Below are 144,179 nucleotides of genomic sequence, written 5' to 3'. Positions count from 1 at the left end.
TCCAAACTTAAGCCGTCTTCAGGAGGTGAAAACTGCACACTTTACACACATATTTAAAAGCTAAAATGGCGCCAACATTCAAGTGATGACGTCATCACACCTCTGTGTTATCATTGGTGATTGTGAATACAACGTGTGTGATCCCTGGCGTCAATCAGGTATACTCATGTACTTCATCTTTACCAAGCGCCCTCTCAATACATCCGTGGCGATCCTCTTTGGTAGTATAGGACGCCGGTTTCTGACAGTTGCGCCGATCAGCGTGTAACCGGGCTGCCAATAGGCTCCCGTGTTCACGCCAACCTGGCATCCGACGGGTATATCCATGTACTTCAAGTTTATCAAGCGCCCTCTCGAAACATCCTTGGTGATCCGCGTGTAGCACAGGTATTCAAACGGACGCCAGTGTTCACGCCGATCGCTTAGTCGGAGGGGAGCTTCATCCAGTAAACCAATCTCTATGAGACGTCCAACTTACGAGTAGGATTTGGAACCGTAGCCTAGCTTGGATTGTTCCCTCATATCACTTCATCCTAGCAAATCATGCTATCTATATTCGCTTACTCATGCACGGAGACATGTGTTACTATTTACGGCCGACCGTCAATCGCAACCCTTCATATTCCCTCAGGGGTGTAGGGAGAAAAAACCTGAAAAACAGTAAATGCATTATTCAATCACCAAAAGCAATCCGCAACTTAACTTTAAACATAGTTATTGATGCGCTCATGAACTGCATCCCCACAGACAATGTTTCAAATAGTCATTGATGGGGGAAGGGGATAGGTGTTAAACTCGTAGAGTTGGCTGCAAAGTGTCCACGTCCTGCTGAAAGAAAATATTGTAACCAGTATGGAGATACATAATAATCCTGCCCCCTGAATCGTCATCATCCATACATAAGTGAGGAGGAGCTCCTAGTAGAAAGGAGACATAGGCAATGTTTCATTGAGGCCATGAGGTACAAGGGTATCCAATTTATAAATCCACATAGATTCTCTTTGGACTAATAATAAGTCCCTGTTTCCTCCTCTTTTAGGGACTGGTATATGGTCTATGATCATATGCCTGAATTGTGGTAGTGTATGCTTATGAGACAGCCAATGTTTCGATATCGGTTGGTCCACTTTCCCCGAATTAAGGGCCAACCTGATTGCACTCCTATGATTGTTCATTCTCTCACGATAGGTGGTGGAAGCTTTACCTATATAATGTAGTCCACACGGACACCACGCCATATAGACCACATGATCAGTGGTGCAAGTCACCCTGTGTGATATGTTGAATTTATGTCCAGTCCTGGGATGTGTAAATTGGGAGCCCTGCAGCATTCCATTACATGTCAAACAACTGGCACACCTGAAACACCCTTTCCTTAGTGGTTTGTCTAACCATGTACTCCCTTTCTTTGGGGTGTCCGTTAGATCTTTTTTGACAAGCATATCATTCAAATTGGGACCCCTCCTGTATGCAACAAGAGGGGCTTTTGTTTCAGAAAAAGGCAAACTTCCATCGGATTTCAGGATTTCCCATCTGTTCTTTATGGATTTCTTAATCTGTGAACTCCTATCCGTCCAATCAGTCACAAAAATTATATTAGGGTTTCTCTGGGGTGCTGGTCACCTTTAGACAATAACTCATCTTGTGTATACACTTTGGCCCGTTCCAACTGTTCATCAATCAGCCTCCTTGAGTAACCCCTTGAGGCAAACTCAGATCCTAGTGCAGTGAGTTGTAGTTCAGCGGTCTCTCTGTCCGAGTTGTTTCGAATAATTCGCAAAAATTGGGAAAATAGGACCCCTCGGGACATGTGTGGTGGATGGTGTGAATGTGCATGTACTAAGCTATTTCGATCAGTCGGTTTTTTATACATAGACGTCCCTAGTTGCACCCCTTGTTTGAAAATAGTGATGTCCAGAAAATGGATTTGTTGTCTATCATATTCCAAGCTGAGCTTGATGGGTGAATCCAAACTATTTAACGAGGAATGAAAGCTCTGGAGTTCATCCTCTGACCCCTGCCAGATCAACAACAAGTCATCTATGTAGCGTTTGTAAAAATAAATATTCTTTCCACCCATGGGTAGCAAATATTGGGTCTCATATTGTTCCATATAAAGATTTGCAAATGAAGGGGCGACATTGGAGCCCATCGCAGTCCCCGAGATTTGTAAGTAGAAGACCTCTTTGAACGTGAAGTAGTTGTGGGACAATATGAGATCCAATAGTGACATTAGAAATTCGGTGGGAGGTACCCCCATATGTCTTTTGGTTAATGCTTCTCTGCAAGCCCCAATGCCACCCACATGTGGGATTACTGTGTACAGCCTAGACACATCCATTGTGACCAATAGACTGTCTTCTAATACATTCAAATCCTTCAAGAGTGTTAAAAGATGTGAGGTATCCCTGATGTGGGACTTCATTGCCTGGACAGAAGGCTGTAAAAATTGATCTAGATACTTGGCCACTGGTTGAAAAAGGGAGTCTATAGCAGAAATAATAGGCCGCCCCGGGGGTTCAGTCATAGATTTGTGAATCTTTGGTAAAGTATATATAAAAGGAATCTTGGGAAAGTCTGTCACCAGAAATCTGTGCATACTGTCATTTATCCATCCTGAGTCTACAGCTAATTTGATGAGAGAGTCCAATGAACATTTGTATGTACTTGTGGGGTCCCCTGTCAGTTTAGAGTATGTCTTGGTGTCAGCTAGTTGTTGGAGAATCTCCCTTTCATAATAAGTTTTGTCCAATAGTACTATCGCCCCTCCTTTGTCCGCCTGTCTAACAATAAGGTTGTTGTCATCCTTTAACGATTTAATGGCATCTCTCTCACAGGTGAGTAAATTAGAATACATGTGGCCCTTCCTTTCGTGTATAGTACACGAGTCCTTAACCAGTAAGTGAGTGAAAGTGGCGATAGACGGAGAAGTATTAGGAGGTTCGAATCTACTTTTAGGTTTAAGTCCTATGGCAGATGTCTCGCCCCTTTCCTTATCCTTGTAATAGTCCCTTAGTTTGAGATTCCTCTTAAATCTGTTTATATCTTTATATACACCAAATGCATCAGAGTGATGAGTGGGAATAAATTTCAAGCCCCTGTTTAAAAGTCTGCTTTCTCCCATGGTTAAAGGATGTTGTGAGAGGTTAACCACTATATTCTCCTCGTACCCCTCCGTGGTGGTTTTTTTGTGACAATTAACTCCTCCCCTTCTCGTTGTCCTTCTCTGCCTCTGTCTGGGTGAGTGGGGGGGGAAGGGTGGTTTCCTAAAAAAGGCTGGGCAGTATGTGTGGAGGTACTGGGATCTGAGTCCGTGGAATCCCCTGAACTATCTACCGTGTTAAATGACCTTGGTTTGAATCTTCGATTAGATCTCCTCGTGGTTTGTTCCGATATTCCTAGTAGCCATCTATATACTTTTCTCTGCTTATAATCCTCCTTAACAGTTGACAGTTTCCTTTCTTTGAATGACACTAACTCCTGTCTATACTTCTGTAGGTTAGAATCAATATTTTTCAGCCAGTCTACAGACTTATCCTGAGATAACTGTAGCAAGTGGTCAGTTTCAAATTTAGAAATATCCAATTGTGTCTGTTTTAATTCAATTCCAACAAATTCGATCACCAATAAAAGTAAATCGGATGAACATTTATTCAAAATTTTACACCACTTGCTACAGAAATCTGCATTCGAACGACCCAAAGTGGGAATGTTTCTAATACGAAAACCCCTGGGGATAAGCTTTTGTCTATGGTAGCTGGATAGATATGAACCATGTAAATGTAAATCGACTTCACGTTTTTTTAGACTTAATACATGATGGTATAAATCCCGAGGGGACCTACCAGTGTCAGAAGAAGCAGGTAAATCAGCGAACAAGATTCTTTCGGCGTCCTCTGTAGAGAAAGTATATTCCCCTGCAGTATCAACTTCAGTCTGTGTCAGAGCTGCATCCATTTCAAGTCAACAGTTAGCTCAAAAAATTATGGCGTATTGTTGTGGAGTAATCCTCATACTTCAATCAATCCAATGGTCTATAAAGATTGCAAAATGAAAAAAAGGGTGCCGGGTGCTGCCAGTAAAAGCAACCCCTTGCTAGGGGGCTCTCATATCCAAACACACGATCTGGAGCACTCCCAAGTGTTGGTCAATGCCTAGGTGCTGGTTAAATAATCAATATTAAATTAGCAAACAAACCGCACAACCAGGTCTTGCATAAAGTGTAAAAATCAAAAACTTATTTTATTATCGACGTTTCGGCTCCAAACTTAAACTGCACTAGGATCTGAGTTTGCCTCAAGGGGTTACTCAAGGAGGCTGATTGATGAACAGTTGGAACGGGCCAAAGTGTATACACAAGATGAGTTATTGTCTAAAGATGACCAGCACCCCAGAGAAAACCCTAATATAATTTTTGTGACTGATTGGATGGATAGGAGTTCACGGATTAAGAAATCCATAAAGAACAGATGGGAAATCCTGAAATCCGATGGAAGTTTGCCTTTTTCTGAAACAAAAGCCCCTCTTGTTGCATACAGGAGGGGTCCCAATTTGAATGATATGCTTGTCAAAAAAGATCTAACGGACACCCCAAAGAAAGGGAGTACATGGTTAGACAAACCACTAAGGAAAGGGTGTTTCAGGTGTGCCAGTTGTTTGACATGTAATGGAATGCTGCAGGGCTCCCAATTTACACATCCCAGGACTGGACATAAATTCAACATATCACACAGGGTGACTTGCACCACTGATCATGTGGTCTATATGGCGTGGTGTCCGTGTGGACTACATTATATAGGTAAAGCTTCCACCACCTATCGTGAGAGAATGAACAATCATAGGAGTGCAATCAGGTTGGCCCTTAATTCGGGGAAAGTGGACCAACCGATATCGAAACATTGGCTGTCTCATAAGCATACACTACCACAATTCAGGCATATGATCATAGACCATATACCAGTCCCTAAAAGAGGAGGAAACAGGGACTTATTATTAGTCCAAAGAGAATCTATGTTAATTTATAAATTGGATACCCTTGTACCTCATGGCCTCAATGAAACATTGCCTATGTCTCCTTTCTACTAGGAGCTCCTCCTCACTTATGTATGGATGATGACGATTCAGGGGGCAGGATTATTATGTATCTCCATACTGGTTACAATATTTTCTTTCAGCAGGACGTGGACACTTTGCAGCCAACTCTACGAGTTTAACACCTATCCCCTTCCCCCATCAATGACTATTTGAAACATTGTCTGTGGGGATGCAGTTCATGAGCGCATCAATAACTATGTTTAAAGTTAAGTTGCGGATTGCTTTTGGTGATTGAATAATGCATTTACTGTTTTTCAGGTTTTTTCTCCCTACACCCCTGAGGGAATATGAAGGGTTGCGATTGACGGTCGGCCGTAAATAGTAACACATGTCTCCGTGCATGAGTAAGCGAATATAGATAGCATGATTTGCTAGGATGAAGTGATATGAGGGAACAATCCAAGCTAGGCTACGGTTCCAAATCCTACTCGTAAATTGGATGTCTCATAGAGATTGGTTTACTGGATGAAGCTCCCCTCCGACTAAGCGATCGGCGTGAACACTGGTGTCCGTTTGAATACCTGTGCTACACGCGGATCACCAAGGATGTTTCGAGAGGGCGCTTGATAAACTTGAAGTACATGGATATACCCGACGGATGCCAGGTTGGCGTGAACACGGGAGCCTATTGGCAGCCCGGTTACACGCTGATCGGCGCAACTGTCAGAAACCGGCATCCTATACTACCAAAGAGGATCGCCACGGATGTATTGAGAGGGCGCTTGGTAAAGATGAAGTACATGAGTATACCTGATTGACGCCAGGTTGGCGTGAACACGGGCGCCTATTGGCAACCCATGTCACACGCTGATCGGCGCAACTGTCAAAAGCCGGCGTCTTTTACTACTAAAGAGAAACAAATACCGAACGAGTGATGAGGTTGATTGATGGGCGCACGTACTCCAATCACAGGCTAGAATTCTCGAGGAGCCACTAACGACTTGCTCGGATACTGACTCACGGTGGATAGACTCCTCCCGGATGAAGCTTTAAACTAAGGACTTACTTGTGCAAACGATCGGTGACATGTGTTCTATAAGCACGGCGATAAGGTAGATACGAGCTTTGTTGATATTTCCCCTGGGGGCATGAGCAGTAGGGATGTAGCGAACTGCCGATTTGGTGTTCGCGAACGCCGTTCGCGAACACCGGCAAAAAATGCGAACGTTCGCGAACAGTTCGCGAACTTCGAACACCCGCTAAAATCGTTCGATTCGAACGATCGAAGGATTTTAATCGTTCGATCGAAGGATTTTCATTCGAATCGAACGATCGAAGTCATTCGATCGAATGCTTTTCATTCGATCGAATGCTTACAATCGTTCGAACGAATGGAAATCGTTCGATTTTTAGCGGTCGAAGGAATTCGAATGGTCGAACGCGAACTCAAAATGCGAACGTTCCCAAACGTTCGCGAACATTCGGCGGACGCGAACGGTCGAAGTTCGCGGGCGAACAGTTCGCTACATCCCTAATGGGCAGCATAGCACACTAGATGTGCGATATGTTATGTTTTATATTGGGTATGGTAACACTGGATCACAGCACTATAATACACAAGTGTCACGGTTGTGCATAGTTGCAGCACAAGGGTATATGAAGTCTCTGGGTATACTTAACTATGTATTTTATTAATATTATTTTATAAACCTAACCAATATGGGATCACACACGTTGTATTCACAATCACCAATGATAACACAGAGATGTGATGACGTCATCACTTGAATGTTGGCGCCATTTTAGCTTTTAAATATGTGTGTAAAGTGTGCAGTTTTCACCTCCTGAAGACGGCTTAAGTTTGGAGCCGAAACGTCGATAATAAAATAAGTTTTTGATTTTTACACTTTATGCAAGACCTGGTTGTGCGGTTTGTTTGCTAATTTTATATATATATATATATATATATATATATATATATATATATATATATATATATATATATATATATATATATATATATATATATATATATATATATGGTCTTGAAAATGGTCTTAGATACAGACCGAAACGTCGACCTGCTTTTTTAAATGTACTGAATAAAATGTAAGTTTTTTTAACTATTTTGGAAATACCTGTGTGCATCCGTATTTTTGGATTTTCTATATATATATATATATATATATATATATATATATATATATAAAATATTAAATGTTAAATATGTACTTAACAATAATAAGTGAATCACTATTGTTGAGAGAGGAAAGAAACTAGAGGGTCGGAAAGAGTAAAAAAAAAAAGAGCATCATGTACAGTATATGTCATTTTTATTTCTTAATATCACACTTAGACAGAAGAACACTTTCAATTGAGCTTTAAAGCTGTTGCTGAATTGCAGATCTCATTTAGATGTGCTTACTTTCTTTAGTACAAACTGTATTATAAATGCTCAAAATGATATGTACAAAGTCCCCTACTGAGTAGCCGCTTTTTTACAACCAGGTAAAATAGCCATCCATTCAATAATTCTCCAAAAAGTTAACATTGTGCTTGGATCATTGTTTGAACTACAAAACACTGAAAAAAAGTCTTACCAAAAAAACCCTTAACTTTCCCAAACGGTTCTACTATATTAATAGTGACAGTTATTTTAAGACATTAAGCTATTTCTGAATAGCATAGTTCTGTCCAATTACATGTCCTTGATAGGGTATTTATAAGCAACTACCAGTTAACCTAGTCCAATCATAGTCATTAGGAGCTTAAAGTATATAAAACATATCTTACTGCAAAAGAAATCAGCAAGTATTGAGGTTATATAGTTGGTTCTCTTAACATAGGTGGGCGTGTAAAGCTTGCTTAAGGAGTTTGTGCTCTGCAAGCACTCTATATAATACCATAAAGTATATGAATTTATTTTTACTCTACCATTACATTCAGTTTAACATTAAAAGTTGTTTAAAGCCTCCAATATTACTTGCCCATTTATACCTATGCATTGGAGAGTTAAGAAAATACACAGATGATTTTTGCTTAGGTTGGTAAATGAAGGTCGATAGTTTGATCTTTTTTCCCCACTCTTGTGACATAAAATATGAAGGTAAAATCCCATCCCATCACTCAATAGATCCAAATCCAGCTTATAAGTGCAAGGGGCATATCCAAGTCAATCACTGGGTCAAATGTTACCACACCAATTTGTTAACATGTCTCTTGAATAGAATTAATGAAAGCCTTCATGACAGATCAATATTCTTTCTAGCTACATTGCTTATACTAATATTACTCTGGGTGGATGTGGAATTCCATTAAGGCCAACACAGTATTTTAGTTCTGTTTGAAAGAAATGTGTTCATGTTGTTGCGTTTGCTCCTTTTTTGTGGAATAGAAACAAGCAGCCTTATATATCTGTAATACATATGTATTTTTTTGGTTATATTTAAAACAGTAATTTACAATATCCTTGAAACTACCGTACAACTGCAATATACATATATGCTATATATATATATATATATTTGCATACAAACACAAACAAAATAGAATACTGAAAAGACTGATATTTTCCCATAACACATCAAAGGTTTGAAATTACATCTCAAGGTTATTTTGTCATAGGGGGATAATTGCATTTTGAAGCTAGAGCAATAATAGCAATAAAAGATGCATCTGTAAAACATGGTTGTTTTCTATTGACACAGCAGGTAGGTGTGTAATAGGGGGTTCATTAAGTGGATCTATACTATATTCCAAGGCTAGAAGGTAATTTATGTGTGCCAGTAGCATTTACCAAACCCTAAGCAGCAGTACTAACTAATGTGATTAATGAGCTAGTTACAAAACCATTGCATGTGTCAGCTGCACACCTGGAATCTATCTCAGAGGAGTCAAAGATGCAGCCACTGTGCCTCCGTTTGCTAATACATGTCCCAATGTGCAGTTTGCAAGATATATTGGAAAAATATATTGGAAAAATATTTACAGCCTTGTGTTAGGGCCTACGTCTCCCCCCCCCCCACACACACACATTCTAAGAGTCAATAGATTACTTGATTATTAAAACCTGCATAGCCATATTAATAAAACATATGCATTAGCTAGTAGATTATACTGGGGTTTGCTACATGACTAGATAATAATAAAAAGCAAAACTTGATAATCATCAGCACAAAGAAAGGACATTGGGACACAGCAGATATTTAAAGGTACTAAAGTTACTAAGAACAAGTTTCCCTAGGAACAATTTTGCTTATGCATACTAACTAAGTGAATAGTAACCAATGAAATTTTGTTTTGACGCGGATGATTTTTCGTAGGAGAAACTCGGAAATTCGCAGCAAATTAGTGTCTGGCGAATTTATTCGCCCAATGCTAGTTTTGGGCCCTGGTCCTTAAGAAAATAATTGGGGTTATAATTTCATCCTGCAGTTTAGGGGGTTATTAAATTTTATCACTATCACTACCACTCCGACCAAATCTGCACAGACTCCCCCACCCCCTTTATCAATTCTTTTTTTCACAAAAGGAAATGTATTGTGTGGGAAAAGACTCAATACGTAAAATGTAATATTGTCGCAGAATATTGCATCTTTTTCAGATTTGATGTCCGAAACCACACATGTTCTCAAATAATTCACCTTTTTCTTTCCTTCATTCAAGTTCTGCAAGTGCATATTTTTACAGTGGTGTTCCTTTATGTGTGTATACAGGTATAGAATCAGTTATCCAGAAAGCTCTGAATTACTTAAAGGCTATCTCCCATAGATTCCATACAGTACCTAAGACATAATTAATCCATACGGGAGGCAAAACAATCCTATGGGGTGGTTTATTTAATTATGTAATGAATCCCCTTATCCAGAAAACCCCAGGTCCTGATGGGTTTAACTTGATGAATAATTGAAAAAATAACTATATAACCATGTAATGAACATCATTTTCAAATATATTTTGAAAGAAACTTTCTTCAATTAAACTGTTTTGAATCCAGAATACAAAAAGTCTAACCAAAGTAAACTATTTAATATGCATAGGTAAACTAATCACAATGTGTTGACAAATGGAATATTTCTGACGCCTATTTATAAGACAAAATCAAGCAAACCCCAGGATGTAGGGAATTAGCAAATGCTTACAATTCCATGATTGTTGATAGGAAACAAAATAACAGAAAAGAAAGTGAGTGCAATGCAAATAAACTGGTACAGCTTATTCAATTAGAAACATTCTGTTTATTCACAACTTTTTCTTTTGTTTCCTTTTGCCCATCTAGTGTATATCATTTTACTTCTGAATCAAAACATTAATTAAATCAATTTCATAATGAATAATTTTTTCATAAAGAAATTTTTCAAAGAGTTTCTTCGCAAAAATAACGGTGATAGACTTCGATGGGTGAAAAAAATTGTTGCATGAGAAAAAAAAAATTGTTGCATGAGAAAATAAAATTTGATGTGCTTCATCGCGCAATGAAAAGATTTTTATGCCCATACAGCTCAATGCATTTTGGCGACTTTTTCGCAGTTTCACTAATTTTTGGCAAATCGAAACAGGTCAGATTCGCCCCTCACTATTTAAGACTTCACTAATCAGTGGCCCTACTCTATAGCTGATGATTTTTCAAATCCCAAGGTAGATAACATATGGTGATCCCATTCCTGCATTATTATTAGAAGGGAATACTAACATGACCCATCATACCTTTGTGCCCTCTCCAGTCACTTACTACTATGAAGAAGGCACTGTTCATTTTGTCTGTTATTAGGCTTTATTATAATGACTTCATTTTGTAGACTTTAGAAACCCCTAAACATTCTCTATGGGGGGGGCACAAAATAAGTTATCATTTTGTCACTGATCGAAACTGACTGTAATGAAGTCACTGACCAGCCAAGATTTGTGAAACTTCTAAATCTTTGGTTGATTCTACACAAGCTAACACACAATAACTTAAATCAAGTACAAGTATAGGATTTATTATCCAGAATTCGTAGGAGCTGGGATTTTTCTGTAGTTTGGATCTCCATACCTTAAGTCATTTCAGCAACAAATAAACCCAACAGGATTGTTTTGACATCAATATGAATGTATTGCGATCAATGTGGATTCATAGAATCATGTACTGTCTTATTTTTACACAGAAAAAAATACATTATTTTAAGAAATTAGAGTTATTTGCTTAATATGGCACCCATGGGAGATGGTTTTCCTACAATTTTGAGTTTTATGGATAACAAACATATTGTAGGAGTATGAACAAAAAAAAAAATTCCGTAATTCTTGTTTTACTATTTGGTTCTATGTTTTTTTTAATGTTTTGGAAAGTTTTCAGCCACAAAAGGTTAAAAGCACAAATATATTTGTACCTTTAAATTACTTGATAGAAAAATTATGAAATACATTTATCAAAACAAATTAAAATTGTCTCTAAGTCATTGTCCATTAAAACTGCATAGTTTTTAGCAGCAAAGCAGTGACATTACACTACTCAACCCCCTAGACTTCCACCACCCTCCCTGCACACTCCCCAGTCTCTTCTGTGCTCCTTCTCCCCCATGACTGATGAGGAAGTATCAAAACTTTTGGCTTCTTCTCACCTTCCTACCTGCCCACTCGATCCCATTCCTTCCAAACTTGATCCAAAAACCCTCTCTTGATCCCTCCAATCTTGATAACCTCTAACCTATCTCTCTGCTAACTTTCATCTCTAAACAACTTAAGCACTTAGTCCACAAGCGACTAACATCATCCTCTCTGACAATAACTTGCTGGACTCCCTACAATCTGGTTTTAAGCAACAGCACTCCACTGAAACTGCCCTAACATGACTAACAACCTTTAAACAGCTAAAATCCCTCCATTCGCTTGGCCTTCATGACAAGGCCCTGTCCTGGTTCTCTTCTTACCTTTCTAATTGTTCCTTCGGTGTCTCTTACAATGGAGTATTATCTTCTCCACTACTTCTTTCTGTTGGGGTTCCTCAAGGCTCTGTCCTGGGCCCCTTATTATTTTCTCCCTATACTTCTTCACTCTGCAAAGTAATCAACTCGTATGGTTCCCAATACCACCTCTACGCTGACAATACTCAGATCTATCTCTTCTCTCCTGAGCTCAACCCAGAACTCTTAACTTGGGTCTCCTCCTGCCTGTCTGCTATCTCTATTTGGATGTTGCAACGCTAACTCTCTAAAATGGAAATGGTTCTCTTTCCTCCAGCTAACACCCTTAACATCCCTGAAATTTCTATCTTAGTTAACAATTCCGCTATCATCCTGTCTCTCCAGGCCCAGTGCCTTGGAGTTATCCTAGATTCTGATAGGTCCTTCACTCCTCATATCCAGTCACTTATTAGATCATGTCACTTTCACCTAAGGAACATACCCAAAATGCGATAATTTATGAGCCAAGATACTGACCAACATTCTTATTCACTCTCTCATCATATCACATCTAAACTACTGTAACTCTATATTAATTAGCTTTCGCTTCCAGAGACTGTCACCTCTCCAGTCCACAATGAACAGTGCCGCCAGGCTTATACACCTCAACAACCACTCCTCCTCTGCCATGCCACTCTGCCAATCTTCTACCTTTCAGAATAAAATTCAAATTGATGACCTAGTCAATCAAAGCACTTCATAACTCTGCCCCACCCTACATATCTGAACTCATCTCTAGATACTCACCAGCCATTCACTATGCTCCTGTATTGACTGTTCCTCAACTGTTCTCTCATTACCTCCTCACATGCTCGCATTCAAGACTTTGCAAGGGCTGACCCTTCCTCTGGAATTCTTTCCCACAGTCTGTCTGACTTTCTCCCAAACATTCTGCTTTCAAAAGATTTTTAAAGGAAACAGATTTAGAGAATACTTCCATCATTCTGTTTAGCTACCAAATGCAATACAATATGCTACACCTCTCACCTTGATTATTTCTGATCTTGCCCACTCCCACATCTTGTGTCTCATTACCTTCCCTTTTAGATTGTAAGCTCTTTTTGGCTCTTTCCTCTGCTTTTGTACTGATACTGGTCATGATGTATGTAAAGTAGGTAATTCATGTGATTTCTTTGTATAAATCCATTTATCTTACAGCGCTGCACAATATGTTGGCGCTCTAAAAATACATAATAATAATAATGATACTATTTAAGATTAAGAGGAAAAAAATACCTCATATTTCCCAATTGTTAACAAATTAAGCAATCTATTTGTATAAAGAATATTCTCTATGGAAAAAAATTGTCAATCAATTATTAGATCAATTAACCTCCAAATCAATTACTCCTCATTAGACCATTAAATTCCCATCCAATCATTCCTAATCAATTCAAAAAGTATCAACTCATATAATTCTTAACCATAAATTAAATTAAAAATGAATTGTTTCTTAATAATGACTCTCCTATATTGACACAAAGTGCTATTATAAATTCATTATTGTATATAAATGTGAATTATGGATAACTTCAATAAATTAATATACTAATCAATTGTTGTGTTGCTTGTGTTACTTAAAGTGCTTAGTGCTGGTCCCTCAAGAAACCTTTCAATTAGATTTCTACCCACCACAATAAATTGGCCAGTATACTTAATTAGAAATAATTAAAAATGAATTCATCCCAATAAAGTGGCTAGTGCTATAAGGGTAATTGATTAAATAGAATTACTAAAATTGCATGCTCAAATTCCTTGAAGTTAAAAATTAATAAAGGAAATTCATAGAAAGTTGAGTTGTCCCATAAGATCTATCTCAGTTTTGCTAACTTTGGGACACACTGCATAATAATGCAGTAAAGGATGTGACCACAAAACTCATACAGACAAATACAAGAGGTCCTCTGTACTCAACCCATTATCAATATATTTTAAGGAGAAGGAAAGTCTGTTTGCACTTGGGGGTGCCAAATGTTAGTGATTGTATTGACTTACCTGAAACCCTGGGCTGGTGCTCCTATCAGCAGAAAACTGCACTGGCCTGGGGTTATACCAGTGAGCACCAAGTAGAGATCTTCTTCTTGCTTCCTCTTTCTTTGCACGGTTGTTCATGCGCAGTAGAACAATAGCTTAAGGCACAAACGGGTGAATGTAATAAAAGTCACTAATGGAAAAACTATTCATATGTGCGGTACATTGCAAGAGATTTTTATTCTTATTGGTGCAAATGGTTTTGCTCTTTGCAACTTGTAAAACATTCCCCCGAAAATGTCTCAATGCCTTAAATATATTGATAATGGGTTGAGTGCAGAGGACCTTTTGAATTTGTCTGTAGAAATTGGAGTAAAGTTTGGTTTGGGGAAACCTACAGTGTATAAATGTTCTCCAAAAACAAAACATCAGTCAGACCACATATTGCAGTTTATTAAAAGCATTATATTTCATGCAAATCATTATCACACTTTAGTAAATGAATAAGTTTAACATCTAAGTCAACTTTATAGTAAATTGTATCTTTGTATATAAATCTTCAGTACTGCTCTACAGCAGAGTAGACATTTCTAACAGGCTCAATTAGGCTCAATTAGTTTAGAATTGATACTGAAGATAAGGGATTATAAGGTGTGGGGAAAATGTAAGCTTCTAAGTACAGTCACCTTATTGCTCATGATGGCAGCAGTTGTGTTTCTGTAAAGATCCCATCGCTGAACTGTGGTTATAATATCTGCCTGGCAGTGTGGGGTCTGGGATATGATTCTAACCTATTACTTGTAATAATATTCTTTCCTTGCATTTGCATAGGTCCAAAAGTACAAAGCATTGCGGATAAATGTAGGCCAAGATTCACCTCCTACGCTCTGCCTACCCCTGTTTCTGCACCCATAGTCACTGTGTTGGCCCAGATGTAAGCACACTGAGTGGATCCAAAATAAATACACCCATGGTTTAACCACAACATCTGAGCTGTGTTTATCCCCAGGCCGAGATTCAACCTGGTGTGGCCGCAGACTTACAGAACGCCATTGGCCCATGCAATCTCCTTTACAACACCAACACTTGTGAGGCCTCTTGCTTTGTGCCCAAGCTTTTTCCCATCCTTTTGTAACATTACATGTGACACTGATGTCCCAATGATTTAGGCATTAAATTGCATACCTGATTATCTCACATGAGCTACAGTAACATATCACATAGAAGCTTGCTAATTAATGTATTCATTGCATTTGGGAAAGCATCTGAGAAAATTTGCATTGTAAATTGCTTCAGCACATAGTACTAATTTAGTAATGGTGAGTGATATTTTTACAAACTTTACTGCAGTGTGAAGATTAGTGCATACTAGAAACACTTTTATTTGGAAAACACAAGGACACATTTTTATTTTTTAAATATCGGCAACTATTGTATGTAAGTGTATTGTATATGTAACTATGTGTGCCGTATGGGGATTTGTAAAACCATTCCTGTAGGTTTCTAATATAAACATTCTCTTTGTGTCCCTCTTTGTTTCTGTTGTGGCCATTAACAGAAACAAAAGTGTGTATGCAACATCACAAAAGAATTTTGAGTACTTAATTGGAGTGGAGGGGCAGAAGTTCAATTTTCTATAGTCTACAGTGGCCATTTGTAACACAAGGGTGTTATAAAGAGTTTATATTTTTTCAGGTGCAATGAGAGTTCATAAAGAGAAAAAAAATGAAAACTGCAACAAATGCTGAGAATGTGTTATTGCCAGGCACAATGGATAAACTGTGACTTTGGTGCAATAATTTAAATGGAAACGGATGCTCTTGCAAGCAATTAAATGGCTCAAATTAATGGTTCATCTAAAGGTAAAAATATTTTCAGCATTATTAATGTGCTTTAATTTCTTATCTGGAATTTGCAGTAAAGAAATGATTGAGTGATACATGCAGGTTGCAGAGTAAACTGCAAATGAGAAAATGTGCATGCCAAATGGAATAGTTTGGCATACTGGCCAAGATTTATTTTAAGAAACAATCCCTGAAACATTTAATTCTGTACCTAAGATTTCTATAAAGTCTTCTTGTGTGTATTCGGTGAATATATATTAAAACACCAAGGGGCACATTTACTAAGCTCGAGTGAAGGATTAGAATAAAAAATACATCGAATTTTGACGTTTTTTTTGGCTACTTCGACCATCGAATTGGCTACTTCGAACTTTGACTACGACTTCGAATCGAACGATTCGAACTACAAATCGTTCGACTATTTGATAGTATAAGTACTGTCTCTTAAAAAAAAACTTTGACCACCTTCTTCGCCACCAAAAACCTACCGAGCACCAATGTTAGCCTATGGGGAAGGTCCCCATAGGCTTTCTTAGCTTTTTCTGATCGAAGAAAAATCGTTCGATCGATGGATTAAAATCCTTCGAATCGTTCGATTCGAAGGATTTAATCGTTCGATCGAACAATTTTTCCTTTGATCGTTCGATCAAACGAATTGCGGTAAATCCTTTGACTTCGATATTCGAAGTCGAAGGATTTAACTTAAATAGTCTAATATAGAGGGTTAATTAACCCTCGATATTCGACCAATAGTAAATGTGCCCCCAAATGTCATGTGTACAGAAAAAGGTCACAAAAAATATTGTTATGAACTACAGATGCAGCCACTTTGGTTTGTCTGTTTGACACAGAATAACTAAACACAGATATCCCATTTATCTCATTTAACACAGAAAACTGCGTCACAACATCCCATCTAATTAAGGCATTCACCATTGTTCACAATGGTGCTTTGGTATGCTAATGGGAAGGTTAAATGCATTAAATGAGTTAAGATGACTTTAGATAACGCAGTTTCTTCAATTAACCATGAGTCATGACGCATTTATCTCACAAATCCAAGTGGCTTCATCTGTATAGTGATTAGTATAAATCTTCAGTGATAAATGGAAGCCCTCTAATAACTGGACCACTAGCAATATAGGAAAAGCATAGCAAAGAGGATGAATTACATAAATCATAAATGTCCAAACTTTGATAACACATCCACTTCCCCTTAAACTTACATAAACGCCATATATTTTTTTAATATTTAAAGTTTGTATTTGTTCATCCAGTACCTACATAGTGTAAGTGTGCCTCGGTCTGAGACTTATATGCAGGGCCGCCATCAGAAATCACTGGGCCCCATACAACAAAATGTTCTGGGTCCCCGCCCAACCCAGCCCAGCCCCCAAACCCCACCCTAGATCCTGTCCACCCCACCCCACAGTAAAAAGGCCACAAAGACAGCGCTAAAAACAGTAAACCCCCCCACACACTAGTTATAAAAAGCCATTGGTGTTCAGGACCCCATTACAAGTAAAAAAAAAATCCATTGGCGACCAGGGTCCAAATAAAAGTATTTAAAAAAATAATGATGGCCAGGGTCCCACATAAAATTTTTTTTTAAACAAACATTGGTGGTCAGGGCCCCCATACAAGTAAAAAATAAATCATTGTTAATCAGGTCCCCCCTATTAGTTAAAAAAAAGTTGGCACTAGGCCCCCCATAAAAGTTTTCAAAAAACATTGGTTGACAGGGCCCCCCATAAATGAGAAAAAAGCATTGATGCCAGGGGCCCCACAAAATTAAAAAACACATTGGTGTTCATTGGTCCTTACCTTAGGCTTATTTTGTGGAGTCTGGTCTTTTTGCGGCTTCAGCTTCGGCTCCTTCATGGTCTTTTAGTGGTTTCAGGACTTCAAACTAGGGTCTTTTCGCACCTTCGGGTCTTTGGGACTTTAGTATCGGACTTCTCTGCAATAATGCTTATTTAAAGCAGAAGTCCTGCCTCTGTCTCAGCTCTGCTTCTCTCTTGGTCCATATTAAATTGTCCTTAGAACTGGCTTCCTGACAAAAATAAACACTTTCTTAGCAACAATTTGTTCTGATTTATGAGAGCAATTGTCCTTCTAGAATTCTGCAGTGATCCTTTAATACTGTTTTATACATTTAGACCTCATGGACTTACAGCTTCCTTAGAAATTTTTGCATGTTTCTAATTAAACTGTTGATTATAGCTATAGGATCTCGGTGTATAATGGAATGGTTTAAGCAGTGTATTCTACATGTATATTTTCTGCATTGTGCTGAGAACATCCCTGTTAAGAAGAAGAAAGAATATAAAGCTGTAAACTGGGTTGTTATAAAAAGCTGTTTTGATGCTAGTTATATTCTTAAGTGCTTCCTATATCAGTCAGTCCTCTAGGAAATGATGTATATATAAATGTTTTTTATTTTTTTGAATCATGAGGCATTGGTTTGCTGGGATTTTTTCTGTGAAATGATAATGATTGATGGATACATCTGCATATTCAACAAGAGAAAGTATGAATATTGCCCTGTCACACCGATCGGTAATAGGCAGTATTTTGCTTAAGTGGGCATACAAGACCTATCAACAACGGAAAACATATTTAAATTTATTGAGTTGTAGCCTGGAAAAATTTAATTTTTTGGATCCACATTTTTTTTTTTACAGTTTTTCTCTAAAAATTCAAGTTTTTTTTCCATTTAAAATCAACTAGAAACATATTACTTTTGGTATTGTGTAAAATAATAGAAACAGAGATCTCATCTGGTTTCTTGTTTGCTGTAGATATTATGCTTCCCCATAATATAACAGTTCAACAGAGATACTGTAATTCATTGCATTTTTTTGCAATACTACTTTTTTACTATAATAAAATGATTTTGTCATAATAGTTGACATGACATTTAAATAATGGTATTTCAATAATATTTTACTTATATCACTTTGCCACAAACATTTTAAAAATGTATAAATAACCTATAGACAGAAATAGTGACTGATGTCAAAGTGATAAACATAATGGAGTCTATTTATTAAAGATCAGGTTTTGTTTTCTCTAAAAAAATTCACAAATTTTATAAAAAAAAAAATCAAATTTTTCGAGATTTATTATGCCCCCAAAGCAGCAAAAAATCCAAATGCGAAAATATTCCAGCTAAAACCTGTCGAAGTCATGTAAAAGTCAATGGCAGTGGTCCATTTAACCATTTGAAGATGTTTTTTTCCTTCCCAATTTTCAGGTGTTTGGGGTGTTTGACGCTGGTTTTCACTCAAAAACTCAATGAATTTAAAGTATTCCAGGAGTTTAAGGCTATAAACTCGAAAAATTCAAGCCATTCTTAAAAACTCAATTGTGTCGAATTGCCCAAAATTCGTTCGAATTTGAAAATTTGACTATTTGAATATCGAAATTTATCATGTATTAACTCTTTAAAACTTCGACCATTCGCCATCTAAAACCTGCCGAATTGCTGTTTTAGCCTATGGGAGACCTCCTAGAACCTTTTTGGAGTCATTTGATGGACTTTGAAAAATCAAAGTTTTTGGGGGCAAATACTTAGTTCAGGTAAATCTTTGTTTCGAACTATTCAAATACAGCCTATTCACTGAAAGTTAAAAATTTTTATTTTTATTTTTTTTTACATAAATTTCAATTGGTCTTTTTTATTTGAATTTCAAATTGATGGGAGTTCAAAAAAACTCCTATCACCTCGAAATTCGACCCTTGGTAAATCTGCCCCTAATTGTACAAATACTTATTAAACTTTCTTTTTGAGAAGAAAAAACAGCAAACCGTTATTTTAGTCAATTAATCAATTGTGTAAACAGATTAAAGACAAATGGGTAAAATAAACAAGGCTCCCTAGATCCCCATGACCATGATCTTCTATTCCTCTATGATTTTTTTTTTTGTCGTTGCTTTGTTTGTCATGATTTTAATGCAGGTTTTACACTCTCGACTAGTTTTAGGCAAGTGGCAGATTAGAGGGCAGATTTTAAGAGCAAGCAAGGTGCAGGCAAGGAAGAAGGCTGATACGAGCTGATTCTCGGCCGGCGTTGTCCATAGGCCAAGCCTCATGTGGCATGAGCCTAACTTTCACTCATTGCTATATCCCACTCTAATAATCATGAGGAATGAATGTGGTGGAATTTAACTGTGGTGAGCTCTTTTTAAATCTTTTCCTTAGTGTTTTGGTCACCATTGCAGTATAGTGGATAAAAATTTGCCATAAAAACTGCTAACCAGTTACTACGTCTGTTGCTATGAAATAGAAAGTGCCATCACTGAACCACATAGAAATCAGCTTTCGGATTTCCAATTTTAGCGTCAGAGAGGGACCAGGGGGGCTCATCACTAGTGAATTGCTATTGCGCTGGCTGCACTAGACGAGACAAATTTCCACGTTAAGCGGAAATTCATCTCTTGAAGTTACCAGAGACGGCTTTTGCCACCCCTGGTAATTGGCCACACCATGCCATCGGAGGCAAGGATTCTCACCTGCACATAGGATATTGAAATCTGTGTAGAGTATTGCCCCATGTGCCACAACAGTAAAATTCCACATTCCTTATTTATTCGTTTGGGATTTTTAGAGGTATCAATGGGTGAATGTTTGATAAATCCCCAGAAAATTCTGGGGTAAAAAAGGCAAGCTTTATTTTACAAATTTGAAAAATAATACTTGGTTGCAGTTTTTTCCACCAAACCAGGTCCTATTGACTTCACAGGGCAATGCTACATCTGAGGTGGTGCAAAATAATCTATTTAATAAAAGCTTTATAAAAATGGCACATACTGTATACAGCACACATACTGTAAATAAATATGTTAATTCAAAAAACTATTTTAAAATACATTTTTAAAATTACTTTCTCTGAATGTGCAAGATAGGTTAAAATCTTACTCTGTTCTTCAATTGCTTATTTATCATTGATTAGTCCTAGATATTGCTTCCCTGAACTCAATTTGAGTTAATCATTTCCACTTTCAGTTTAATACATGCATTAACATGTAACACCAAAAAAATTAAAGGAATGACAATATAATGTACTGTTGCCCTGCACTGGCATAATTGATGTGTTTGCTTGAGAAACACAACAATAGTTTATATAACCTAGTTGCTGTGTAGCTATGGAGGCAAACTTTCAAGCACAGGATACACAGTAGATAACAGATAAGTACTGATGGATCACATTGTGCACTACAGATCGTATCAGTTGTGTATCCTGTGCCTTTTCTTCTTTTTCAGGTTTGAATGGCTGCCCCCATGGCTACACAGTGGCATGTTTATATAAACGATGATTGTGTTTCTCAAGCAAACACACCAATTTTACCATCGCAGGGCAACAGTACATTATATTGTGCATAGGAAATCTTCAGTGTATTACCCACAAGCAAAAAATCGAGCGATTCAACAGAAGTCTGAAAGAAACGCTACAGACAGCAAATCTCACTGGGAAATCTTGGAAAGTATTTACAACAGAGTTCCTACATAACTACAGAGCAACGCACCATGCAGCAACCCAATCATCTCCAGCTGAATTATTACATGGCAGACAGATGCGCACTAAGTTACATGTTGCAGACATCAAACTTCCACAAAGTACTGTGCTTACAAAATCATCTACTGCTGACATTGTGAAACGTCAGTTCAGGGTTTGGTGCGCTAAGTTGATATTCGGTCCCCAATATCTAAGTAAGGATTAGTAATGGGCGAATTCGCAGCGAATTTGCGCAATTCGCCTCTAGCGAATAAATTCGCGAAACGCCCGCGAAAATTCACCGGCGTCAAAAAAAAAAAATTCGATTTTTTTTTTTTCACCGTTTCGCGAATTTCGCGCAAAATTCACTAATTTTTCGGCCAAGCGAAACTACGCAAATTCGCCCATCACTAGTAAAGATGGAAAGATATATGGTGTAATACAGTCGATTGGTTTTAATAAAGTTTGCTGCTCAGAACTACTCACAGATTATTATTTCTCGACAGATGTTTAAGTGGCTGTTCCAAAGAAGAGTTGGTCGGTAGAGCACACCTATAACAAACAGCTGCAATAGTGCGATACTGCCGGATATATTTAACGGGTAATTGTACTCACCGAGTGTTAGTTAATAGTAAGCGTCTTTGGGGGAGATCTCCGTCTCCTACACAGAGTGTCCACCTCACCTCCACCGGCTGTTTGTTATATCTGTGCTCTACAGACGGACTACACTTTGGAACAGCCACTTAAACATCTGTCGAGAAATAATAATCTGTGAGTAGTTCTGAGCAGCAACCTTTATTAAAACCAATCGACTGTATTACACCATGTATCTTTCCATCCTTACTTAGATATTGGGGACCGAATATCAAATATTCCATATAATCTTGCGGACCCTGTGTGGACTCGCATAAAACCTTGGTGCAGCTAGCAAGATTTTTTGCGGCTTGGACTGAGCGCAGCACTCACACTTACCAGATAAACCGAATTGTGAAACGTCAACAAGCCAAATGCAAGGTTTATACTGACAGAAAACGTGGTGCCAGAGAAGTACACTTTCAGCCTGGATCTTTAGTCAGAATTAAGAAACCAGGAATACTGAAACAAGGACAATCTAAATTTACTACACCTCTTGAAGTGAGAGACGCCTGCGAGGACCATACACATATGAACTGTCTGATGGACGCATATGGAATGCAAGTCGTCTTGCTCCTGTGAGAAGCTCCGTTTGATGAAGGATATTTTCCTACTCCTGATGTCAACTGCAATAGGCTGGAAGAAAGTGAACCTATAAGGTGTACTGAAAGAATCAGAAAACTACCTGCATGGACTATTACAGTACATGGATGTGAAGAATGTATAATATTGTTTTAAAATGCATACTGTTTAATTGCTGCTGTTTATTATAGTTGTCCAAATGCTTTCCTACTATAGGGGGGGGTATGTGGTGTTCATACAAATGGCCTGTAGATGTCACTGAGCTCAGACTTATACTGTGCAAAATTTCAAGCTATTTTTCTGTACTTCGGCTATGGAATAGGCCAAAATTCTCTTTAAAACGTAAACTTCGACCATTCGCCAGGAAAAGAATTACTGTTTTAGCCTATGGGGGACATAGTAGAACCTTTTTGGAGTCATTTGGTGGACTTTGAAAAATCAAAGTTTTTTGGGCAAATACTTTGATTCAAATTCAATCAAATGCACTAATACTGCGAATAGAACTATTCGAATACAGCCTATTCACCCAAAGTTAAACAATTCGATTTTTTTTAATAAATTTCAATTGGTCTTTTTTTTATTCGAAGTTGTGGGAGTTCAAAAAAAACTACCATTACTTCGGCATTCGACCCTTGATAAATTTGCCCCTTAAGGACAGGTGCACATGGGCAGATTCGGGGAGATTTAGTCTCCTGGCAACTAATCGCCTCTTCTTCAGGACGACAATCTCCCTGAACTGCCTTCAGCCTGCTAAAATGAAAAATCGTCTGCGTCAATGCACTTGTGGCGCTTCGATTTCCAAAGCCATCTGAAGTTTCCTCGTGAGGCAACTTCGGAAATCGAAGTGCCACGAGTGCCATGGCACTGGCATTTTCTCGTTATAGCAGGGGGAAGGCAGTTCAGGGATTGCCGTACCGCAGAAGAGGCGATTAGTCGCCAGGCAACAAAATCTCCCTGAATTTGCCCGTGTGCCCCTGCCCTTATGTGTCTACAAAGTGCCAGTCTGAAAAGCTCCATCTGTGCTAGCCTGAATATGGGAGGTGTAGGTGGAAGATGAGCTTCTTGCTGGCTTAAATATACTAAAGGAGAATGCCATCAGCATTCAGGTTGTTTAAAAAGAAAACAGAAGTTGTGTTCCTTGTTTATGCAGAACACAGAGCACCCAGATTATTTATAGAATGTAAATAAAGAGGCAAAGCTGTTGAGCACAAGCCTTTGATCAGAGTGACACAGATCCTTATCATATCTACAAGGAGAAAGCTAAAGTCAATTAGACCGGACAGCAGTCCTCAAGTGTCTGGGGGAAGATATGTGAAAATTAGATAAATGCCCCCAGTATTCCTTCATTATCACCAGTTGAAAAGTTCAGGAATAACAGTGGACCATTAACCCTAGAGGGTCTGGCCACACGGGGAGATTAGTCGTCAGACGACAAATCTCCTCTTCTTAGCGGTGATTAATCTCTCCAATCTGCCTTCCCGCCGGCTGAAATGTAAATCGCCTGAGGGCAGGCACACGGAACGCTTTGTTTTCCGAAGTCGCCCGTAATTGCTTCACAAGGAAACTTCGGGTGACTTTGGAATTCGAAGCATTTCTCCCCAGCCGATTTACATTTTAGCTGGCGGAAGGCAGGGGAAGGCAGATTGGGGATATTATTCGCCGCGAAGAATAGGAGATTTGTCGTCTGGCGACTAATGTCCCCGAAGCTGCCCGTGTGGCCAGACCCTCACAAACACTGTTATTTATGTTGCAGGCTTTTTGCATTTTTGGATGTGACTTCAGTGCAACTCTTTGGCACACAATTCAGTTAAAGCCCACGGACACCAATGCTCATTGCCAGTTTGATGTCACTATCCTGCTGTGGGCTAATGAGGGAAATGTTCTCCTTCCAGGAAAGGGGCACCTTGTGTTTGGTGTATGATTTTTTGGTTCGACATACTTTTCATTTGTGAGTCAGATGGTACAACATTAAGCAGCAAGCAAACTAAATCATGTATTTAATGCCTACCAAAAAGACACGCAATCAGCAAATTGTTTATGTGCAAATTGTAAATAAACTGCATGCAGTGTTAATCTAGGAGAATAACAGGTAACATATGAGTTGTTCCATAAGCCTGGGTACATTCTTATTCTTCACAGCAACTTTAATGAGTAGAAATTGTGGCAACATAATAACACAATAACACAATAGCCAAGGGTGTCTCCTCATTCCAATTACAGGAGTCAGGATGCTCATATGGTCTGAATATGTTGTAAAACTTGATTAAAGGTGAAAACAGATCCGATAAGCTATCCATGTGGTTATCATCATCATGACTGACTACATGCCTTAGTGCTCTGGAAATGTGCAACCAGTTAGCCATTACATCTGTAACTTAAAATCCAATCCCCAATTTCCTTTAAAAAGACCACTTATCCTAAAATTAACTTTAAGTATGATTTAGATGTGGAATTTGAATTTTTTTTTTAACTTTTAGTCTATGTTTTTCCTGTCAAATCTGCCTTGTTTTTGCTTCAATTTACTGCCTCCCACATTAACAATTTTATCTGAAACATCATTTGCATTTATTATATTTGTTGACAGCAAGTACATTCATAGTAACATGATCAATTGCTGACTCAAAGGTTTTCCTCGAACTTGAGGCTGAATTAGCATTTAAATTCCCCACAGACTGATTAAAATTCTGTTACCACCATAGGGAAGTGCTACAAGTTGCCAGTACAGGCAGCAGGTAGTGGCTCTACAGGGAAACTAATAGCTAGACTTGTGGTGACTGCCACTGTAAGCAGCTGCAACTAGGGTTGCCACCTTTTCTGGAAAATAATACAAGCCTTCCAATATATGTAACTTTTTTCCCTATTAAAAACATTGGGATCAATCGTAATTTTTTTTTTCCGGCCAGGCCGGTAAAATACCAGCCAGGTGGCAACCCTAGGTGCAACCCAAGAGACACGTGTGCCATGTAAAGGCAGAGTTTGGCTGCAGACGGCAGCTCAATCGCAAGTTCGATGCAATGACCTTTTAGTTTCAGATATCAGGATGCCACAGTGGTCTTCATTTTTGCCATGAAGTACTGAGACCTCAGTTTAAATCTTGCATTATGGAGCCTATTTATTAAACCTCCAATTTTTCAGGAAGAGTTTTTTAAGGGGGAAAAACAAATTTTTAGAGGGAAAAAAAACTACATTTTTTTCAAGATTTATTATGCTCCAAAGATGCTAAAAATCCGCATCTGAAAATACTCCAGCTAAAACCTGTTGAAGTCATGTAAAAGTCAATGACAGTTGGTGGTCCCATTCTAGGCTCCTAGTAGCCCCTCCATTACATTTTTGTTCCTTTTTCATCTTTTCCTCCCATATCAAAACATATCGGTAGGTTGACTACAGGAACAAATATTTCTATTTGAACATTAAAATGGCATGTTTACTGCAAGAACAGTCAGGATATATAATTCATTACCCAGTTAGTCATGATTGATCTTTTGGTGAGATTAAAGGTGGTTTAAAACAAATTTCCATTTGCCTTTGTAGTGTGTTCTGGAAAGGTTGAACTCGGTAGACTCATACCTTTTTTTTTGTAATCAAACTAACTACTATGCAGTGTAATTGATGATACATACTCTTCTATATCAGAAGGTAGGAATTTTAGTAGCCAGAAGAGTAAAATAGCATTCTGTACATCCACTGGGCTGTCTAACCTTTTTATGACTGGCGTCATCTTATCTGCAAGGCAGTAAAGGCAAAGACTTGTTCAAGGAGAACTAAAGAGAGTCCTCTGCACTCAACCCATTATCAATACATTTAAGACAGAGACATTTTGTGCATACTGCTACTGAAAAAATGCCTTACCCTTTCAACAAAACAGGGATTGTTTGTCCATATATTGCAATATATTTAAGATGGCCAACTACGTCAAAGTCATCCCATATCTGGCCAGTCCTATGCTCAATTTCCATCTGATTCATTAAGAATTATATTGCTTCATTATACATTTTACAAAGGGACTAAGTTTTACCTGCAACTTACTAGCTGCTTTCAAAATTAATCTCCCAAACTTGGCTGCCCTTTTATTAGACACCAGTGGGATCACCTGACTATAGTTGGGACGGGTGGGAGCTACAACATGGAGCTGGTCACTGCTCCTGTATAAACTAAAACAAAGGAAAGTTGTGCTCACCACTAATTTTTAAAACCATTAGGCGGGGGTGCAATGAGGCTGTGACCACAAAATACATACAGACAAATACAAGGATTAACTAAACCCTAAAAATGAATAGGGCCTTAATGTTCAGCTTCTCAATAGCTGCAATAATCCAGGACCTTAAACTGGTCACAGGGGGTCACCATCTTGGAAAATGTCTACGACACTCACATGCTCAGTAGGCTCTGAGCAGCTGTTGAGAAGCTAAGCTAAGGGGTTGTTGCAAATTATCAAGCAACAAATGAGGTATGTCTATAATATAAGCTGATGCTACAAAGGCTGATTATTAAATGCTGATGCAAAGTCGTGTAATAGCCTTGAATAAATATAATCACAGCATAATTTGCTACTTTTGAGTGCTCTCCTCATTCTTGGAAATTGCTAAACTGATTATTAAATGCTGATGCTAATTGCACTGGTTATGTGCTGCCATATAATAATTATCCATATTAATTACTAATCAGCCTCATACTGCGACATTTATATTCTATGTGTACTGTATATTTTGAGTTGGTCCCTAAACTCAGTAACTGACAACAACACAGAGCATGTGCAGTGAATCAGCAGAAAAGAAGATGGGGAGATACTGGGGCATCTTTGGAGACATAGATCTTTACTGCTAAAGGGTTGCGGTTGCCTTCTTTAGTTTAACTTTCCTGGATATTCAGTGATTGGTACAATGTTGATTCACTTGGTTGGACATGGAGTTACATAGTCAAATACCTAAACAGTGCACAATTAAATCTGCCCTTCATGTTCAGCATAACTGAGATCAATTGAAGCACATGGTAATTTGTTCAGATGCTGTCAATCAATAATTTTTCAAAGGCCAGTGTTGAGAGGTAACGTGATGGTAAAAGTTGGTCCGAAGTCCAAAATCGTGTTAACAAGTTGAGTGTGCTAATGACATTTTTAATGAAGGAAAATCTAATTCTTAGCAATGTCCCGAAATGTAAAAATAAAGAAATTAATTTAATATTGCCAATGGTTTAAAGTGATTTGTTAATGTAATTGCTATTGAAAGCAGCATTTGTCTTCCCTCCACTATTCTCTGTAATACTGGTTCTGAGTCTTAAAAAAATTTAAGAAAAGCCAACTGACAGATCTGTGAAGAATGCAATGCATTGAGGGAATTATGGGAGGGTCGGCTGCAAGAAACCAAGGAAAACGAGTAATAAATAAATGTATATTAGAAAGTTGCTTAGAATAGGACGGAGCTCACATTTAACCAATGTACTGGGCAGTGATTAAACATCAATGTATATTAAGAGTACATGGCTCAACAAAGAAGGACCGCTAAAAGTTCACCTTTTTGCTGCTCCAGTCGGGTGCTCTGTCCGCAGCGTCCCCACTGCTGAAATCCAATTAAACACCAAGAATGATGCCTATGATTAAGGGAGTGATTCCCGAAACGCGTAGGGCGTTGGATCCTTAAAGGAGTATGGAATAAAACTATATTCCTTCGTACTGGAGTGCCGTCCTTTTCTTGGTGTTTAATTATATTAAGAGTACAGTTCGCTAGATCTGTACCAAAATGAGGATTTTCTCCCTCAAGACAGGTTTGGTTCAAAGGACTAAATACAATAGCCTGAACTTTCCCTACAGAAGGCGTGCTTTCATCTGTTATTCATTTTTTCCTGCCGCAGTTGTTAACACACAAGCTTTTGTCTTCAGTGGACAAACATCATTTAAATAAATGCAAATGCTCTAAACATGTTGAAACCACGTTGAAAAAGAGGATATTTTCTGCACTGTGACTTTTAAATAGATTGTGGTTTCATTATGTTGTGAGAGCTGGAGGGGCCAACAGCCAGGCCTAGAAACATCACACAGACTCAGTCATAAGCAAAGCATCATGGGATATTTTAAATGCAGTGATGAATATGTTCCATATTTTAGTAAATTGAAAGTGAAACTGTTACAGGGAAACTTTTCAGGAGGACCGGAAATGGCTTTATTCATAAGTGCCTTACCTTGCAAATTTCCTCACTCACCAATATACAAGCAATTTTTAAGAGTAAGATGCAAACACTTTTAAGTGAATTATGGGCCTGATGCTACCCATGGTGCTTTCTATTGATGCCAACAAGAAGCAATCTACATTGTGCTTCATGTATACCATTGTCTTTACTGCTGAGATTGTAATTTTTATATTCTATTACAGTCACAGATCCTATTCCTATTGATTGATATTATTAAAAATGTCCAAGGAAGCAAAATAAAAACTAAAGAGATCCTCTAATGCCCTAGACATGAGCCCACCCTAAAACAAATGTGGCATGCCCCTCATATGGCTGGGGAAGAAATGTTTACTCAAAAATCTTTAATAGTTAGGATTTTTGAACTCAATCCCACTTTGAAAAAATTAAAAAAAGTCCAGCATTTTTATAAAACTGTTAAGACTTTTCAGCCTACAGGATATGATGTCACTGACATAGGATTGAGGAGGATGTAGCTTCATCTTATCCGTTCACCTGGTCTAAGGTGGCGCAGGAAACTCTGGAGAAAGAGGTAATGTTCTGTAAAATTCCCACTTTAGTGAATTTGCAGAGTAATGATCGTTTGCCTGAGTGAAAATTCGCCTGGCGATAGGACGCAAATGCGCTAGTGACCATCTCTTTCGCTAGTGCATTGTCATCTATGCATGTTAGTATATTAGCGATGTCCCTGTGGATGAGATTTCTGGCGAATTTTTACTAGCGACGGCCACTTCACCCTTTAGTAAATCTGCCCCATAGTCCACTGTTGGCATGCCATGGTAGTTATGGGTAAAGTAAGTGCCAAAGGAGGAGTGGAATAAAACTTTGAATCCTCATGTTTGAATTAGGCCCCAAACTTTGTTGAAGCAGCCCTAGTGTGCCATTAGCTTTAACAATATCCTCTGAGTGAAGGGCCTCCGATTTATAATCCCCTAGAAAAGGCAGTGCCATTAGGTGATTATGGGCCCATATAGAGTATTTAATGATATATTAAAATTGACAAATAATCAAAAAGGTAAAAAAAAACACACTGACTAAAATGCCTGCAAAAATAAAGTCGAGTGTAGTATACAAAAAAAAAAAAAAAACACCCATTCTTTTCAAGCAGTGCTGGGCCAGGTGCCCTAGGCAACTTGGGCGGTTAAAGCATCTAATAGGTGCGCTTGTGTGTGTCAAAAATGATGCGCTTGTGCACGGCAGAAAGGACGCGTGTGCATGCACATAAAAAGGGCACGCACATGTGTCAGAAAGAAAGCACGAGCGCATGTACATCAAAAAGGTCATGTGCGCATGAACATCAAAAAGGACTCACTCGCTGCCCAGAGTGGCAAGAAGGGACTGGACTAGGGGTATGAGGCAGAGAAGGTATGTGCCTTGCACCCCCAGCTTTACACCCTATGGACGTGCGTACTAGTTCCTGCCCTGATTTCAAGGCACTTTGTGCCATTTCAGGAATTTTTCTGTGAAGTGACACTGGGCAGATTTGCTCTGGAGCCTACATCTGCAAGTCATTTTTTTTTTTAAACTAGCAGAAAAGTTTATGGTTTTTTCCTATTCAGTCATCAGCAGATCCAATCTAACACCCAGCATTACATATTAATGCTGCATATAAGCTTATGACAAATGGATGCCCTCACCTTGTTCCATTGTGAAGTGATGGATTCAGAGAAATACCACTGTTTTACAGAGAATCTGTACACACCCACTTTGGAAAGCAGACTGCCAGAATTCATCATTGGAACTGGATGAGGGAGGGCCTGAATGACACTGTGAGCCTAAAGGTAGCTATACACATAGATATCCGCTCGTTTGACGATTTCACCATATGAGCGGATTTCTCCCGATATGCCCACCTTCATGGGCCCAATGATCAGATCATAATGAAATCAATAAGGGCGGTCGGACCGTATAAACTAAAATTTTCGATCCGACGGGATTTTTACCCCTGCTCAATCTAAATTTGAAAAATCTAAAATCTAAAAGCAGAACAATCAGCAAAAAACGTGCTATAGGTAACTTTTTATGTAGAGTGATATTTTGAAAAGAAAATTTTTAGTGTTTCAGCATCACTTTAAGGGATGTTGGAAATGGCTCTGAGTTCCATGGTTTCCTTTTAATCTGTGGAATTAAGCATGCCTGTGTAAAAAAAAAAGGAATATGGTAATTTTGCATAACTGGATCTATGCACAAGTTTGTAGGCCAATTAATAGAAATTCAGAATGCTAATACTTAGAGATGCTGTCTAAATGAATTAGCTATTGAATACAGTTGCTGCTCATCTTCAATGGAGAAGCAGCTCTATTCAACCTAACAGGATTTTAGTTACCCTTTAAAAAAAGAATTGCTAGCCACTACTATAGCTTTAGCCTTAATCCGAGGGAAAGGTATATTCTTGATACCTAACTCTCTAATTTGTTTATCATATCTGATTATGATAAACTATTTGTAGGAAATAGAGGGGGGAAATCCCCTTATTTCCTGAGCACAGATAATGTACAATTTTCTGCTTAATATGCATAGTCTGTGTCTTCATCTGTTCTGCATTTTACTGCACTGCAATAAAGAAGCTTTCTTTTTTCATTTAGTAAGAGAAAGCACTGTATATCATTCAGTAAATATACACCCCAGTGAAATGTAATTTACTAGAGAATGTAGCCTTTGCTATAAACACACCACTACATGTTTACCCAAAGGGGTTTTTGTCTGTGCTGGGCTATTTAGACAATGTTGCAGTCTCCATGCTGTTCTTGTAGATTACACCGTGACCTATCTGCCATTGAGCTCAAAACTCTTGCTGTGAGTGCCAGTGTGTGTAAATCCTTACATGTATGTTCTATTCACCAATATCTTCATATTGCTCAATCCAAACATCTTAACTAACCCTGTAACTGCCCCCAGAAATGAGTGACTCTGTACTCACAAAATATGCCAATTTGCGTTCCATACTTCTCTTAAAAGAATAAAAAAAAAACAAATTTCCCTCCCTAATAATATGTAGGGAATTAGGGTTTATCTAAGCTAGGTAATGCTAAATTGTAGCCTGAAAAAAAATGCAGAGGCTTGGGGCACTTTTGGGTAGAACATGATGGACCCATCTTGTTCCCCCAATAATCCTCTGCACTGTTCTGGGCAGGTATTTGCGAAGCGCCTAACATGAGTGGGCACAGGGAATACATTTGGAAAAGGCTAACTGTACATAAAAGTATCCTCTCTGTTGCATCGTTTAAAGAAGAAGAGCTCCAACACGGGCGTTTTTATGCTCCTTGATGATCTGAGGTGGCCATTCTGATGCGCAATTGCGATCTCCACATTAGCATAGACCACACTCCTATTAAAAAATCGGGATTTTGGCTCCTAAAGTTACCAGGAGCTGCTTTTTTTTGCCGACCTTGCTAACTTGTGGGCTGCTGCCACCTGAGGCAAGTTTCTCATTATATATGTATAGTAAGGTGAGCTGGTACCTATAGTAGCAGAGAGGATAATAACAATTCAAAGTTACTCTGGCAGTGAGGTAGCAAGTATAGCAGGGTGAGATGTTGCCTGTAGTAGCACTGAAAAGAAAAATAGCAACTGGATAGAACTGCCTGTAGGATAGCAAGTATAGTAGGATAAGATAGTAGCTACAGTAACAGTGAGGATAGTAGCAATTGGAAGATGCTCTGGTTATGGGTTAGCAGATATACAGTAATAGAGTGAGATGCTATTGCTGACGATTTTAGCCCTGGGGATAATAGCAATTGAATGGCATTCTGGCTGTGGGGTAGCAGGTTTAGAAGAACTATAATGCAACAGAAAAGCTTTACAAAGAACCAATGCTTCTCAGTGCAGTTTAATCTCTTCACTGAATTTATCTGAAGTGCAGCTCCCACAGTTGGGGCCCTGCAAATTCTGTTGAATTTTTCCTACCAAACTTCAAGCAACTTTTGGCTCTGCTGACTCTTTACAGTCTTGAATGACTTGAGTCTTGAAAATTCTATATATCATTTTTACATAAAAACCAAAAATAAGAGAGACATTTTTACTTAAAGCGTTATGCAAATGAAATCCATCCTATGCAGCAGCATACACGCAGCACAAACACAATGACAATGATTATCCATTTATCAGATGAATGTGCCCAATCTTATGTAGCGTGCATCCACCAAAGAAACTTGGCCTTCAATCTGCTACAGGTTTGTAAACAAAAGTGCTAAATATTTCAAGGAATAACAGCGTGTTGCTGTGCATTGCATCCCCCGTGCAGCTGGGACACTTTGGTAAATATCCCCATTCATAGCTGATCTTGCACCCAAGATTAATTGTGGGATGATTATTCTGCATCAGGAAAGCCAAGCCAGAAGGAACCGTTGCCAGCACACAACAGTGTCCATGTGTCAGCCCTGGTGACAAATTCATCCCCAGACTTATAGAATTACAGTACGTTCATTGGTGACAAAAGGGAGTAAACAAGTTGCTTGAAAATATAAATAAAAAATTGGGAATCGGAATATCTTGACCTATATAATTAGAGCCTATTAACACCTTCTCAACTCTTGATTAGCAGCACATTAGATTGCTAGAGAGAACCTTTTATTTGTGCAACAAATCATATTTACACTGAGAAACATACATAGAAGGTCACAGTGCCATTCATACAGGTGCTAACAAACTGTATTTCTATAAGCACTGCATAGCATTAAATCTTTCCTGGTTATCTGGGTTATTTACAGAACCAATTCATCATTGCATTTGGCCGTATTTTTTTTTCATTGGATTGGAATGATTTTATTAGTAAACACTCAGCAGCCCCAACATACAGGGTGTCTATTGATTATAGTAAGTGGTCCCCTAGCAGGGTCTCCTCTTCCCAGCAGTGCTTAGGACACTGTGTGATACTGACCTGCCTTAGACTCAGCCTCCCACAGCTCTTGAACTCAACACTTGCAGTTTATTTGGCAGCCCCCTAGCATTCTCACTACATCAAACCCTCCAAATGAATGCATAATTTATGCAAATCGAAATCCCCCTTGGATGGTATGAAAGCAAACACACATCCCACACATACACACATCTTATCCTTGGGAGAACACTGGCTCCCCAAGATGCTCTAACCTCCCCCAGCTCCCAGTGCTCCTGATTGGGGTTCTCTGACTCCCCCCACACACACACTCCTTCCTTCCCTCCATATGCTTCCATTGCTGCACAATCTGCTTTGCATCAATCCAGTCTCTGCATCACTTTATCAAAGATTGTATCTCTCGAGTCTGTCATCAGCAGCCCAGGCACAGAGGGACTGGAGGTCTGGGGGTCACCTGTGAGGGACAAGCACTCCTCTTCTTCACAAATCAGGAAAGAGAGACTGAGAGACCCCTGCCTCTTGCAATTATTCATGTGATTCTGTCCTCACTGCCCCCCTCTCCTTTCCTCCGTCAGCAGCTTGCTCTCAGCCCTTGCCTGCCCCCCTCCCTCTCTCCTCTCTCCCTCTGTCTCTCTCTCTCTGTTGCATTCCTTGCCACAAGCTCCCGGCTTCACTTGGATCTCCTCTCTGGGCTGGAGTGTACAGGACTTTTAAGATGCTGCTGGGTGTCTGCACTGTGTCCATGTGAATGTGGCATTTTTATTTTGAATTCCCTCCGGAGACAAGATTTCATCAAGGTAAGGATCCAAGCCCACCCCTTGCCATTCTAAAGGGGAATTTGTGTCTGTCTCCCTGTCTATTTGCATCTCTGTCCTCTCCTAGCGAGTTGAGGGTGTCTTCTGGATGCCACCAGGCAGAGGGGAGCTTGGGAAGCTGGCAGCCCCTTGGAGAGATGAGAGCACCCTTGGAGGAACTTCTCTGCCTCCTGCCTACCCATCTAGCTTTTGTGGAGCGCACAGGAGCGCATTGGAGCTATGGCACCTACCCAGGATTTCATGGCTGCTTCTGGCTGCAGTTTGGCTTTATGGTTAATTGGCAGGAGGAGGAAGAAGATTGATGGCTTTGTGTTCATTAAAGTGGTTCGCATGACACTTTTTTTCTTTTAAATTCCCTTTTGGCCACCTCTGGTTGGCACAGAGTGAGTTGCTATTTTGGAAATGTCCGTGGAGGTAACTGCACAGAAAAATGTAACTGTTTGGAGGCTATTCTGGAGTATGAAAAGCCCCGTTTTGTGTCGACTGGCTCTGGATTAACCCCTTTTGTGCCTGGATTAGTTTTTGCAGAGCATTGTTGGCATGGTTGGTACCCAGCTGCGTTCTTTCTTTCCCTGCTATTCGGGGCAGCAGCAATGCACAGATTGTTGGCCCCTCTGGCAGTGAAAGGGTAGATCATCCTCAGGGCAAAGGAGAAGGAACCCACTGACTGGTTGGTTTGTAGCAAAGGATGCTGCTACGCTCGGTGCAAAGGGGTTAATCAGAGACCACTGTGGATGTAAGTTGCAATGCCATCCAGGCCCTTTAGGCAGTGAAGAGGTTAACTCTGAGTTCACAGTCTGATGTAGTGATTTGAGGGGGTCTGTAGTATAGGTTAGGGAAAGGTAGTCCCCAATGCCCTTGTCAACCCTTTCATTTCCTGCTAATGCCTGGCAACAAAGGGGTTACACCTAAGGAGGGAAATCAGTGTGAAAGAGGCTTCAGTGGGGATATATCAGCTATATCTTCCAAGATCCCCGTGTATGAATGCTAAATATTTTATGAGCGGTGCACATCCTATAGCACAGCAGAGAGGGATCCTAAGGGTATCTTTATTTAAATTAAAAAAAAGAATATCCCATTAAATGGTTTGATAAGAAAGTGAGTAATGTGCTGCACCCACTTTAGCAAGGTGGGCTAAGAAATCATGGCAAACACAGCAAGCTATTCTGTGATGGCTTTTCATGGAGCTTTGGAAGTGTTTGGGTCACCAACTGTATATGTCTGGCATCCTGTGTTTATATGATATGCAGTCTAGCAGAATACAGAACTATACAGACAGAACTCAGTCCTTTAGCTGCCCAAAACCAGATAGATATTCAGCTCATATCAAAGGCATTGCTGTAGAGAAGTTACACTGACCAGAGAACCCAAGTGAAGAATAGATTTACTTTTAAATGATTTAATCATGGAACAGTTCAGTGACAAAGAACAACTCACTGATGACAGAAGTCATTTCTCTCCCCTCATCCTTTTCAGTGCAGAAATCTCTCTCTTATTATGTACATATGAGGCTAGAGTTGGTTAAAAAACACCCTAGCCATTCTCTATCAATAAGAATGTCTAAACATTTGTATTTAATTAAGGGTGGAAAATCCTGATCTATTATTATGGAGTGCATCTAAATCAATTCTTTTTCCCCCACTGTGCAGAACAAACACAAGTGGATGATTGTGAAGTGTTCTCTGATTTTTAGTAGAAAGAAATTGTGAATCTTTCAGTGTCCAGAGTTTTAAAGAAAGACCTCAGCAGCATAGCAAGTGATCTCTAAATACATCCTCTATACTTTTCCAACCAGGTGTAGTTTTTAACAGTAAAATTGATCCAATTGTGACCAAAAAGTATGGAAAGTAGTATTTGAAAGTATGTCTTTGTTCTGCAACACAGTGTAACACACGAGTAGGACTAAAAACTATCATTAGCAAATAGGGGGATTTTCAAAGATTCTTTTGTATAGAGGATAACACATGCACTATATAAAATGTTAGATGCAGTTCAAAGATGGTTGTGATAGCTGTAAAAGGATGCAGCAGTCCTTGCAAATTACAGCCATATACATTGCAAATATATTACCTTGTATAAGAAAAAGATCATATTTATATACACCATGTTTATTTACTATGGAGACTATAAGAAGGCTGTATACTGTAGCATCTGTAAAATCTGCAAAATAGTTATTTCCTATACATGATGAACAGGGCCTTGTAAAGACATCAATTTATACCCAATCACACATCTTCTGGGCATCCAAATTTACAAACATGCAAGTCTGTAGTTAAGATGTGATGCAAGCTATCAATAAACAAAGGGAAAGGTATCAGCTTAACTGACTGTACCGACTCAACTGTCATTAAGGATCCTAGTTTAGGGCCCTTAATATAGAGGTGGTGCTGTTAAGGGGAGTAACTACAGAGGAAGCAGACCCTTTGGCTGGAGGGGGGACCAGGAGGCAGAGCCGGGCCAGACTGGCCAGGTGCCCTAGGACACCTGGCCAATCACAGCACAGACTGGAAGCACGCATGCGTGAATTGACACTAGCACGTATAGGCGAATTGACACTTGCGTGGGTCAACGCATGTGCGAATTGACACTTGCACGCATCACCACATACAGAGGCATCAATCGCCTATGAGAGAGGGGACAGAAGGCAGGCGCCCCCCCCCCCAGCTTTGCACCCTAGGCACGTGCCTACTCTGTCTACCCCTAGTTTCCGGGCCCTGCCAGGAGGTAAAGGGGCCTCATAAGGCCCTAATTCATATACAATTTTATACATATTTAAAACAGGTTAACCTCTAGACATTTTGGGGGCATGAAAAATAATTTGCTGTGGGGCCCAATAATATCTAATTACACCACTGGTGCTGTTCTCTGCATTGACAAATCCCAAAATTACTGGAGGAATATACAGAGCAGTAATCAGAGTGTCTGTAGTGGTAGACAGTGGATTCGATAAACGTTCACTTGACTATCAATGTTGGTTGCCAATAGAAGATTAACTTTTCATTCGGGTGCCAGCTGCTGAATGATGGGCCACTCTTCACTGCTTTCACTCCATAAAATCCATACTGACTTTTATTATAGGTCTGAGGCCTAACCAACCACAGGCACTGTAGAAATGTACCAGCAGCTCCAGCAATGCTTCTTGTTTGTGTGTATATATTTGCAGGGCATGATAAGCACTCTAACAATATTTCTGTTGGAATAAACCCTTTCTTTAATACCTCCATCTACATTTTCATTAATAAAGATTTAAGTAGTGAGTGAGCACAGGAGTTCTTTCTTTATGATTAAATGGAGTAAAACTAATGTGAAGGAAGAATAGAAAATAATCAATATTTGTTAACGGTACATGCAAAGAGATATTCATGTCTGCAAAAAGATGTGAAAAATACACAGTTTAATTTAATACTATTTATTACTATAATTATTAAAGCCAGGGGCATAACTACAGAGGAAGCAGACCCTGAGGCTGCAGGGTATAGGGGGCCCCATGAAGCCCAAATAATGAGCAATTTCAACATATATTGGTAAAACAGCACAATCTCTGGATATATTGTGGGCTCTAAAATTAATTTGCTGTGGGGCCCAGTAATATCTAGTCACTCCACTGATTAAAGCAACACATTTAGTACAACAGAATGTTCTACATATTTAACATACAAGTCAAATAAAACAACTGATACGAGACGGATACAAGAAGTAAAGAGGGCCCTGCTCCATAGAGATTAAAAGGATATGGGGGTACAGCGGTTTGCTGTACAAAACCATAGGCCCAGCTCATGGCTGAACACCATAGGTGGATAGGATGTTGTGCCTGTGTTTATGCAACATCAGAGACCAGATTGTTCATGTTACAGAATAACACAGTGCAGGAAATGCTTTGAGTCATTTGCAATAGTTTACAACATTAGAACATCTGTCGTAAATGCTATTTACACAAAGTGAAGTTAAATAAACACTCCATTGCAGAAAGACACCAGGTTTGTATGGGATACATTATCTGAGACACCGACCGTGTTGGCATTTCTTTATTGTGATCTAAATATACAGAAATATACCCATGTAAGATATTTCATTGTTTGCTACATTTCTCACACAGTAAATTGCTTGCAGCAAAGGTGAGGGTTAATGGGGAGCAGACCAGCTCCATCATTAGACTCACTCCGCCCACTGTTGAGGTAATAGACATCATATACACTCAGTGAAGTAAAGTTGCCGGCTTTTAAACTCAGACGTCCTACCCCCTTGGGCAGCAATGTTTTATGCTGAATATAAAAATGCCTTGAGCTTTTTCCACAGAACTTTTTTTCTCCACTAGGCAAACAGTTGCCCAGATGTCAATGGAAAACTAGGGCTATTTTTTTTAATGTTCAATTTGGCACCTCATGACACAGCTCTCCTGACTGGGGGCATTTGTGTTCATTTCCTGACCAGTTTTCCCACTGATACCTTTGCTGTGCCAGATACAATGGCTCTTTTTCATCTGGAACTGCTTGAGCCGGAGCAACAAGGCAAATTCCTGCAAGGCGTATTGTTTTCATGGCTGTCAGGGATCCTGAAAAATGCACCGCTGGCTTAGGCCTTTTAAGGGGGAGTTGAGAAGTATTTGCACATCTGGTAATGATTCCCCCACTGGTTTTCTCGTGTTTTCATTCCCTGTACATATGAACATCATTTTAGAGAGACTGCAGGCATTTTGCGCATGATCCTATCATTCCAATGACTAATTAAGGCCTCATGCGGGCCCAAAAAAATGATGGAAAGTACAGATTTTGCATCTTTAGTATAGCACACCAAAATGTCTCCAGCAGTCTTTCAGGTTTGAGTTTAAATGCAAACTTGTAACAAATACATTTGCTATATGTGTGTATGTATTTGTATGTAATTTGAATATACTTAATGGCTCACTGATTTATGTATATACAGATATAGGATCCCTTATCTGGAAACCCAATATCCAGAAAGCTCCGAATTATGAAATGGCTGTCCCCCATAGACTCCATTTTATCCAAATAATCCACATTTTTTAAAATGATTTCCTTTTTCTCTGGAATAATAGAGTAACAGTAGCTTGTACTTGATCCCAACTAAGATATAATTAATCCTTATTGGAATTAAAACCAGCCGACTGAGGTTATTTAATGTTTAAATTAATTTCTAGTAGACTCAAGGCATGAAGACCCAAATTATGGAAAGATCCGTTATCCAGAAAACCCCAGGTCCCAAGCATTCTGGATAACAGGTCCCATACCTGTATATATATATATAAATATATATATGCATAAATCAGTGAGCCAATAAGTATATTCAAATTACATACAAATGCCACAGAACCCTGCGTACCAAACAAACTGTGAATCTCTCTCTGCATCCTATTCACGCATCTCTAGCTGATAGCATTGGGTAGATAAAACAAGCTTTTTTTTGTATTTTAATTGTTTCTGAAGTCAGAATTAAAGCAGATTTTTTTTTTTCATACAATGTGGTCGGTCCAAACTGCTTTAAAATCGGTGTAGGTCTGTGTATCCCCTTTTGCCCCCATCCCAAATGATAATTTAGGTCAGGTCATCAATCATTCATGCCACATTTGATTGCCCAAAGCAGAAAACTAGAGGTACTGGTGACCGGGCCAGGGATTGGTTTTGATAGGCACAGACCTTTGCTGAATAATCTGGATATTCTGGCACACTTCTGTAAACTGCCATAGACCTGGGCTTTACTTTGGGCCTGGACCTCAGTGTACTTGAAACACCAGCGACTATTTTCCATTTTAGTTCATGCGCTGATTGCAATTTAGCCATCCTTATGAGGTTGTGGTTAGCTAGGCCTGTGTGTGTCTACCTGTATTCTCTAACTTTATAAAAGGTCCGTATTCTGTAGAGCAAAAACCTGTATTCTGTAACTTTATAGAAGGGAAGAATTCTGCATAGAAATACATTTGGCAAAGGGGACCTAGTGATTTGATTTATTTTTCAAATGAAAAAAATAAGCTACCCCCTTAAATACCTTATGGTCAATTTGATGACAAAGTGCAACTCTGTGTCCGGGATTGCCTTAAGCATAAGAAATACACAGGCCATCATGTTCAGAGCTTGCAGTCTAAAGAGACCAGGCGATGCAGGGTGAAAGGGTTAGCTGCACAGATGGTCTCCATAAGGTAGAGTTTCTTTCTTCAGGTTTTGTACGTGTAAGAGGCTTTTTTTTCCCTTCTTCCCTCCTCCAACACTGTGAGACTAAATAAGAGCATAAATAATAAGTCTTTTCAATCACAGGTCTTCAGTAAAACCCACATGATGTACACACAGACATAGCAGGCAATTGAAAACATCTGGAGCAGTATAATCTTACCATAAAAGGGCAAGTTATTTTGAGGAGGTTCAAAATAAAACCTTATTTATTTATTTTTTCTTTCTTTTCCCTATTTTACAGAAAACGATCTCACAAATTCCAGAATATATCCAAACTAGTGGACTGTGTTTATAATATAGAAAAACACTGTACTTTTTGGAAACCTATTGGTGACCTTTTCTTTTGCTGCCAGACTGGCCTTTTGTTGGCTGTGAGCAGCAGAGATGCAAAATGGTTAAACGGATGGAGCCTGTCTCGGCACTTCAGATTGAAGCAGTTTTAATGGCTGCCAATTATTCTTTTTGAACATAACAGTAATCGCTAGAGGGCAGTAACGCTCTTTCATAATTCCCAGCTAGTGGCCCGTGTGCTTCTTAGGGCCTTCAGAAAAAAGATGGTTTGTTACCACCAGCATTGCTGAATGTCTCAGGGGAGACAGAATTCAATCTAGCTGTGGTTCAGCCTAATGCTCAGGCAGTTTGTCAGGATTAACATATTTCTAGTCAGTGGTTCGTGTTACCTTCAGCATTATATTACCACCTTGTAGTTCACTACAAAGTTTGGGAAGATCATGTAACTTTAGATAGTCTGAGGAGTTCCTCGGCTGGAGGCTGGGCGAAAAATAAGCACCATCAACTCATCCTGCCGGAGGGATTTGCAGACTATATTCTTGTCTCTGAGAGAACATCACTTCACTAACTGGCAGATTTATCAAGGGTCGAATTTTGAAGTGTAAAAAAGGTCGAAATTCGACCATCAAATTGCATTACTTCGATATTTGAAGGTTTTTTTGATCGAATTTGGCCATATTCGGTCGAAGAAAAATCGATCGATTTAATCGATCGAACGATTTTACTTCGATTTCTAAAAAAAATGTTGGCTATAGGTTCCAGGATTTCCCCATAGGCTAACATAGCAATTCGGCAGGTTTAAGGTGGCGAAGTGTCAAACTCGAACTTTTTAAAGAGACAGTACTTCGATTTTCAAAGTCAAACTTTTTCACTTTGAATCAAAGTCGAATTTAGGCCTATTCGATGGTCGAAGTACCCAAAAATTAGTTCGAAATTCAAAGTTTTTAAATTCGAAAATTCACTTCGACCCCTAGTAAATGTGCCCCTAAATGAAAAGGGGAGAAGCTGAAATGAGAAAGGTGAAAACAAAGCAAATCTCTATATTGGAGAGTGGGTGATGAGCTGGTACTGAACATTTAGAGAACTCTGCAGCGTGCATTAACTCTGTACTGGCAAGGTCGTTTGCATGAGGCTACTCTCTAGCTCTGTTCCCTAATCTGCTTCAACAACTAACTAACTGAGTTAGTGCCAGGCATAGTGCTGCTTATTGGGTTAACTAACCTGATAACTCCTAAAGGCAGCCTGATGCAGAGCTCAAGGCCACAATTATGATGTCACTTAGGCCTGCAGGGGCCTATGTGGGCATGTGGGACTGTTTATATGACTAACTGATTACATTTTCCATAAATGTGTTCAGTAGAAGAGATTTTGTACTAGTCTGTGCATCTAAAGGTGATAAACTACAACTCCCAGCATCCTCTGTCAACTGCCACAAGCTAGTTATAGCTGTGGCTCAGAGACTCTGTAGGGCTACAGATTTAGGATCCCAATCTTAAACATATCCAGGCTAAGTATACCATAACAAAGAAATATATCTTACTGATACATGCCATGCTTAGCAAATCAGGAGAAAGTATCACTTTCAATTAGTGATTATAATACATTTGAATTCTCAAATGCCAGTTTTTCATCGCCATCACAAGGATTTAAACAATAAAACTTGACCCAGTCACAAATGTGAGATTACAATGTAGGCCTATAGATGTGAAGGCTTTGTGCTCCAGTGAGCACTTAGATCTAAATTGTCATGTATAATTTGGAAATCACATGTACATTCAAAAATATGCAGGGGGGGGGGAGTTATACATGAATGTGTACCTATAAATACCTCCCAACATTTTGGAAATAGAAGGAGGGACAAAAAAGATTTGCTATGCCCATTTTTGTGGCCACACCCCCTAATTACCCTGCTCATTTTACAAAATTTGCCAGGTTATGAAAGTATGAACACATTTCCGGGGGTTTTAGGATCAGGTTTTATGTATTTCAGTTTTGATACTGAAGGTGATTTGCCCTTTAAGTTGCAAGTCACAGTTTCCCCAAGAGACCTGCTTATCTTAAATTGTTACAATTGTTTCTTTGCTTATCTTAAATTGTAACAAATGTATCTAAGTGCACCTGCTACATATTCTTGGCTCTCTGCAAATAGCCAAATATGTTTTAAAAACATTGTATCTTTTCTGGCTGTTCAGTGCAGGAGATCAAAGAGAAAGTTGGAAGGTATGCCTATGTATTCATTCATATACATGAAACTCCATTTGTGCTTATCAAACCTTGAAGGTATGTTCCTTTTTTGGATTAATATCTATCTATCTATCTATCCATCTATCTATCTATATAGTAAACTTGTGGCAGCCGCACTCCAATCCGGAATCTTTCAATCAAATCTGGGTGCAGGGTCCATATAATCTTATTGAAAAGGCAAACACTCCATTATGTGCAAAAGTTCAGTGAAGGAAAAAGGCCCTGATTATGTACACAATAAAAGAACTTAGAATTTTGCACATAATGGAGTGCGGGTCTTTTCAATAAGAATATATATATATATATATATATATATATATATATATATATATATATATATATATATATATATATATATATATATATATATATATATATATATATATATATATATATATATAGACAAGTATTTAGCAGCACTCACTGTATCTTCAGCTTAACAAGTGTGGTTGGTGCAGCGCCTTTAGGGAGACTTCCATAGGCTTCCCATACAAATATAGAGTAGACAAGAAAAAAGGCAGCACTCGTATCTTTTCACCCGGAGTGATGCCTTCCTAGGAAGGAGAAAAGTAGGGATGTATCCCTGTTTGGGATGTGTACAATGTTCACATGTTATTAAAGGAGAAACTTTTATACACCCCAGTTCGGGTGAAAAGATATCATTGAGAGGACATTTTACTTGTGTGTCCAAATATGTGATATATGCATTGACCTGCCCATGTGGTTTCATATACATTGGGGAAACCACACAGATGGTCAAGTCACGCATATCTCAACACAAATCCTCCATCAATTTGGGAAACATGAGACTACCTGTCTCCAAACATTTCCTAGAAGCTGGCCATTTAGCAGACCAATTAAAATACATGGAGGGAATTCCACCCCTCAAATTTGGAGGCAATAGGGAATTAAAATTAAAGCAAAGGGAGGTGTGGTGGATTCACAGGTTGAAGACACTGGCACCATCCGGGTTAAATAGGGACTATGATCTGTATTTATTTCTGTGATACAATGTAGCAGCATAACATGAAGTAGGTGTGGTAGATTTTATTTTGGAATTCCCAGAGGTGAATTGCTTATGACTCTATGTAACAACAGGGATGGCAGAGAATGGGTTAAAAATGCTGATAGCTAATGAGCCTGATGTCATTTCCTGTTGAGATGTTTAAATGTTTGGCATGTGTTACTGACATTATCCTGTTATGCTTGAGAAAGGGCACGCTGCAGGCCCGAAACGTCGCAGGCAGAGAGATGTGCTGCCACTAACAGGTCTTGTAATGAACTTTTAACTCAAATACACTTTTTTCACTTTTTGATACGAGTGCTGCCTTTTTTCTTGTCTAATATATATATATATATATATATATATATATATATATATATATATATATATATATATATATATATATATATATATATATATATATATATATATATATATATATATATATATATATATACACACACACACACACACATAAATGCTTCCCCACCCTCCCAGAGTGTTTTGGCTTGTGACCTAAACCTAAAGTCTTGCATGCCCTCTAGTGGCAGACTGAGCAATGGCAAAAGGCACCGACATCTACAGCGTAAACCAGTAAAATTCATTGAACAACACTATAATGCTGATCAATGGTTATTCTCAAACAAAGCAGATATTTGCAGGTACATAGTAGACTGATGATTTTACAGTACAAGTTATACACATTAGTTGGGGACATAGATAGGGTTATCAGCCATATAAATAAATGATGATGATGATCAGACAAGACATATATTACTTTATGTTCAATAGATAGTTCTATGTAATTGACGTGTTTAGTGAATCCGTGAAATGGTCTGTCTTTCCTTAGAATGATTAAACTGCATTTCCACAGGCCAGTGCATATGAGCAATGTCAGGGCAGAGTGCAGCCCATCACAGTGGGAGAGGCCACCAAGCCTAAAGCTATGCCTGACATCACACCGTTAATGATTATAAAACCAGCAAGCAAATCAGCAATATTTCTGTGAGCAAATTTCTACTTAATTCATGAACAAGATTAAGGGTCAGATTTATCAAAGGTCGAGGTGAATTTTCGAATGAAAAAAAATTCGAATTTCGAGCTTTTTATTTGTCGACTAGGGTATAGTCCAAATTCACACCTTATAAACAGGCCTAACCTTGTTGGGGATCTCAGCAGGGGTAACTGTCCCACACAGCAACAATTATTGTATTCAACCAAAAAGTATTAGGATGCTTAGTAACATAATATAATGCTACATGCCTCCACCATACAGTAAATAAACAACCAGTATATTGATTTATAAGTTCTCAGTAATATGTCACAAATTCTTCTTTTGGAGACAGCACAAGCAGTGCTTATAATGGCAGTGGGGTTTACAGTGTAGGAGACGGGATTTGGCTATGGGATAAAAGGTAAGGCAGTGAATACGGTACTGGCAGCTCTTTATAGCATTTGCCCACCTCAGCAACACACGCACCCATTCATTAGGTTAGACAATCAACCCAATTAATGGTAGAAAGTTTATCAGGAATGTGACAACACAATGGTCATCCAATAAAAATATTATACTGCAGAAACTCCTTTCAGCAACTGTCACATATCTTGCTTGGTCCCAAACATAGAGAATTTACACAAAAGATAACAATTACTGGATGTATGTGGTTTTGAGTATTATCTGCCAGATCCTAATTGAGTACTAGCGTCAACTAGCCTAATTTGTTGTTGACCAGATTTGGTTGAGACAAACTATCCCACAAGCATTGTTTGCCTATAAGCATTAGTTCTTATAGTTTGAAACCTTTGGGGTCTTTTAGTGTGTTTTCAGGGATGTTTATAGCTAGAGGTTTAGCATAGGGCATCATGGCTTTTTTTGTACATTGGTTCATATTGCCAGTTGGATGCTGTATAAATAAACATAGTAACATAGTAAGTTAGGTTGAAAAAACCTGTCTATCTGCCAGTTGATCCAGAGGATTTTTTTTTTGCCTCAGATGGAAAAAAAAGTCCTTCCTGACTCCAAAATGGCAATTGGACTAATCCCTGGATCAACTTGTACTATGAGCTATCTTCCATAACCTTGTATTCCTTCACTTGCTAAAAAGCCATCCAACCCCTTCTTAAATCTATCTACAGTTCTTTAATGTTGAGGTTTTAAAAGATGGCTTAGCTATCATTTGTTTTATGTCTCTAGTTATTAAATAGTACATACTAGAGTCCTGTATAGGTCTGGTTGAGCAGACCCATGGCCAACCCAGACCTGCTGATCTGCAACCCAGGCCCCCACCGCGCTATACCCCCTAACCAGACATGCTCCCGACTAGCACCCACAAGGGTTTACTCACCACCCGACCCGGGGCCTTCACAACCATAAGTTATGTCACCATGAACCAGAGGTGACATCAGAGTACTCTCAGGCCATCTGCCTGGTTTGTGAATTGGGAACTTTCACTCCAAAACCCGACACAACGCGCATTCCATAGAATCCAAGCAGTCCAAGTCATGCCAAGTGCAGTGAGTGTTTAGTATTTAAAGGGGACCTTTAACCCAGACATAAAAATATGTATAATTAAAGTCCTTTTCAAATTAAACATGAAATCCAAATGATTTTTTACTAAAGAATTCATAGCTGTTGTAAACTCATTTAAAAATCTCAGCTGTCAATCAAATATTGTCTGCTCCTCCTTAGGCATAGAGGCGGGGCAGGCAGTTATTTTTCACTTACCATTCAGCACTTACTAGATGTCACTGCACTCCCAACATTCCTCCTCCCTCCTATTTAATTGTGTAACCAATGCATGGGGATGTGCATCAGGTCCCCCATTCTGGTACACAAGTTTTTGAGATGATGCAAGGCTTGTCTTAATAACAGTGTCCACAAAATGGCACCTGCCTGCTTGCTACAGTTATGAATTCCCAGACCAAAGGAAACAAGATTCAAATAATAATGAATTATATAGTGAAATTAAAGTTTATTTTGCTTGACTAACATCATAAAATAGGATTTGGAGTAATTTTTTGGGGTGACAGGTCCCCTTTAAGATATATATGGGGCCACAATTTAAAATCTGTTATGGCTGGGGGAGATGGAGTTTTAGGACTGATCAATATTCATGTTTCATGTACATTATACTCATCATCATTTTAGTTTTGATGTGTCCATTTTCCAAATAAATGATGTGCCCTTAGGGCTATAATATCTGGAAGCAACATTCATTGCTTATTTGTCTAGTTTTGTGTGTTTGAAGTATGTTTCCATAATGAAACCTGTAGAGCTTGCAGAAAACATGCCATTTGCAGTAGGCTGTCGCTGTCAGAAGCATCTCGTCCCACTTGAGTTCCTGTGTTCTGCTCAGTTGGATAAGATGTAATATATTACAGACAGGATTAATGGAATTATAAAAAAAAAAAAACCTGACAGCGTGCCACACTGAGACAGGAATACCAACCTGTGGTTCTTTCACTGTTGCAGAATTATAGCTCCCAGGCTCGCAAAAGAAAAAAGGATTATCTGCTAAAGCGCCTAGGTTTGGCTATTCTCTCTTTAGTAAATGTAAATGATGTTACTAGATTCAGATCAGTGAATTCACTGATCATGAAGAGCGTAAGATTAAATTGAGACGTAATGGGCCGTGAATGCACCACAGAAATTCTACATTGTAAATTAACCTGATCTGGTGCGTGTTATGTGGACAGGCAGCAAATTATTATCTATTGCAGAATTGTGTTTCTCTGAATGTAGCTATATATGTCATTCTACAGTGGCTACTTACATATCTATATTATGTTTCTGCATTTGATGATGGAAGACATGTTCATACCTCCGAACTGTCCCGTTTTGAGCGGGACAGTCCCTCTTTTGACAGCTCAACCCGCGGTCCTGTATTTGTACTGGAAAGTCCAGATTTCTCTGCACTGCACAGCCATAAAAGTTACAATGTTTCTAACTTAATTGGCTCTTGGCCATTTAAGATACATTTGTAACAGTTTTGTCCCTCGAGAGAAGTTAGGCTCACAGCTTAAAGGGCAATCCACCTTCATTAGTAAAACTGTAACAAAACATAAAAACTACAGAAATGTGTTCAAACTTTTATAACCAGGCACATTATGTAAAATGGGCATGGTAATTAGGGGGTGTGTCCTCAAAAGGGGCATGGTCTAAATAGTCTCTGCGGCAACATTTTTTGTCCCTCTTTGCGTTTCCAGAATGTTGGGAGGTATGTTTTATTGTTGTGGATCCTGAGAGTTGCAGCTCAGAAACAAATCTTAAAGCAATAGGACATTTTTCTTGAAAATTTCACTCCTTTACTACTACTATATGTATATGGCTCTGCCGTTTTGTCCAGTTTGCTTGCAATATAAAAATGATAATCGTTACAGGGACTAGGCATAACTGACATTATCCCAAATACATGGGTCCCCAGGATCATTTTTTAAATAGTGATTTAATGCAGTTTCTACGACTTGCACTGTGCAGATTGTCCTGCAGACGGGTACACACAGGAATTTGTGTCTCTCTCTTTACTGGATAACACCTAGAGGATTGCCCTAGCTGCGAAGTGTGGGACTATTGGTATTTTCCCATTTGCCTGCTGATATCAGGCTAAGACACTGGACTGCTAGGCCAGCTGGCCAGGCGATCTAATTAATTATATAATTGGATGCTTAAGGGAATGTTTATCTAAGCGGACTGTCAGCCTCCCAGAGATACTATAGCTGCCTAGTCAATACTGCAAGCTCTTTTAACATGTAACATTTTATAAAAGCCTGGGGAAAATAAACATACTTTTTCTTTTTAGCCACATCCAGGTTAAAAAAAAAAAACAATGGTCCTTTACATTTGGTCTTTCCTTTTGTCTATCATGGATGACTGCACGAAGCAATCTATCCATAAGAGCTCCGCTGCTCCTTATTCTCATAAAGGAGTCGATCAACTGAATCAGCAGAAGATTTTATCAAAGCTGTTAATAGTATTGTAATGAATTTGGAGTTGAAGCAGAAGAAATCAATGCAGGGTAAGTGCATGCAAGGGAGTTTAAATGGCAGTTATTGAAGTATGTCGGTGAATATGCGTTCCTGTAACACACACGATCAGGGCAAGCACAGCATACATCTATCAAATGATTGGTGGATGGGACCTCAGGTAATTATTAAAGCACAAATAATGTTAATTGTACTGCAATGTCTCTGAAAGCTAAACAGTCATTATTTTTCCAGGCCACTTCACTGCTCTTTCAAATTTTTGTATCTTTATGAACATAAAAAGCAAGATTGTTAATTTTGCCATCAAACAGTATTTTTTTTGGTTACTAGAGAAATGGCTATTCATTTTACAGTAATCTATTAACTGTAACTATAAAAAAACTAGACTGGAAATAGTTAAGACACCAATATGGAGATTTAAACAGTTCATAATATAAAGTAATTGCAATCTTAACCTTTTTGCCATAAATAAATCATATTTTATTACTGAATGATCCATAAAAAGATTATTCAATTCCATCTAAATCTGTCTCTAATCTGCCCCAGAAGCAAATAGTTCTGGCACTTGAACCAGCCTCTAGATAAACATTATACAGGTATTGGACCTGTTATCCAGAATGCTCGGGACCTGGGATATTTCAGATAACAGATTTTTCCGCTATTTGGATCTTCATGCCTTAATTCTACTAGAAAATCATGTAAACATTAAATAGACCCAACAGGCTGGTTTTGCTTCCAGTAAGGAATAATTATATCTTAGTTTGGATCAAGTACAAGCTACTGTTTTATTATTACAGAGAAAAAGGAAAATTTTTTAAAATCTGGATTATTTGGATAATATGGCGTCTATGGAACACTGCCTTTCCGTAATTTAGAGCTTTCTGGATAATGGGTTTCCAGATAACGGATCCCATACCTGTTCAAAAATCATTAATATGAGTAGCTTTCTGTTTTCTTATTTACCGAACAGGCATCCAACCCTTTATTGCAACCATCTAGTGCATCTACCAATACAACGGTTACTGAGAACAACTTTGTTGCTTTTACTGTATAGAACTCCTGCATCTTTGAAACCTCCTTTTGTCTAGTCTGAATGGGTGCCTTCATGTCACCTGGAATGATGTGGAGCATTAGTTTAGTGTATGGCCCCCTTGTATATTTATATATAGTGATCATACCTTCCCATAATCACCTCTCCTCCAGGGCATGTCCAACAGAAAACTTTTTCTTCAAAATGAAAGAAAATGTAATTTTGAATGGTTTACCAATAAATATTAGACTATACTGTATTCCAAGGAGTAGCTTTTTTTTGTTTGTTTTGGTTTTTAACTTTTTCCACCAGGAAATTTGGGCAACTCGGAAACTTGCCCTTGAGTGCTTAAAAATTCCAGTGGGCCGAAAGCAATTGTTTGAATTTGCTCCTAACCTGGATGCAATACAAACCACTCTAGAAAATATCAAATTCATGATTGTTATAGTTGTTAGATGAAATAGTGCTCTTAGTCTCTTAGACCAACTTTTTTGGCAAATTTCATGTATGCGCTATTCCCCCCATGTGTAGTAAAACCTATAGCAACCAAAATGTTTGCTTTTAAACATGTGACCAATACATTCTACCTGTTGGTTGGTTGGCGGCAAATCTGGCGTTTAAAATGACATAAAATAAAACACCTTGATAGATTGCGCAATTATTTTACACAGCTTGTTATACTTTTTTTTCCGGCAAATTTAGTTTCAGACAGCATAATAAATAGGCCCCCTTGTGTCTGTTTCCCCTTTTCTCCTTTTATATTGTAGGTTCGGTTTTGCTCTTGTATTGGTTATCAAAGGTTCTTTTAGGTATATACTCATATTTATGTGTTAATAATAATAATCATAACAAACAAATGACTCATTGATTGCAACTTTTTAACTGTTCTGTCTTTTTCATTTACTGCCTTTTGCTGAAGTCATTGGGGTTTTACTGTATTTCCCATTGATTTTCATAGGAAGCAGGTTATGTCATTTTGTTGTTTGTGTTGTGTTTTGATTTTTCAGTAGTCAAAATAGCACAACCCACCACATCTTGCATAGCCCTTAGAAACCATACACAGCTGGGGCTTTTTGTTGATTCTGAATGTCTCAGTTGAAACTTCTACTCATGTGTATTAAATATATATTTCATAAAGCACGCTGTACCCTTATGTGTAAATGTATTTCCAGAAGAGGCATTAACCTTTCCCATGAATACAGACATTTTATTTATTTAAAGCTAGCATATTCAATATTGTTTTATTTAAGGGTAAGGAAAAATAAGGGCTATAGAGACATACTGAAATAAGACATAGTGAAGGCTAGTCCCACAAGCTCTCTCAGTGCAAAAAGAACAAGAGAAAATGAAGCAATAGAATGGGCAGAGGGTGTATTATAATACAGGTATGGGACCTGTTGTCCAGTATGTCTGGGACCTGGGGCTTTCCGGAGAATAGATTCTTCCATAATTTGGATCTTCATACCTGATGTCTACTAGGAAAGCATGTAAACATAGGCATAAATAATAGGCTGGTTCTGCTTCCAATAAGGATTAATTATACCTTAGTTTGGATCACGTACAATGTACTATTTATTTATTAATGAGAAAAAGGAAATTATTTTTAAAAAAATCGGATTATTTGGATAAAATTAAGTCTATGGGAGATAGCATTTTCATAATTTGAAGCTTTCTGGATAATGGGTTTCCGGATAACGGATACCATACTTGTCTTTAATCTTTTGGAGTCAGCTACTCACATATGGGCTAATTCCCTTGTGATGAAAAATCCAGATAATAGGCACTTAGGAAAGGCTCAGTCTCTACCATTTTCCTCACCTCCCAACACATCATTGTGTGTGTGTGTATGTGTGTATATGTGTGTGTGTGGGGGGGGTGGGTGTTCCTCTGCCAACAAGGTATTCAGATGTCAATTTGTTAAATGGTTAGCTCAGGTTCACTAGCTGCACATTTGTTACCATTTTAAGAATGCATTACATGCATGTGTTCGATATAAGTTACTCATTACTTGTTACTAAAATCCGTAAAAAAGGAATACCTGTATAGAAAGAAAGGATAATACCAATAATAATGTAGTGAAGGTAAGGATTTTCAGAGTGTACTGGCAGTTAAGTATATGCTATCCAAAAACATGATGTGCATCTACAAGCGAGAATCACACTTCCAATGCTAATTACCACCATTTCTTTCTTGTGCCACCTTTGTAAGAAACAATTGTAAAATTGCACTGTTTAGCAAGTACAAGTTATACTTTAACACCAATCTGCTTAGGGAGACAAAGAGGCATCAGGTTTGGGAAATCTTAACTCTAGAGTATCTGGTGGAGCTTGTGTCAGAAGACATCCTGTTAGCTTTAAATGAGTCGAGGTCATCCATAACTCCTAAGCCACACTGACAGTTCTTACATTTGAAAGGAAGTGGGTCTGGGGAATCTCTGCATTTAACATTTCAGGCAATAAATTCTTAGCATGCTGTACTGAATTCTGTATGCACTGAATACACAAATCTGTCAAGGGGTTGTCGTCTTCATTCTTAGAGACATGTCCTCTAGTGGAGGCCACACCAAAGTAAGAGTTCTGACCAGGGATAGAATTCTCTATTGGATTTAACAGTCATATTACCGCTCTGACAAGGAACTATCTTTGAAGTCTTTAAGGGACACAAAATACTTATTGTTGTTAAAATTCATAACTAGAACATACAGTAGAACTAAAATTCTAAAATAAAACAATTAAATTGGAAAATTGTCTGAGCTTGTGGCCATGTTTAAGTTCTCTTAATTCATATCACAGTCGAGATACATGTATGATGCAGTACAGCTAGAGCACCTCTTTAAAAAAAAACACTACCCAGCAATCTAAAAAACAGTTCTATTTAGATTTTTCTCTATAACAATACTGTACCTAATCAGAACGATTCATGATGTTTGCAAAATATATATATTTTTAACTTTAAAATATTAGTAAATTTTAGGTACAGCATTCCCATATTTAAGCAGAACTGAAAGCTCTACATATTTGAACAATAACAAAAATAATGGCTTGCATCAAAGATGTGTATTCTCTTGTCGATTGGCTATGTGGCAATGCAACTCTAATTGGTAAACATCTAGAGATCTGAACTACTAACCTAAATAAAGTCTGAAAGGGGGACAAGGCTGCTTTTATAGTTACAACAATTTATCTTTCTCTCAGGATTAAAAAATCTGTGGGATTGGTGACAGAAATATTTGTGTTCTATGTCACCCATCATGTTACTTGTCACCTGATAGTGCCAAAATAACACCCAGTATCCTATATGTAAGAATAGTTCAGTCTGTTAACCCAAAGCATGCTAGGTTGTATTGATTATGGGGGATAAAACTACTGGATTTCTATGTATTAAGTTTCCCATAAAATCCACATAAAAAACAGCACATTGATTTAGCCATGTCAAGTTCACATAAAATACAGGTATGTGTATGTCAAGAACAGGTAGATAACACATATCTGATCATCGAGTGTTTGGGGTGGGTAGATTGCAGTTTGTATGTGCTGGGTGGGGGAATATCTGATTAAAATCAAATAATAGATGTTCTTTCAGTAATTTTACCAGGATGCATCAGATAATATGAATAATAAGATTTCCACCAGTTACCACAAAAGGTCAGAAAATTGACTGAAGCAGCGTAGTGTTGCTTTAATATGGGACACAGTAAACTCAGACAATTATTCATTGCAAGTGAAATAAGAAGGAGAAGTGGGAGGGGTTATTCCTCCTGATATTTTCATGAATTTTAATTTTCTCTTATAATGTAGTGCAAACACAGTGGCCTTGAATGTCAACTAACCGCTAATATCATATATGTACTTATAGGGGCAGATTTATCAAGGGTCAAATTTCGAAGTGTAAAATACTTTGAAATTCGACCATCGAATTAAAATACTTCAAATTCAAATATCTAAGTCAAAGTATTTTTCACAGAAATTGGCCATCGAGCGATCAAAGTAAAATCGATTAATTTTGATTAATTTGTTCGAATAGAACGATTCGAACGATTTTAGCTTACGATCGAATAATTTTGCTTCGATGTGTAAAAGACTTAGAAAATGGTTGTAGAAGGTCCCCATAGGCTAACATAGCACTTTGGCAGGTTTAATTTGGCGAAGTATTGAAGTCAAAGTTTTTTTTAAAGAGACGGTACTTCGATTATCGAATGGTCGAATATTAGAACTATTTTTACTTCGAATCGAAGTCGAAGTAAATTCGAAGTCATAGTATCCTATTCGATGGTCGAAGTATCCAAAAAATTACTTTTTTTTACTTCGAAAATTCCCTCGAATTTACTTCGACCCTTGCTAAATCTGCCCCATAGTATATGAGGATGTTAGGTCTAGAACTTTCATGAATATTGAGGATATAAAAATATTGACAACCATTTTCATGAACATAACAATATTACTGAAACCATCTTTTAACACAAAATTGGGTTGACCCTTCCTCATCAGGTGACACAAATGTCCATTCCGGCACCATTGCATATCAATTGGAGGAGGAGGAGGGGTTGATTATTATTTGGTGCATGTGGGTACCATTTTAAACCAGACAATGCTGGTAGGCATGAAAATATTCCTTTTTACTGACCTTGCCCTTTCTGTTTTCAGGCTGCATTGTGCTATATGTTCCAAAAGACAAATATAGATAGTTCCTTTAAAAGCCCTGCTATATGTCATCCTGGCATGTCCTTCCCTGGAGGATAAATGGTAGATAGTGTTAAAGCAATCTTTGATGATTGCTTTAACCTTTTTGTGTATGTCAAATATTTGAATAGTAATTGCAGAATTTAATTGATAGCCTTATAGTATTTATCATTAGCAAAGCAATTAAATAGGTATTCTGCTGACTTCCAAATTATTGTGATCTACACATCAAAATCTCCGTAGAATGCTGCGAATTGGCCAATACAGGGAGAATGTGGAAACGTTTTTCCAGCTCTACTCTTTTCAGCAGCAATTAAGAACATGTCTCTGTATACGGACATCCCTCTGTTATGGCAAAAGCAATTACTCAAGGTTCAGGCACAGAGTGTCAAGAAACTTCAGATTAAATACACACAAACGATGTGAAGATATTCAGATATTCAATCAACTAAATCAGTTTACTGGTCAAGCTTCTTGTCACTCCAAACACAGAACTACGTATTTGTTCCTATTAGGCATCATACTTTAGTAGTAAGCTCTGTAAGCCAAGCAACTGATGTCATTTCCAATACAACTTGATGGCAAGATTGACTAAATCAAATGGTATATGGAATTGTATTAGAAACCAATATGACTCTACATGTAATTAATAAAGATCCTTTTAGCTGGCTAAAACAGACTTTAGGTTATTTGTTTTCCCTTATTGGTATTACCAGGTAACTATTAGGACACCACTTCTTTTTTTAATCTTTCCACTTATTTTTTCATATGTCTGCAGGAAAACATTACAAGGCAGATGAGGTGCAGGATTTATTATATGGAATGCTGGTGACATGAGGTTTTCTGTAATTTAGAGCAACATGCTTCAAGGCTACAAATAAAAAAAAATGCAACATTTTTGAAAGGATTGTTTTTCCATCAAAATGGTTTTTTGCTAGTTTAATTAACATCAAGTACAAGGTGGTGTTTCATTTATTCAGAGAAAAAGCAAATCGTTCATGGAAATACTGTTTCCAATTTTGGAGCTTTCTGGATAAGACGTTTACAGGTTACATATGTCATATCTGAAACTTAGGGGCACATTTACTAATGGTTAAATATAGAGGGTTAATTAACCCTCGATATTCGACCCTCGAAGTTAAATCCTTCGACCTCGTATATCGAAGTCGAAGGATTTAGCGCTATTCGTTCGATGGAACGATCAAAGGAATAATTATTCGATCAAAGGATTTTAATCCATCGATCGAGCGATTTTCCTTCAATCAAAAAAAGTTAGGAAAGCCTATGGGTACCTTCCCCATAGGCTAACATTGATGCTCGGTAGGTTTTAGGTGGCGAAGTAGGTGGTCAAAGTTTTTTTTAAAGAGTACTTTTTGAATATAGACTATTGAATGGTCGAATAGTCAAGCGATTTTTAGTTCGAATCGTTCGATTCAAAGTCATAGTCGAAGGTCGAAGTAGCCAAAAAAAAAATTAGAAATTCAAAGTTTTTTTTTATTCAAATCCTTCAAATCGAGCTTAGTAAATGTGCCCCTTAGTATTTGTTCAAGAAGGCTATTGAGTGAATGACTATTACCAGCACTAATCCCACTTTTGACATCTATATATATGCCTATACCTGTATTTGAACACAATAAAACTGCATAAACATAAATGTGCGTTTCTTCGTGGGTGTTCTGGTTTCTAATACTGCAGTACAGTCCTGAAATGGTTAATGTATTGTATTTCACTCCTGGCAAGATACTGTATACAGCTGGAGGATATTGTAAGTTGTCAGCATCCGCTAAACAGGCATATTTATAAGGTGTGTAAAATAAACTGCATTGAATTGAAATTCACTAATCAGTGCCACAGTTCACTGTGAAACGTCACAAGTACTGTAGCTCTTAATCTGTGCAATACATTGAAGCATTCATGAGGTGTATAAAATTTAAGCCTAGACTGGAGCTGAAGTGTTCCACTGCCAGAAATTCTTTGCTGCTTGATTTTGCCCCATTGACTTGCATGGGTTAGTCTGGCAAATATAGATTATACTCGTATTTGAATATCATTTCGCTCTAATGGATGATTTCTACAGATGTTTATAAAAACAATTGATTTTACTTTTTTTCGACAGAAATGTTTTTACACACATTTATGCCCTGTAACCTTTTATAGTTAGCGTCCTCTTATATTGGTTATTGATGGTTTTCGTGTGTTTTCCTGTATGTTTATGTATACACCCATTTGTTGTACAGGTATGGGATTTATTATCCGGAAACCGGTTATCCCGAAAGCTCAGAATTACAGAAAGACCATCTCCTGTAGACTCCATTATAATAAAATATAGAGATCCTGAGGTTTAGCTATTTTACTCAGGTAGTTACCCTGTATTTGGACCTAAGTGGTCCTTTGATTTACTAAGGCAGCTATGTCCCTTTTCCTGAGTCCATTGCAGTTCAAGGCTTGCCCAGTAGGTGGTAGGATAAAAGGAGAGCACACATTCTCAAGGCTTTCCTAGATTCCACCTTGAAGGGATGTGGGTACAGGATTGGGTCTGGATAATATCAGATAGGGACAGTTTATTTAGTGGTAGTTGCTCTAGGAGTGCTGGATATTTAGTGAGCAGATTTCTGGCTCCAACAATGAGTAGTTTGGGTTAGCACTCTTGTGGTTATCAAGCTGCCAGACAGGGATATGAGTGGGTGAGCTCAGGAGCAGGGAGCGTGGCAAGGAGCAAGATACCCCGTGGGATCCCTAGTCCTAATACTGGGAAAAAATCACCAAGACTACCCCCTTAGAGGGATTTAACTGAAAGTGTGAAGGTTTTCCACTGATTGCTGTGATGGTACTGGAACAATTAATCTGCCTGACTGCTGTGTGACATATTTTCTGCCATTGTTCAATAAAGAAGATATTTGTTTGAAGCAACTCTCTGGACAGCTGGTTTCTTTCATCCTGTTTCAGCTGTACTCCAGGAGACTCATTGGAGGAGTTAGGAGTAGCAGGAGTTGGCTAAAGCATCAGGGTATTCTGGAGACACTGGTAGCAAGTTACACTACAACCTCACACTTCTCAGGCCCACCCAAGCATGTGCTACACAAAATAATCCAACATTTTTAAAATGTTTTCCTTTTTCTCTGCAATAATAAATCAGTACCTTGTACTTGATCCAAACTATGATAGAATTAATAGAGATGGGAGAATTTTTTCGCCTTGTTTCGCTGCGGAAATGATGCCACGTGTCAACACATTTTTGATGCCCATAGACTTTGATGGGCGTCTGCGACATTTCGCCAGTGGCGAATTTTTGGTGAAACAAAACGGGTCAAATTCGCCCATGCCTAATAATTAATCCTTATTGGAAGCAAAACCAGGTTATTGGTTTATTTCTTGTTTACACAATTTTTTAATAGACAAGGTATGAAGATCCATATCATGGATAGATCCATTATCCAGAAAAGCCCAGGTCCCCAGCATTCCGCATAACAGGTCCCATACCTGTACAATGTTGCAGAATATGTTGGTGCTTTATAAATTGTAGCACAATTCAAGCTTTGTTTCTCTAAGAAAATTTGAACATGATCAACTTTTATGTCAAAGAATCTATGCATGTTGTAATTTCCTGATAAAATATCCAGAACGTTTAAATATCTAAAGTGGTCTTGGTTTCTAGCTAGTCAGATGTTCTAGAGGTTTCTCTATTACAAAGAGAGGTTACAAACTAGATTTTCTAAATAAAATTACTTGGTCTGTGTTTATGAAATATGCCCAATTAGTGCCAGTAGTTAAAAGGACTCCTCCATAATATGATTTCCTAGTATTTATAACACAAGGTAGTTACATAAATCTGTGGCTTTGCACAAGATTAAATTTTTTCGCATTGTGGTCTTCTTTGCTTTGCAGTAACTAATTGTATTATATTTCTTACAGAGTTAATTGACTTTCTTTTAATAAACAGCAAACAGAGAAGGACTGGACTGTATATTATCTATTAATATATTTTATTTTTCAAAAATAACAGCAGGAACTCATGGGTGAAGGCTTATACATGGTTCTGCTTTGGAGATGTGTCCCATTGTATTACGAAACTATTCTTACTATAATTTATTATTGAATAGGGTATTGCTATAGCTATAAACATGCCGCTAAACTATAATGTATGCTTAATAATCAATTTGCAGAAATAATCGTTGTTTTTTCATCCTTTTTGTTATAAGGTGTATTAAGAGTTTTCCTAGTGAAAACCACTTAAACAAGGAAACTGTGGGAAAGCAGTCTGTTTTGCTAGCCTTCTACTTGTTAATACTTTTGATTACATCATTACACCAGATGATGGCATATTTATGACATCTTATTTCAACTTACTTTGAGACTGAACATACTGAAGCTCGCTTAACTTTCTGGCATTAAGGTTGATAAAATAAAAAGCTGACAGACACATGGACTTAACTCATTCCATCACATCCGCCTGTTTATTATGCAAAGCCCTTCAATGGCTTCTCATTTTCTTCTGCAGTGAAATGCAAATATTTAGTGCAAAAATATTTAACACACCTCCTGTTTAACCTGAATCCCATCTATTCTCATATGACTGATTGCTCTGCATTTTATGCAATCATAAATAGCCTGTGCAATGTTCATGTTTTATAAGAAGCCAATCTAATTCCCCCTATACTTTGTTAGCCTTGAAAGTACACAAATACCATTAATTTTGTTTCGGCTAAAGAATATACTTCTGGATTAAAACCTTTGACAGGCAGGCTTGCAATATCTTACCGGTCAGTGGAGTGATTTATTCTTGTTCATATGTTACTTTGTCATGCCATTATTATAGGTTGTTAAATGTGTTGGAATTTCACAAATTGTGGTAAAAGAGATGAAATGTGTGATCGCATTAGTGGAAGGCTGGTCTTGCCAGGCTATATATTCTTCATATTCATCAGGCAAAGCTGCGGGATGAAGCCTGTTGCAGCTGCAGGTCATGCCAAAGACCTTATTATTGTTTGTCATAATGTTCTTCAGACATTCCATCAGTTTCCACAACCTATTTCCAATGCCACTTTTCCATATAATTTCAGCATGAGGTGATTATGGTAGAGGCTAAAGCAGGATGGGTTCCGACATTCCCACTACAAACTATGTTAAAACAAAAACTGGAACAGAATCTCAATAGCTAGGGTTCAGGCAGCAAACAGCAAATGCCACACTATCACTAGACCCCAAACAACCACGTCCACCTTGACTCATGCTGTGATATAATGGGTTCTGTGGCACAATATTCAAGCATTTTGAACTGAAGGATGTGTGCATGCCGGTTATTTAGGACCCACCACTGCTGCTATTGAACTCCAGATGGTTTCAAGACTAAACACAGTCATACAAGGTTCAAAGGCAAAATAAATATAAAACCTAGTCTTGGTGGTCTGTGTTAGACATGGCAGAGAAACACTTTTCCTTTGTATATATGGGAAAAATCTATTTGGTATGGCGGGATTTAAAAATACATTTTCTTATAGTGAAGCTGTCATCTGGGATCTCATGTATAGCATGACTATTTTTATCTGTTTGAGGTGTAAATATTAGCATCTGTTGTACCCAATTTGTTTCTTGACATATATATATATATTCAAAAAACACACAAATGCAGTGCAAACTTATACCACTTTTATTTGCTTGAGTAATAGCTGACAGTCAAAGGCAGAGGACTCCAGTAAGGTTTCACTACTCCTCTCCCATAATACAGAGACAGGGCTTTATATGACCGATGGAAGTGTTGCCCCTGAGAGCACACATTCATATGCCCCATGGCAGTTACATTTTACATACTTTCATCAATTCATGCTGGATGAGTTTTTTTTTGAAGATACATATTGTTTCTGAAAGTATACAGTAGCTCACTGTGTGAATTCTAAGGACAATGGTGCATTTGGCAGACTGAATCTGACCTTTTGAGCTGAATAGTTGGATCATGTGTGATTTGGCCCCTAATGTAGTTGTGTCACAGGTAAGGATTAGGATCATATAAGGATGAAATGGTAGTGAATATTCATTCTGGGATAGTGAGCTGTGATAAAATGGAACTGCACGTCTGACCATTGGAAGCAATAGAAAGCATGACTTGTTGAACCTTTAAGCAGTGATTGAACACTCAGGGCAGATTTATCAAAGTTAAAAAAAAAATGTAAGTAATTTTTGGGTACTTCGACCATCGAATAGTCCAACTTCGATACGAATTTGTAGATCGAATTTTTTTTAAGTACTGTCTCTTTAAAACTTTGAGTTTGGCCATTCGCCACCTAAAAGCTGCCGAAGTGCTGTTTTAGCTAATGGGTGACCTCCTAGAGCCTGTATGGAGGCAATTGGGGGCATTTGGGAGATCGAAGGTCGAAGTTAAAAAAACTTTGATCGAAGTACGATCGTACGATTCGAAGTAGGCCGAATTCGACATCCATTCGATTGGTCTTTTTGAATTCGAAGTTTTTTTAACTTCAAACTTCGACCTTTGATGAATCTGCCCCTCAGCGTATAATCAGTATAATCATTGTTTTTTCCAGGCAAGTTTAAACTTGGGCTATGACTTTGCTTTGGTTCCCTTTCTTTATTATTAAAGGAGAACCAAACCCTAAAAATGTATATGGCTAAAAAGGCCATATTTTATATAATGAACTTATTGCACCAGCTTTCAGCTTCTCAATAGCAGCAATGATCCAGGATTTCAAACTTGTCACTGGGGTTATCACCATCTTGGAAAGTGTCTGCGACATTCACATGCTCAGTGGGCTCTGAGCAGGAAGCTAAGCTTAGGGGTTGTCGCAAATTATCAAACGGAAAATGGGAGGTTAGCCTGTAATATAAGCTGATGCTACAGGGCAGAATTATTACATTCTGGTGCTAATTGCACTGGGTTCTTAGCTGCCATGTAGTAATTATCTGTATTAATTACTAAATCAGCCTTATATTGTGACAATTATATTATATATATTCAGTATATTGTCAGTCCCTAAGCTCAGTAAGTGACAGCAGCACAGGGCAAGTGCAGTGAATCAGCAGAAAAGAAGATAGAGGGCTACTTGGACATCTTTGGAGACACAGATCTTTTCTGCTAAAGGCCTGTGATTGCCTTTGGATGGTACACAAGCAAAAAACAATGTACAACATTTCTAGTCTACTTCTTTTTAGATAAGCTTTAGTTCTCCTTTAAGAGTGCAAAAAGAGAGGCCAGTTTACCCATTGTTTTGGACGTGTACCGCTGTTTGTACAACTTTTACTAACTGAAAGTGCTGCAAAATTGGTTATAAATACAGATTAATAGTATTTTGTTATATGATAATCATAAAAAAAACGAAGTATGATAAAATCAGGTCCATATTACTTGACTTGCCTTAAATATTACACATCATTACTTCGATAACATTTAAAAGATTGTACACTCACATTGCGCCACTTGCAGTAAACTGACACGCTGCATATATTTGCCACATCATTTACTGGCAGAACATCTAAAATTGCACTGCTTTCAATGCCATTTTCAATGGAAAAATCATTTTACACACAATAAACATGTGAAGGATCTAAACGTAAATTGTACACTTGCATTGTGCCATGTTCAATGCCATTTAAATAAAAGAGAATAACTTATTGTGCATTTTAGCTCAATTGTACAGTCACATTGCACCATTTTCAATGCCATTTATGCTGTACTCTAGATTGACAAACTACATTTCTTGCCTTGCAGTTACTGTGCATGGTTACGGAGTCACGTGATACCTGGGGTGTATCAATAGGTCTCCTTTTTGTTATATTTATTACAGGCTGACTCAAGACAATCCACTTTTAATAACTGTGCACATTTAAGGCATTTGTGAAAATTCAACATTTTGACTTTTTTCTTGGTTAGGAGGAGGAATTGATTAAGAAAACTGTACCACACATTTCATTAACATTGCGGTTTTTCAATCATCGTAATTGTGCCTCGTTTCTGCAAACATCGGGTGTAACTAGTTTCATTTCACCCAAATCAATCTAATGTGCTAACATTTACATAATTTCCTCTCATTGCACTTTAGTAGGCAGCATAGATTTTAAATTACATTGTCTGCATAATCTTTAATCAAAGTGTTAAGAGCACAAAGTTTATGGGTTTTGTTTGGCTTGTGGTGATGCATTTGCATAATGTTCCACAATATTTCTTTCCCAGCCCATTACATGGCTCTAATATGCACCCTTGTGTGAAGTATTTAGGATTATACATTTCAATAAACCTCCCTCGCTTCACAGATTTGCTGCACTAGACCAAGCGCTTATTGTACAGCAACCCTCGTGAACCCTTGCATTTACTCTCTCTGTAATTGTGTCCTGGAGGTCTGATTTGAAACTCAATTAAAATCTTGTAGCAGGAAATAAATTAAGCTAATTTACCCTATGATACACCATATGTTTATTATATGTAAAATTATATGTAAATATTATTTCCAAAGGGTAAAAAAAAACAAAAGAAATTTGTAAACTATAACCTCAGGCCCATTTTGAAAAATGACAGGTAACCCTCTCTAAAACATCAACATTTTCATGCAGCACAATAATGATCTGCTTTATAGCAAGCTGGTTCTGATTTGTGCAACCACGGAAGCACGGACAGCTGTGACAGCAGTTAAGAACCTGGCCCGTCTGTCCATTCCTTAAGGCTCATGACTCACGAAATGAAAAATTGTGTGAAATCAGTATGGATGGCCAGTCTTCATAGTACATGAGAATGGCAGGGAGTAGTACAAAGTTGTATTTTTCGGCAACTGTCACAACCTCACAGCAGCAAATCAGGAAGTTATTCCACATCATTTCTGGGATAAAAATGATTTGTGTTTTGTACAAACACTCTGCTTCCTCATGCTCCGTGGCCCCTTTAGCTTTTCAAAGATGCAAACTACATTAGTCATTCAATACTGCAAGTAATATTGGTCACATAAATATCAATATAACTAGAATCCAGATTGAACCCAAGGTAAGAAAAGAATTTAGAATTTAACAGACATACTGTAACAGTTGTAAAAAGAGAGTCCTTTATTTTGATGAATGAGCATAAAGCTGCTTGAGCACTTGTGAAAGGCATGTTGTAAAGTTTAAAAATGCCAACATTTCAATACGTGGCAAAGCTTAGGGAACAGGGAAACAGACTTACATTGGAGAGAAGTTTATTTTCTTTGCTCTCCTTTAAATAAACAGTTAGGGGCAGATTTATTAAGGGTCGAATTTCGAAGTGGAAAATACTTCGAAATTCGACCATTGAATAGAATCCTCCGACATTCGAATTCGAAGTCTGAGGATTTTATTCATCGTACGATCGTATTCCGATCGTAGTACGATTGTACAATCGTACTTCAAAATGCACGATCCTATCTATTTTATCGTACGATTTTCACTTCGAATATAAAAAAACTTTGAAAATTGCTCTGGAAGGTCCCCATAGGCTAACATAGCACTTAGGCAGGTTTAAGTTAGCGAAGTATTGAAGTCAAAGTTTATTTTAAAGAGACAGTACTTTAATTATCGAATGGTCAAATAGTCAAACGATTTTTACTTTGAATCAAAGTCAAAGTAAATTTGAAGTCGCAGATGGTCGAAGTATTCAAAAAATTACTTTGAATTTCGAATTCTGCCCCTAAGTGTAGAAAAATATACGTTTCTTGCACATTGGCTTTTTGTATATCTAAAAGGAGTTATTCCCATAGATATTTGTGAAACAGACTATCTGCAGTACTTTATGGATTCATGTATGGGTTTTTCATTGTTGTGATCTACTAGTCTACTTTGTCACTTGAGGAAGACTAGTTGATGTCCCAAAACGTTTGATCGTGACCTGCGTGTCTAGAGTACTTCAATAAACCTGGAAACACCCACTTTTGATACAGGTATTGGCATTTTCATATTCTTTTAGTGTACTTACAACTGGCGGTGAAGGAGGTCAGTACCAATATCTATTTTTCCAAAAACGATTTTTTGCAAAGTCTACTTTGTGCCCTTGGCATCACCATGGCAGCTATTGATCATAAAGATCCTAATGTGTTGAATAATATATTACCTTAAGTTGAAGTAAAACTCATTCCCCCTCCTTTATATTTTAATGTTTGACAGATGTTTGCGCAGGTCTCTAGCTTCCCAAGTGGCTACATTAGTTTCACAGAGATCACACACTGTTCTGTTGAAAAGCATCACCTGATGCTCAAACATTGAGAAAGGCTCAGTGATTTATTGGCTCAGCTTTTTAAACATACTGTCATTACTGGTGCATAGTCAAACATATGTTAAATATGATGTTTAATGTATATATGTATATATATTTATATATATATTATCTATAGGTAGAAGCAATTGTTCAGGGAATCAATAAACATAAAGTAAGAGGTGAATGTTTCAAAGCATTGTGTATTTTTGCCCATGTGTGTTTGCACCTGCCGCTGTTCAGTGCAACTCTTTGTGCCTCCATATTGCACTGGTTAGGGAATGTGCATTGAAAGACACAGCTGTTGCACCTGTCTGAAACAAGTGTACACATGGAAAGTCCATTAACATATACAAGCTCACCATTAAAAGATGCAAAAAAGAGCAACTGTAGGCAAAACTTAGGCTAACTGAGCATGCATAGCCCTGCAAAAGTTCTTTCATAAATGAACCCTGTTGTCTTGCTGGGTAAACATATGGCACCCAAGATGATTGCGCTTTGTTCTTATGAACATTTCAAGAAGATTCATAGAAGCAAAAAAGGGGATGCTATGTATATCAACTCCTTATAGTCAATCACAAGTATAGCCTTTTTGTATTGGTACATAATCATTGCCATGTGCCAAATGTGCTGCTCATACCATTGATTAATTTGTGGCAACGCCCTGCCAACTACACCTCACCTTTTGCCAGTGTTTGTTTTTTGCAGAAATGTGGGCCTACCAGAAAGTCATTGATATCTCAGAGTGCAGGTTGTCCAAAGTAGTGTAAGTGATCCTGTACTTACAGAGAACAGTTTTATATTACAGATATGCTTATCACCTAGGGGCCCATTTACTTAGTTTAAGTGAAGGAATAGAGGAAAAAAAGTTCGAATTTCGAATGGTCGAATATGGCTACTTCGACCATCGAATGGGCTACTTCGACCTTCAACTACGACCTTCGACTTCGAATCGAATGATTTGAACTAAAAATCGTTCGACTATTCGACCATTCCATAGTCGAAGTACTGTCTCTTTAAAAAATTCTTCGACCCCCTAGTTCGCCACCTAAAACCTACCAAGGCCAATGTTAGCCTATGGGAAAGGTCCCCATAGGCTTCCTAACAATTTCCTGATCGAAGGAATATCCTTAGATCGATGGATTAAAATCCTTCGAATCGTTCGATCGTAGGAATAGCGCAAAATCCTTCGACTTCGATATTCAAAGTCTAAGGATTTTACTTTGACGGTCGAATATCGAGGGTTAATTAATACGACTCTAGGTAAATGTGCCCCCTAGAGTATGGGGAACAGGCATAGTTAGTAATGAGAAATGCACCTGTTATGGCAATATAATCATAAGAATGACTGAAGGATGAAGTAAGACATTACTTGCAGCCCTATAGATTATCACAGTTGTGCTGGGTATAGCATCAAGACATGCCTTGCCATTTCATGGTATCGGTACAGAATAAAGACCAAGGCCTCATAAAAACACCTGTAAAATTAAATCTGTTGCTTACTGAATTGTATAAGTCTCCTGCCTGGCTTCAGTCACTTACTGCATGTTATCTATTGAGGATTTCATTGTGAAGCTATTTATGCTCTGCTATAGAAAGAAAGGATTTTGCGCAACACAGAAAGTCATTGACTATGGGAAATCAAGGGGGGAAAAAAATGAGCTTTTGCTTTTCATGGATTCCCCTACAGGAAATGCGCACTGTTCATTTCAACATATGTCTTGATGCGCTGGGGGTCACAGCACCAACAAATTACCGCATGCAATAATTGCTTAATGGGGTGAACAGCTGGTTAAATAATTACACGTAATTTGTTAAAGAGTGTCTTTTCTGTGATCTGTACTTACTTTGCATATTGCCATCTGTCTATATACAGTATAGCACATTCCTGTCTGTATAGATAGCTATCCCGTTATAAAGGGGATTATGTTATGTTTTTCCTCAGCCACTTATAACATTTCCAATGAATGAGAAATAGAAGGTGTTGTGTTGCCTGATACAGAGTTACCTGCCTGCTTCCCACTACCCACTTAACTTACTTTGTGACAAGTTCATCTTTGTATCACCAACTTGTAGAGTATTTACATATAAATGTAATAAATGTATCAACGCACCTGCAGGTTAATAAAACTGTGTCAAACAAACACAGCAATTGAGGTGTTACACAGTAGGATACATTGTTGCTGTAGTATCCACTATGAAGCCCTCGAGTTAACCAGTTCTGGTGTCAGACAGTAATTAAACTAATAAAACAACTTTTATTTAAATTCAACTTAAAAACCACTCTGCCATATATACAAGACCCACCACTGATGCTTAACCCCAGTAGTGCTGGACCATACTACGGCAACAATGTACTGTGTAACACCTCAATTGCTATGTAAGTTCATCTATGTACAGGAGTGGGCTAATTGACTCCTTTTCTTTGGGCTTAACATTTCAAATTTTTCTGTTAAAATTACATGCACTTGTGCCATCATTTAAAATATAGTCTGGCCTCCTCATGGTTGAGGCATCACTGGCCAAAAGAGTATGTTGCTTAATGATATTTTAAATATATTTCTCTGGACAACCAGGCATCTTATACCTATATATTGGTCCTACCCCCCATGTTACTATCTCTATTGGATTGTATGCTCATTAACCCTGTCAACTCATCATGCAGTCTGGGGGGTAATCTTTGACTCATCTCTGATCATATAAACACCACTGTCAAAATGTGTCACTTTTTCTTATGCATTATTGCCAAAATCCATCCCTTCCTTTCACCTGCTACGGCCAAGATGCTCATGAATGCTCTCATCTCTTCCCTGCTGAAGTCCTTATCATGGCTTCCTATGAAACAGAATAACTTATAAACTCCACCTCATAACCTTCATAGCCATTCATTCCTCTGCACCTAACTACATCTCATCTCTTGTTTCTCTATATGTTCCTGGCCGAAACCTCTGCTCCTCTCACAGCAACCGCTTGGTTGTACCCCCCCCCCCCACTACTACTACTGCTGTTTCCCATATCAAACCCTTCTCTCTTGCGACTCCTTATATTTGGAATGCCATTCCTGAATCTCTCCGGAGAGAATCCTCCTTCAGAGTTTTAAAAACAAAACTCAAAGACGACCTCTGGGAGCACCTGGATTAACACCTGAACTAGGAACTGGCACTTATATGACAGTGTAACAAACTGTAACCTACAGCACTTGCATTGAACTTAATTATTAGCACATATGCATCACTGACATGCAATATGCAAAATGAATGAAATTCTTTAACAGTAGATTGAGTGTCAGAGTAGAAAAAATTTAATTATCTAACAGTTCTGAGCAAAGATTCAGGAGCAATAGAGGCACTAACACTGTGAATCTGCAAAGTCATTATCTCCAAATAACTGCAGGAGCAATGCTGATGATGATAGACCAACTGACTAACCTCTGTCTGTCTAATCAGTGCACAATAAACATCAGATCCCAGACTTCTCATTAGAAATTTATGGAATGCCCTATGTTGATAAATATCAATAACCCACATTGTAGAGCTCTGGTCTCGATTGCTTTATACATATGGCCCCATGTGTAGGGAATATGTGAAAGCCTGTGTTTAGGGAAAGTTTTTTTCCAGAATTTAAGATGTGTCACCTACTTCTGAAACTTTAAACAGTAACGCAAAGCTAGAGTTCCATAAAGCAAATACACAAATGGTAGGGGAGCTTCAGTACAAGACATATTGCATTCATTTTGGAGTTGTTCACAGCAGTATACTCCCTCTTCTTGACACGTGCTTTTTTTTTTTTTAAATATACTCTAAACTATTGATACTGTTTCAGAAGAACAGACTCCCAGGATGCAGCCTAGCTAAAACAAAACACAATAAATGAACTCCTTTTTAGAGCTACATGCAGCGGTGCTGTATCTAGATTAAATCATTTGTAAGTAGAGTTTAATTTGCCTTCTATTGGTTTAGCATGAAGGAACATTAACGATAGAAAGATAGCTAGATAGATGAGTGATAGATAGTCAGTACATTAACGCTCTAACATTTTTATTGCTTTTTTCCACTTGTGTGTGCTTCTTCCATCATTCTGTTTTATTTACTCATATCTGCACTTTTCTAATGCATACCTCTGTGTAAAGAAAACCAAGGCCATTCATTCAGTTTGACTTTACAGTACTTAACCTACAGGGCAATTTCTTCACCTAAGAAGAAGTTGGGATTTTAAAACAGAATGACATTTACTGGATAAATGTTTCACGGAACACTTAATTTGGTTTGACGTAAATGCCTCCTCACCAAACTGACAATAAACAATGTATTTTTCCTCCGTCTCTAAAACTGACAGAAAAACTTCATTAATGAGCAACTTTTACACCTGACATATTAGAAAGTTGTCCACTCACGGACCAGGATCAGACTGGACACAACAATTGTGTATGATTTGATCAATCTTTTAAATGACCTTATTGCACAGATGAGTCATTTGGCCTGAGTGCCAAGAAAACATATTGAGTGAAAAGCAAAAAATATGTCTGACCTTTCTTACCTCCTGTTGATCAATGACCTTGCATAAGCACCAGTGTCTGGCGGCCGTCTCACTTTAACTATTAAATGTGATTGGTAAATGCTACATATGTTTTACTGACTTTATGAATGTATGAGAATATTTATAAATAGATCCATCAACATCTATTGCAAAGACTATTTTCAGAAAACTAGCCAAGGTTATAAAAATTGAAGTCATTGAATCGGGTGCAGTTGGCAGCAAAATGGCACAATAATTGGCACTTCTGCTTTGCAGCACTTGAGTACTGGATTTAATTACAGCCAAGGCACAGTCTGAATGGGGTTTGTATGCTCTCTGTGTGCGTTATCTCCAGGTTCTCTGGTTTCTTCTCATACTCCAAAAACATATAGGAATGTTCATTGGCTTCTGATAAGTGCTGTGGAACATGATGGTGCTAAATAAATAAGGATAATAATTTGCAGCTCTGGCTCGTGATTCAGGATGATATCCCTGGGGCTCAACTATTAAGAGTAATGGAATCCCTATTCAGTATCTGAAGTATACTACAATAGGGGCACACAGGATTGATACAAAATGGGGATTTTGTCCCCTGTTTTGTAACTGACTTCATTAAAATATGATTGTCCCAGTTTTGCAGAAATCCTGTGCCGACACTGTTGTATATCTCTCTCTCTGGCCTTCCATGCCATGGACAATCTACTCCAACTCTTCGAGGCACATTAATCAAAGTTCGAAGTTCAAATTCATGTATCGGATATCTAAAACTCGCACAAAGTTTACCGGCTCGACTAGACCAAACTTGATTCGAGATGTCAGGAAGGCTAGTAACGTGCAAATTGGTCCATGGACCTCCCCCATTGACTTATACATGAACTCGGCAGGTTTTAGGTGGTGAATAGTTGAATTCGAATTTTGACCATAAAAAAATTACTAATTAAAATTTTTAATTCGGCCCTCAATAAATCAGCCCCTTCATGTAAAATCTCCTTTAATCTTATCATAGATAAAGCCATAGAAAATTAGTTAACTAGAATCTAGGTAATACAGTATTAACCTGAGCAAAAGTTTAACCCTGGAGTAAAACATGGAACAGCACCACTTATTTGTTGAAATAGTAAAATTTTATAGGGCATTACAGCAACGTTTCCAGCCTCATCAGGCTTTAAGCTTTATCAAGCTTAATTTTTTTTTTAAACCCAACAGACAAGTATCTTATTTTTAGCTTATATATGGGCCCAATATAAAGTTATATTTCTCTATTTCTCTGAATTTATTTGGAATCAAACAAATTCGAAAATCGTTAGACATTAGAAAAGGGATCACAGGTATGCTACTTGTATGATTTTTACGTCACTAAACTTGCCCAGGTGTGACCAGTAGTAACACCTATAGGTTGTCAGGGACAGTGTCGGACGGGTGGCCCAGGCCCACCAAACCTGCAGCCTCAGGGGCCCCACACCATCTCCAGGTAGCAAACTCCTCTGTACTGCCGATACCTCCCAAACCCCCTTTATGTTCTTTCGGTGTTGCAGCGCGACCAGAAAGAAGAGGGAGTGCAGAAGCGTGTCTGAGCCAGCAAGGCCCAAAAGAGCCTGGGCCCACCGGGTTTTTTCCCGGTGTCCCGCCACCCCAGTCCAACTCTGGTCAGGGATAATTCAGGTGCTGTGCATCTACTATATTGTAATATATCTGTAAATCATTATATATGTGAATGAGAATTTACTGCAAGCTTGAGAAATCTGTGAGCTTGTCTTAGGAGGGAAGCATTTTACTTATATTCATAATCATAAGTAGAGCATCTCAAACAGTAAGCAATATGGAGGAGTTAAATTGTTCATGGTAGTCTGCATTAATATTCTTACTGCCTGATAAGCTAGTGACATCTCTCAAGGCAATATGTATCTGACTGCCATCAGTTATCACTCCGAGTGATGCTACTTGGCCAATGATTTCGGTCTGCAGTGAAAATTTCTCTTACAGAAATCGACTTCCAAATGATTGACGGAAGCAAAGTTTTCAAAGGTTCTCTGTGTAATCAAATAGCACAACTTGGACTAAAAAAATCCATCAAATTGATTTCGGCCCTGGGTGCATAATCTAATAGAAGTTTACTGGAAGTTTGCAGCCTGAATTTGTATTAAAATAGGTATAACTGGTCTTTTACTGTAAATGTCCCGTCTGTTGTCTTGATGGATAGATACGACTTAGCTGTTTGTATCTATTTTAAAGAATAAACTGTTATGTGGGGATTTGTTCTAAATCTATAAAACAAGTGCAGCTGTGAAGTGTAAAGTGTGTAAAGTGATCACCTCTATTGTATTTTGATTAATATTCACATAATATGCATCTTATATTACATTACATAAAGGTTTATATGATTCTTATGTATCTAGTGTAATGAGAGGGTATTTGGGCACATTATTCCTGGAAGAATTAGATGAAAGATTAAATCTATTTGGGAAATTAAATAAAAGTTGTCAATATAGAAACTATGGGCAATACAAACACATTTTACTTCTGCATGAACATATTGGGAACCTGAAAAAGTATTAATTGACCCACACTGTTTGTTTGTATGTTTATTTTAAGTAGAGCTCTATTCCAGCATCGTAGGTGGTATGGGATGTGTATTGGAAATTTAATTAAGAGGGTTAAACCAGCCTAAATCCACCTATTGAGGTAGTTAGATTAATTTTTCTCACCCAGTTTACAAGATCTAATCTATTTTCAAATCTGTAATTAAGGGGTTTAGTTGTACTGCTTTTGTAGGCATTAAGAGAAGAGCCCAAGTATATAATAACCTATTGAGAATATAAGAAACAGCTGCTCTATGTTTTGACACCTGGTGGCTTCACAAAATACAACTTTTACTTGACCCATGAAATGTCTGAAATGATTTATTTCAAGTAAATCCAAGGCCCCAGAATTAGTGGTGAGACAAATCTCAAATATACAGAGCTGTCCTTCTTTGTTGTGTTATGATTATTTTTTGTCCTTTGCCATTGTCCATTTTGAACATAATCTCACACTTTTACTTTTGTGGTTTTAAAGAAAAACGAATGTATTAGTGTAAATAAACACTGAAGTGATTTAGCTTTGCTGGTTCTTTCTCTGTCCCTCGCTATTAAGCTTGCATGGATTTTCTCTAGCAAAGATATTGTATTACATTCATATTATGCTTACACGGGTTAATTTTTTCTTACTTTTGACTGTTATGACTCTAATATGACTCTAAAATAGCCCTTTTCAAGACTAAGTCTTATTACAGGCATTGACATTTATGATGGAAGCACCCTTTCTCCACCTTGTTTATATCACCACTTTCTACCTAAAATCACTGGATCTGACCTATTTTATTCTGCCATTGCTTACTTTCATGCACAGTAGTTCATCACTGGAAATAGAAGTCCAGGTAATTAGTCCTATGGCAAATATAGTCATTTATATGTGGCGCACACTATATGCATACAACATTCTGAAAGGCATGTAATGAACAAAATTTAACAATTATATGGTATAATGAACACATGATTAAGGGACATAATGCCAAAATCTTTTTTTTTTTTTACTCTAAAATAATTTATTATACCCAGAGGATGGAAAAAGTCTGAATCCAAAAGTCCGGCATCTCAGACCTGTTGTATATTGGGAGCGGTCCCTATCCTATTGGGAAGTTTCTGTGGTCTGCCCTGAAATTATCCCAAATATCTGACTATTTTGGACTTTTCTGGTAAAAATCCAAAAATTCTGGGTTTTCAGGAAAAAGCCCCAAAAAAATCGAGTGTATATTAGGAGCGGTCCCTATCCTATTGGGAAGTTTCTGTGGTCTGCCCTGAAATTATCCCAAATATCTGACTATTTTGGACTTTTCTGGTAAAAATCTGAAAATTCGGTGTTTTCGGGAAAAAGCCCCAAAAAATTTGGAAAAAAATCATACAATTCTTTTGTCAATTCGATTAAATTGATTTTTTTTTAATAAATAAATAAGGTCACATTCAAACACTTAGAAAAATTCAGATTTTGATAAATAAGGCTCAAAGAGAGACATAGGGCTCAGGTAATAATTCAGAATGAAATAGTCTGTACTCACATTTGGCAATATAAACCAATATCAATCTGGAATATAGTGTAATAGCAGCTTTGAGCTAGTGAACTCACTTGGCGCAACACCCATTATTGTCCTTGGAGTTACAAATCCCATGTACCTCTGTTCCAATAATATATTCATAGTACAGGTATGGGATCCATTATCCGGAAACCCGTTATCCAGAGAGCTCCAAATTATGGAAAGGCCATCTCCCATAGACTCCATTTTATCAAAATAATCCAAATTAAAATTATTACCTTTTTCTTTGCAATAATAAAACAGTACCTTGTACTTGATCCAAACTAAGATATAATTAATCTGTATTGAAAGGACAACCAACCTATTGGGTTTATTTAATGTTTATATGTTTTTCAAGTAGGCAACGTATGAAGATCCAAGTTACGGAAAGATCAGTTATTCGAAAACTCCAGGTCCCGGACATTCTGAATAATACGTCCAATACCTTTACTAGTGTTTATTATTGGCATGTGCTAATCTATTTATTATCTCATGTATATCTCACTTAGTGCCAAGTATTAAAGTAGTGCAATAAAGATTAACATTTGCTTACATAAGACAAAAGGAGTTTACAAATCATGGAAAAATCATAGACAATTAAAAACCCTAGACCCCTCCAGAGGTCTTACACTAAGACAGTACCACAGCAGTCTTCTAATACTACACTGTTTGTCATACCTATTAATAACAGGGCTAGTGGGCACCAACTCATTTGATGCCCTTTTCTCAACAATCACCAACCAGGGGCATGCATAGCTGAAGTCTGGATCCGTTTTACCTGCCCATTCAGAAGGGTGTTTAAAGCATGGAGTCCCCAGTATGTTTTTAGCCTTGTAATATAATAACAAGTAGTGATGGGCGAATTAATTCACCAGGCACGAATTCGCGTCGAAACGCCCACGAAAATTCGCGGGAAAAATTCGCCGGCGTAAAAAAATATTTTTCCGAAAAAACGGATGCCGGTGTCAAAAACGGGCGACAAAAAAACGGGCGCCGGCGTCAAAAACGAGACGCCGGCGCCGTTTTGCGAATTTTTCACCATTTCGCGCGAAATTCGCAAATTTTTCGGCGAAGCAAAACGGCGCAAATTCGCCCATCACTAATAACAAGAATACATTTAGTTGTTTTGTGTTATTAAAAAGTACAACGCAATAGTCTTGTGTTTAAAAACATCTTTTGAAAAATCCTAGTAGGTAATAATGAAAGAATGCTAAGTACATATATGAATGAGTGGCATAAAGAATGCATGCGCCAATAAAAGGAATAGTGCTTTTGATGTATAATTAAAAAATGTATAATACTAACACATTACAGACTTTTATAGGAACATGTCATCTTCATAATCATCATCATTTATTTATATAGCACCAGCAAGTTACACAGAGGTCGTACAATAATTTAACAAACAAGGGTTACAGGGCCCATTTTTGTAGTCACACCCCCTAAATGCCATGTTCATTTTACAAAATTTGGCAGACAATTAAAGTGTGAACACATTTCTGGGGGTTTATGCGTTATTACAGTTTTGCTAATGAAGGTGAATTGCCCCTTAAGCTGCAAGTCACAGTTGAGAGACCTGCTCTTGTTTCTTTGCTTATCTTAATTTGTAACAAATGTATCTAAGTGCACCTGACACATATTATGGGCTCTCTGCCAAAAGTCAATTAAGTTTGAGAAACTTTGAATCATTTTCTGACTGTTCAGTGCAGGAGATCAAAGAGAAAGTCGGGACATTTCAGTAACAATCCGGGACTGTGGTTTGAGCTGTCAAAATCAGTACTGTCCTGCGAAAAACTATACAGTTAGGAGGTATGTAAATCTACATATGCCTAGTCATTGCCTATAGTAAATTAAAAGGACTGACATGCTTCCATTTCCCTAACGGCAAGCCAATGCCTCTAGAGAAATGGCAAATGCCACTTTTACAAGTGAGAATCTCAGATAGCCATGCATTTTAGTGAGTTTTCCTAGTGTGTGTGGGTGCCACAAAAGTAATATGTCGGTCTTTTCCAATCAAAATGTGGTGCAACATGAACATCACTGTAAAACTCACTCATGTCCCTCTAACATAGGTTGAGGTGGATTTAAACGTTTAAATCCGTAAAATTGGCGGAGAAAAATCTCATAGATAAACCCCTTTTGCCACTGTATCTGGGATAGAGTCATGAGATGGGAGATTATTTATCTTTCTGAGATAAAGTATAGGCATCTGTGAAGCAGCTCTACAGAACAATCAGACAAAGATTAATATAATCCCATAGAAAATACAACAATATCTATTGTCTCCAGTAAAGCCTGTCTGAAAGTCACCAGCTGTTACTGAACTAGTTCCCAGCATCTCCCTTCAGCCAGTGGAAAGAAGATACTGACATTAGAAGCTGCACTTACTACAGCAGAAAGCAACAAGTGGGCTTTAGCGTATTCAGATCTAAAATGAGATGTAAAGTGCGTGGGGGGAAATGCAATCAACGCCTTTCATTAAAAGAATAATGCTCACACTTAAGGTACTAAATTAGAATATAAAGAATGCTAATACACATGAAGGTGCTAAGAATAATTTAACCTTTTGTCAAGACAGTGTGCGAATGGTACAGACCTGCTTGTGCTGTGCAGGAAGCCCTTTAAAAGCCGGAAACTAAACTAAAAACAGTGTATAAACTGTGGGCATCAATCTCTCGGGATAAGTGACAGAGCACAACATTTTTTCAGCATTAAGACCAATAGTTGCTATGAAGCTAGATGTCTTTGTGTTATTTTTGTGTTTACCCCGAAACGAAAGAGCCATCCATCTAATATAATATTTTTTTCTGCACATACCACTTGTGATTGCGAAACCGCTGTGAAAATTTGCCTGCGTAAAAAAAATGGATGCCAAATTCACCCATCACTACATACCACGTTATTAACCATTCTCAGATGCAATCTTATCTAAAATACATGCAGGTAATAAGCACTGAAGAGACTCTGGATGAATACATGGACCTTGCATTATACAATAGAGAAATCAGCAGAAATGTAATCTCTGTTTTTAATTTGTAGACTTTATACTCTGCAGCACTTTATCACTGTGGTCAGGGAGAAGTGGGTCGGCAGCTGCAAACGGATATGAGGCAGGAGCTAGTCTGGCATTTCTCATTCTCACCTAGGATTTATGACAAGAGATTGAAGCATAATTATAGAGGCTCCTTTCACACATACAGCACTGAGAGAATGGCAATGCTTTAGCAAAGTTAGATCTAGCAACCTTACAAAAGAATCAACATATAAAAATATATACTTATAGATCCTTATTGTACCAGTGAATTTTCCAAATGAAAAAAACCACCAGCAAAAAAAAAAAAATCTTTCTTCCATTAATCCTTCCGTGACTTTCAAAGCTAAATGACATTCATATCAGTATTAGGATTAGTGGGGCTATGATGGAATGACCCCTTTTCTCACCCCCACGCTGCTCTGAAGAAATGAGGGTTGCCAGTGATCATTGCTGCTGTTAAAAGAGCTGAGGAATGGTCAATAGGACAAAGGGTGATTCATCAAAACCACTGTGATGGAAACGCTGTAAAAAAAAAAAAACCAAAACACTGTCAAAGATGATTTTCTTCACTGAATCGTCTGAATCAGAGCAAGGAGTTTCAAGCCAAAAACAAAATGCCTTTTTTTTGTTCCGCAAGGGCAGCCTCAGAAAAAAACCTAATAACAAAATGCCTCATAAAACCTACCCTATGAAAGAATTAGAACAAGGTCATTTTTAAGCTCACTGTGTTACTTTCTCTTTCGATGTGACTCTTTCTAAAGATTTGAGCTGCTGTTATTTTAAAGTGTTTTGGATCAGTAAAAGAGCAACACTCAGAAGGAATCAGCAATGCATTACACAGATCTTTGGTTACATCGGTCTCTTGTTTATGGTGAAGACACATGGAAATGTACTTAATGACCACAAGACAGGCTCTTTAAAGAATTCCTTTTGCTCAGAAATGACATGTCTGTCTGAAGCATTATGTTCTACAACGAAAAAAGTTAAAAGTGAAAAACAGCTCACGGATATAAAAGATTATTATTATTACTTTAAAACAGACATTTGTCATCCGCAATAAGTAAGGAAATGACAGGTAATGAATCCCCAGATTCTTAAATTTGAGTCATTGAGCTAACGGCACCGACCGTCTCTGTGTAAGATTCTCTGTCAGGTCTAGGCCCACTTCCACTCCTTGAGTAGAAGATTGCAAACAATAGCTCTATTACACAGTGTGTCTTGCTTTTATCAGGAGCTTGCTGAAGACAGGCACTTGTCTGATAGAAGAATTCAGTGAAATTGCTCTTCATTTCATAATGGTGCCAATCCTCTGAATGCCATACAATCGTTCTCACATTACTCATTCCCAAATATAAGAAGAAAAACAAGATATCATTTTTTTAAGTGTAGTTTTTCTGTCATGTCTACATCTATTAGACTTAAACTTTCTTACTCTGCACACTAAAAGACTATATAGAAAGTTTCTGGTTGGTTTCTAATCTAATCACCATTTTTACAGTATAAAAAGCAAAGCAGAATATGTTGGCGGTATAATAAAGGTAAGAAATCTATTATCAAGAAAGATCCAAATTACCGGAAGGCCCTCTCCCATACAAATCAAATAATTCAAATGTTTAAAAATAATTTTTTTAAAGTAACAGTACAACGTGCTTGCTTTAAACCAAGCAAAAACAATCCCAAATGGGTTTAATTAATGTTTACATGATTTTTTAGTATTAAGGTATGGAAATCCAAATTAAGGAAAGTTCCCTTTCTGAAAAACCCCAGGTCCAGAGCATTTTGGATAACAGGTCTCATACCTGTATTAATTACATGGTTTATTTCAGAAATAATAAAACACATTCTGGAAAGATTTGTTGCCATCTTAAGCTGAACACGATTAACCTATATCTTAACACTATTTTGTAATTTCTCCTATTTCTGAAGCAACTTGGAGTCCTCTGTTGTGCTGCATAAGGTGCTTTCATCATGATTACAATTAGCAGTGATTAACGCAGGGTAATTGCAGTGCACTGGTCCTCTCTGATGATTGGCACCTTAGTGTGTATCTTGAGACTCATGGTTGTCCCAGTTTAACTTGAACTAGGTTCCACGCTGCTTTCATAAAGTCCTGTTTCTCTCAAGAACTAGTTGTAGGGCTTTCAGCCAATTCTCATAGAGGTTCTATGGAGAGCGTGTGTTTATATTAGAAAGATTATGGACAAAATGCCCAAAACAATATGATGGCATTAGTCTCTGGAAGACCATGGTTCTTGTATATTATCAGTTGTAAACTATCAAACTAAAAGCATCCACTGACACCTAAGGGTCGAGATGAATTTTTAAATGAAACAAATTCAAATTTTGAGCTATTTTTTGTGTACTTCGACTAGGGAATAGTTCAAATTCGAATTTGAAAAATATTTGAAAATTCAAAATTTATCGTGTACTGTCTCTTTAAAAATTCAACTTCAACCATTCGCCATCTAAAACCTGCCGAATTGCTGTTTTAACCTATGGGGGACCTCCTAGAACCTACATGGAGTCAATTGGCGGACTTTGAAAAATCAAAGTATTTTTTGGGAAAACTTTGAATGGAATGCCATCGAATGCGCTATTTCTTCGATTCATACAATTTGAATTCGGCCGAATATGGACCTATTTGATCGAAAATGGTCCTATTCGACCAAAAAAAAAACTGACTTAATTTCGGTTGGTCTTTTTGAATTCGAATTTCGAAGTTTATTCAATGTGCTATTCCTTCGATTCATACGATTTGAATTCTGTCGAATACGGACCTATTCGATTGAAAACGGTCCTATTCGACAAAAAAACCCGACAATTTCGGTTGGTCTTTTTGAATTCGAATTTCGAAGTTTTTTCAAATCGAAATTCGACCCTTGATAAATATGCCCTACAATTTTATACAGAGTGATCCAGCCTAAACATGTCATGATATACAGTTTAAAAAAAATGCACCACAATGCACCATTCAAACACTGCCTGTGCCTTTACATTGATTAAAAGATCAATAAATGTCTATTTCAGCTGTTGCATGGCATGACATGGTGCCTTATATTAAAAGGTAGGTGCATACTGGCATGAGATCAGATAACAAACAGTCTAAATGTTTGATATAAATTGTTCTAAAACAAATGAGGATACATTTTGAAAATATTGGTCTGTCTATATTATACAGAGGTTTAGCATATGTATCTCTGTCTTATACCAGGTCCGACATACCTGTTATATTTCTAAGTCATGGTGTTGTCCGGCTTTTTAATTGGGGATTATTTTTGGACAAGGAAAGACATTTGTAAATGAAGCAGATAAGACGTTTGATAGACAAGGAACGTTTTGTTCAACACAAAAATTCTATTGTCCACTGCTTTAGATGTCAAGTGTCTGGGGAGCGCAGGATTTGCTGTGACGTTACAATGGCTCTTTCAGTCAGATGCCCAAGAAGCTGTGAGATTTCGTTTCTTTGCTTTTCAAACCCAATAATCTTTTTATCGTGCAAGTACAATGCAGGATTCAGAAGCTCCTTGGTGCATAAGACTGTCCATTAAACACTAAAATAATACCTGCTGTTATGATGTGCTTTTAAATCTAACAACAATAAAAGAAAAGAGGGTAAGGATGTCACTTAGTATTAGACTGGGAAGAAAACATGACTTATTTAAAGGAAGAATGTCTATTTAGAGATTTGTTTATGAAGTGCCACTAACATCTGGGTATTTATAGCCAGATTTATGGTTTCCCAGAATGCATTGGGAGAATCTGCTTCCCTAGATGCAGTGTTGAGGAGGGTAATGTCTTACATGTATCACAGGACTGCAATATAATTCTTACTTACAGGTCACAAATTGCAACCAGAATGCTGATGTCTACCACATTGTGCATAAGTAAGTGCAATGCTATAAGCATATATTGTCAGCTTCAGTATTAATCTTTTTGGACATAAAGTACTGTTCCAATCCCATCCAGTTCTCAAATATGGCAACAAACAAAGCCAGCCAAGATGAGAGCAGCAGAATTCGGCTATATATAGGCGCAGATTTATCAAAGGTCGAGGTGAATTTTCGAATGAAAAAAATTCAAATTTCGAGCTATTTTTTGTGTACTTTGAATAGTGCAAATTCGATTCGAATTTGAAAAATATTCAAAAATATGAATATTGAAGTTTATCATGTACTGTCTCTTTAAAAATTCGACTTCGACCATTCGCCATCTAAAACCTACCGAATTGCTGTTTTAGCCTTTGGGGGACCTCCTAGAACCTATTTGGAGTCAACTGGTGGACTTTTTTGGGAAAAACTTCAAATCGAAATCGATTGATTGCGCTATTAATTCAATTCGAACGATTCTAATGTGGCCAAATACGGACCTATTCGATCGAAAACTGACCTATTCTACTCCAAAAAAAAATTTGACTTAATTTCAGAAAAACAGAAATGGTTAAACAAGATCCAGGTAAATGAAAGGCATAGGAAAAAATCTAATATGCTGAAATTGACCAAAATGAGAACATGGTATAAGCTGGCATGGGCTGTAGGCTCACAGGCTACTTGCGTATAGAGCTGTGTAAGAATAAATGGTATTTGGAGGGATTTGTGAATCAGAGCTAATGTAACAGGGTGGTGAATGTGACAGTAACATTCTAAATTATAAAACAATTCTAAAAATATAAAAGTATGCACATTTGTAACAAGAAGCCTTCAGTAGTCATAACTCCCATATAGTTTATGCTAAAAAAATTTTTTGTAAACTTTGATTTAAATAATCATTACTTTACATTCCTTTAATCATTAGCAGTAGAAATGAGTAAATCTGTTCTTTAAGAAAGACACCATGAAACTGCATTTTTACATACCCTCATTTAAAGTTTTCCCTAGTTTCACATGGTTTTTCTGTGATCCCACCAATATATTTCCCTGATTTGACATTTTACATTTTCTACACCAATTTTTTCCTGGTCCCCTGAAAAACATAACATAGGGGTTCTACTGTATAACTATTCCCCTGGGCAGAAGTACAAGATTGCAAAGAGGCGCAAGAGCCCAGTGGAATGGCAGCAGATAAAAAAAAATGTATCACAGGGTGCATCACGCAGCATCATGTACTAGCCCTGTTTAAGGTAGATTTTACTAGTTTTAGCAATAGCAAAAACAAACTGACAAAATACAATACAGTGTCTGTTAGAATGGCATTGGTTTGATGTTGAGTCAAGCGCAGGCTTATACAATCAGGATTACCTGCTTTCTATTTATGATTCCTCTTTTTTGGATAGTACCCCTTTAATTGTAGACCATTCCCTTCTAGGACTAACCTTCAAACCATTCTATTTTTAGTGGACTGTAGGACAAGAGTGAAGCTGACTCAATATGCAGGCATGTAGTCAGTCTGCAATTTCAGCTATTTGTGTGCAACCTGATTATTATGAATTACTAAAATTATGTGTAATCACATGGGATTCAAGGGCCACAATATGTCTGACCACACAATACAGCTGAGTTCTTATTTGTAACAATTGTTAAAACAAATAGCCTGTTAGGTTAAAGTCTTTGTTTAAAGGGGTACAATATTCACCAGCCAATGCTGAATTAAGAGCATTCTGAAAAAAAGCTAATTGCTTTCATGTTTTGGTGCTATAGGAAAATTCATACACTATTTAAGGATTTGGTTCTTTCTTTGTCTTTATGTATTGTCCATCAGAAATCAGAAATCTATGGGGAAAAATTGCTTGAGTTTTTCTTTTTTTCTTTTTAGGTGATCTTGAAATTTAAAAAATGTCTTTTTTGAGTTTTTTACATTTTCTGTGAGTGCCGTGTTCTTCCAATTAAATAATGTATTACTAATTTAAGACAAACTGAATTTTAACATTCCACTCACTTGCCACTTACAATTCGTTCCGCAATACTCTCTCTGTAAAAGGAATGTTTAGCTTACATATAGTTGAATCAATTGAGTATTGATTCAAAAGTCCTATTTGCTTTGATTCATATAGCAACTACAGAACAAAGAGGTGCTTTAAAACAAATTATGATACCCCATTCAGGATACATAGCTTTAATAAAATAAATTAATTATATGTATATATTCAGAGACATAGAAGTTACCCTGTGGCCCTCTGGCAATTTACCTAGTTTTGGTGACCCCACAATTTATTATTCATTAATATAACTTTAGACAGGTACATGTATGTTCATAAATAAAATAAAGTGGGATGCAAAATCTGCTAGATTCAAAGTATTGATTTAAGCTTGCAAATGATATTTAGTCCCTATTACTGCTGGCGGATGTTATCAGTGAATGTCCACGATGGTGTCATGATGTTGAGGGGTGGGATTATGATGTTGAGGGGTGGGATTATGATGTTGAGGGGTGGGATTATGATGTTGAGGGGTGGGATTATGATGTTGAGGGGTGGGATTATGATGTTGAGGGGTGGGATTATGCTGTCAAAACCTCTTGCCCATAAAAACTGGGCAAGAGGTTTTGAACTGGACAGTCCCTTGAAAAACCAGGCTGGCAGCTACCCTATCTGCTCCAGGACTGGAGCCAAGGTTTGATATTGACTAAGGCACTGCATGGAGATTCTATGTTTTCTCTGTGCTTAAATTTGTTTTCTCTCACACTGTAAAAAAATATAGGCATGTAAAACTATTCAGGGATTGTTGTGATGATAATACATCAGTGCATAGCATTTTAGCACTGAAATAAAGGATGTTAATAAATAAGATACCAATTCTTTAAGATAAAAAAAAAATAATTAAATTGGCCTTCCAATGTCTAAACATTTCCATTTAACGTTACACATAGATGCATAATTTACATGCTTTTATATCTCCTTATTATACACTAAAACATGTCTGTATTGTTCATTGTTTAGTAATTTATTCATAATAAAGCCTATATCACCAGCATGTCTTTTGTCCAATTCACAAACGCACCATAAAAAAAATAAAAGGCAGATATATCTATGCATATAGCTGACCCTATTAGTGTTCTGTGATTTATTACTCTTGAGGCAACGTGAGATAAAGAAGCTTGCTTATTAAACTTCAAGTATTCATTTATTACTGCTGTTATATCTGGCCAGACCTGATAATTTATGTGATGTTGAAAAACCATATCAGCATGTTCAGATATGTACAAAAGGTGAATGCCAGATCATATTCTCTTATTATCACTATACAGCTGTATTAACACTTGCTAACGTGCATATGTGTTTGCAGGAGTAATGTGAGATACATAGTTTATTATCAGGGGAATCATAACCATAAAAGACATCAGTCTTGGTTCACATTCGGTGTTGAAGGGCAACAGGAGTGACTTGTTGCTACACATAAAGAGCTCATAATGAGATCCAAAGTAAAGAGACACAATGGCACCAGTTGAGTTCTTACAAATAGAAGAACTGAAATGGTACGTTTGCCCTTTCTGTTTTCCCTTGCCTTCTGCTCTCTACTGAGTGTCTTCTATACCAGGCTTTCTTCAAGCTGTGATCAGAATGAAGCTTTTTTTTATATACTGTAATAGAATATAGGATGTCTATGTATTTTAATATAATTTGCAGTGTTGGACAACCTGGGGTGGGAATGAACCTTGCAGCACAGCATCTGTGGTTGTTGAGCCTGTCTAAAGACTTTGAATTTGCCTCTAGTTGGGACAGAGGCCGTGGCACTGGCAATATATCGTGTTATTAGTACAAACAATTGCTTTTCCAGCCACAGCCCCGCTCTGCCTGCCTCCTTCTTCTAGTGGGGGGAGGGGGACCAGGTTGGAAGACACAGTAGGCTTTGCGCAGGGAGTGGGTCTGAGCTGCCGGGGCCAGAGCCGTCTGACCCTGATCATTTGAATGTTAAATATGTTAGTATTTCAAAGCGTTGTTTCTGTCCATATGTTCAAATGGGACTTATTCACATTCCTCCACGTAAAAATATAAATAAATAATTTAATAAAAAAGGAGAAATAACATTTTGAAAGATAGATTCAAATTATATTTCTGGCTAATTAGACAATTTCACTGTTAAAGTGAACAAAATAAGATCTCTACTCATATACAATTATTATTATTATTATTATTATTATTATTATTACTTGCCTGTTAACATTCTGTTTAAATATTATATATTTTTTTTACATTTTCAGAGTTTCCTTTGGATATTAAGTCAAAGTGCAAGCAATGGAGATTCTCTATAAGAAGGCAATAATCTGGGGGATTTACTAAAATTAAACAAACAGATTGACATTCGCTGGATTTATCAAGCAATTTTGCATTTACAACACTACCAAAAATGAAGAAAGACTTTTGCTTACACGGTTTACTTTTATGTTTGGGAATTGCGTATTGTAGTCATGCAACATCTTTAAGAAAAAACAATAAACTAAGGCAATCATTCCATGGTCACCATGAAAAAGGCAAAGAAGGGCAAGTTTTACATAGGTCAAAGAGAGGATGGGTTTGGAATCAATTTTTTGTAATAGAAGAATACACCGGACCAGATCCTGTACTCGTTGGACGGGTAAGAAAAATTATTTTTAAATAATTTTTATAAAAATTATTATATTTGAGTAGTAAGAAATATTTTAATGCATAGTTATTTATCAAAGACTAAATAAAAGGGAATCATTAATATAGTTATGTTTGGTTCAGTTGGCTATGCTGTTGCTGCTTAATTAGGTCACAATTTGGTGAAAAGGTTTTAAAAGATGTATAGCACCCCACTCCTTTTCAGCAATCAGCTGCAATACTTCTCTAGATTCTACTAAATACAGGTGTACCTGAAAGCATAACATTTTGGAAATATGAATTATAAACACTATGACTCCTGAAATAACTTCTTTCTAAAGCTGCCCTACCCTTAAAATCACAATACCCTGTTACCTTTTGGCCCATCGAACTCTGGACACGGGGCAGGGACTTGACATAATGGGGGCAGGGTGGTTGTGATGTCTGGGGCGGGCTATGATGTGGCGATCGGCTATTGGCCAATCTCTGCATCAATCATAAGGAATCCTGCCCGGTTTGGAAAATGGGGCAGGCAGTTTTTTTTGAAGGGCTGTATGGGTCAAAACCAAACAGGTGACTTTGGAGTGACGCTCAAAATTATTGTGCGTAACAGCCTGAATCGGCTGAGAGAGGTGAGAAGTGCATTCTCCACTTTTCCCTTATACCGCTAGCTATTTCCACCATGTTTGATGGCCCTCCAACCCAACATGTCTGCATCCTGTGTTTACTTTTAGACTATGTGACTGGAAGTCAAACAAAAAGCCTAGTTATTTACCCAATTTTTGTGTTTGTTTGTTTAGTTAGCTGCCATTTTTTTTGAGTAGATGGATCTTAACTTTACTATTCACTCTTTCTCAGTACTTTCTCTTCCTGATTAAATACTTTGCAGTGGCTGAAGCTAAAACTTCACCTTAATGGCCTTGGCAACTAACTTCTAGTTTCAACCAGTACTATTCCATCAGTATTCATTAAAAAAAAAACCTGCTACTGAGGAAGGTGGTTGGACACATTTCTGTATATACTTATGCCCTCTTATACAACTTAGTGCAAAAGTACCCCAGCAGAACTAAACTCTGTAACAGAATAAACACAATTGCCCTGACAATAACAGTAAAAAACAGTAAAGTTAGAAATATTTTCTAATCTGCACATATTGTCTAGCAATATGTATATCACACAAAACGGTGGCCTTATACTATAGACTAGTAATTGTAAACATGCATTCTCTGAATGTACATTTTTTCATGGAAAAAAAGTTATATTTATGAAACAACCTTGCTTTGCAATTGTTTTTCGAGTATGGCATTGTATACAATGGGGCAAATTTACTATGGTCTGAATTTTCACTTCAGAAAGCTTCGCCATACTTTGCACAACTACGTCAGACATTAATTCGCTACAACTACACATATTCATCAAAATGTGGAAATTTGTCCGGGCAAATGAACGCTGGTGTATTTTTGCTAGCAAAAGTTCATCTGCATGAAAGTTTCTTAGAGAATTTTCTCTAGCATTACTTTTTTCCCAGTGAAACTTAATTAAAATACTTTTTTTAACATCAATTTAAAAATGGCAGGTACATAAAAGTCATATGTATGAATGTTAGTTGCGGTGAAATTGCTGGAAGTGGCCACTTATTATTAAAAATGTCAAAGGAAGCAAAATAAAGTCAAAAGAGATCCTCTATTGTTTTAAAAATGAGCCTACCCTAAAACAAATGTGGCATGAGCTGGTTAAAAAAGTATAAATAATATATATTTATAACAGTATCAACTTTTAAAAAAAATCCCACATTAAAATAAGGAAAAACTATTATTGAGAATGTAGCTTTAACTTAACAGTTCGCCAGGTAGAACCAGGCAAAGTAGATTTTGGTGTAAAGGGTAAAGATTTGGAAAGTTTTCAGTTTAATAAATTTGCAGATTAACGATCATTCGCCTGAGTGAAAATTCACCTGGCAAAATGGCACAAAGGTTCTCTAGTTCTGAGTTTTTTTGCTAGCCAATTGACTTCTTTGCAGCAAAAACAAAAAACAAAATTCTCCCTCTGTCTGCTTAACTCGGTATATCATTGCATTGTTTAAATTAATATCTGGCTAATTAACTGCTTAAAATAAGGCACTAGGAATGAAGTTCTATATTCCATATTCAGAAATGGTTATTATTGTAAACAAACAGTACATCCCTACCATTGAATCCCAAACAGATCTTTTTTAAACAACAAATGCTAGTTTAACACATTTTAATTTGAGTGCTCTGAAAATTGTACTTATATATAATAATATTATTCTGACTGTCTCTCTAAGACAGTTCTTAGTATTATAAATAAGTGTTGGTGAAAATTATTATCCTTGAAAAGACCTACAACACCAAGGGGCCCATTCACCAAGCTCGAGTGAAGGAATAGAGGAAAATAGAGGAAAAATAGTTCGATTTTTGAATCGTTTTTTTGGCTACTTCAACCTTCGACTTCGAATCGAACGATTCGAACTAAAAATCGTTCGAATATTCGAAGATTCGATAATCGAAGTACTGTCTCTTTAAAAATTTCTTCGACCCCCTAGTTCGCCACCTAAAACCTACGGAGGCCAATGTTAGCCTATGGGGAAGGTCCCCATAGGCTTTCTAAGGTTTTTCTGATCAAAGTATAATCCATCGATCGATGGATTAAAATCCTTCGAATAATTCGATTCGAAGGATTTAATCCTTCGATCAAATGATTATTCCTTTGATTGTTCGATCGAAGGAGTTGCGCAAAATCCTTTGACTTCGATATGCGAAGTCAAAGGATTTTAATTCGGCAGTCTAATATCGAGGGTTAATTAACCCTCGATATTCGACCCTAGGTAAATGTGCCCCCAAGAGTTTGTCTTATACTAGAGTTTAACAACAGTTAATTGTTTTGAAAAGAATAAGTGAAAAGTATTAGTGAAGAAAGACTATGTGATATCCCTTTGATTTTAAAAGTTTGGCAATGACTTTTGGATTATCAACAGAAAAGGGTAGGTAAGAATATTGAGTGTTTATATGTGTGTGTTTACATGCATGTATTTTATATTGGTTGTCTGTGAAAGATATATTATGTAATATATTTAAAAAACTGTCAATGCATAAATATAATCTAAAGCTTCTAATATGATGTTATGATAGTTTTGCAAAAAAAATAAAGTTGAAACTTGTGCAAAAAAAGAATGGTAAAAGAAATGAACATATAATAGTTTCTACATTCATATCATAAAATGCAATGTAAATGTTACAAAAGCCACCAAGAAATGTTCATGATATGAATTGCACTTGCTAATGTTTGCTTATATATGTTTCTATGTAGCTTCACTCAGATGTTGACTCTGGAGATTGGAAGATAAAATACATACTCTCAGGAGAGGGTGCTGGGACCATTTTTGTCATTGATGACAAATCAGGGAATATCCATGCAACCAAGACCCTGGATCGAGAAGAAAGGGCTCAGTATACCTTAATGGCTCAGGCAGTTGACAGAGAAACAAATAAACCACTGGAACCACCATCAGAGTTTATCGTTAAAGTTCAAGACATAAATGATAATCCCCCGGAGTTCTTGCATGAAAACTACCACGCAAATGTGCCTGAGATGTCCAATGTGGGTAGGTGTATCTCCAAAGAACTTACTTCAATGGCCACAGGATCTTTACAATAAAGTTAATGAAAATAATGTAAAAAAGTAACATAATGCAGTGCTTACACCAATGGTCCCCCAATGGCTCATGATCAACATGTTGCTCACCAACCCCTTAGATGTTGCTCTCAGTGGCCTCAAAGCAGGTGGTTATTTATGCATTTCTAGCTTGGAAGCAACTGCATACAAATTAAGCAGACTATCAAGTTGAGCCTCTTGTAGGCTGACAGTCCACATAGGGGTAACCATATAGCCAAACATAGCCCTTATTTGGCACCTCCAACTCTTGTTACTCTCCAACTCTTTTCACATTTGAATGTGGCTCACTGGTAAAAAAAAGTTGAGGACATCTGGATTACACAGACATGACAAACTTTAATCACCACTGTCATATTTAGCAGTGATTATTAAGATGCTGAGATTCCCACGTGTCCGTTTTTACAGCCACTGGTTTAATTATATTGTTGACTTTCAGTTCTTCCATACTCCAACCTAAAATTTAAAACATTGCCTTCTTGCCCATCTTCTATGATCACAAATTTAAATCTGTGATTAGTTACATGGATCACTAAACCAAACAATAAAATATACATTTGAGTGCCAAAGTGGAAAATCACAAGGAATGAAAAATGAAAACAAGTTCTAAATATAATATCACTGCCTAAAATCCATCTCAGTTAATATCAAGGTAGTTCTTTGATTTGTTTGTATCTAAAGATAGTAGAATGAATATGTTCAAACTTCTTTTTATGATAACTGAAGATTGATTAATTAAAAAAATATAGTATTTATATTTATTAGATCTGTACAATAAGATTCTGTGATATCAATGTATAGCAAAATAAGACAGATTTGGACTTTTTGTGCCAGTGCTTTAGGGAACCTTCTCATTATTAGTGCCATTTAAAATGGTAATTAATTATGGGATAATTAACAAAATTGTAATTAGCTATATTGAGAAGTGCTCAATAGGGTCACTTTGAAATAAAATGCATTCTTAAAGCCAAGGGGAATTTTAGCAGAAACATACTCAATGACTAATTTAAAGCATGTAACTGTATCCCCTGAATCCTCTATAACATTATGTTGAAATTATTGTCCTGTTAGACTTTATATAGGCTTAAAACTATTACAAATCTGTAATTTAAAGAGTATTTTGCTTTCAACTAGTGATATGTTACTGGATTAGTAGGAAAGTTATCCCTTTCTGGAATTAATATCTTAAAAAATAATCTGCTCTATCCCTCTAGATACAATCAAAGGCATTATCATGGAGTAATACCCATTTATGCAATGTATTAACAGTAGATTGTGCAGGATACAAAGAAGGGAAGAATATATATTTCTTTTCATATTAATATCACACTCTAAGTGCTGTGTTTTTAGAATATTGCATTTCCCTGTAATGTAAAACCGCTATTAATGAGGAACAATACGTGTAATCATCATCAAGTACTGACACATTATCTCTAAAGTATTGAATTCTCATGTAGATTTTATATTTGAAAATACTTAAGAATCATTTAGGTATAATAATGAATAGCTAATCAACATAAATGAGATCATTTTTTTGAATTAATGAAAATGCTGTGTCTTTTTTCCTATTCTGCAGGTACATCAGTAATTCAAGTAACAGCCTCTGATGCAGATGATCCAACATATGGAAACAGCGCTAAGCTTGTGTATAGTATTCTCGAAGGGCAGCCATATTTTTCAGTCGAAGCACAATCAGGTAAACAGTTTCATTATTACTTTGGAATAAACAAACTTTTTTGCCTTTCATCTGTTTAATATTAGGGTTAGTGTTAGAACAGTGATGCAGGCCAAACATCTCTTATGAATCCAAATCTACCAAGGGACTAAAGAGTTGTTTTTACTTTACAGCTTATTTCTTCTAAATAAAAAATGCATTTTATATATATATATATATATATATATATATATATATATATATATATATATATATATATATATATATATATATAAAATGGAAAATTTTAATAGCACATTTTTCTAACAGTTTTCTAAAGACATGATTGAAGGTAGCATCCTCATATCCTGATTTTGTAGACATTAATGATGATCTTTTTATCTTTTAAAGAAAGAAACACAAAAATATATATTACAGATTTCTTATGTGGATTGAATTAGTAGAATTGAAAGCAATTGAAGTATGTTTTAAAAGTTACAAACCCTCATACTGGTTAGGTAATGTAATTTAAAAAAAAAGTATATGGTATTTCCATTAATAACTAATATATTTCCGTTTATAACTAATATAATTGAATAGATTTTTTATCAGCCGAAAAGAAGCAAATTCCCACTTTAATTAAAGAACTTTAGCCGTTTACCAACTTTACAAAGAACCCATGCACTTATCAACTTCCATTTAGCATTATACAGGTATGGAACTGTTATCCAGAATGCATGGGACCTGTTTCCGGGTAACAGATCTTTCTAATTTAGATTCTGCATACACTTCAAGTCTACTAGAAAATCATGTCAACATTAAATAAGCCCAATAGACTGGTTCTGCTTCAATAATGATCATGTGCAAGGTACTGTTTTATTACTATAGAGAAAAAAGGAATAATTAAAAAAAAAAAAATGGAGTCTGAGAGATAGCCTTTCCATGATTCGGAGCTTTCCAGATAACAGGTTTCCAGCAAATTTAACCCATACCTGTACCTTTCACAAACCTTCCTACAATGGACTGAAGTTAAATTACAGCTGAGGTTAATTTTGACTTAAAATTTTGAGTTGGCAAATCATTATTCAGGATACATGTATCTTACAGAAACCATGACTATATATTATTATACAGTCATACATTTTTGGCTCTAACTTGAAACCCCATTAGGAGAATCAAATAATATTTTTTGATGCAATTTACAATAACTTTTAAGCATTCTTCAAATGTTCACAAAATAAAATGTCCAAATATTTTATTTCATACAGTGAACGTTATTATTGTTATAACCAGTTTATTATAATAAACCTTAGATTTTCTATTGCCCATGTCTTTTGTCCATATAGCTTTTCTTAAAGGGCACCTGTTGACTAAATATATTATCCCCTATGAAAGGTGCAAACTCACACTCCAGTTGGGGGTAACAGTTTTTTCTTAAATTGCCCCCCACCAGCGATAGGCCACCCGCAGGGGAGATGGAGCTTCCGAAATGAGCAGCCATGTTGGGGCACACGTATGCTTATAATGAGCGAATGCTGCAACTTGTTCATAATGGGCATGCTTGTGGCATCAGAAGCGCATTTGTGCATGCGCTCTGACTGACATGGTCACTTGCGATTGCTCCCTCCAAGTGTCCTAGCACTGGCGGGGGCAATTTAAAAGAAGAAAAAACTACTGTTACCTCAAACCGGAGTGCGGGCTCTCTTGGTCTACACTCTTTGTTGGGAATAATATATTTAGCCAGCAGGTGCCATTTAAGGCATTGCAATTTACTGCCACATCCAAACCCAACTCCTGTCAGGGTGGCTAGATATATGTGATGAATATATATCTATAATATATCTATAAAGATTGTTAGGAGAAACCAAAGCCACATTAAAGGCATGTTACTTTCCCGCAGGTCGAGAAAAACTGTGTATAATTCATCTTTCCAGATTCCAAAAAATACTGTGTAATTTTGATTTACTTGCCATGATCTATATACAGGAATCATTAGGACTGCCCTTCCAAACATGGACAGAGAAGCCAAGGAAGAATACCATGTTGTTATTCAAGCAAAGGATATGGGAGGACATATGGGAGGACTCTCAGGGACAACTAAAGTGACAATAACGCTGACAGATGTCAATGACAATCCACCAAAGTTTCCACAAAGTAAGTGGTAGCTGAATGTTACATGAATGTACCTATATATATATATATATATATATATATATAACACTTGCCATTTTCTGAATAATAAGGACCTATTCTTATTGTTAAGCTTTTGTAATACTATTTTTAATATTATAGGGGGTCATTTATTAAAGTCCTAATGCTTTCTATAAAATTTTTAGTGGAAATATATTATACTCCAAGGATGGAAAAGGTCCGAATCCAAAAATCCACCATCTTAGACATGCCGAGGTTGTATATAAGTCAATGGGAGATGTCCCTATACTATTTGGAAGTTTCTGTGGTCTGCACTGGAATTAGCCCGAAAATCCAACTATTTTGTCCTTTTCAGGCAAAAATCTGAAAAATTCGGGCTTTTCTGGGAAAAAGTCTGATCTGATAAATTAGTGCTTTTTTAATAATAAATAACGTCAATTGTTGATTCTAGTTTGGTTGGACTTTTTTTTTTTTTAAATAATCAGAATAATTTAGATTTTGATAAATAAACCCTGAATATCTATTTGTCTGTCTGTCTGTCTATTTATTTATTCTATTACATTATTTTGCCTAACAATGTGAAAGTTTATATCACACATTGTAATATGCATTCTGGGAGCAATGCCAGGTTCAGAATGATGATGGGCCCTGAGCTGTTTAGAAATATTTTGAGATATGCAAATCCTTTTAGACAGATCAGGAGGTTGTCCAAAGTGTGGCAGTTTGCAGCATGAAAATCAGGCCAGAAATCATTTACCTGCTCATGCTGACCTATTCCCAGCTTGAGTTAACCCAAATCAACCCATATTGCATTATTTTGATTGATGCTAATTAACGTGGGAATGAAATCATCACTAATTCTCTCTCCTAATAAGAATTAGGTGCGACATATAGCTGACACCACACAAAACAATAATTATCTGTATACAGCTTGTCCTTTGCTGGTCTCTATATCCTGTACTCCTTTGCTGGTCTCTATATCCTGTACTGCATGTACACTGTATACAGCTGCAAGCGCTGCTCCGGTTGGGTTATTTTACTAGGTTCTTTATGATTACAGGTAAATTTGTATATTCAGAAATACTGATTGGTTGCTGTAGGGATACAGAAACTGTACTTCTAAGAGTTCCATTACTTGTACTTTTGGATAGCTGCTATATTATTACATACACTTATAATTTTCCAATCTCCTGTACTATTGGCAAGTCACTATAGGGTCACAGATGGAGCACAGAAATGATGACTCAAAATGGTGTTGCATGTCCAGCTTGATGCACAGTTTTAAGAAATAATGCACCAATAAAATGTACTTTTCTGGATAGACTGTGTGTCTAATATCCTGTACAAATGCAATATTGTTGATACTAACATAATGTACAATGAACTGCATTAGTGATAAAGGCTACATACAGTTCCCGCTTATTGTCCCATATTGTTGTAGTCACAGATAATGCTCAATATCCTATAGTATTCGTTTTTGTCTAACAACTCTAGGATTAGATTCTGATCACTGCCTAACACTAGTGTGCATCACATTCATGCCAATGGAAAGATTATTGACCACCGTTACAAGAATATGGGGTCAAGTGCCCTGTTTGATACTGCCGTAGGAATACTGACATTATATTAACTAATCATACTCTGGAATTAAAATAATACAAGCAGTAAAATGCCATATAAAATAAAAATGTAGTCATGGTTAGTATTAAACTGAATTTTTGCTAATGGATTTGAATCACCCCCCCAAAACATGTTTCCATAACTGCTCTCATGGGAATACATTGAAACAGGGTTTTATGGTTCTCTTTGAAGATACTTTTTTGTAGGACTGATACAACATCTGGATATTTACAACCTAAATTTATGTGTCCAGGTGCGTACCCCATGTCTGTGTCAGAAGCTGCTGTCCCAGGGGAAGAGGTTGGAAGAATAAAAGCTAAAGATCCAGACATTGGAGAAAATGGCTTAATAAAGTACCGTATTCTTGAAGGAGATGGGGCAGAGATGTTTGAAATCACAGCTGATTATGTAACTCAGGAAGGCGTTGTAAAGCTAAAAAAGGTGAGGTAACAATTTATAGACTGTACAATTTATAATCTGTAGGTGACATTGTATGAAAATAAAGTATCAAGCCCAGAGTATCATAAGCAATAATCTTACATTCCAGTTCTAGTAGTGACTTATTTTTTGTTTTTATTCATAATGTGCTCTACAAAACAGCTTTTGTAGCTCATAAATAGAAAACCTAGTTTATAGCCAATTTTTATATTATGTAGAAAACCAGATATGTTTTAAATAGTATGCACATTTGATTCCTGAAACTAACTGATCCATTGATAACTGCTTGTTCCTTTTTCTGCACGTGTCGCAGCTGTTAAACACAAACAAGCTTTCATAAACCTTTCATATACAGTAAGTTTACTAGATTTCTGCACAGACCAATGCCGCATTATATATATATCTACATTACACTGATGCATACTTTGGAATTTAGCGCTGTATAGGGAAAATAGAGTAACAGAAAAAATAATAAAGATATATATATATATATATATATATATATATATATATATATATATATATATATATATATATATATATATATATATATATATATATATATAAAGTGTTGCTCTGAGCATTTATACAACCTACATTTTTTGTGAGCCATTTATTTAGAAAAATTGGCTTTTAAAAGACTTGTTCTTCTTTCTTTGTTTTACACCAGAGTGCTGCAGACCATAGATCATTACATTTTCTATATGCCTCTCTACTTACGGGCCTTTTGCATAAGGTTATCTATGAATTCCCACTTCCATAGCTTTTTGCTGGGTTCTGAAATGACTGCCCTCAAGCCCAGTGTTTTGACACATTCAGGAGAACCTCACCTGCTATGTTTGAACTGTGTTCCTGTTGGACTCCACTCTTTCAGTATTTTACTTAGCGAAAATCACTTTTCAAGAAATTAGTTTTTGAGAGTACTAAGTTAGTGATATTGAGGGACTCCTGATGGTGTCACAACACTTTGCTGGACCCAGAAATGCTGCTAAAAAACTATATGCATTTGCCATTGAGTATTTATTTTGTTTCCTATACATGAAACATTTATTAACTGTTCTTCTAGGTGGTGGATTATGAAACCAAGAAGTTCTACAGTATGAAGGTTGAAGCTGTCAACGTTCATATTGATCCCAGATTCCTTAGCCGGGGACCATTCAAAGACACTGCTACTGTTAAGATCTCAGTAGAGGATTTTGATGAACCGCCTATTTTCTTAGAAAGAAGTTACATTTTGGAAGTATATGAAAATGCTCCATCGGATACTGTGGTCGGAAGAGTGCACGCTAAAGACCCAGATGCTGCTAACAGCCCAATTAGGTACATTTATATTCATTATTTGTTGCTTTCCATGAAAATATGTAGTTAACTAAAAACGATAATTAAAAGAATTTGAGATTCCCGTAACTGTGCATTTCAGGAATAAATTGCAGTTCTGTTTGAGGCAGTTGTGCTAAAGTTGTTGTACTGTGTTAGGAAGTCAAAATACAATGTCCCCCTTTTAATTTTAAACATAATTTAAAAAAGGAACTGAAATGTTCTAAAAGATGTTGGATTATCACTGAAATAAAGGTATAACCTGTATATTACTTTTCATTTGTTTTATATTAAAAAGGGTTACCCTGTAGTTTTTATAAATTCATGGAAGGATTAGACAGTGTCACATACAATTTAGTATAGTGCCAATAATTATTAAGTAATTAATTCATCATTTAAGACTTACAAAGAATTAAACTGTAGGGTCCGTTAATTTGCAGTTACACATGTATTTGGTATGGGATTAAATACAGGTATTAACAATGCCTTTTATCCAGAATGCTTGGAACCTGGGTTTATTTCATGTTTAAAAACAATTTAAACATGAAATAAACCAAATTGGATTGTTTTCCCACCAATGAGAAATAAATATATATTAGTTGGGATCAAAGTACAAGGTATGGTTTTATTATTACAGAGAAAAGGGAATGATTTTTTTTAAAGAAAATTTGAATTATTTGATTAAAATGGTGTTCCTTTTTGGAGCTTTGTGGATAATGGGTTTCCAGATCATAGATCCATAAATGTAGTGCTACCTTTTAGTTGAGCTTAGTGGGTACAACCCCCTGCAACCCCCCTGTAGGGCATGCATTATAGGTGACTAATTCTCAGGATGGGTCCTCACAGTATATGTGGAGGAAGGTTTATTCACTCACACACAGAGGTAGATCTTACAATGACTTGGGTGTCAGTGGCTCTTAAACAACAGTCAACTGTTTATTTGCTGGAACATATAACAATCCCTTTCGAGGGTATTGTAGATGGTACATCACAACTAGCAAGAAAATAGTTCATGAGCAACTTCTTTTGATTGTATTGCTCAGGCAGGATTTTAATGCTCACAGCTGACAGTAACCAATTCCCAATTACAAGTCCCTACAAACGAAACTTCTGTGGGATGTAATACTATTCCTAAGCCTGTACATTTGACCAACCCATACATTTTTAGACTGCTCACTAACTTCCCAACTTGCAGAGGCAGATATTTAGCGTGTGCATTGCTTCTGCTGCTTTTTCCATTTTGGGTGGCTTGCTAAAGCAGTTACAAAAGGGCACACAGATTGTAACATATTGAATATAACAGTAGTCCCCAACCAGTGGCTCATGAGAAACATGTTGCTCACCAACCCCTTGAATGTTGCCCCCAGTGGCCTCAAAGCAGGAGCTTATTTTTTATTCCTTGGCTTGTAGGCAAGTTTTGGTTTCATAAAAAGCAGGTTTATGGCCAGAGACTCCTGTAGGCTACTAACCCATGTAGGGCTACCAAATAGCCAATCATAGCTCTTATTTGGCACCCCTAAAAGCAACTCTTTGAATGTGACTTATGGGTAAAAAAGGTTGTTTACCCCTGTATATAACTACATGACCCAGAGCCATGTCAGATATAAAACTTACTAACAAAATGAATTATGATTTTAATTAAAAATTGCAGCTTTGTGATCTAACTTCTAAATTCTAAGCTTTAGAATTTATGTATCTCTAAAAACTAGGCAAAATATTCAAGCTAAAAATTAAATCAGCACAGTATTATTTATATAGATATAAGTCTCATAAATTCACTACATTTTGCAGCATTTGCACTTTAAACCACTTAGTAATTGTAAATGCTCAGTCACACGATTGTTAAGCTGGTATCATTTAGTTAAGGCTCGCAATGAAAATGCAAGGTACTTAATGTCCCATTGAGATTACACGAGGCTGCCAACATAAACTACATTACATTACATCTCACAAATTGATGCTGTTAACCTCAAGTCTGACATGTACAACAGAAAACAAGGGTTATAGATTTCAGAAGAACCCAAGTCTTGTTTCACTAATGGATTGTGTAGCAGATATGGACCTTGTTTGACTTTTTACATACTGACAATCAAGAGCAGAGAGGTTGATCATCCAATTACATTTACCATCGCTTAAACCAATAAGCCATATGTGTTGTATTTGCAGAAATCATTAAAAACCCATCAAATCCATTACATTGCCATCTATTTCTGTATAATGCTTTAAAGTCAGCATTCACTAAATAGAACAAGCTCTGTGGCAAAAATGATTATGAGAAATGTTTTTTTTTTATATAAATAGGTGGCCAAAATTATTCACTTTTATAGATAATCTTAAAACGTAAACTTAAAAGTTCTGATGTCTTAACTATTCCTTTTATGGTTGCTTACTGCTAACCTTGTGGTACTTCAGTCAAAGTTAGTTCAAATCTGACCAGGGACCAATTAAGGAGTTAGTAGGGGCCATTTACAAGTGAAAGGGTAGTGACTTGCATCCAGAGTCACCTGCGTCTGCACCTTACACTCTGAATGATGTGAACGTTAGTGGATGGATAGGGGATGGAACGGAGTACTTTAATATGCCTCGCCCTGCCTGCCCCTCATGAATAAAGTGCAGGGTCCATAAAGAAATAAATATGACAGTTTTCACCCAATTTTGCACCTTCTCCTGCATTAAGTATATGACCAGCTAAAAAATGTGCCCATTGTCCCCTTCTCTACAGCCCTTGTGGTCTGACCTTGATAATGCATTTTGAATCAGGAAAGCTGGTTTGATTCCCAGTCATGCCCAGTTTGTCTGCCTTGACTTCTATACAGTATATAATTTCAAATACAAGTATTTACCATCAATATAAGAGCAAACTGCAAAAACAAATATAACTATGTTAACTTTTTGTATCCAGAGCAACCCGATGAACCTGAATTCAAGCCAAATTCAGTCTGAAATTAATGTATTATGATGCCTTTTTTACTATGGCAACAGAAAAATCAGCTGGACCAGTTTATATGAATTAAATCTTAATTATAAACTTTGAACAAAAGTAGAAGTATTATTTTTAACCGAATGCTAGTTCACAGAAGTGCCCAGCTAAAATATTTTTTCTTTCTTATTGAAATAAAATGATTTACATTGCTGTATATGAGACAGTGTTAATCATTTCTCAAATATTAATAAATCATTTATACACTTCCAATGCATGTTTTTATTAACTTTTACATTGTACCTTATAACATTAAATTTACTTTTGTAATTGTTTCATAAGGGAATGATATGTTTTAAGGCACAGCAAAAATATTTATTAAACCAGGAACAAATGAAAACATTAATAAAAGAATGTTTACACCTTCAATAGATATAACCAACAGGCTATAAAGTGTTGTCTGGCCTCAGCATTGCCAAATTAGTTTACACAGTTTTTTTTATACAGTTTTGAAATGTTGTCTTTTTCTGCTTTGAAGAAAGCGAGAGTTTGCCAGTACCAAAGCTTTATAGCCTGTTGGCTATATCTATTGAAGGTGTAAACATTCTTTTATTAATGTTTTCATTCGTTGCTGGTTTAATAAATAACCCAGTTCTGTACCTGGATAAGGAAATGGATTTCTCAAAGAAGGTCTTATAAATAATTTTCTGACATCCCAATGCCTGGGAGAAATTTTTCCTCAAGTTCTTCTTTTCTTTGGCAGAGCACAGAATATAAACTGCAGGCTTTATTGCTATAAAGGTCTGCATCTATCTCAGGTTGGTATACTGACTAGTTAAAATGGGATAGCTATGCCATTTTAAGGATGCTTTTACACAAACCCAGAAATAAAGAACACACAGCAACTGAAGGTTGTATTGTTGAGTTTTGTGTGGATAAATTACTCTTCTTTATCACACATAGATCAGCCTCCAGATTTTTCAATTTATCAAAAGCATGCAGAAATAGGTGCTGCAGGCACACTTGGTCAGGAAGTTCCCCTGTGCAGTCCTCAAGTTAGCCTCAATAGTCGTTTCTCAGTTATAAAAAAAACAGGACCTTGTAATTGATCCAAACAAAGATATCATTAATCCTTATTAGAAGCAAAACCAGCCTATTGGGTTTATTTAATGTTTAAATGAATTTCTAGTAAACTAGAAGGAATGAAGTTCCAAAGTAGAGAAAGATCCATTATCCGAAAAACCCCAGGTCCAGAGCATTATGGATAACAGGTCCCATACCTGTACTTTTAACCACCATGTATTTTCATATAATATTTTCTTTTTTTCCATTTACTGCACTCATATTATTAAACTCTTTGGGGCAGATTTACTAAAGGGTGAAGTGACTTACGCTGGTGATGATTCACTACTGTTTTTAGGCACTTTGCCTATATTTACTAATGGGCACAGGCATAACTTCACTAGCGAAAGAGACGCTAGCGCAAATTCACACTCTATCGCCAGGCAAATTTTCGATCTGGCGAATGGACGTTAGTCCGCAAATTTACTAAGATGTGGATTTTACTGACCATTACCTCTTTCGCCCAGACTTGCCTTTGCCAGCTTAGTCCAGGCGAAGTGCATTGTAGTGCATAGATTTTCCTCAATCTTTTAGTGGAAGAAGTTTCTAAGTCCAAAAAACGCTGGCGTCTTTTCTTTTTTTCAGAGTGATAGCCTGCAAAAAATTTTTTTTTGGGTAACCGGGTTCCCCCATACATTTTCTAACATATGGAACATAAATTATACAGTGGGCTCATGTGTAGGGCATTATAACAACTAAATTTTCTTTATTAAGGTTCCCTGGACCTGTGTAATCTAATGTATTTGCTGCAACATATACGTCCATTAAACTTTATAATTTCCCGTTGTATACAAATTAGCCTGAGCGAAGCCCTCTAATGAAGTTGCAATCGGCATAATTGAACTCTAGCGCATATTCGCTTTATTTGCTGATGTAATGCTAGTGAAAATTCACCAGAATTTGGAGCCCTGGATGCAACTTTGCATTAAAATGAATGCAAATTAACATTGTACAAGCCAATTTACGCCTGGTGAAGTGTTGCCCTGGCTGCGAAGACGTCACTAGCAAATTTTCACCGCTTAGTAAATTTACCCCTTTGTTGAGTTCCAAAGAACTTTAGTGTCTTACAATTTGTACTAAACAATTTTTACCCAATAAGGAACTATGATTTTAGGTACATAGCTTTAACTCATTATACCATTTCCCAAGTAGCCTACACAATGTTGCATGCTTTCCCACAGAGTCATCCAATGAAATAGATGTAGATTCCATTTCACAGGATTATTTAGGAGTACAGTTTATACAAAATAGATACAAAAAGCTGTCGTAGAAACTGGGTATATTATATATGTTTCTGGATAAGGGGGTGTTTCAGGATCTTTCTATCTCTATATCTTAAAAGGAATGTAAAGGCAAAAAAAATCCCATTTTTACTTTCTTTAAAGAAAAAGAAATCTCCAATATACTTTTATTAAAAAATGTGTACCATTTTAAGAAGAAACCTGACTGTATGCAGTGAACTTTCCCCTTCGTTTTACTTGCTCTGCCTGCTGTAGATAGGAAATTTCAGACAGTCCCTAGCTGCTCTGCAGGGAAACGATCATACGTACGAACAGCAGGGGGCAACTCCCCACCTTACTTCCCAGCCGTGCAGAACTCAAACAGCTTTGTTTGTTTCCCTGTAGAGCAGTTGCTGACTGTGTAGAGATTTGTATTGGATTTTTTTTTTTTGCATTTACATCCCCTATTATGTTTCTAACTCCAGTAGCAGGAACAAAGATCATGGAGCCAGATATAAACAGATAAACTGGGATTCTCATTGAAGGATTATTTTGCTACAGTCATTGGTTCTGCAGAGTTAAACAATACAAAAACTATAAAATCCACATTAGATTACATCACAACACAGGACCCAGTGCAGTCTGCATATTCTAATTCTTGCTTTGTGGGCTTCTGGCAGATATTATTTGACTTGTGCTGTTTTGATAATTTATGACAATCCCTAAGCAGCAGCCCAGACCACACTGAGCATGTGCATGGGCTTGGTCTTGCAAAGATGTTTAACAAAGTTACAAGATGGCGACCCCCTGTAGCATTATTCTATTTTAGACTTTAGTTCCCCTTTAAGTCTACATTTAAACAATAATTTAACCCAATATTGTAAACAATGCTCTTCCTTCACTTTTTTGTTTGAGCAAATTCCTGTGAATGTGGTACATTTTCCTTTTATATGTTTTTCTTTACCTGCACCTGGGTACAGTTAAGGGTAGTGCTCCTCTTTGTTCCTGTATGTGTATATATATTAACGCACAATATATACCTGAAAACCATCGGTAAACGTATTTATTGTTCAATGTTTGTGTTGCTTTTAGAAAATCAATACTGAAGATTACCGTATATACCCGAGTATAAGCCGAGTTTTTCAGCATCCAAAACGTTCTGAAAAAGTCTACCTGGGCTTATACTCGGGTCAGCGGTACCCGACCCGAGTAGCTGAGATTGCAGTCACTTTTAATCATTCCTATACCAACAGTACACTTGGGGAGAGACAGCAATATCCCACAATGCCCTCTGTTGATTATATGAAAGAATAACAGTGCGCCCTCTGTTGGTTATATGAAAGAATAACAGTGACTGCAATATCACACAGCGCCATCTATTGGTTATATGAAAGAATAACAGTGACTGCAATATCACACAGCGCCATCTGTTGGTTGTATGAAAGAATAACAGTGCGCCCTCTGTTGGTTATATGAAAGATTAACAGTGACTGCAATATCCCACAGCGCCCTCTGTTGGTTATATTAAAGAATAACAGTGACTGCAATATCACACAGCACCCTCTGTTGGTTATACTGTATGAAAGAATAACAGTGTGCCCTCTGTTGGTTATATGAAAGAATAACAGTGACTGCAATATCACACAGCACCCTCTGTTCGTTATATGAAAAAATAACAGTGACTGCAATATCACACAGCGCCATCTGTTGGTTATATGGAAGAATAACTGACTGCAATATCACACAGCGCCCTCTGTTGGTTATATGAAAGAATAACAGTGACTGCAATATCACACAGCGCCATCTGTTGGTTATATGGAAGAATAACAGTGACTGCAATATCACACAGTGCCCTCTGTTGGTTATATGAAGGAATAACAGTGACTGCAATATCACAAAGCGCCCTCTGTTGGTTATACGAAAGATTAACAGTGATGGCAATATCAAACAGTACCCTCTGCACATGGTAGTGGGACAGTGGGACAATGCACAGAGTAATCTGTTTGCCAATTCTCTGTCACCATCAACTTTGCAAAGAAGTCCAGTTGATCGCTGGGGGGTCGCTTTGGCAGAATGTGCACTGCTGGGAGACAGGGCTGTAGTTGTGTCTAGGCTTATACTAGAGTCAATAAGTTTTCCCAGTTTTCGTAGGTAAAATTAGGTACCTCGGCTTATACTCGGGTCGGCTTATACTCGAGTATATACGGTATATATCTTTTGAGATTAAATTTATACAACATCTTTCCATTGACTGATGGCTGAGCCTTCTTACAGTATGTTTGGCATCATGGATATATTTATATAATTTTTTGTTTTTTTACATTAATAGCTACGAAAGAGTATCCTGATGTAGCAAAATGCTCACTACATGCAGACATGAATAAATGATGAGGCCAAATTTCCTTTTAAAAGTTGTTTGATAGATTCCATTAATATTCTCATTTTGCAAAGCATGCTGCTGGGAAACTACTTTCCAATGAATCTTTAATATCTAACACTTGCGCATGAGGCTGCTTAGTAATTCTCTTGTCTAATTACTCCACGATCATCCACTTTAGGTATTCAATCGATCGCCACACTGACCTTGACAGATTCTTCAGCATCAACCCAGAGGATGGTGTCATCAAAACCACAAAGGGTTTGGATAGAGAGGAAAGCCCTTGGCACAACATCTCAGTCATTGCAACTGAAGTCCGTAAGTATTCCCCGGATGATTTAAATTCATGATCTACATCCTTTTTTTCCTTTGGAAGTAGCAGAACCAACAGTGCTGTTTACATCTTACTGTGTTGAGTTTGGAAGAGTTTTTCTTGCATGCTTTAATTACAGAGTAATGGGGGAATGAAATAAAAGTCGCAAAGAGCAAAACAAAGTGTGTTTTGCAATGTAATACGCTTCCTTAAACTGTTATTACATTGCACATTTTCATTGGGATTTACATTGTGTATTGCAAATTTTCATTGAGCATTGCCCACTTTTAAGAAGTGCGGGTGTCGTAGTTTAAGGTGTCAATTTTTTCGAGCAAACGTAACTTTTTCATTAAAAATGTTTTATTACATTCACTGTGCACTGGCACAAACTATAAAATTCGCAAACCTTCTTCTACTGTTTGAAGTGGTCGCTAAACCGTTTCCTGGGTTTCTAAAAGCTATATTAAATTTGCGCAAAGGAAAATTTTCCATTACCGACATTATATTCCCCCCAAACTGTTCAAAAAGACATGCAAAAGATTATCTGGAATTCTAGAGGCACAGGGCTTTTCTGACAAGGGTTCATTCCTGGTTGTGAGCACTATGCCTAAAATTTACTACAACATTTATGAATAGTTATGGGTGAATCTGACTCGAGTAACCAAAAATTTGTGAAAATGGCAAAAAGTCACCAAACACATTGTTGCAAACATTGTTGCAAATGGTGCAACATTTTTTAAACCACACAACTATCTAATATAGTCTATGAGCGCTTTTCTTGCAAAGCGAGGAGAAATATTTGTTCATACCTATTCAAAAATTAGCATATTTCAATTCATCTCAATAATATATCAGTTTAGCAAACTCATCCTGCTCTATAAAATCCTATTTTCAAAAAATTAAATTTTAGTAAATAAGCCTCAAAGTATAATTCTTATCTTTTGAAATCCATCCGATATTTATTCCTACAAATGGTGGAGCTCAGTGTCTTGGAAACTAGTAGAATGGGGTTAGAGATTTTACTTTGGAACTCTCATCCTAATTGGTGAGCCAATTAGCGTGATCACTCCCTTCGGCAGGTGGCTGTAATTCGGTCACACTTTGAATCCGGTATATAAGAACTGATGCTGCCTAACCAATTGGGCAACTCCTCCTTTCCAGTAGAAATTATTTTTTTTATGGAAGGCTAAAATGTGTCTCAGATTGGAAAAAATTGGAGATGCCAGATGGTAGAGTTTGGGAGAAAATGCTGTATTTGGGGTGCAAGTTTGTCAGACTTTGAGGGGCTGGAGGGTTTCTGACAGATTTTTTTGTGGGCTCCTCTTAGTGATAGCTTTTGAAACATTCCAGGAATCCAAGAGTGCAGTTAAAAATGCAGTTAACTGTATGGTGTATTTATTCTTATTCTTTTTGTAAATAAACTGCAAATTTTGCAAACTTATTTGTACTGTATATCATTGAATAAAATCTAATGCTGGGTAAATATTTTGCAAATAAGTAAATTAAAGTAAATGTAATAATAAGCAACTATGCAGTCAACGTTAATTATGAGTTTCTAATAGTTCTAAAAGTTACTTGTAATGTATTTTATATTATATGCACTGCTCCTTACTCTTAAAACGATGTTATAGAAGCCACTAGATGAACAGATCTGGAGGAGAAATTATCGCTGTTACCTTGCTTCAAGAATCAGAACCACAGAACAGAAATGAATACACAAAATACTACTTTCATTTACAATTTCATGTAGGAATAACCTTTAAAAATCACTGATATTGAATTGTATTTCATTGACATAACATTTTCTTTCAGTATGCAAAAAGAGGGTTGGGGTAAAGATGTTAAAGAGTAGTTTAATGCATGAAACACATGATCACTTTCCTTATTTTCTTTTTATTGTTTTCTTAGACAATCGAATTCATGAAACTAGAGTTCCAGTAGCTATTAAAGTCTTGGATAAGAATGACAATGCTCCGGAATTTGCAAAGCCCTATGAAGCTTTTGTCTGTGAAAATGCTCCAATCAATCAGGTATTTCCTCATGCAGAAAGAATAAAAATTAAAATTTCACAGTAATGGTTAATGCTGTCTTTTAATAAAGCTACTTCTGGGAAATATTTTTGTTCTCTGCTCTTTCCCTCCTTTCCTTTTTGTTTTTTAATGAGTTTAAAGGGTTGACTTTGGATGTGTGTCTTTTTTCAACCTAACTTACTGTGTCACTATGTTAATAGGAGTTTAAAAACCTATATAACTGAAATATATACATTATTTGAACTAATTAGCTTGTTTTAGGTTGATGAATCAGTCCATATTAATATTTTAGGTGAGAATAATTCATGGGGTACTGTATTAATTAATGAGATGAGGTAGGATGAGCTATGACCTTACCGTTTTGGTAAAATGATATGATTCATTTCATATTTAGTAATTTATTTATTCATTTTTGTTCTGACATACAATCTTGTATACATACCGTACCCAGAGCTTTTAGACACAGAAATTATTCAAAAGAGAATGTCTTGCATTATATTGCTGCTGCTTTATAATTACACATTTATTACCTGAATTTACAGAATTTTGTTTTTAAATGAAATGCAGAGTTTCATCAATTGCTTAGGCCAAAGGGTGTTAATAGTATAGTCCAAACTGGAATCCACAAATTATTAGAACACTGACTAAATGACTAATATATTATTTCTGCTCCCTGTTTGCAAACATTTTATTATGGCCTGAATCAATTTAATATTGTGGTCTACAAAAATGTATTACGTGGCTTTTCTGTTGCACTGACAGCATATTCATTAACAGCTCGTCTGCCTTACAACAAGGATATAGTCAATTATTTTCTGCTAAATCTGTATTTTATGTATTATGGCTTGCATTATCTCATTTTACAGTGTTTTATTCCTGTTTATATAAAGCTAATGTGTTTAATGTTGAATCAATTTATTATAATAGGCAACCAACTCTTAAACCATGTTAGAATAAGTAGTTACAATGCATTGCTACAAAGCATTTTATATATATTTTCTGTTGATACTACCAAATATTCCTTTTTTTTTTCAGGAGTTTTTGACCATCACTGCAGTAGATAAAGATGATACAGCCAATGGACTTCGTTTTCTCTTTAGTTTCCCCCCAGAAATTGTACATCCAAATCCAAATTTCACCATAATAGACAAACGAGGTTGGTACTGTATACAAATAATTTCAATATATAAAAGACTACCTACTGTATTTAACTTAATTACACAATTATATTCTAATTAGAGATTCAGAAACATAAGTAATGCTATTTATTTGAATGTTGATATATATAATGTGCTGCACTACTATATATAAAAGACCAGTGTATAAAAGATTATAATGTATGTATAATGTGTTGGAACTTTATGAACGATAAGATGAGCACAGCAAAAAGTGTTTAGGGGAAAACATAAATATGGGAAAACATTAATATGCACTGCGCAAAGTCCCCTAAGTTTAGATATAGGTTTCTGCACTTAAAGGAGAATGAAAGCCAAAAAATAGGCAACCTCTAGTGATTATATTTACTTACCTGACACCCCAGGCCAGTGCTGCTATCAGCAGAAAACTGCACCAGCCTGGGGTTCTTTCAGTGAGCACCATGGAGCGATCCTCTTCCTGCTTCCTCTGCCTTCTTGTAGCTGCGCATGCGTAGTAGAATGAAAAGCCGAACTTTAACGAAAAAGACGACTATTTCGTTCTACTGTGTCTGCCCCGGGAAATTTGAAAACAGGAGAAGCAGGAAGAGGATCGCTCCGTGGTGCTCACTCAAAGAATACTGGGCCGGTGAAGATTTCTGCTGATACGCACCAGCCCGGCATATCAGATAGGTAAATATAATCACTTGGGAGCCTCTAACTTTTAACACCCCAATGTAAATTGCCTTTCCTTCTCATTGAAATAATAAAATAAATCATTTTACATTATGGGGCTGTTTATACCATCTGTGTAATGATGTTTACCACTAACAAAAACACTTAAAAAAAATTTGAAATCCAAGGATATTATTTTATTTGTCAACTGGTAATATCGGTACATGTATTTTAATGGTATACTGTCATGAGAAAAAAGGTTTTTTTTTTCAAAACACATCAGTTAATAGTGCTGCTCCAGCAGACTTCTGCACTGTAATCAGTTTCTCAAAAGAGCAAACAGATTTTTTTTATATTTAATTTTGAAATCTGAAATGGGGCTAGACATATTGTCAGTTTCCCAGCTGCCTCCAGTCATGTGACTTGTGCTCTGATAAACGTTAATCACTCTTTAGTGCTGTACTGCAAGTTGGACTTATATCACCCCCTCCATTGCCCCTCAAGCAACATTTCCTATTGTTCAACAGAACAATAGGAAGGTAACCAGAAAGCAGCTCCCTAACACAAAATAACAGCTGCCTGGTAGATCTAAGAACAGCACTCAATAGTAAAATCCACTGCAACTCATTCAGTTATATTGAGTATGAGAAACAACAGCCTGCCAGAAAGCAGTTTGCTTGCTCTTTCTAAAGCACATGACCAGGCAAAATTACCCGAGATGGCTTAGGATACACTTGCTGGTTCAGGAATTAAATTTTATATTGCAGAATGCATTATTTGCAGTGTAATTTAAAAATAAAAACTACATCATAAAAATCATTACAGAATCCCTTCAAATCTGAAAGTAACCAGCGCAGTTTCTGATGAAGAAGCCGCCTGAGGCGGTTCCTGCAATGTCACCTCCCCTCGCCAACTTACCTGTCGGGAGGGGAGGCAGGAACACTATTGCGGAGAGCACAATTGCGCTCTCTCGAAATAGTACAGCCCAATTTCCGTTTTTTTGCCACCTCTGGAATCCTCTCTGGCGCTGCCACCTGAGACGAGGAGCGCCCCTGAAAGTAACAATAAGGAAATCCTTTTCTTTCTACCTTCACATGACCCTTCACGTTTAGCCAGTTTAAGAATCATGAATAGTGACATACAGACGGCTTCTTACCTTTCCAGTTATGAGCAACACTGCATAGATACTGTAGTCACAGTTCATAGATTTCATTCATATTATTTTATATGTATAATTATTTTTTTTATATTTAAAACACTAAAAATCATGGCAGCTATAGTCTTGTTCTGTAAATCAAACAGTATGGAGTATCTGGAGTACAGATAAATTATCTGTTATCTACCATTAATTTTTATGTGACAGTAATGATGTACCCATCAATGTCGCCTTCTCTTTTGCCAGCCCCATGCCAGTGGCATTATCAGGCATACACTAAGCAATAGTAGAAACCCATTTATACATTGGAGGACCATATATTTTCATTGTGTATCTGTTTAGAAGAGTAGAATTTAATCATTATAGGGAAATATGTATGTCTATGTACAGTATGTAAATATTATATTACATATTTGAAAAAACTTATTATCCAATTCTGGGATGTTTAAAACAGTGTTATATAAAGTGTCCAAGTACATATATCAATTATATTAAAATCCTTATCAAAGTAATACCATTAGGTGCATAGTGCCATAATAAAGGAATAGTGGAACTATAGCATTTCCCACACTGGTCAACTCTATCTGGGGGCACGTCTATATCATTACTCCTACACTTATCACATATTAGGGAGCCACACAATGCCATAACTATACATTTAAGCCAAGAAATTATAAAACAAATTTTCTAAGTCCACCATTATTATTAAAAGTCCCGTCATCACTTATATGAAAATAACAGGTATTTCTTAGGTAAAAAACAATTCAGTTGCAATGCTTTATTGAGTCCCCTGGGGGCCACACAGTCCAGCTCAAAAGTCCAAATGCTTCTCTCTGTAATATCTGATCAATATTACCCCCTCTAGCGGGGTCCAAAATACAGTATATTGGCATGCATTTTAATGATGAAGCTGGGTGTTTAGCCTGCAGCCAATGTTGTGCCACAGGCTGCTTAGATATGTCCTGTTTGACATTCTGTTTTGGTTTGGGATCTAAAGCTGCTCTTATTGTGGTACGATGCATACTTATGTGTTCTTGCAATTGCCTGTTAGTTTTTCCGCAATATATAAGCCCGCAAGGGCATTTGATGATGTAAACAACATTGCTGGATGTGCAGGTGAGCCTGTGTCTAATGTGGTAAATTTTGCCTGTGTGTGGATGAAAGAATTTTCTCCTGTAATTAAAGTGTTACACACGACACAGTTACCACACTTAAATAATCCCAATTTTTGTATTGCATACTGTGCATCAATGTACTTGCTTACTGGATCTGTGAGCGACAACAACTCCTTCAGGTTTTTGTTTCTCCTATGTCCAAAACACTCTCTTTCTGTATTTACTGCAGTCAGTTCCTTTCATGACCATATAAAAACAGGAGGCTGAAGGCCGAGTGCTTTTATACAGGTCATGGAACACCGAGGTAACTTTTAATATCCTCATATTTTGCAACTGGGGGTAATTTATTTATTATAATACACACGTTTCAGTGAATAATGTGACAGAAATGACATCAGAACTCACCATTTATAACTGATGACATCAGAACTCACCGATAAGGATATCATTTACAAGATATTCATGCCTTTTTGTGTATTTATATATATATATACAGTATATATTCTATATACACACACACATTTTAGACTACAACTGTAATGATATGTGACAGAGTTAGCAGTCCCAGGTGGCTTTTTTTGTACATTTATTTAGCAAGCTTCTATTACAGCAATATTATTTACTTTTTTTCCTTTTATTGGTATTGAAAATCAAATTCTTCACCAACACTCTAGAAAAGCATAAAACCTCCAATTTGCGAGACTATTATTGCCCTGTAATATGAATATAGCTATTAAAAGAGATCCTTTTACCGATTTCTGCAAGTAATTACATGGTGTGGTGACCAAAAAAAGAAGCAATCATAGACTCCATCCGGATTACAGGCCTTTTGTGTTACAAAGTTTCACATTCACAAGCTTATTTTCCCTAAGAATCCATGAGGTAATTGGAAAGTTCAAGCTACTCTCACATGCTGAGGTCCATCTACTCTTATACCCTACAAATAAACACAGTCAGATTTTTCAAACTGATTTTGCCTCCTTCTCAATGGAATTTCCAATCAAAGCCTTTTGTGTGGGAATTACTTACACAAGCTGTTTTGCTTTTGTTTTTTTTGTCAATAACCCTTAATATAGCAGAACTTTCATTGATGAGCAGCATATGCAATCCAAACCACCGTGAGCAGAATATAAGTGGCTTCCCTGGTTTACTGTGTTACTGAAATGTAGCTAGTATGAATAGGTAAATTAATGAAATTCAGCTGGTATGAATAGGCAAAGAGCATACACATCTGACTTTTTTAACCTTGCCTATATTGATGAACGAATGTCTTATTTTGCCAAAAAATTCATGAAACGCAAAAAATTCTCAAAAAGCATTGAAGTTAATAGGCAACATTTTTTTTAATAAGTTTGCCTTAATCGTAGTTAACAGACTGAAGTAATTTATCTGTACTCCAGACTATAGCTGCCATGGTTTTTAGTATTTTAAATATGAAAAAATATTATAAATATAAAATAATAATGAAAAAAACAGAATATCTATGAACAGTGACTACAATATCTACGCATTGTTTCTTGCATAAAAAAATGTGAGCTTAAAACAAAAAAAAAATTCTCAAAATGAATATATATTTTTTATTTGCACATTTTGCACATTGTATTGTGTGCCGGACCCAATTTTAAATATGTTAACAGTAAAGGAGTCTAGGTAGCTCAGTCATTTTGGTGCATTAATACAGCACCAACATGCATTTACTGCCTTTCTTCATTAACCCATGCTCCAGTGGAGTTTACAATCTAAGGTTCATAACCACTAAATCAAAATTATTTTGAGCCCATTGACTTCAATGCGTTTAGTGAATTTTTCACCGGGACAGATTTGCCCATCACTACTTATAGCATGCCTCAGCATTGATGTCCCAACTTCACAAAATCACATCATAAAGTTCGCTGATGACACAACCATGGTGGGTCTCATCAGCAATAATGACGAGTCACCATACAGAGAGGAGGTGCAGTGGTTAACAGACTGGTGCAGGGCCAACAACCTGTCTCTCAATGTAGACAAAACAAAGGAGATGGTTGTTGACTTTAGGAAGACTAGGAGTGACCACCTGCCACAGAACATCGACGGCTCTAATGTGGAGATCATCAAAAGCACTAAATTCTTTGGTGTCCACCTGGTGGAGAACCTCACCTGGTCCCACAACACCAGCTAATTAGCCAAGAAAGCCCAACAGTGCCTCTACTTCCTGCGCAAGCTGAGGAAATCCAATCTCCCACCATCCATACTCAAAACCTTCTACAGAGGGACTATCAAGAGCATCCTGAGCAGCTGTATCACTGTCTGGGCTGGGAACTGCACTGTCATGGAGTGCAGAGGATAGTGAAGACAGCAGAGAAGATCATAGGTGTCTCTCTACCTTCCATCTCGGACATTTCCACCACTCGCTGCATCCGTAAAGCCACCAGCATTGTGTCTGATCCAACACACCCCTCACACTCACTGTTCACACTCCTGCCATCTGGAAAAAGGTACCGAAGCATTAGGGCCCTCAGTACCAGACTGTGTAACAGTTTCTTCCCCCAAGCCATAAGGCTCCTGAATACTCAGGGACCGGACAGATCTCACACACACACTCCATCTGACCTTATTGTATAAATAAATAGCCATTGGATACAATTGTTCTCCATGAGCACATCTGCATTTTATCATGTTCTTACTACTATCACATCACAATGATACACCCATCATGTCTGACGTTTAGCATTATTTACTTAACATATTACATCTGCTCAGTGTGCACTGTCTTGTCCTGCACTGTGCTTACCTGTCTTGCAGGAGTTGCATATTTTTGCACTTGCAAAAATTTTGCACTTGTTTGTTGTCCGGTACATCTATGTTGTGTTGTGTAGCACCATGGTCCTAGAAGAACATTGTTTAGTTTCACGGTGTACTGTACAAAAGTATATGGATGAAATGACAATGAACTCACTCTTGAGTCTTGACTTCCTTAACCAGGACAAATGCTTGTGGGATACCATATTTTTTCAGCATGGAAAATGTCCATGAGAATCACATAGAAATACCCAATATGAGAATCATATAAAAAAACCTTCATTGACATCAATAGGGTAATAACCAAGGATTTGGGAGTCCTGAGCAGGAGGCAAGTGCCCAAAGTCTCATAAACATTAAGGGCAAAGAAGTAATTTAGTAGACCTTGGGAGTTATGCAATAAAAGGCACTAGGTTTGCCCAGGAGCAGTAACACATAGCAACCAATCAGCAGGTAGCATTCACTGGTCACCTATTTAAAAGCAAACATCTTGTTTGTTGCTATGGGTTAATGCTCCTGGGCAAACTTAGTGCATTTTATTACATATGATGGCTTACCTGGTAAATATAATAACATTATAAGTAATGGATAATTTGCTGTTTTAAAGAGATATGGATCATAAATATCATATATGTTGGACTTAACGAAATACTTTAAACCAGAATACAGCATGATACTATTTTTGAAATGTGCTACTAATTCAGTTACGAAATATATGATAAAAAAAATAAACAAAGCATATCACTAGTTGTGGTTTTCTGTCCTACAGAAATAACACTGTTATTACTATAAGGTATTGCTGAGGTGTAATGGCTTACTTCATCGTTGTTAAATGTTTGGCCTTTATTTATGTGTCTTTTATATTGTAGATAACACAGCAAGCATCCGTGTTGGCCGTGGAGTTTTCAGCCGACAGAAACAAGACTTGTATTTGGTTCCTATTGTTATAAGTGATGGGGGAAGCCCACCGATGAGCAGCACCAATACCCTTTCTGTCCGAATCTGCAGTTGCAATAGTGATGGATCCCAACTATCTTGTAATGCTGAACCCCAATCCCTTAACGCTGGACTCAGTACTGGAGCACTGATTGCAATCCTTGCTTGCATTGTAATTTTATTAGGTATGAAACATGTCATTCCCTGTTGCATGTTTTTCATTTCAAATAGAAAATGCAACATTTGAACATAAAATGCCAATTAATTTTCAAGAAGTAGCATCATATGAATGGAATGAGTCTATCATTTGAATTTAACGTTTAAGCATTTATAATTTATAATAGTTTTAATCATGAAGGTTAGTTGCAAAAAGACAAAACATTTTTTTTCTTGATGTGAATTGACAAATACCTTATTATACAATAACCAGAATTACCAGTTGTTGATGATGATGAGAGCTAAACAGGTTTTCAAAGATAATTTTTGTAATTTAATATAAATATTTACCTCTATTTACTTATTCCCTTCTGTAGTGATTGTGGTTTTGTTTGTGACTCTGAGGAGAGAGAAGAAGGAACCTCTAATTGTCTTTGAAGAGGAAGATATCCGGGAAAATATAATTACATATGATGATGAAGGTGGTGGAGAGGAAGACACCGAAGCATTTGACATTGCAACACTGCAGAATCCTGATGGGATTAATGGATTTATGCCACGGAAAGATATCAAACCCGAATTTCAATATAACCCCAGAGATATTGGAATAAGACCAGCACCAAACAGTGTTGACGTTGATGACTTCATTAACACAAGGATACATGAGGCCGATAATGACCCTGCAGCTCCGCCTTATGACTCCATTCAGATCTATGGATACGAAGGGAGAGGTTCTGTGGCTGGCTCTCTTAGTTCATTAGAGTCAGCCTCTACAGATTCAGATTTGGACTATGATTATCTACAAAACTGGGGACCTCGATTTAAGAAACTAGCAAATTTATATGGGTCCAAAGACACTTGTGAAGATGATTCTTAACAAATAAGTTCTGAATTTGGCCTTATGAACTGCATAATGTACTGAAATATCCAGAGTAAACATTAACAGGTATTTTTTTAAAGGAAAACATGAAAAAGGCTTCTTTAACCTTCCAAGGTTTACAAACAGGATTCCTTCCAAAACAAGAACTGTTAAATGGTGGTGGATACTGTGAAAACCCTATGGCCTGTGTAGAAGTTGTGTATTCATTTTTTTTTTTGTTTTTTGTTTTTTTTCCAAGAAACCACTTGTAAAATGCAGCCTATTTAAGGGAATGGAAATGCAGGAAAAACGCAACAAAAAAGGGGAATCTTTACAGTATTAAACATAACCATCAAATCTTCTCAAACAAAGCTTCCACACAAAAAAAAAAAAAGATAACAGTTTTGAGCTGTAATTTCGCCTTAAACTATGGACACTTTATATGTAGTGCATTTTTAAACTTGAAAAAAATATATATATAATATCCAGCCAGCTTCAATCCATATAATGTATGTACAGTAAAATGTACAATTATTCTGTCTCTTGAGCATCAGACTTGTTACTGCTGATTCTTGTAAATCTTTTTTGCTTATAATCCCGTCTTAAACTAATACGTGCCAGATACGCACCCTATTTCTATGTCATTTTTAATGTATCTATTTGTACAATTTTCAAATTCTTATTTTAGTATGCATACAAAATATCAGTATTCTGACATGTTACGGCATCACACTTATATTTTATGATCGTCATACTGTTGCTTTAATATGTGCTTCAATATAAGAAGCAAACTTTGAAATAAAATTGACTTTTTTTATTTGTTTTTGGGACTGATAGGTGTTTTCAGAACTGCTGGAAAATGTTATTTTTCAGATTGAATGAGTTTATCGTCATGTCAATGTAGCTACAAATGGGCCACAAATGATGTTCTGCTAAAGGCTTATAAAAGCAATTTAACATCAACCACACAAATTACTTTGTACTATAGGTATTTTCTGTTTTTAGAATACGCAAAAGATATGAAAACCTGAAAAATATATTCACATAAATATTACTTAATGATGCCATCATTTACAATTTTCGACTCATTTCATTAACCATTTTAATAAGAAATAACCCAATTTGAATTGTGAATAGAAGTACAGGTATTGGATCTGTTGTCCAGAATGTTTTGAACCTGGGGTTTTTTTTTTCTTTCATTATTTTGGTCTTCATACCTTAAATATGCTTAAAATAATTTAAATATTAAATAAACCCTTAAAGGATTGCATCTTAGTAAGAATAAAGTACAAGGTTCTGTTTAATTATTTCAGAGAAAAAGAAAATCATTTTAAAAATTTGAGTAGTAATGGGCGAATAAATACGCATGTCACGAATTTGCGGCGAATTTTGCCGCTGACTAATAAATTTGCGAATCTCCCACGAAAATTCGCCCACATCCAAAAATTTGGGAAAAAAGTCACTTGTGTCAAAATCGCTGTGGGTCAACACTATTCGGACGCCCATTGACTAACGCCAGCATTAAAATTGATGGGAGCGATTTTTCAGACGCGCTTCCAAAATTGGACGTGGGTGTCAATTTTCGAGTTTCACAATTTTTTCACAAATTTTCTACGTTTCCCGAATTGCGCGGGAAATTCACTAATTTTTCAGTGAAACGAGAGAAATTCGTCTATCACTAATTTTGAGTTATTGGATTATAATGAAGTCTATGAGGTGGCCTTTCTGTAATTAAGAGCTTTCTGGATAACAGGTTTTTGTATAATGGATCCCATACCTGTATATTAAGGAGGTTATTTATTAAAACTTTTTTTCCCTCATATTTTACAAGGGACAAAATCGACCTAACTGCAATTTCAGGAATTTGGCTTATTTACTAATATTCAGTTCGAAAAAATTTGGATTGAAAAAAAAAAACCTAGAAATTATTGACTTTACAAACAAAAAAAATTTGAGTTTCAATCGAATCATATGATTTTATCAAATTATCAACAAGCTACAATTTATTTAGATTTTGGGGGAAAAGCAGGAAAAATTCCCCAAATTTTTGAAGCTAGATAGTTAAAGGGACAGCTGCCATTGACTTTTACATGAATTCAACAGGTTTTAGATGGAATATTTTAGTATTCAGACTACGGGGAAGAATAAATAAAAAAAAACTGAAAAAAAGTTGAGTTTAAATAAATAACCCACTAAAAGTTACCCAAAAGTTTCATAGCCTGTATAATGAATTGGTAACTAGTCATGAGCATATCCATCCATAAAAAATCAACAAAACACATTCAATTTAATGGGTGCTTTTTGTGGTAACTTTCTTGTACAAAATACATAGTAGTAAGTTGCCATTTTTTCACTGTGTGACTTTTTGTTCAAACTACATTGAAATCACTGACCATTTTTTTTTTACTGCAGTTTCACAAAAGTATTTGCCAATTGGCAAAATTGGTAATTTTGCAGCTAATCCAAGCCTGCCTAAAAAAGTTAATTTCTAATTTCCATATAAAACTATAGCTCACTAGTCACTACTAACCCATTATTCATGGTGCTTAGGTATATTATTGGTTATTACTTGGTTATTAATTGGTTATAACTCATTTAAATGTTTTTTTTTATGAAGTAATGTCCCTACATTCTCCGTAGGAGATGGATTTACTTTATACTTTCCATAGCAGTAGAAAATGGACTGAGATAGATGAGCAAGTACAGTATGCACCTTTCAATGGAATGCATTTTTTCTGTTATAATTTAGTTGTTTATTTTAATGAATCAACACCTATAGATATGTTCAATAAGGACAATAAATCCGGCTTACTGAAGGAATACCCTGTATATGTAAAAAAAACTAGTCCACTTTGTACGTATCTTTAGAAAACACGTTTTTTTAATACAAGTGCCTGTTTTAATAACTATCTAAACTGCATTTTTCCGAATTTTCATCCTGTTTTCGGTGTGTGTATGGTGGAAAAAGAGCCGACCGATATAGGCAGAAGGCTTGGATATCGGTCGGCTCGTCGATTAGGCTGGACGGAAATTTTTGATCGGGTGCCTTTGAAGGCACCCAAACATCGCCATTGTTAGTGCTGAATCATCAGATTCAGGTAGAATTCTATTGTTTCTACCTATGATCTACCTGTATATCTGACGATTCAGCTCTACACGTGTGTATTGAAATGAATGATCTTTCTTGGAAAGATCTTTTCCAAGAAAGATCGTAATTGTTACATCTATGGCCACCTTAAGAATTCCATATCCTTTACCTGGCATACTATTAAAGAAATTTATTTTGCTTCCTAAACCTTATTAAGGGTTCCTGTATACAAACATGTTTGCTGTAAAAAAAGCCCCATTAGCTTAACTTATCTGTTCAAAAATGTTCTAAATGATATGGTAAATATAGTACCTTATTGAGAGTAATGCAGCAGAGAATAACTGGGATGATTTTCAAATTCCAAAAGGCCAAATATTCAGTATTGATTTTAATCAGCAGAGACCTAGTGAGGGAAGACAATTAAGGCTGTAATCAGTATAAGAAGAAAAGAAAATTGTGCATTTATAGCCAATTATAGTTAATTATAGTCAATTAAAGAGATTTTTCATCATTGCCAATTTCAGGATCTGATTAAACTTGCTTGTATAAAGTGTAAGATTAAGAGAAAACACATGCACACGTGGAGTGTAGGTCAAAATGATACTCAGGATCTAGTGTTACAAGGCAGCAATGCAAACCACTAAACCATTGTACCACTGTTCCAGCCTGTTGTATTTAAAGGACAAGGAAAGGCAAAAAAATAAAATCCCCTTTTTACTTTCTTTAATGAAAAAGAAACCTATCTCCAATATACTTTAATTAAAAAATGTGTACCGTTTTTATAAGAAACTTGACTGTATGCAGTGAAATTCTCCCTTCATTTACTGCTGTGGATAGGAATTGTCAGACGGTCCCTAACTGCTGAGCAGGGAAACAATCATACTTATGAACAGCAGGGGGAGCCCCCGCCTTACTTGCCAGCCATGCAGAATTCAAGCAGCTTTGTTTATGATGATCCCTAAGCAGCCCAGACCACACTGAGCATGTGCAGGGTCAGGGTCAGGGTCAAGCAAAGATGTTTAACAAAGTTACAAGATGACAGCCCCCTGTGGCCAATTTTGAAAGCATAAACCATTTGTTTGATTAGGCTTTGTGGTGCAGTAAGTTCATGCTTATGTTTAGTATACAAAATACAGCATTTCTAGCCTTATTCTATTTTAGACTTTCCTTGTCCTTTAAAGACCTCTGTGAAACCTTAGAAAGTTTAAAATAGAATAAAAAAGAGAGTAATGAAATGCAGCATGAAGCCAAAAACTATGAATTTCATGTGTCCACTGAGGTCTTTTCCGAGCCTATATTAACTCATCTTTCCTACTCAAGATTCCAAACATCTGCTCCTTCTCTAAAAAGGCTATCCAAAAGAACTCACATGGTTACCTCTAAACTTTTTATTACCACTGGTGTTAAACTACCTGACATTATTGTATCAATGGGCAACCACTACTCACTCCTACACCTGAATGTGCTGCATCACCTAATATACTAAAAACAGAATTTTCTGGCACACACGACTCTTCAACAGACATCAGCTAGTAACCATTTTTACACAGACCAAGGCCATTAAAACCTGCTCTCTTACATTTGATGAAGCATTTTCTATTATTTGAATTCAATGTATTCTAGGTGTACATTTCTGCATCTTATCTAAAAGTAAACATATACAATTCCTTGGAAAAGTATTCAGACTCTAGACCAATTCTCTCATGTTAGTATACAGTATAACAAATATTTCACTGAAATCTTGTTCTTTTCGACAATTTTATTTCAAAGCACTGAAACTCCAAATTATATATGTGATGTTATTTTATATTAGAAAAAAATCTTAATAAATATAAAATACTGAAATAAGATGTTTCCATATGTATTCAGTCCCTATATCTTTATATTGATTGAGCGATATTTTCCATTTATACTAGTTCTAACTGTGTTTGGGGTAGTTATGTATCAGTTTTCCACACTGTTCAGGAATGATTTTGACCCATTCTTGAATTCAGATTTCATTTGGGTTGTTCTGGTTAGGTCAGTTGTACACCAAAGGTTTTAAATAGTGCCACAGTTTAATGCAGTGGCACTATTTAAAATTAATTTACGTAATTAAAATTATTACTTTGGCTTTTTAGTGAATGGGAGCAGGATAACTGTCCTGCTTAAAAATTAACTTTCACCCAGCTCCTCATCATGAAGGTACCACCAGGGCTGCCGATAGAAATCACGGGGCCACGTACAACAAAATTTTCAGGGCCCCGCCCACCCCTGCCCCAAAGCCCCACCCCAGATCCCACCCACTCCACATCACAGTTAAAAGACCACACAGACATCAGTGCTAAAAAAGGTAACCCCCCACACACATAAAAAGCTATCGGGGACAAGGGCACCCCTATAAGTTAAAAAAAAAATATTGGCTCCAGGGCCCCCCATAAAAGTTTTTTCAAAAAAAAAAATTGGTGCTAGGGCCCCCCTTACAAGTTAAAAAAATATTGGGGCCCCAAAGAATACTTTTTAAAAAAACATTGGTGGCAGGGGCCTATAGAGTATTAAAATAATACATTGGTGGCCATGACTTTGGGTCTTTTGCCGCTTCAGGACTACAATTTCGGCTGTTTCCATGACTTTGGTATTTTCGCTGCTTCATGACTTCAATTTCGACTGTTTCCATGACTTCGGGTGTTTTCGCCGATTTGGAACTTCGGCTATTTTCGTGGCATCGGGTCTTTTCGCCTCTTCGGGATGGCTTTGTCTGCATTTCCACTGTTTGGGACTTCAGAAGGAGGCGGCATGGCTTTGGCACTGTCAAGGGGGGGCGGCTCTTTTGAAAAGTTCAGCACTGCCGGGCCCCCCTTCAGGCCCGGGCCCGGTACACTTGTACCCCCTGTGCTCCCTGATGGCAGCCCTGGGTACCACGACCAGTAGGTATGGGTCAATCATATTAGCAGTTTTGTATAGCAGAATAGCAAACAAAAAGTGGAAAATAACAATGGTAAAGACATCTGGAGGTTGCCAAATTACAAGTAGTGAATAATCCAGATATGAGAAACAGTTTTTGCTGTCAGATTGGCAAAACAGATCCTTTAGGCCAAAGGTAAACCAATATGCCTGGCGCAAATGATACATAGTAAGGACATATTATATTTGAAAAAAAGTCGGCGAGCACTCCGCATCTACCCAGAAGTTTAAAATCAATAATTTTATTTCCAGGTTAAAAACAAAAATCGTCATGATGCATTTCGTATCCACGATACGTAGTCATATGCATGGACATGTTATATTGTTAACAAAGAAGGAAGAATGAATGCACAAAATATGGGTAAAATGCTGCAATAGAACTTTTCATTCTCATTTGCTTTTAAATTAAATAATTGGTAAAGGATCTGAAACTTTTTTTGTGTGCTGCAATTTTGTTTCAGTGTTGTGCACTACCCTCTAACTTGATACTTGAGGGATATCTTTAGTATAGCAACACAGCAACATCCCCTGTATACAAGAAAAAATAAACATATATGCTAAATGATCCAAATAAAGATATAATGAATGTCTACTGGATGCAAAACAAGACTATTGGGTTTATTTATTGTTTAAGTGATATTCTTAAGATATGAAGATGTAAAGTATGGAAAGATCCGCTATCCAGAAAAGCCAAAATCCCAAGTAATCTTGTATTATGTTACAGGTAGGTAAGTAGAATAGATAATCAAAAGATAATCAAAACCCTGTGATAATGTATGGCAATGTACAGATAATCAAATGCATGGTAATGAATGGTATGGTAATGTATGGTAATGTATAGATAATCAAAACCCTGCGATAATGTATGGACCTTGCAAATACTGTTGTGCTTGTCTGCTGTTTATTATACATGAGATCCAAGAACAGACCATGAAAGCTGTTTGAGCAGAAGACAGCAACATGGGAACACAAAGGTTACCTTCTAAAAATTTGAGGCTTAATACTTCTTTTGAGATTAAAACCTAATGGGGTTTAGTTTATTCTCTGGAAAATAAACTGTTCTTCTTTACCTTTTAGCTTTCCTTCCTAATAGTTTTGTAATATAGGCATCAAGATAGAATGGTAAAATACCAGTGGTTTAACTGGTCTTCAGTAAACATGTAAGTCCTAATTGTCTAGAGACGTCTATCTTTGTGCTGGTTAAGCCTGATGAGACTTTAGTTTGCTTGGGTACAGTATTTGAAAACCTGTCAACATGGTGTCATTTAGGCATTAATTAATCATTCAGTAAATGGCCTTTTTATTAAATGTGTCTGATATTGATCAGTATTGCTCAATATTATAGACATTTAGCACTGTTACAATTGTACTTAGTCAATTATTCACATACTCAACACCTTAAGGCCATTTCTTATGAATTTCATCTCACTGGGAAGGCTCAAACATGAAATGAAATGAGGAGCTGTGAACACAGTGTTACTAAGGCAATCACACTGCAAGTTTGTGTAGATTAGACTACCAATCACAAAAGAAAAAGAAGAAGTGAAATCAAAACACTGTTAGTCCATAAACACTCACTTCAAAGCAAACTAGTTCAGTGTGGCGCCTATATAGTATAACTGGTAAAACTGCCTTATATAAAACGTAACCTTTAATAAAATTAGGCTAAAAAGTGGAACGCCCACAAATGACAACCCACTGCTAAAAGCCCATTAGGCCGCAGTGCAGGAACAATGTCCTTAAAAAAAACACAATTCATTTAAAAACCAGCAGATGGTGGAAACGGTGGTATTTTCAAGGCTCAAACATGACCACATTATTTAGTATGTTAATATCGGCTTATAGGTTTCTAGGTAAATGAGGAAATGCAGCTTAACTGCAGCAGCATAGGTACAAAGTGCATGGCCTTGCTGTTCTATTGCATACATTTGCAAGCTGATGCTCTATAGCAATTCTGCAATTGACAATTGAAGTTTTATTTTATTAGTTAAAGGCAGATTTATCAATAGTCAAATTTCAAATTCATGTTAGGTTTTTTTTAACTCTAATAAATTTGATTTAATTCAAAATTTAATTGGAGGGTTATTTAGAAAAAAATACAATATCTAAAACTTGGACAAATGTTACCGACTCGAAAACTCGAATTGAATTAGACCAAACTCGGCTCTTTCTCTGGAAAAAAAACATGAATGTCACTGGACCTCTCCCATTGACTTATACATGAATTCGGCAAGTTATAGGTGGCGAATGGCTGAATTTGAATTCTTAAAGGGCCAGACTTTGATAAATCTTAAAAACTGAATATATTTAAAAAATATGATTCGAATTTGGATAGACCATAAATAAAATTAAAAAATTTAAATTTTCAATTTGACCCTTAATAAATCTGCCCCTTAATGTCTACAATTCTACTCTTCTGCTCAGTGGCATAACTAGATATTACTGGGCCCCATAGCAAATTATTTTTTTTAGGACCTCAACAATTTAGAGGTTGACTTGTTTTACCAATATTTATTGAAACTGTATATGAATTAGGGCCTCATGGGGCCCCTATACATCCTGAGCCCCCTGCAGCTGCTTCCTCTATAGTTACACCCCTGCTTCTGCTGACACCTAACAGATGCAGATGAATCATGGGTGCAAGTGTAATGCTTTGCTTGAACAGGAAATGGATTATGTTGGAATATATTTTGGTGCATTATTGTGTTTATTTTAGTTACTCAAACTTCCTAGGTATGGTCTTGGTACTCATCTATGTAGAAAAATTACTCTTTATGTATTGTGAAGTGCATCCTTTTAGCAGTGAATGCATGTTAAGTAAATAGAAACTCTGGGAATCACCTGCTACTTTATGCACTTTATTCAGGGGAGTGTGGGGGGGAGATCAGTAGCCTGGAGGGGTCTTGCAGTTTATTGTCGTCTTTTGTGTGAAATTTATTTCCTGTCTTTTTTTTTACCTGCTTTTCAGGTGATTATCACAACTCACTTTGAAATGTAAATATTAGGACATTTGCAATATCAAATGTCCCACATAGCTTTCACCACGATCGCCTGTGTAAAAATTTGCTTGACTATAGGTGGCAAACTACGCTAGCGACAGTTTCTTTCACTTTGCTTATTAGTAAATTGGCAATGTCCCTGCAGATGTTATTGCTGGCAAATTTTTGCTAGTGACACCTACTTTGCCTTGGTTGTCACTTTATCATGGTTGTCATTTAAAATATTAAATCATTACTGTTCTCAATTTATTCCCTTAAGAAGTAAATGTAGAAGCTCTAAGAATCATCCTGTGTGGCTTAATACAGAAGTAAAGAAGTTAATAGGAAAGAAGAGAAAGGCATTTAAAAACTACAAATTTGTTGGGACAGAAGCTGCATTTAATGAATATAAACACTGTAATAAATTTTGTAAATCAGCAATCCGAAAGGCAAAGAAAGAAAATGAGGAGTTAATTGCGATGGAAGTGAAAACTAACCCTAAAACATTTTTTTAAATAAATTAATAGTAAAAAAATGGAGGTTGAGAGTGTTGCTCCATTTAATAACGGTACCAGTATGGTTGTCTGAGTTCCCAGGCTCTCTTTGTAGCTGCAAATACACAAGGGGGGTTGTGGGAGCACCCGCATTGCTAAGTAAAAATATATAGAAGTATAAGGGAAGTGCTACTGGCATATCCAAATGGGCCAGTGCACATTCCCTGGGCCCCTGTCTAAGTAATTCAGTAAATATGCAAATGCATGTGTTAAAGACAGGGGGTTTTAGTTGCAAAGTTATGATCATAAAGTTGAAAAGCCACCATACCACGTCAAGGTAAACCCCATATGGCGGTCCCTAACTTGTTTACCTACCAGTCATAATCTTGAGGATCCTGTGTCTCTCTGCATAATAGCATTAGTAAAGTAAAAAGTAAAAGTCTGCTGAACCTTGGTTTCTGGAGGGCTAAATCCTCCCCCGCTGCTGAATTGCAGCTTTTAAGAGAGAGTGATTGCCCAAACCAACGCCCATTTTTGAAAAAAATGTATAAATATGGTGCAGTTAAAAGCATAGGGCCACTATTAATTAATAGGGGTGGGTATGGGGGGTGCTACAAGCCACAGGAAGCTTAGCCAAAGCTACAGGCTGTAAAAGCAAATACACAAGGGGTGTTGTGGGAGCACCTGCATTGCTAAGTAAAAATATATAGAAGTATAAGGGAAGTGCTACTGGCATATCCAAATGGGCCAGTGCACATTCCCTGGGCCCCTGTCTAAGTAATTCAGTAAATATGCAAATGCATGTGTTAAAGACAGGGGGTTTTAGTTGCAAAGTTATGATCATAAAGTTGAAAAGCCACCATACCACGTCAAGGTAAACCCCATATGGCGGTCCCTAACTTGTTTACCTACCAGTCATAATCTTGAGGATCCTGTGTCTCTCTGCATAATAGCATTAGTAAAGTAAAAAGTAAAAGTCTGCTGAACCTTGGTTTCTGGAGGGCTAAATCCTCCCCCGCTGCTGAATTGCAACTTTTAAGAGAGAGTGATTGCCCAAACCAACGCCCATTCTTTGTAGCTGCACTAATAGCTCAGCTCAATCTAGTCAGTGGCTGACTCAGGATATGATTCATAAAGCTTTAATAAAAATGAATGTAAACAAGGCTCCAGGGCCTGATGGCATACATCCCCGGGTTCTAAGAGAGGTTAGTTCAGTTTTAGACCAGCCCCTATTTCTGATTTTCTCAGATTCATTTTCATCTGGTATGGTGCCTATGGATTGGAGAAAAGCTGATGTTATTCCAATATTTAAAAAGGGATTACGATCTCAGCCTGGCAATTATAGGCCAGTGAGCTGGACATCTGTGGTGGGCAAATTATTTGAAGGCTTGTTAAGGGATCACATTCAAAAATTTGTCCTAGTCAATGGCATTATGAGCAGCAATCAGCATGGCTTTATGAAGGATAAATCATGTCAGAATAATTTGATTGCTTTTTATGATGAGGTAAGTAAGATGCTGGACAGTGGGGGGCAGTAGATGTGATCTAATTGGATTTTGCCAAAGCATTTGATACTGTGCCCCACAAACGACTGCTTTCTAAACTAAGGTCTGGTGGGCTTAATGAAGTCGTTTCCACACAGATAGGAAACTGGCTACAGGATCGGGTACAGAGGGTGGTTGTTAATGGTACATTCTCTACTTGGAGTAAGGTTCTTAGTGGGGTCCACCAGGGCTCGGTATTAGGTCCACTTTTATTTAACTTGTTCACTAATGACTTAGGGGAGGGTGTTGTAAGTAATGTATAAGTTTTTGCAGATGACACAAAATTATCCAGCCCAATTAATTCCATCCAGGATGTGGCATCCTTGCAACACGATCTTGACAAACTGGCAATCTGGGCAGCTAAGTGGCAAATGAGATTCAATGTTGATAAATGTAAAGTCATGCACCTGGGATGTAAAAATATCCAAGCCACTTATACCCTTAATGGGACTGCACTAGGCAAATCCATTATGGAAAAGGACCTTGGCGTCCTTGTAGAATGATAAACTTGGCTGTAGCAAGCAATGCCAGTCAGCAGCATCAAGGGCAAATAAGGTCTTGAGCTGTATTAAAAGGGTGTGGGGGATCGCTCTTTAGGTAGTAGCAGCAGCAGCAGCAATTCCTTTCACACAGATAGTACAGTACACAGGTTTCCAGCTGATCTCACGTGTGTATTTATTTAACACAGCAGCTTAAACACCAACATAACAGTTCATACCCTATGGGAAGGCAGTAAACAAAAATAATCCAGCTGTGCTGATAAATGAAAATGTCCTTTTCCCAAAGGTCCCACAGTCTCCCACTTGGGCAATATAAATCCAGCAAACAAAATTAACTTAACTCACAGTCCTTTGGAGATTCCTTGTGCTTTTCTCCTGGAAGCAGCCGCTCCCCAAACACTTAAGGCAGTAGCTGGTAGCCAGTCCTTGCTACCAGATAACTTGTCTCTTTCTGGAAACTTGTGCCCAGCAATAAAAGCCCTTATGCTTTAAACACAGGTAACATGCAGTTACTATGAAAACTTATTTCACAGCCCTCCAGTAGCTCTCCTTTTTCTCTCTCTCTCTCTCTCTCTCTCTCCAGGGCAGAGAGCAGCCTTAATTGAGCCCCCACCTTTTTACTCCAGGTGAGGCTAATCACCATCCTGCTACTCAGAGCCTCATTTTCACATCCCTCTGCACTGCTTCATAGAGGATTCTGGGAGGGATATACTTTCCATCTATGATTTTCCCAACCATGCTACAAGGGGCATAGAGTCACGGGAGGAGGGGGTCATTCTTCCACTGTATAGAGCACTTGTAAGGCCCCATCTAGAATATGCCGTACAGTTTTGGTCTCCATCACTCAAACAGAACATTATTGTATTAGAGAGGGTAGAGAGAAGGGCAACTAAGCTGGTAAAAGGTATTGAAAATCTTAGCTATGAGGAAAGACTGGCCAAATTGGGGATGTTCACGCTGGAGAAGAGGCGCTTAAGAGGTGATGTGATAACTATGTATAAATATATAAGGGGATCATATAATAATCTCTCTAATGCTTTATTTACCAGTAGGTCTTTCCAGCTGACACATGGTCACCCATTCCTATTAGAAGAAAAGAGGTTCCGCCTAAATATTCGAAAGGGTTTTTTTTACAGTGAGAGCTGTGAAGATGTGGAATTCTCTCCCTGAATCAGTTGTACAGGCTGATACATTAGATAGCTTTAAGAAGGGGTTGGAGGCTTTTTAGCAAGTGAGGGAATACAGGGTTATGGGAGATAGCTCATAGTCCAAGTTGATCCAGGGATCAGTCCGATTGCCATTTTCGAGTCAGGAAGGAATTTTTTCCCCCTCTGAGGCAAATTGGAGAGGCTTCAGATGGTTTTTTTTTGCCTTCCTCTGGATCAACTGGCAGTTAGGCAGAGATAAAAAAAAAAAAAAGGTTGAACTTGATGGACGTGTGTCTTTTTCAACCTTACTTACTATGTTACTATGCCCTTTAGTAATTCTGCCCCTTTGTATTTTGCAGAATCCAACCTAAGAGCTCAACAGTGCACAGTACAGAACATACTTTCTTTATTCTGCTTTTTTCCTGATAAGCATGATTCATATTGAATGCTTTACATAGCTTCATATCATAGATTCCCATCTGTGTTTGCAGCTATTTTTTTTTTACTTTTGAATTACAAAAAGATCTTTTACTTGCTCGATATTGTTTGCAGCCCGTTATCTGACTCCAGGGCAAGAGAAGGAGCAAATGACTCTCCCTGGAATTTTACAATGCTTTTAACCTTTGTCAGAAGCACTCTCTCACACTGTCTCTTATCTTTCTGATTCATAGAAATGTGCCATAATGGCTTTGGAAACTATTAACTAGTATCTCTTCTGGCAACAGCTTTAAAGGTTTGCTGTGAGCGCCAGGGGCTTTTCATTTCAGTCAAGGCATCTTTTATTTAATAATATTAAGAAATTAACAAATATATGTTGTTGTTTTTTTTTCATTTTAATTAGTAAAAATAATTCATAAATAATAATAATACCAATACTTCATCAGCCTTACATTTAGTAAGCAGGTCACTGAAAATGACGACTCATTAAAAACATTATTGAAGTCAGTGATGTCTCTTATTTTCTAAATGCAGTTGGTCGCCAAATGTGCAGATCTCTTCCTGATATGCCCACCATGTGGGTGATATCGGATCACTATGATGGGGATTCAGGACGTCAGGGTGAGGACCACAGCAAGGAGCCAATACAGTCATCACACAACCGGATTTTCAAACTGGCTTTGACATCTGCCATATATATGCAGGCCAAATATGGGTCTGGTAGGCCAATAAGCTTCCATCTCTGTTGCCAGCTTTTATCGACCCATGCATGGTCAGCTTAAGGGCAGAGACACACGGTCAGATTTAGGGAGATTAGTCGCCCGGCAACAAATCTCCTTTTCTTCGGGGCGATTTATCTCCCTGAACTGCCTTCCCACCGGCTAGAATGTAAATCCCTGGCGGGATGGCACTCAGAGGCTTCATTTTCCGAAGTCGCCCAAAGTTGCCTTATGAGTAAACTTCGGGCGACTTCTGAAAACGAAGCGCTCCAAGTGCCATCCTGCCGACAATTTACATTCTAGCCGGCAGGAAGGCAGGGAAAGGCAGTTTGGGGAGATTAGTTGGCCCAAAGAAGAGGAGATTTGTTTCCGGGCGACTAATCTTCCCGAATCTGACTGTGTGTTTCTGCCCTAAGATCTAGTGAATTAAATGTAGTGAATAAGGCCCCTGTCACACAAAGCATTTTGCCAATTTGGCCAGCTTTTAACATGTGCCGTATTGTATTTGGCTCAAATGCAACCTACCTGTCTCTGCACACATGGGCAGATTTTCAGGTGTTCTGGCCAAATTCCATCTGTGGGCACAGTAATTGTGGGCTAGCTGGTTTCCTACTGGTGCCTTCCAATAAAATTAATCTTTATAACTAGTGTATTTGGGTAACATGCTGGAATCAGCTGTAGTATGCTCCAAGGAAATCAGATACGATTATGAGCCTCACATCTCTTTGATGGAGTTGTAAACTCAAAAGTAAATGTTTGCCTACAGTATTGCAGATATTATGTGGATCTAAAGTTGTTTGTAAATTCTTCTATTTGTTTTTAATTTTTAAAGGATGTCAGCTGTTTTTCAACCAGCACTACTTTATTAGATGTATTTTTATCAGCTGGCGTCTTTTATATTGTTTTAATGGTCAGAGCCAGCAGTGCAGAAATACTGCTGTCAAATGCAATCGCATTGACCAAAAACCACTAAAAATGTTAAGCTTATGTGGTACTACATACATGGGGTCATTTATGACCTCCAAGTGCAAAAAAATGGGCACACTCCTTCAGATTGCAGAGACCAATGAATACAACACTGCCTGTGTTTTATAGTTAAGAGTTTTGGAGTTGCAGAGAGCTCAGGAGACGATAAGGACAAGTCTGGCCCCTGCCCCATCATGCTGTGGTCTGTTTTTTTCTAATTATCTGGCATAAGGTGCATATTGCAGCTGGCTTTTGCACTTCCTCCCCAGTCATTAAAAATCACCCCCAAATGTAATATATTAGTAATTCAGAAAGATGATTAGACTCCATTTTAACATAATTAAGACCAAAAAAACTAAAAAGAATCACTTATTTGTAGTTTTACATACTTGAATTCTGATTTTTAAACATTAAACAGTCCTGCATTTCTTGTGACTTCTACCTGGTAAAAAATGAGAAATGCTCTGCCTATGCCAGAACCCAGCATTATTGAGTATTGTCTGCCTGGCACTGGCAAGTGTAATGGACAATCCATCCAAGTTGTCTCTGAAAACACTGCAGCAACCAAAACAGTGCATCACAGAACTATGGCATCACAAAAACATATGGGTTGTGCATGTTGTGTGGCAGGTTCAGTCCAGAGTTTAATATCTGTGTACCCTGCAAGGCATTGCAGGATATCTATAGCAAGTCAAGAGCAGACCTGAACCTTCTGCATTGCACACTGACACACTTACAACCTACTGTGTGCTGGGCTGGATATGACATTTTACACAGTACTACAACAGATTAACAGAATACACTCTTCCATTAATCTGGGCAGGTTCAGAAAGTCCAGGGGGAAATTTATAATGCAGCTTGCACATTGCTACTGGCGGTGCTGTGTACTTCTATAACTATGATTAACACTACATTCCCTCCTTGGTGTACAAGTCTACTCTATTTAATATGATCTCAAAATCTAATTCCAGATATAGAAGTGGATCATTTACATACCATCATGATATTCATGCAGAACTGCTATTACCAAGTAATGAAAATCACTTTTCTGTTCCTCTCACTGAGGCTCTTAAGCTGCTGGTCAATCAGAAAACCCTTGAAAACCCTAGTACCTACTGTCTGTACTTGAATTCTTAGAATTTGTCTACACAGAAATGTACCTTAGGAGTAGTAGAAAAACAAAAAAAAAGAGAGACAATGTGTATTCTCTAATACTATATTAGGAGGTAAATGGGTGATGTACTGAAGAATAGCTTTATCCATAATACCATAATGTGCTTCAAAATTTTTCCAATGGTTGATTATAAATGTAAATTAAAGTTCCAGTCCCAGGTGGACTGAATTTTCTAAGAAGTTTGGGGGAAATAATACAGGAGAGGACATTATTCAGCTATGAGAGACTAAAGTGAGAATTATTTAAATTTTAAGATGGAAATCTGATTTAGGAGCTTCTCTTCCACTTCTCTAATCACTGGGAATATGATGACACTTAAACCTCTGATTAAAGTGGTCTGGCAATGTATCACAATGCCACAGCAATAACAGGGTCAGTATACAGGAGCCCCATTTTTTGTTGCTGTGTGCATTAGAATGCCTACTGTATTCAATGACATTGTGTCTATTGATTCTGCACATAATTTAGCAATTTCTCCACGAAGGATGCTGTTTAGTATACCCTGTATCTATCTGCAAGTTACTGAAATGTGATATGTTTCTCTGTTCTCCAATATTTTTTATCTGGAGCAAAGACGTTCCTGCTGTTCTTTACATTTACTTTAAACTCTGAATGTAAGCTTCCAAAAATCATGTACACCATATTGCCTGTTTTCTCCAGTCCAGTGTTTCTCACACACAGCATTTTAAACAACAAAGGCTTACACTTTTTCACTTCTTTATAATTGTTGATTCTATGTGATGAAAACTACTAAACAGAATACAAAAAAATCACATCATCCCTAGCAAAAACTTGCATTATTGTAAAGCACTAAGGACTCTCTTTTCTGCTTTTTCTGTTGGTAGAACAAATGCCAGAGGGGCTGCTGTAGATGGCAGGGCCTGTGGAAGGCCCTCTTTGGGCCTTTGTAAAATTGAAATGCTGTGGCCTATTTTTTATCTGACTGTTGACCTGAGCATGAGTGCATTCAACAGGACTTGTGTGAAACATACTTTTGCATATAATTTGTAAATTATTGATGAGCCTCTGTATAAATAAACCCCTTTCTTTCCCCCAGCTACAGGTTGTTACCTTTTTAAATAAAGAGCATCATATTATATAAAGGCTTATCAGTGGCGTGCTGGTTTGTTTGACTTTGCTCTTTGGGATTAGGAATGTGGCCTTCATTTTATTTTCAAAGTTTGCCGTATTTAGAGCAATAAAAAAACAGATATTTCATAGTTTACCAATAGGCAAAAAGTATGTTCAGCACAATCCCTCTTCATTAAACCAATGTTCAAAAGGTGGCTATACTGTCACTTTAATAGAGTCTGCAGAGAAGCATGTCATGCAGGGTCGGATTGGACCGGAAAAAAAAAACAGGTGGGTCCTGGCCCTCATGGGCCCCCGCCAGCCCAGATCTGCTCCCTAGTCTGCACCATAAAGACCTGCTTCATATCATTGGTGAACAGGGGTGATCCTGGCCCCTCCGCCGCCTGAGGCAGCAGCAGTTGCTGCCCCCCCTCCCCTGGAAATTCGCTCTTAAAGTACCAGGAGCAGCATTTTTGCTGCCCCTGGTACCTATTGGGGCGCTGCCGCCTGAGGCGACAGCCTCAACTTGCCTCATTGGCGAAGCACCCCTGTTGGTGAATGCACCCGGAGTGTCTTTTGTGCATGCACACGTGTTGCCATGTTAGTTGGGAAGGGGCCCCCGAGGACTGCCAGGAGGGCCCTTGTTTTGCAGCCCCGGTGGACCCCCAAGGATCCAGTCTGACCCTGATGTCATGTGAGCTGACACCAATGGATCTGCAATCGACTTGGGTCTGGACAATGTCGTTAGGGTCTTTGAGAACTAAAAAATCTGTGCTTTGGTCTAAGTGCAGAGCTAGAGATTTGCCAGTTTGTTGTTGGGATCCCAGTCAGTTTCATTGTATTGCTTATGGGGGATAATAAATCCTCTTTAAATATGTCTGCTTGATCCTGTTTCCTTTCTGATGTTTTTTTTTTACAATTATTAATGCATCTACACCACACTGCCACCCACTCCTTTTCCACACATATTAAGCCTGTGTATAAACACAATTGTTTGGTTAAGTAACCATATTCAAGTCATATTATGATTTAAATTGCTTTTAAAAAGGCTGATTGGCAGTGCAATATAAAATAATATGTTCCATTTATTTTTAGATTGTTTTTATTCCCAAGAGATATGGTTTGATGAAAATTAAATAAGCAGTTAGCCACTAAGTTTCTAAGTTGCTAAATTGCAATTTGTAATACAGTTTTCTTTCTTTTTCAGCCAGGCTACTTAAAATGCCAGTTGCAGATGTAGCAATGTTCCTTTGTGTTTATGTGAAGACACAAGATGCAAGAGGTTATCCAGGGGCCAATTTATATAAAATACACACTGAATATCATTAAAAACTACAAATTTACCAAAAGCAAAGATACAGAATTCCTTGAAGTTCATTGTATTGATTGCCATGCAGGAATGTTTTTGCTAAAATAATCTTTTCATGCAATGATTTTACTTTTGGCAACGATTATTTTCCATGTATAATAATAGGTTTATTTATTACCCAGAACAGTTTATACTTTTTCCCCGTCAAGAAACAGCCCCACCAAATTAAATTTTTTTATTCATGGACATGAACAAGAGGACAAACAATACATTAAATAAATGGAAATATACAGAAATGAATGGCCTTATTTGTCAGAATTGGAATTTGTGTAATGTTATAGTTTTTTTTCTACTTCGAATAAACTATAATCTTTTAAATCTGCATGTTTGCTTATTTAAGGCGGTTATTTATTAAAGTCTGAATGCTAAAAACTCGAAAAATCTATTTTTTTTTTTTTTTTTTACTATAAAATACAATCTGATTCAGAATTTTTGTATGCCAAATCTGAAAAATTCTGATTTTTCCCACACAATAATCCGAAAAAGTCACAGGTTCCATGCGACAATCCGAAAAAGTCACGTTTTTTGTGGATTTTTTTGTTTTCGTTTTGTCCGTTTTTTAATGATAAATTGGGTAAATTGGGTAAATTGTGTATTCTAGTTTGTTCAGTTTTTTTAATCAATCAAAAAAATTAGGATTTTAGAAAATAAGTACATAAGTGTAAAGTTTACATTTTGAAGGACCAGTTAAATCAAACATATAAACATACAAGCACCCTCTATGCCTTTGTATTAACAGATGTACCATATTCCACTTTGCTTTTGTACATAATTTAGCAAAAATACTAATTCTCCATGTTGTTCTTGCATTTGCCGTTTCATTATCACGTATATATACAGTAGGCATGATGTTGACACTTGTTTTGAAAAAAACATTATGTGCTATAATGTTTTTCCTGCAAAATCTGCAAAATGTAAAGTTACATTTTATCACCAGATGTTTTATTTTTCCACCACCGTTAGCAAATTGAAAAAAAAATTGCTAATCATGGTAAATAAATGTTCATTTCTTTCTTTTTCTATTCTTTTCTTGGCTTAGCTGTGAAAACCCCTGGAAAGCAGGTCAAATGTTACTGGTAAATGTATGAAGTTTATAGTTATTATTGTCAAGTACCAATTTTCTTCTTTGCAAAACAAATAATCTTCAGTGAAAAATGAACAATCCATTTTTGCAATGGCCTATATACTTTCAGGTGGTGTATTCTGTGATGGCAAAAACAGACATCTTCCAAAAGTTTTATTAAAGGAGAACTAAAACTTAACTAAAGAAGTAGGGCAGAAATGTTGTACATTATGTTTTGGCTTCTGTACCAGCCCCAGGCAACCGCAGCCTTTTAGCAGGGAAGATCTGAGCCTCCAAAGATGCCAGAGTAGCTCCCCATCTTCTTTTCTGCTGATTCACTGCACATGCTCTGTGCTGCTGTCACTGACTGGGCTTAGGGACCAACTCACAATATACTGAATATATAACTGTCCCATTATGCGGCTTATTAGTAAACACGTCACATGATTGGTTAACCAGAAACCAGCACAATTGCCATCAGAATTTAATAATCGGCCCTGTAGTATCAGCTTATTGGACAGGCAAACCTAATTTTTGCTTGATAAATCGCTACAACCCCTAAACTTAGCTTTTCAACAGATGCTCAGAGCCCACTAAGCATGTGTGTTTTACAGAAACTCCTAATAAAATGCAAGATGGACAACGTAGAAGGCCTGGATCACTACTGTTATATAGGTGCTGAACCATTAGGCTGGTTGAATCATTTCAGCATATAAAATACAGTATTTCTAGTAGTGATGGGTGAATTTCCCGTGAAATTCACAAAACGGCGAAAAATTAGCAAAACGCGACGATTCTGACGCCCATTAAAGTCAATGGGCGCCTAGAATTGTCACTGGCGTCGGAATTGTCACTGGCGTCGGAATTGTCACCAGCGTCAGAATTGTCTTGGGCGTCAAAAATATTTTGACGTCAGCGAATTTTCTCCACAATTTCGCAAAATTTTTCGCGGATTCGCGCCTGGCGAATAAATTCGCCCATCACTAATTTCTAGTAATGTTAATTTTTAAGGTTTAGTACTCCTTTACATTTTCTGTGCACCTTCTATTGCTGCCTCAGATTCACAAAACATATATTCTTTATGTTAAAACAATTTTGACTGAAATTTGGCATACAATTATTAGTATCTGGCATTCTACCTTTTTGTTTACATTTTTACGTATGGCTATAACTTACTTATATCTATAGCCTTGCTTAAATCATGCCAAATGGTTCTCTATGTGTATATTAAAAAAAAAATTGCATTTCGTATGAGATACTCAACAGAGAATGATTTCCCTGTCTAGATCTGGAAGCTATGGTGTTCTAAAAGGAAAATACAATCCATTCAAGGGGTCCAACTCGCATGTTCGAGCTCACTTTCCACAGGAAGGCTGTCCTGTGGAAAGTATTTAATTATAGTTGAGTGTTAGGAAGGTCTCTCAGAGCAGGGCACAGAACAGAAAGGTTACCTGTCTGTGTTAGGAACTCCCAGATGAGCTAGGGGTGCTGCCTGTCACTGCAATAAGCAGAGGGAGACATAACCAGGTGACAAGGTGAGTCTAAAGTGATTGAGGAAAGCCTGAAAGAACAGAGGCGGGGGCCTTCAACACCACCTGCCTGCTACATACAATGCTGTTCACACATCTTTCCCCTGGTGGTTTCAGATAGGGATGCACCGAATCCAGGATTCGGTTCGGGATTCGCCCTTTTTCAGCAGGATTCGGATTCGGCTGAATCCTTCTGCCCGGTTGAAATTAATCAGATTCCTAATTTGCATATGAAAATTAGGGGCGGGAGGGAAATCACGTCACTTTTTGTCACAAAACAAGTAAGTAATTTTGTATCCCCTTCCCACCCCTAATTTGCATATGCAAATTAGGATTCGGTTTGGTATTTGGCCAAATCTTTTGCGCAGGATTAGGGGGTTCAGCCTAATCCAAAATAGTGGATTCCGTGCATCCCTAGTTTCAGAACACACATCCATTCATGCAACGCTCACAAGTAACACCTGTTTCTAGGAGTTGTACGATACCTTGGTAATTCTATCACGGTAACCCCACAGAATCACACATTGTGATTGGATTAGTGGAAGAGTTCATATGACGAGAATTTCCCATTCCAGTCAGTTTAACTAAAGAAGCTACTCGGATGAGTAGTGAAACGTCTGCAATGATAAGTGATGAGTGAATTTGACACATTTCGCTTCACAAAAAATGTGTGAAACATCCAAAATTTGCCATAATGAATTGTCTATGGGCGTCAAACTTCTATTTGTCGTGGGATGTGCCGCGTCACATTTTTTCACCCATTGAAGTCTATGGGCTTCATTTTTGCGTGGAAACACTGCAAGAAATTTCACTCATCACTCTCATTGATTACTCAGCAAGTCCAGTTGTTTTAGAATTACTTATACTAGATATACTGTGACCTGGATGAATGAAAATCTTCATAGTCATGACACCAACTATATATATTCATATTTCACCTTTGAAGCTATTTGATTAAAACACACACTAATCCTCATTAAATTTATTCTATTAAAATTATCCACCCACAAAATGCAAGAGGACACACATTTATTAAAGAAATACAAATTCTAGTTATGCTGTGTTTTAAAGGTGTATTTCTTTTGGTTTTGTCTCAAAAGATAAAGGAATGAAAACAATTAGGATCTTTTTGTCAAGTTAATTAAATTTTACTATGTGTAGTAATCTCAGTGGGATTAGTATACCAGATTCAATGCTAATTAAACCACAAATTCCTCTTTGTATAATAAGGAGCTGTAGCAGTTGAAGTCTCTGCATGCTAATGGATATTTCACGGTAATTTATAGCTAGATGAGGTGAACCCTTAAAATTCTTTCAGTTTTGAAAGCTTAGAGCAAGTAATGGATGAACAAAAAGAGCAGTAAAAAATTAAGAAAAAACTGTTTTTTTTAAAAAATAAATTAATGTTAATATGCATAAGCAAACATGCCTTTCAAAAATGTGCCAACTCTCACAGTACTGTGGCTACAATTGTGCAACAATGGCCTGCTTTTATCATGTTCTGGGATGACATTCTATAGAATTAAAATAAATATTAATCAATAAAACAACAGTATCTGGGTTAGATGGTTTTTGAGGAAAATCAAAAAGTTTCTTGCGCTTTCCTGAACTAATTAGATGCAGGGGATTGTAGGGATAGATTATAATTAACATGCTTTAAATGGCAGGAGAGGATCATATCTCCCCTCAATTTCCTTCACAGATTTTGGGTTACAGTAATTCTTAGGGTGCAGAATGATAGTGACCCTCACATCTTTTATGGGATTTGGAGTTTGGAGACATTAGAACCAGTGTGCATTACACAATTGGTATCCATGAATGAAACTACCAACGGTGGGACCCCATCAAATCCATACCAGAACACTAAAGGTGGCCATAGACGCAAAGATCCTATTGTACGATTCGTACGATTTTCGGGCAGTGTGTGGAGAGTCCTGACATTTTTCGTCTGGCGGTGATCGGTTGTTTGGTCGATCGGACAGGTTTGATTTTGTCCCGACCGATCCCACCGGAGCCCATTGCACTCTCATCATAATCTGATAGATCGGCCATAGGGTCGAACGTTCAGATTAGTCCCGATATAGCCATGCCCGTTAGTGGCATATCGGGGAAAGATTGGCTCGTTTGGCGACGTCACCAAACGAGCAGATCTTTTTGTCTATGGCCACCTTAAATCCTTGCTCTACACTGACCTCAACCAAACGGTATGTGCTATAAAAATTTTTTCGCAGAGACAAAATTGTCGCAAAGACAAAAAAGTCACCATAAGAAAAAATGGCCCTTGACTAATGCATTTGGACAAAAAAGTTTCAGAAACAAAAAAGTTGCCAAGACAAAATTGTCGTTGAGACAAAAACATTGCCAAACGCCCATCAACTTTTGCATTTGGGGTGAGAAAAAATTGTTGCACTTGTAAAAAATGTTTGCGCAATTTCAACAAAGCGAAATGGGACGGATACGCTCATCACTAATTATGCTGTGTAAAATTAAATTCACTGAAAAAACGATGAAAAAAGCTGTGTAAAATAAATGAAGAATTTATCAAGGTGGCTATTATTTTACGCCATACGAATGCCAAATTTGCTGCCATTATTTTACACTGCTTTAGACTTTTGTAAGTAAGCTCTGGTGGAAGTTGTTCAAAGGAAAAGTGTAGAAAAAATGTATGCCATTTTTTTAAACAACGATGCCTGGCAAAGTATTCCACCGTTTTTTACACCACATAATAAATCTGCCCCTTAATGTGATTTAAAGGGTTAGCTGACATGCATAACCTTTACAAAAGTTTTTATTGCCTCAACTATACTCATCTCTAGCCCTTTGAGATGGCACGCAAAGCATTACATATGTAATCATGCCTACAAATTATTATTACCCACAAAATATTTTAAAAAAATATTTAAAAAAAATGCAGACCTCTGTTGGAAGTGATACTAACAGTCCATATCATCGATAGAAGCAATATTTAAAATATAACACTAAGCACTGGAAACAACAGAAAGAATGCCCGGGGGAGTGAGTCAAGAACTGGGAACCACATGGCCATGACAGGGCTAGGAATATGGGAACTGGAAGAGGAGGTTAGGGGGTTGAAGTTCCTGGGTTGCTAATGGGATGGATGGAGACACGAGGGGTTTAAAGAGGAAGGAAATGAAGGGAGCATGTCTTTACCTTGAACATCTCCCACCCTCCCCAGAATCAAGGGGTAGTTGGGTAAGGGAGGAGTGTTGGCATAATGTCGCAGTAGGGGGGGGACTCTCATAAGGGGGGAGTCGGTAAGAGTGGTAACAAGTGTAGGAGAGCTAAAGCGATGAAATGTAATGGTACATTGCCATATACTCAACACTTTTGGTTTTTATTGGTCATTATTTATGTGATTTAATAAATAAGCTGTAGGGATGGGCAAATTTTTTCGCCTTGTTTCGCCGAAAAAATGACGATCATAGACTTGTATGGCATTGTGAGTCAAAATAAAAAGATGCACCTCAAAAAAATTTCACCGCAAAATTTTTTTGATGCCCTTACACTTTAATGGGCGTCTGCGACATTTCGCCAGCGGCGAATTTTTGGCAAAACGAAATTTGCCCATCCCTATGGCCTTTTATCAGATATCAGAGGGTATAAAGGGGGGGAGCTTGGTGTTGTTGGGAGGAGCCTATCAGATTGACGCTGCCCCTGTCAAGGCTTAGCCTTTTTAGACTACGTTTAAAAAAAAAAATGGATGAGCATGAAAATGAGAAGACACTGTGAAAGTGCCTTTTTAGAGAATATGTTTTATTTATGATTTATTTTTTTTGTTATAAGGAGGTTATAAGGAGGCTATATTCAGTTTATTCTTCTGCCCTAAAGGTAAATGCAATTGCTCTCCTCTGGTTTGTGAAGGATATAGCACCTGTAACAGAGAAAATAAATTCTTCCCCACCTCAGTAAAAAAGGAAATAGTTGATACATTTAGTTGATCCATTTCTCAGCAGTATCTGTGGAATATTAGCAACTATTGTATCCATTCTAACAGCTGCCTTTAAGGAAACTCCGGGATTCTGCTAAGCAGGGACAAAGATAACAAATGTATCAACTAAGGGGCATATTTATCAAGGGTCGAATTTCGAATTGAAAAAACTGCAATTTTTTTTCCCGAATAAGTCCGTATTCGGCCGAATTCGAATCGTACGAATCGAAGGAATAGCGCATTCGATCAAATTCGATTCAAAGTTTTTCCCAAAAAAACTTCGATTTTTCAAAGTCCACCAATTGACTCCTAATAGGTCCCCCATAGGCTAAAACAACAATTCAGTAGGTTTTAGATGGCGAATGGTTGTTGCATTTTTAAAGAGACAGTACATGATAACTTTCGATATTAGAATTTTCGATTTTTTTTCCAAAAAATTTGGACTATTCCCTAGTCTAAGTACACAAAAAATATCTCGAAATTCAATTTTTTCTATTCAAAAATTCACCTCAACCTTTGATTAATCTGCCCCTAAATGTATCAATTATAGGGATGGGCGAATTTGACCCATTTCGTCAAAAATTTGCCGGCGGCAAAATGTCTTTTTATTTTGACGTACAATGCCATACAAGTCTATGGGCGTAATTTTTTCTGCGAAACTTGACAAAATTTGCCCATCCCTAATCAATTTAGAACAGTATATTTATATTTCATACTGCATCTGCATCTTTGACTACTTAAAAAAAAAATAAAGAGCATACGGTATCAGGCACAGATAACCAAGGTGAAATGCATTAAATTAGTCATTTTTCCATTCAAATTAAGACTCAGTGGGATAGTATGGTCGCTAGGTCACTAAGTTCTGCATATGCAAGAAAAATAGGCCTACATTACATCTGTGAAACTATGCTGTGGTCTAGCTCAGCACCAAAATGCAAAGTAATATACTGCTTGGTTGCACCTTCTTCTTTTCCTTATATATTGATAAAAATCTGCTTAATAATGACCTTTTTAAGGGAAAAACTAGAACACAGAGAAATATTCCCTAAATTAGATAGGTTTCAGCATTAGACTTGATAATTCTATACAAACAATATGATCAAATTACTATAATGAAATCTGAAATAGATGTTAAAGAAATAAGATCTAGTCTATGACCTTAGAGTCTGCAAGTGCTTATCAATAGTCCTACCTATATTGTAAAATGCTGTATCTGTGCAAAAATAGCCTCAGTAATTAGACATTTTCATTGTTTTTTAAATTGTGGTTCACCTTTAAGTTTTTGAATTATTTACCTTCTTCTTCTGACTCTTTCCAGCTTTCAAATGGGGGTCACTGACACCATCTACAACAAATTCTCTGTAAGGCTTCAAATGTATTACTATTGCTACTTTTTATTACTCATCTTTCTAGTCGGGCCCTCTCCTGTTCATATTCCAGTCTAGTATTCAAATTAATGTATAGTTACTAAGGTAATTTGGACCCTAGCAATAACATTACTGAAATTGCAAACTGAATTGTCTCAAAATATCACTCTCTAATTCATACTAAAAGTAAATTTAAAGTTGAAGAACCCCATTAAAGTTATTTGCACATTGAGTTGCTATTTAAAGCATTATTTGCCTGGCTGTTTATATTCCCTGAACCCCTGACTTCTGAAAAAATGTTATAAACCAAGTGCTGATTAAAAAATCTGGAGGAGACCTGACTCCTCTTACATTGTTTTTAAAGTCAGACCCAGCAAACAGAAGGGGTTAAAAAAACACCTACTTTTACATGCAATTGCACGTATAGACAAATGTAAAACCACTGACAAATTATATAACTTTTATCAGAAGGTTATTTAGAATTACATTAAAATCCGTTTTTGGAAGGAGGTCTCTTTTAATAAAAATCATGAAACAAAGCGATAGGATTATGATTAGAGATAGTTGCATGTTTAGGTGGTAATTGTTGCAGTGTAACCTACTTGTTACTGTAGGAGTTTCTTCAAATATAATAGCTCAAAATATCCATAATATACATTGTTATTTGAACTTGACATGCCACTTTTGAGTGATAGGTTGAAATGACAAAATACTGCATTTCATATTCATCATCATCATCATCATCATCATATAAAGCACCAGCAAGTTACACAGTGCTTTACATTACTTTATAATATACAGGGGTCTTACATCATTTAACAAACAAATGTTAGAGAGTAAAAAATAGAACCAGAAAGACCTACTCACAAGAGCTTATTAACAATAAAGATTATGGTGTAATGGGAAGTAGAATTTAATAGCTGAAATCAAAAATCATGTTAGGGCCTTTGGTTACTTCAGAATGACAACTACTGTATGTGAAATACCCAAGTAGATCTTCACTGCCCTGTTCAGAATCCTTTTTACCTTGCCATAGTCTTGGATTCCAACGAATCCAGCTAAATCCAGCACAGACATTTTTAATAAACAAATGCTTTTGCATTTTTGTAAATGTAAGTTGATTTGTCTAAGTTGATGTAGGTAGATTTTAGGTATTTCTGCAGTTATCTTTTTCACTGTAAGCACAATGGACGCCTTTATCACTTAAACTTTTTGCACCTGGGCAGTAGCCCATAGCAAAAAGCAAACATTTGATTGGCTGTCAAGAGTTACTGAGCAGGTGTTAATTGGGCTATTTTTTGTTCCATGACATTTGTCTGAAATTTCTTGGAAGAAACCGTCCAATCGATTGTTATTGTCTGAAGGCCACTGACCTTTTTATATAAAGAAAAGAAGAGGGTGAGAGAAGGTAATAATACTGATATAATGACAACTCAGATGTGGCAATCTATACAAGATCTGAAAAAGCATTAGCCAGAAAGCTCCAAAGTACAAGAAAACCATCTACTATAGAGTTTTTTTTAAGATCATTTATCTCTGCAGCAACACATGCAGTATAGTGATGCGTGAATCTGTGGCATGAAAAATTTGCAAAACTGTGAAAAATTAGCAAAATGCATTGAAGGCAAAAATAATTTGGACGCAGGACAATTTGGACGCGAGCGTCAATTTTAAAACACATGACTATTTTGTCCAAAAGCATTAAAGTCAATGGGCGTCTGAATAATTTTGACGAGCAACGATTTTTATGAGCGCATCTATTCTAACCCGCGACGATTTTTTTTGTTGCAGCGGATTGCAGCAGTATTCGCTGATGGGGAAATAAGGAAATTTGCTGCGAATCCATGCCTGGCAAATGTATTTGCCCATCACTAATGCAGTATAAAATTCTGAAAACAGAAGGTACTTACATGCCTCATGCTACACACATAGCACTGCCTTAATACCAAAAATAAGATTTTAACTCTCTCATAAGGTTCTGAACTATTAGGCTGTATCTGTGTTATAAAACCAGCAGTTCTGGCTACAAAGTCAGCCACAGGGACATAAAGGAGTGATTTGCATTTCTCCTCCCATAATGCCATATGTCAGAGTTAAAATCTCGCTTAAGGTGCTATGTTTGCAGCATGAGGCATGCAAATACCTTCTGTTAAATGTTAAAATGCTTTATGATGCAAGTCTTGCATTGTGAGCATTTTGACTCCTTTTTAGTGATGGGCGAATTAATTCGCCAGGCACAAATTTGCGGCAAATAAATTTGCGAATCTCTCTTGAAAATTCGCAGGTGAAAAATCGCCTGCAGCAATTTCTGATTTTCACGATTTTTTTCGTGAAAATGTTCAAAATGCTCGATTTTTTCTGTGAAAAGGTTAGAATTGCTTGATATTGCGAGAAAACGGGCAAATTTCACGAATTTTTTGTGAAAACTGCAGAATTTCAGGAATTGTTTGTGAACTTTCCGTTTCCACGATTTTTGACAAATTTTTTGCCGCTTCGCGAATTTTCCGGCGAAGCGAAACGGGAGAGATTCGCCCATCACTACTCCTTTTAGCCCATCTCATGCTAACCAGGTTGGTTTCTCTGCAGTAACAAAACCATGTATCTTGTACTAAATGGTAACTAAAGTACATGAATCCATATTGGTGGAAAAAAAGTGATGGGCAAATGTATTCACCATTGTGCGTGTAAGAAATTGGTGCGCGCTTTGTCGCTCATAAAAATTATTTTGATGCCCGTTGAGTTCAATGCATTTCATGGATTTTTCACAGTTTCTTTATTTTTTCGGAGTTTGGAGAATTTTTCGGTGAAGCAAAATGGGACAGATTCGCCCATCACTAGTGGCAACATAAAGCTACTGGTATTTTCAGTAGATTTAAAGTATGGAAATACTAATTGTACTGTAAAAGGCCAAGGTCCCAAGAATTTCATATAAAACATCCCTTCCCTGTTTTCATAGGAATCCGCTAGCCTTTACCCATAGGACTACTTTACGGCTCCACTGATGGCCAATTTTTAAGGTACTGAGAAATTAATTATCTGAAGTGTTCTCCCTTTATTTTCCTGCTCGTTGTGAA

At 37.1% G+C, this 144,179-nt stretch overlaps 1 protein-coding gene across 1 annotated transcript; it reads left to right on the top strand.

Moving 5' to 3' along the window:
- The first annotated feature begins 34,214 nt into the window (after positions 1-34,214).
- Positions 34,215-115,367, top strand: cdh11.S (cadherin 11 S homeolog). The gene is given in 12 exon segments (NM_001172234.1): positions 34,215-34,320; positions 84,742-85,115; positions 88,430-88,724; positions 90,369-90,488; positions 92,433-92,600; positions 94,471-94,658; positions 95,722-95,975; positions 103,793-103,929; positions 105,833-105,954; positions 106,990-107,110; positions 113,684-113,935; positions 114,284-115,367. Coding segments are annotated over 11 exon segments (2,385 nt in total). The 5' UTR covers positions 34,215-34,320; positions 84,742-84,887; the 3' UTR covers positions 114,784-115,367.
- The last annotated feature ends 28,812 nt before the right edge of the window (positions 115,368-144,179 follow it).

The sequence above is a fragment of the Xenopus laevis genome, chromosome 4S (assembly GCF_017654675.1).
Source record: "Xenopus laevis strain J_2021 chromosome 4S, Xenopus_laevis_v10.1, whole genome shotgun sequence".
Taxonomy (NCBI): Eukaryota; Metazoa; Chordata; class Amphibia; order Anura; family Pipidae; genus Xenopus; species Xenopus laevis.
The sequence above is the reverse complement of the archived record's forward strand: the minus strand, read 5'-3'. Positions and strand labels throughout refer to the sequence as shown.